The following is a 129,000-nucleotide window of genomic DNA, read 5'->3' as shown; positions in this document are numbered from 1 at the left end:
GAATTTTAAAATTGGAAGTGAACCTCTGCATGAGTGTTTGATGTATGCTTCTCTCGAGTAAGACTCAGTGTCAGGAGTGAAGTCTTGTAATTTCGGGGCTATATAGTTTCAGCCTCATTGGCAATGCTACATTCTGCATTACCTATTTTCCAGGAGCTTATGTTTTGGGGCTGAATGTGAGCTGCAACTTCTGATTGTACATCGTATAAAAAAATACATTGTGACTGAAATTTCTGGATCCACCCCACCCCGATTAGTCGGCTTAATTGCTATTTTCAAACTGCCAACAGCAAAGATTTATCACCCTATTAAACCTGTTTCAGAAAATGCAATCAGTGTACACAACATCAATTACATTTAATGCCAAAATATCATGTATGGTGAGAAATTGATATAAATATTTCTGTCACCATAAAAATATTTATTCGCAGGCTTGTTAGGTATTTAGAAGGACTCAATCAGAAACTTATGAATTGTTCCAAAGATATTTTCAGTCTCCTTAGATGAATTACTTTAACAGAATCCAAATTTACATTTGTTGTTAACTCACATTTGCTGCTAACCATTAAGGCAATTTTTTTAAGAGAGGGGAAGGAAATATTTTATATAATGATGATTATACCTCCATGAAATGACTTGGAATGTTTTTCTACATTAAAGGCAATATAATATCTGAGGCTAAACCAGACTGTTCGCAACCTTGGTGTTGTAGTTGACCCTGAGCTGAGCTTCAGACCCTATATCCTTTCCATCACTATGACTACCTACTTCCACCTCCGTAACATCGCCTATCTCTGTCCCTACCTCAGTTCATCTGCTGCTGAAACCCTCATATGCCTTTGTTACCTCTAGACTCGACTATTCCAATGCTGTCCTGGTCGGCCTCCCAACTTGCATCCTCCATAAACTTAAGCTCATCCAAAACTCTGCTGGCCATACCCTAACTTGCACCAAGTCCCGTTCACACATCACCTTGTGCTCACTGACCTACATTGGTTCCCGGTCTGGAAACGCCTCGATTTTAAAATTTTCATCCTTGTTTTCAAATCCCTCCATGGCCTTGTCCCTCCCTATCTGAGTAACTTCTTCCAGCCCTATAACCCTCTGGGATCTCTGCGCTCCTTCAATTCTGGCCTTTTAATCGCTCCACCATTGACGGCTGTGCCTTCTGCCGCCTACGCCCTAACCTCTGGAATTCTCCCCCAATCCTCTCCACCTCTCTCTTCTCCTATGAGACACTCCTTAAAACCTACCTCTTTGACCAACCTTTTCGTCATCTGTCCTAATATCTCCTTATGTGGCTTGGTGTTAAATTTTGTTTGATAACGCACCTGTGAAGTGCCTTGGGACATTTTACTATTTTAAAGGCGCTGTATAAATACACGTTGCTGTTGTTATATAAATGAAAGTTGTTGTGGTATATATCAGTGACTTGACTCTCCACTTGCCTGGATGGGTGCAGCTCCAAAATCAACACTATCCAGGACAAAACAGTCAACTTGATCGGCACCCCATCCACTGGCTTAAACATCCACTCCCTTCACCATCGGTGTACCATGGCTGTTTTCTCTACCTATATATCTATATCTAAAGTCTGTACTATCTATAGGATGCACTGCAGCAACTTGCCAAAGCTTCTTCGGCAGCATCTCCCAAACACCCGACCTCCACCAACTACAAGGACAAGGGCATGGGAACACCATCACTTCCAGGTTCCGTTCCAAGTCTCACACCGTTCTGGCTTAGACATGTATTGCCCTTCTTTCATTGTCGCTGGCTCAAAATCCTGGAACTCCCTGCCTAACAGCACTGTGAGAGTACCATCACCACACGGACTGGAGTAGTTCAAGAAGAAGACTCATCACCACCTTTTGAAGGGCAACTAGGGATGGGCAATTAATGGCGGCCTTGCCAGCGATGCCCACATGCCGAGAATAAAAATTAAAAAAAACTATGGTCATGAATTCTCCAGGTGGCAAATCACAGATATAAGCTTGTGAACTTCTACATCAAACACAGGCCTAGAAATAGGTTCATGCGGCCTACTGGCACGAACTGGGTGTAGGGAATGATCCCTGTGTCAGAGTGGGTAGGCCCGAGGCACATCCGATATTGGACCTCAGGCCTCATTTACATGAGACCGGTGATCTGCAGGCGCCTCCTGAGCCCCCCAGGCAGCTCACCGGTGACGAGGATTTCAATTTCGGGCCACTGCATCGCCATCAGCAGCCATCAGGAAGGTCCTTGGGGGGGGATGGGGGCAAGCAATTGGAAAGGAGGCGGGTGATCAGGAGACAGAGAACAGCGATGGGGAGGGAGGCGGGTGATCAGGAGATGGGGGAAAGCAATGGGGAGGGAGGCGGGTGATCAGGAGATGGGGGATAGCGATGGGGAGGGAGGCGGGTGATCAGGAGATTGGGGATAGCGATGGGGAGGGAGGCGGGTGATCAGGAGATTGGGAATAGCGATGGGGAGGGAGGCGGGTGATCAGGAGATTGGGGATAGCGATGGGGAGGGAGGCGGGTGATCAGGAGATTGGGGAAAGCAATGGGGAGGGAGGTGGGTGATCAGGAGATGGGGGATAGTGATGGGGAGGGAGGCGGGTGATCAGGACTGAGGGAAACGGGAGGAAGGGGGCCAGCAGTGGTCTTCTGCACTGCAGTGGAGCTGGGGGGAGCTCATTTTCTTGAATGCAGCCATCTCGGCACCAGCTGTGTTCAGGGCAGCCCAATTTTGCAAAGGGAACCTCAAACAGATCCCCTATTTGTCTATGCAAAGGAGCCAGTGCCAGTTTCAGGCATGGGCCCTGGACACTTCTTTTTCTGCCTTTACCAATATGGCAGGCAGTGCACTTCCGGTGTGTAATGAGCATGCGCACCCTGCCCACTACTGCATGCTTAGGCACCAGTTTTACGCCTGAAAAATGGGCGCGATGCCATCGAATTTCTACGCCACAAAGCTTTGGAGCACCAATGACTTTTGCGTTTTAATATTTTAAATCACTTTCTAATTAAAGTGTGACTGTTTTCTCTACCTATATATCTAATAATGTATTAAAAATCTTGCATAGAACGGTTACTTCTTATAAGTATAACAATTTTACAGACACATTTCTTTATCACGCTGATGTATTTCACTTGACTTTACCTATCTTTGATTGAGTCCCTCCGTGCCTGGGTTCCACAGTGGATATCATTGTTACAAACTTACCTTAGACCCTTCACAGCTGAATCCTCATCCTAGGCAGTGCTGTGGGCACCAATCTGTCCCTTTTACACCCTAGGGGTATATTTTTTAAAGTTTTATTTCTACTTTTTTATATTTTGTAATTAATTTTATTGATGAGTTTTTGAATTTTAACATGGCTCTTTTTGCTGGAGACGAGGCCTATTCCAGTCATCACTATGCATGCTCCCCCCCACCCCCACCCCCTACCATGGATCCTACAACCTCAGTATTTGCCCCTACTCCATCCTGGCCTCGGGCCTCAGTCCTCGATATTCACCCCACCCCCGTGACCAATGCTTTGGTCACTGGTGCCCCCCCTCTCCTTGGGACTCACTGGTTTGTGACAGTAAACTGAGACCATCTTGTTGAATTTTAAAACATTTATTGTACTTAGAGCGATTGGTAATATGATGGTGGGCACTCACTCCCTGTATTGAATTGGGCACAATGAGTGGAAGGGAGGCATGGGAGCCTGCATTTACCTGTGTGCAAGGCTTATTAAGCCTCTAGGTTTCATTTAAATTAGAAGGCTGCTCCATGATGTTTTGGCTGCCTGTGGCCGGTTGGACCAAGTGCTGAAGGGGAGGCCACATTATAAAAACAACATTCTCAGCTGCTCCTTTAGCACCCCTGCCATCATACTCAGTGACCCTGAACTTTGTGCAGTGGCTCCCCCATGCTACAAAATTGGCCAGTGCCTATCTGCGGGTGCCCGTCTGCGGGTTCATGTTGGCTGGTGCCTGTTTGCTCCCAGTGTGCCTTAAATGATGTGCCAAGACTCCCAGGCAATTATGCAAACAAGCTGACCCCATTATCCAGCAGTCCTGTGCAGGGCCCATTTTATCAGACCATAGTCTATTTACTAACTGTACACACTGCATTTGGGAATAGTTCTCCTCCAAATCACACATTACCCTGACTTGGACATATATCACCGTTCCTTCATTATTACTAGGTCAAAATTCTGGAAGGCTCTGATCTTAGAAACCTTCTGTGCAGCTGCAAGTCTGAGAAGCCTGCAGCTGAGCTTAAATTTCTTTCTCCTTTTGCTGGCACTCAGTTCTACCTCTGCAGGGGTGGCCCCAGGGCCAGGTTAATGGCTCGGGACAGGAAATACTAGTGCATCTGGGCCCGGACAGGAGTAGGGCACTGTCCAACGTAGTTAACATTCTCTAAATTGAGAACAATTTAAAGGAGTAAACTCCTTAAAGGGAGTGGTAAGTAGTTTTTCTTTCCTTTTTATTTTTTCTCTTGACATTGTAGTTGTTCTTAAGCTAATTTAAGGGTTAAGTCATGGCAGGAGATCCCAGCGCCGTGTCATGTTCCTCTTGTGGGATGTGGGAATTCAGGGCTCCTTCCTGTATCCCTGATTCCTTCACCTGCGGGAAGTGTGTCCAGCTGCAGCTATTGTTTGACCGCTTGACGGCTCTGGAGCTGCGGATGGACTCACTTTGGAGCATCCGCGATGCTGAGAAAGTCGTGGATAGCACGTTCAGTGAGTTGGTCACACCGCAGATAAAAATTACTGAGGGAGATAGTGAATGGGTGACCAACAGACAGAGGAAGAGTAGGAAGGCAGTGCAGGGGTCCCCTGCGGTCATCTCCCTCCAAAACAGGTATACCGTTTTGGATACTGTTGGCGGAGATGACTCACCAGGGGAAGGTGGCAGTGGCCAGGTTCATGGCACCGTGGCTGGCTCTGCTGCACAGGAGGGCAGGAAAAAGAGTGGCAGAGCTATAGTGATAGGGGACTCGATTGTAAGGGGAATAGACAGGCGTTTCTGCGGACGCAACCGAGACTCCAGGATGGTATGTTGCCTCCCTGGTGCAAGGGTCAAGGATGTCTCGGAGCGGCTGCAGGACATTCTGGAGGGGGAGGGTGAACAGCCAGTTGTCGTGGTGCATATAGGCACCAACGATATAGGTAAAAAACAGGATGAGGTCCTACAAGCTGAATTTAGGGAGTTAGGAGTTAAACTAAAGAGTAGGACCTCAAAGGTAGTAATCTCAGGATTGCTACCAGTGCCACGGGTTAGTCAGAGTAGGAATGACAGGATAGCTAAGATGAATACGTGGCTTGAGAGATGGTGCAAGCTGGAGGGATTCAAATTCCTGGGCCATTGGAACCGGTTCTGGGGGAGGTGGGACCAGTACAAATTGGACGGTCTGCATCTGGGCAGGACTGGAACCAATGTCCTAGGGGGAGTGTTTGCCAGTGCTGTTGGGGAGGGTTTAAACTAATGTGGCAGGGGGATGGGAACCGATGCAGGAAGTCAGTGGGAAATAAAGTGGTGACAGAAACAAAAGGCAGTAAGGGAGAGTGTACAGAACATGACCGGACAGATGGTCTGAGAAAGCAGGGCAAAGACCAAGGGAAGTCTAGATTAAACTGCATTTATTTCAATGCAAGAAGTCTGATGGGCAAGGCAGATGAACTCAGGGCATGGATGGGTACATGGGACTGGGATGTTATAGCTATTACTGAAACATGGCTAAGGGAGGGGCAGGACTGGCAGCTCAATGTTCCAGGGTACAGATGCTATAGGAAAGATAGAGCAGGAGGTAAGAGAGGAGGGGGAGTTGCGTTCTTGATTAGGGAGAACATCACGGCAGTAGTGAGAGGGGATATATCCGAGGGTTCGCCCACTGAGTCCATATGGGTAGAACTGAAAAATAAGAAGGGAGAGATCACTTTGATAGGATTGTACTACAGACCCCCAAATAGTCAACGGGAAATTGAGGAGCAAATATGTAAGGAGATTACAGACAGCTGCAAGAAAAATAGGGTGGTAATAGTAGGGGACTTTAACTTTCCCAACATTGACTGGGACAGCCATAGCATTAGGGGCTTGGATGGAGAGAAATTTGTTGAGTGTATTCAGGAGGAATTTCTCATTCAGTATGTGGATGGCCCGACTAGAGAGGGGGCAAAACTTGACCTCCTCTTGGGAAATAAGGAAGGGCAGGTGACAGAAGTGTTAGTGAGGGATCACTTTGGGACCAGTGATCATAATTCCATTAGTTTTAAGATAGCTATGGAGAAGGATAGGTCTGGCCCAAAAGTTAAAATTCTAAATTGGGGAAAGGCCAATTTTGATGGTATTAGACAGGAACTTTCAGAAGTTGATTGGGAGAGTCTGTTGGCAGGCAAAGGGACGTCTGGTAAGTGGGAGGCTTTCAAAAGTGTGTTAACCAGGGTTCAGGGTAAGCACATTCCTTATAAAGTGAAGGGCAAGGCTGGTAGAAGTAGGGAACCTTGGATGACTCGGGAGATTGAGGCACTAGTCAAAAATAAGAAGGAGGCATATGACATGCATAGGCAGCTGGGATCAAGTGGATCCCTTGAAGAGTATAGAGATTGCCGGAGTAGAGTTAAGAGAGAAATCAGGAGGGCAAAAAGGGGATATGAGATTGCTTTGGCAGATCAGGCAAAGGTGAATCCAAAGAGCTTCTACAAATACATAAAGGGCAAAAGGGTAACTAGGGAGAGAGTAGGGCCTCTTAAGGATCAACAAGGTCATCTAAGTGCGGAACCACAAGAGATGGGTGAGATCCTGAATGAATATTTCACATCGGTATTTACGGTTGAGAAAGGCATGGATGTTAGGGAACTTGGGGAAATAAATAGTGATGTCTTGAGGAGTGTACATATTACAGAGAGGGAGGTGCTGGAAGTCTTAACGCGCATCAAGGTAGATAAATCTCCGGGACCTGATGAAATGTATCCCAGGACGTTATGGGAGGTTAGGGAGGAAATTGCGGGTCCCCTAGCAGAGATATTTGAATCATCCACCGCTACAGGTGAGGTGCCTGAAGATTGGAGGGTAGCAAATGTTGTGCCTTTGTTTAAGAAGGGCGGCAGGGAAAAGCCTGGGAACTACAGACCAGTGAGCCTGACATCTGTAGTGGGTAAGTTGTTAGAGGGTATTCTGAGGGACAGGATCTACAGGCATTTGGAGAGGCAGGGACTAATTAGGAACAGTCAGCATGGTTTTGTGAGAGGAAAATCATGTCTCACGAATTTGATTGAGTTTTTTGAAGGGGTAACCAAGAAGATAGATGAGGGCTGTGCAGTAGACGTGGTCTACATGGACTTCAGCAAAGCATTTGACAAGCTACCGCATGGTAGGTTGTTACATAAGGTTAAATCTCATGGGATCCAAGGTGAGGTAGCCAATTGGATACAAAATTGGCTTGACGACAGAAGACAGAGGGTGGTTGTCGAGGGTTGTTTTTCAAACTGGATGCCTGTGTCCAGCGGTGTGCCTCAGGGATCGGTGCTGGGTCCGCTGTTATTTGTTATTTATATTAATGATTTGGATGAGAATTTAGGAGGCATGGTTAGTAAGTTTGCAGATGACACCAAGATTGGTGGCATTGTGGACAGTGAAGAAGGTTATCTAGGATTGCAACGGGATCTTGATAAATTGGGCCAGTGGGCCGATGAATGGCAGATGGAGTTTAATTTAGATAAATGTGAGGTAATGCATTTTGGTAGATCGAATCGGGCCAGGACCTACTCCATTAATGGTAGGGCGTTGGGGAGAGTTATAGAACAAAGAGATCTAGGAGTACAGATTCATAGCTCCTTGAAAGTGGAGTCACAGGTGGATAGGGTGGTGAAGAAGGCATTCAGCATGCTTGGTTTCATTGGTCAGAACATTGAATGCAGGAGTTGGGATGTCTTGTTGAAGTTGTACAGGGCATTGGTGAGGCCACACTTGGAGTACTGTGTACAGTTCTGGTCACCCTATTATAGAAAGGATATTATTAAACTAGAAAGAGTGCAGAAAAGATTTACTAGGATGCTACCGGGACTTGATGGTTTGACTTACAGGGAGAGGTTAGACAGACTGGGACTTTATTCCCTGGAGAGTAGGAGGTTAAGGGGTGATCTTATAGAAGTCTATAAAATAATGAGGGGCATAGATAAGGTCGATAGTCAAAATCTTTTCCCAAAGGTAGGGGAGTCTATAACGAGGGGGCACAGATTTAAGGTGAGAGGGGAGAGATACAAAAGGATCCAGAGGGGCAATTTTTTCACTCAAAGGGTGGTGAGTGTCTGGAACGAGCTGCCAGAGGCAGTAGTAGAGGCGGGTACAATTTTGTCTTTTAAAAAGCATTTGGACAGTTACATGGGGAAGATGGGTATCGAGGGATATGGGCCAAGTGCAGGCAATTGGGACTAGCTTAGTGGTATAAACTGGGCGACATGGACATGTTGGGCCGAAGGGCCTGTTTCCATGTTGTAACTTCTATGATTCTATGATTCTATGACCAGGAAAATTGACTGCTTTGGAGGAAAAGGAGAGGAGGTGGAACAGAGGAATGCCAGACAGTTGAGATTGCACAAGAGGAGGACTACACACAAACTGCTGTTATCCTCCAATCCAATATATGGGCAGATGCAGACTTACCTGGACTTCTCTGACAAACAGGAGATGCCTAGGCTAAGATTCCTCAGGGAGTCTGTGACAGAGTTGTGCTACACGCTGAAATCTGATCTGTGGCTAAACTCCACCTCAGATATGGCACTGCCAATATCTGCCAAGGTCACCGTAGCCCTCAACTTTCATACCTCAGGCGCAATCCAGGCTGTCTCAGTAGATATCAGCTACTTCAGCCTCTCTACAGTGCACAGATGTACCAAACAGATAGTTGATGCCTTGCTTTCCAGAGCAACAACAACATCATCAGTTTATATATGACGCTGGCAAAGGATTTAGAAAGCACTGTGTTATATTTCTAATAGCAGGATTCCCCAAAGCCCAGGGTGTCATTGATGGCATCTATGTGGCTTTACTTGCTTCTGTGCATTGGTGAACCACGAGCACGATCACCCCATCAATAGGCAGGTTGTCTATTGGCATCAACACAGGATCATACAGGTGAATGCCTGCTTCCCAAGCAGCAATCAATCTGCCCTTATTTTAAGGTGATCCACTGTGCCTCCATTATTTCATCCACAAAGAGAAGTGCTCGGCTTCTAACAGCTTAAGACTACTCTCTCCGGCCTTGGTTCACCGCAGCTCTTTGACAGCTCCATACAGCGGCTGAGCGCAATATGATGAGGTGCATGCATCTAGAACGCCCCATAGGCATATTAAAGCAGTTCATGGGATGTCTTGCATTTCAGCCTGGCCAAATTCTTCTGGGTCATTGTAGTTTGCTGTGTGCGGCACAACTTCACCATCCAATGAGGCATCAAAATGGAACAGCTAGAAGAGGAAGGCAGCAAGGAGACGGGCTGAATGACCAAGAGGAGGCTGAAGATGGACCAGCAACTCAGAGCTTGTGAATTCAAATCAAGTTGAATTCAATAAATCTGGAGGCTTTCACCAGAAATAAATAACCATGAAAGCTGCCGGACTGTCGAAAAAAAACAATTGGCTCACTAGTGTCTTTCAAGGACAGGAATCTGCTTCCCCTACCTGGTCTGGATACACAGGACTTCGGTCACACACCATGTGCTTGACTCTTAATCCCCTCTGTGGTGGCCTAGCAAGACATTCAGTTGTAAAAAGAAGAATGCCTTCGGGCCTTGCCAGAGTCACCCACATCCTGACAATGAATTAAAAAAAAACATTGCTAGTTGCTAGAACCATTAACCAGACTCTGTTAGACAAGACTTTCTCCTAAGTACACCCGTTGCAGCTGCAGTCCTTCCTATGTTTTCAGCATGATGCCAACAAGTATGTCTTCACCTACATTGCATTTAACTCCTATCAGCTGCTGAAACCTTATCCAGCCCCATAACAAGAACACTGTCTGGATGCACTACGACTTCAGTGCAACTACATTTTATTATCCCAAATGTGAAGTGTATTTCTGCATAGTGTTGAGCACCCCCTTGATGGGTGTGTAATACTGATCTGGTCTACAAGGCAATCTAGTGCTTCTTCTATCTGCACACTTAGTTTCAGGAGGCTGGCTGCTGTGTGTCCGTGAGAGATTCTTGGGATTAAGGTGGCCCTTGACTGATTCTACCCATGCTCCGGCTACTGGCTAGGGCAGACTTGGAAATCACAGGGATAGAGGCATTGATCGGTTCTTCAAAAATCCCATTACCGTTATGCAAATAAATGGGCATAATTAGATAATGCCCACTGGCAGGCTCCCTAATTGGTGGCACCCATGTAGCCATAAAACAAATTGAACCAGGAAGGGGAAAAGAAAACTGAAAAAAAAGTTTTAAAACTTGGTTTCCATAGAAAACCCCAAACAGCTAATTATTAGTGTCTATAACATAATTAGCAGACTTTTTTTTTCAGAATTAGAGAAAAAATACATTTTTGTATCTTTACAATAAATTGGAACAGGAAACATATAAAGAGCAAGAGTGCACACAAGTATGCATGTGCATACAGATGGTATTGGACCACAGAAACAGAACAGTGCAGGTGAATGTGGGATACCCTGGAAGCGGCAACAATGGCTTCATTTTCTCCCAGCACTATTTCAAGAACCAAGTCAACAAGAAAGATGGAGCCCTCCTGTAAGCAACCTATGGATGGCTCCTGAAAGGGAATATGATGAGGCTCATTCCTCCACCCAAATTCTGATGGAACATACAATTGCCATGTTGACTCAGCGATTCTGCTGTCTGGACATATCAGGTGGGATACTGGTCTATAGCCTTGAGTTGTTGAAAATTATCAGTGTCTGCTATGTCCCACTTAATTTTGCTATACAGAGAAAGCAAAGCCTTCAACTAGAGGACCACAAAGGTTGGCCTGCAGTCTGCAAGAAGAGCAGAATGGTAAAATAGGCTGGTGTGTAATCAGGAAAATTGGTGTGTCAATCATTGATAGGACTTTCATTTAAAAGCTGTGTTGGGGACCCTGCGTGAACAGTCGTAAAATTATCTCTAAAATACACTAGCCCCATTAACAATATGTTCTGCCTAATCACCACTGCTTTAACTACCATCCCAGTCTATATCTACCCTGGAACATTCATAAGTCCCTTTTGACAATAAATCTACAAAGTACATTTGAAAGAAGGTGTAACTAGTTTATTTCCCTACTCAAGATATGTGCCTCTACTTTAATGTTTACTTCCCCATCGCTTGCCTTTGGTGAGAATGTAGAGAGTGTGTGAGCTACTTGCTAGTCTTGTGCTTCTTCTAATTGCCACTTCAATGGGAGGAACAAGTGCTGGGGCAAAATAAGAGAAATTCAAAATAGAGACAAGACTAAAACTAAAATTATTTCTAGCACTAATACAAGTCATCCATTATTTTTTGGAACAGATATTGGACATTGAACTGAACAAATAAAGATCTAGGTTGCGTCTACAAGTTTATTGTTGATGTGTTATTTCACACTAATGCTAATGTATTACTAATGTCATACTAGTGCAAATTCTGAGATAAGGCCCAACTGAACTCTAGAGTGAAGCAGAGTGAGAGTCCCTCCTCCAGGGAGTCTCATTCTGGGCCCTTACTCTGGACCTAGGCCCCATTTACTATAACTATAGTATTCATGCAAAGTGAAGCTGCTTCACACCAATGCTAAAGCTATACTGATACATTTTCATGTGCTCACATGCACGGTGAGGTACCTCATCTCGAGTGCGCAACAGAAAATTTCACCTTCAGTGTAAATGCACCCTTAGTTTATTACTTAACACTGGTAAGAAACAGTTATAGGCATGTAAAACCTATATCACATCATGTATTTGGCATCCGCGCTGAGTTTGGGTGAGGCATTTGTCCCCCAGCATTCACCACAACCATTTAAAATGGGCACAGGATGGCGGAATGGCCCTGACCAGCTTTAGAGTGTATCTTGAAGTCAAGATTTCTTTGCAGCCAATGGAGATGATTCAAGAAATGCGACAAAACTATTGAAACGTAAAGTTAAAAAAAAGGATGTGTTTAATGGAGCTCATTGTGATTTGAAAGCTGATTGCAGATATAACAGAGTTGAATGAACCTTGTTACATAATCCAGTTATATTTAGAATAAAGTTTGAGTTCTGAACACTACCACCTGTTCTGAAATAAAAATAAAAATGTTGACACTATTGTACATTTGTGTCCTTGCATAAAGTGATTCTATAAAGTTTTAAGTATCAAGATTATTTTTTATCAGAGTAACCAAACAAATGCAATAATTATAATATGGCTGTGTTGGGCAGTGACAACTCTATGGAATTTTGGAATGATAATTGACTGTGAGACTGGAAACTTCTGTGTCATGGCAATAGCAACACACCTCTACTTCTATCTAATCTTTACAGTTTTTTGATGACCATTGTTATAAATACAATTGAGTCAATTTCCCAGAACAGTGGTAATTGTGCAAAATACAGAATCTTAATTTTATGATGCTCTGTTGGGTAATTTTAACACCCAAGAATGGGTGGGTCCGGGGCGGGAGGGCAGTCAAAATAGTAGATATTTGGAGCGGGAACTACATCCCAGCTCCAACATGCCCACTTCCCGGGTTGACTCAGGCGCGTTAGGATGCGTGCATGCAACAGACACCCGGACGTCCAGCCCTCAATAAAGCCAGCGGGCCGATACTTAAAGCGTCAATGTACCTTGGGATAGTTGAGGCACTTGATTTTTTGTGTATTACAAATGTTAAATGAATTTTATCTTACCTGTTCGGGTTACTCATCGCTTCTGAGTCACATCAGGTGAAAGCAGGTGGGAAGGGCCGGATCCATGAAGTGAGTGCCTTTATTTCACTGCTTGTGGGCCCGGAGGAGCAGGAGTGCTTTATCCAGGCACAACAAACTCACCTGGCGTGATCCAATCTCCGCCACCGGCCGACACCACGCGCCCCTCCCCGATGGTGGACCTCCCCCCCCAGATAGTGGCCCCCCCAACACCTCTGATTCTACTTTCGGCCTCCAAGCTCTTCTCCCGACCTGTGACCAACCTCCGATCTCTGCAACCTCTTCACCGGACCTTCGATCTCTTCCCGGCATCAGCACCACCCCTGATCTCGACCTCCGGAATCAGACACCCTCCCATGTCCTCCACAGCCCACAATCCCTTCCTCCCTCTTCTCCGATCAGGCTGGTTGCTGGGCGGGAAGCCCGGAAGTAAACTTTATTGTCTCATTAAGGTCGCGATCGCAGATGGCAACATCATTTATGGGTTTCGCATCCGATTATTTCCCACCCCCACCCCGCTCCCTTCCCATTTCCATGCTAAAATTATGCACTTAGAGTCCCAGGGGCAGGGGATGAGAGCAGATCAGAAAACGGAGCCTGCATGCCCACCGCAGTGCTTTGTGATTCACCACATACAAATATTTTTAGATGCTACCTTGGTGAACCGGGCAAGCTTCATTAGACCCTCAAAAATCATTCAAACCAGTCCCATGCCGGATTCAGCAGCTTTTTCACCAAAGGCAGTGGCACTCATATGAAATGGAGCATTATAAGATTGGCTTGGCCTGCACGAGTTGGTTTCTTAACAAATGAATGTCCCTCTTTTAATTGTTGTATTGCTTTCTCTGTATTTTGATTGGTGCATTAAGTTTTAATGCTGTTTAGCCCTGATTTTTTTGTACCGCAAGACTTTAATTTTGAACTTTATTTCTTGTAACTATTGTGCTTCCAGCTGCTATTTTTCCTTGCAGCAACCAAACTGGGCAGGATGGAAGTTTCTTTTGGGTTTCCAATGGCTCTCCTAGATTCAGAGGAGGAAGAACAGTTCTTGAGGAGAAAGAAAGGTACCTAGGCATTATGTACACATCTGTCCTTACCTCAGGGCCATCATTTATGGCCATACAGTCCTTCCTGGGCATGTCATAGGAGGCCAATTTTTGACACCTCCGCTAGACAAAAGAGGCTGCACATTGTGAGGTAAAAGTACACATGTCCAGTCAGAGAATTTGGAAACAGGGGGTAATTTTAACCTAACCCGCCCGGCGGGAAACTGACAGGATTGAATCGGCCGCCCGTTTTACACCCCGTCCCATTTTACTTTCCATTGACTTCAGAAAGGGCCGTGGACGCTGGGACAATTGGAGTTTTCAAGACTGAGATTAATTGATTTTTGTTAGGTAAAGGTATCATAGAGCTAAGGCAGGTAAATGGAGTTGAGGTACAAATCAGCCATGATCTAATTGAATGATGGAGCAGGCTCAAGGGGCTGAATGCCCCACTCCTGTTCCTATTATTGGAGCCACTTCATCTGATAATGAGTCAATCTTCCATGACTCAGTCAATCTGATACGTGAACCAGGTGGAACTGGAGTTCTGTAGGGTGCTGTTGATGATTAACCAGTCACCTTGGATCATTGATGGTGCCTGTCACTGGGGGTTCCAATGCCCTGAAGATTAGGGTGGAGCTAGCTGAGCAAACAATGGGAAGTTTATGTGGTTTTAGCTTATTAAACTCCAGAATTACCCTACATCATGGTACTTGCTTATAAATGCCTAAATTCTCTGGGTTTAGGTAAGTGTGGTGTGTCCCTACAAGGAGCATAGCAGCAATCCCTATCAGACAAACAGAAGTTCTACCTGTATGGATTTCTCAGCATGGGATGGGTCCCAACTTATGGTTGCTTTGAAAAAAGTTCCTTGTTTAAACATTTCACCATCAATAGACAATGACATGAACTCTGAATCGATTGAAACATGGTAGTTAATGTTTATGGAAACAGTACAATGCACACTTCATCCAGGATTATGTCATGATATTGCATAAAAGGCTCTGAGTGGCCCATGAAACTGAAATATAAAAATATTTGGTTTCCTAGTATGAATAATGGGTGTGATTTTTTTAGGTTAAATGGTGGACTGTTTCTCTGGCAATCAATGTGCCCAAATTCAAAATGTCAGTGGGAATTAATCCAGATTTCTCCTTTGAGTTCAGAAACCAAGGCAAGATTCTGCAAGCATTAATAAGACCTCCATGTGACAGGAATAAAACATGTGTGTCCAAACTGCCTCAACATGATAAATATAGCCACTGCGCCATTTATAACTCTCCAAGCAGACTCATTGCTTGGGTACCTGGACTAAGAGGACATGTGGCAATTAGGTTACAAATGCAACCTATTGAGTTGCTTTGAGCTGGAGGAAAGGAATTTCATCTACATCCAATGGCAGAATGTTTTTCCTAAATGATTCCTGAGTGAGACTTGGCCAGATCCCTGGCTCTCCTCATTTACTCTACTTGTCTACTCTGCATTTTCTAATTTAGGTTTGGTTCTGTTGGCCAACTATGGAGCTGCAGACAAGCAGATTCTTATCATTGTTCAAAGTACCAAAACAAGGGATGTGTTTAAATATCATTGAACATGTATTTCTGCTGAAGTTTCCTACTGGAAGGAATTCTTTGGTGTTTTTAAAGTTGCTGTATATTATTGAAATCTACACTCCAGTTTTCATTTTTGGGGATTCATTATTTTTTCTTTATATGTTAAATTTTCTTTTCCCTAATGGCAGCAACTAATTTATTACTGGGAGAAAAAAAATTGAACTAATTTCCTTTTTTAAAAAAAGTGCTTAGTATTAAAATAGGAGATTTGAACCTGATCAGTAAGACCATGGGATTGATCCAGTCTCTTCCTCCCCTTGTACCAAATGGTCATGCATGAGGGGCAAGGGGCATAATACCCTGGAAATACAAAACCGGGGTGGGGGGAAGGAGGCGGAGGGGTAGAGTTTGATCGAGTAGTTGAAGAATTACAGACAGACGTAGATAATATTTGGAAGCAGAAGTACCGGAGTTGAAATTGAATACAGATAAGTCTTACAAAATGGAAGAAAATTGGGGGGCAAATGTTTACTTAATGATTGATGTTAAATTAGCTGGTGATCTCTATATATCCAGTCATTGCAGGGCAGCAATTATCAAACGGAATGTTGAGATATATTGCCAAATCAGTAGAGATTAAGTCTGAGGCCATCACGCTGAAACTGGCCAGGCTGGACCTTGAGTATAGCGTTCAGTTCTGATCACCGAGATGCCAGGGGATTGTCCAAGCCCTCAGAAACGGTGCAGAGGGACCGTGAGGATGATCCCTAATGTCAGAGGACTGAGTGAAGTGGAATACCGTGGATGTTGTGTATATGGATTTTCAAAAGGCGTTTGATAAGGTGCTGCATAGGAAGCTTTTTGATAAAGTTAGGGCACACGGTATTAAAGGGAGTGAAGCACCATGGATAGAAAGTTGATTATAGGATAGAAAACAGAGAGTGGAGGTTAATGGATGTTTTTTGCACTTTGTCCCCCAGGGTCAGTGTTGGGGCCATTGCTCATGTCATTATACATAAATGATCTGGATTTGGATAAAGGGGGCACAATATGAAAATTTGCACACAGCACAAAAATAGGAAACACTTTTCCACACATTTAGAGAATGCTGCATACTTGCAATAAACAATTGGTAAACTTTCTCCAACATCTACTTATCTAGACTTATTTTTAAGGTTGAGCTAAAACTGAATTTCAACTTGCAAATTGCCCAGGAACCAATAGGGGGTTTGATTGGAAACCCTGATGCATATGGACCTGGTCGCTATAGTAAGACTTTGTGATGGTTTCTCCATCCTTTCCCTGATTAATTGCCAGTTTTAGATGGAGTTAATAACTCCAATGGCTATTCCTTTACTCCCAGAGTGATTCTGGATATTTTGACTTCATTGGTCATTAACAAAGCTTTAACATGTCCAATGCATTTTTTTAAACATTAGTATTAAATTATATTTGAGGAAGCTGCACTAAAAGCACTTAACCATGCGAATGACACCTATTTAATGCACACTTTCTCATCGCTTCACTTTTAGCACTGAAAGGAAATCATCCCCTCTGGTGATCACATTAAAGGGAAGGACTGGCTCCATCTACAAGAGAAGTGCATGGTTTTTATTTGTGTAATAGTGCATGCAGTGAATATGGTCAACATGTTGTGCTGGTGCGCTGCTTATCCCTTGTGTCTCATGAACTAATGGGATATGTTCTGCCTCACGGACTGGTCCTAATTGAGTTCCTATTTGAAGGAATTGAAATGGTGGCTGGATGAGAGGTTTCTGATAGCTCACTGCTTCCATATGCCAGTGGTCCAGAGCACCCTGCATCTGTGCGCATGATGGCACAGGCTACATTACTATGTTCAGATGAATTTCCTTTCTGCACTAATTTAACACATTGGGTCATCAAGAGAATGTAAATGGGCTAACGAATGGATTAAAATAATGAACAGGAGGATTTCACAGAGAAAGTGTGTTGCAAATATCATTGACAACAATTTAATCCCCAGTGTTACTGCAATGGATCTTTCAGTAAAATTCTTATATGTATAAAAAAACTAGCAGTAAGTTTGAGCTTACATAAAAGTGTTTTGGAGATTAGTTGGCTTTGAAGAAGAGCTTGCAACTGGAAAATTAGTTCTGAATGGCAAGTCTAAAGTTATTTTTAAAGAAAGAATTTGACCTAATAATGAATCAGATTACTTCCATTCATAACTTCAAATAATTGACACTTATAATATTGTCTTTCATAGATGGCTATTTTCTCCAAACTATAAATAGCTGGCTTTAAGTTATAAGTGTTAGCTTTTTAACAATGGGCAGTCACTTGTGCACCTGATTACATCTTTCAGAAATATCTCAAAGCACTTCATCCAATGAACCAATTTCTAGAGAGCAGTGACTGCTATGTCGGCAAACGCAGCAGCGATGTTGCACATAGTCAGATCCCACAAATAATATCATTTGTTTTTTGTGGTGTTGGTCAAGATCCACAGCTCCCTGCCATTCTTTGCAAAGTGTTAATTGAGCCATCAGGCCAGCTGCAGGGTCTCATTTGAAGGATAGCACCTCTGATAATGTAGCACTCTCTCAGAATTCACTGCTCTGTCAGCCCAGATTACATTCTCAAATCTTACACTGGGGCTTGAATCCACAGTCTCATGCTACCAATCGGGCCAAGCCAACACCGATGGCCTAGACCTACCCCTGACTTAAGTAGCAACTGGCTGATTCTGTGCTTCTCCATGCGTGCTATTGCTAGAAGTTGTGTCCTTACCAATTCCACTGATCTCCATAAGTGTAGAACAGCGAGCAGCTACACGTTCCCTGAATCCCTCCTTCTGGTTGCCTGTAAGCATTCACCAACCATGGCTGCTTAGTTCAACCTGTCTATATACCACATTTCACTGCTGTATGCATGGAGGCAAGTGACTGTTCCACATGATCTATGTGTTGCAACATCCTCCACTGAAAAGTCAGCTCACTATCTTGCATATAGTGCGACAACCTAGCAGGGACATGCAGAACACTGAACTTTCATGTCGCATTTGTCTGTCCCTTGTCAACTCCTACCTCTGCTACCCCCTACATCACCTTGTCCTGTTTCCTCATTCACATAACTATGGAGCCAATAATGTGATCCCAGCCCTGTGCCACCAGGTCTGTTGCCTGAGGCTCTGGTGTTTCCCAAATGAGTAGATTTTGCCCAATAATGTGAGGCAGGTTCATTGACATAATTTGGTGCCATTCCACATGTGTCAAGTTGGGAGTTTATCAAGTTCAGAGGGTGAGATTTCATGCTTCAGCAACCATTAGAGAGCAGTTTGCTGCCCTTGAAGGTATACTTTGTTGTTCACCCTAAAAATTGGTTGGGGCAGAATGACCCCATTCAACAACCAGACTTTGGCAGTCCTGCAGCTAAAGGTGGCTGTATCTTGTGATGAAGGCAATAAAGACCACTGCCAGAGCAACATTGGTGAAGGTGACAAAGCATGTCTCTGCAGTCTCACCTGGGAGCTAAACCTAGGCACGGGTGAGGAAGAAACTTTTATACATGCTGACAAAAATCAATGTGGGATTTAAACTTCCGATGTTGCCTTGAGCTCAGCCAGAATGTTGCAGAAATCTCTTCTGTATGGACTCGAAATTTGTGTCCAGGTACTGTCATGGGGCTATGAACTGGTTCAAGATCAATGCACCTGGAGGCAGTAAGTATAGTAAAATTCATAGTGAATCCAGCTACCAATCATTCTTCATAATTACTGTGCTTCCCTATGCCTTCATGTTACCATTGGTAGCAGAGCTGTCAGTCACCTTGACCCTACTCTCTGGAACACGCTCCATCTCTAAACTTTGTTGTCCTCCTTTATAAACCTCCTTAAAACCCATCTAAATGACCTAGGCTTCAGTCACCTCTCCCCCATGGCTCAGCATCCATTCCCCATTGGGAACTCTTGTATATTAAAGGCTTTATATAAATACAAGTTGTTGCTACTGTAGCTCCCTCCAAACACATTCAGAATTTTGCAAAGAAGTGGAAATTAACCTGACCCCTACACCAGAGCAGATAGGGGTATCAATGCGATCACCACACAAGGGGCTCGATTTTTGCACCCCCGAACGGGTGCGTTCGTGGCGGGGGGGGCTGAGAAAATCGGGGATTCCCTGGACGGGTCTGGAGCCCGGCTCCAACCCGCCCACTTCCAGGTTCCCCAGTGATGCGCTGACATGCACACAGCCCCCACATGTGGGACTCCCGCCGGCAATTAAAGCCGGCGGGGTGCCACTTAAAGTAATTAAACAGGTACTTCAGGTCGTTTACAGATCTGATTGACCTGATATTTTAGGAGGGCTGGGATTTTGAAATTAACTGAGACAGTTTCCCGTACTGGGGGAAACACTCCCAGTTCAAATGGACGTGTTGCAGCCATCAGCCTGTGGCAGCTGCAAAGGTCTATTTGACAGATGGGGGGGGGGGGGAAGACCCTCACTCATTGCAGGATGCCACTCTGTCACTTTGGACAAAGTTTGGCCTCCACCAACCTCCTCCTAACAATAAAATTCACAAACTTGCACATTTACCACGGTGTCCAGACACATGTGCCTACCTTGCAGACCCCCTCAAATGTACATCTTCCGGATGGGGGCCGCCGTAGCTGCAGTCATGACCTCCTCGGACGGCAAACAGCATCACCAGCCTCGCCGGCCACGCCATCCACCTCTGACTCGTGGAGCTCCACAACACAGTCCTGTGACACATCAACCTGCACAACAGGAAAGAGGGCAACCACAGAGAGAGATGCGTCGCAGAGGGCACTACCCTCGCCATAGGGTCTACAGACTGAGGCTCAGCTTCCTGGACCTCTCTGAGCAGCAGTGCACATGGAGGCTCAGAGTCACTCGACATGTAGTCGTGGACATCTGCAGCCTCCTTCATGCCGAGCTGCTCCCGGCTGGCCCGAGCACCATCTTCTTACCTGTCGCTGTCAAAGTCACCACTGCCCTCAACAACTTCTCCTCCGCATCCTTCCAGGGTGCCACCGGGCACATCACCGACGTCTCTCAGTCGTCTGCACAAAAGAGCCCTGCAAATACATCTGCATCCACTCTGCAGTGACACAATGGGTGGCATCAAGTGTGCGTGTTCATGGTGAACCCCATGAAAGGGACCTATTCCACAAGCCAGTCAAGAATTGGCAAGACGTGGCAGTAGTGGTGATAATAACAATATTTATTGTGCATGTGAAAGAAACAAATATAAATAAAAAAAATGATAAATCGTCAGACACCCTTGTGCATTCCCTTTGTGCTCACAAAACCTTCACCTTGCGTTTCCGGGAATCCCTACGTGGTGCTACCCCTGTAGCTTCAGGAGAGGTAGTGGCAGGTTGCTCTTGTTCATGCCCTGACTATTAGATGGTTTGGTCCTACACCCTCTGGGTTTCGGTGCCCGTGAGGGCCCCTCCAAAGACTGCTCCACCTGCACCTGTGCAGGGGCAGACTCGGCCACTGGAGAGGAGGCAGCATTGTGGATACTGGTTGAGAAGGGGGCAACAGGTGAGACGTGGGAGTGCTTTGAGTGGCGTCCCCACTTCCATGTCCCCTTTCACCATCATCCCTCTCGTGGCCCAGGCCCACATCACTCCTTCCACCCTGCTGGATGGCAGTTTGGAGGACTTGTGTGAGGCCTTGGAAGGCCACTTGTAAAGTATCGGTCAGCCTGTTCAAGGTGGCAGAACGTTGCTCACCCTGAATCCGAACGGCCGTTGTCAGGGCCTGAATGGACTCATTGTTGAGCCGTGCTTGACGCTCGAGGGAGGCTAGCCTTTCCTCCATCACCGACATTCCCGCACCTACCCACGACACTATCTCAGAGATGCCTTCACATCCCTGTGACACTATCTCGGACATACCCTCATGTACCTGTGCCACCATTCCCATCATGCAGGAGTTGGACTCCTCCATCCTCTGCGCGATTGTGGTGAGTGCACGTGGCACCTGTTCCAGTGCCTCGGCAATGTGCTGCAGCCCCTCGACGACTCTCCTTTTCACGGCTGGCCCCCAGGGTTCAGCATCTGAGTCCAGCTGAGCAGAGCCTGGAGAAGAGTGCTCCCGCCGACATGGACTCTCCACGGCTGCCCCTGCCACAAGGGTCTGCTCGTGCTCATACGTGCGTGGTGACTCACCATGTGCAAGCCCAACTAAGTGAGGACAGGGACCCACCGAGGTGTGTGTTTCTGTGCTGGTAGATGGCTGGCTCAGATGTGACGATGGACCCTCAGAGGCCGGCAGGTCCTCTGAGGAAACGCCCTCCGCAGTCACGGCGCTCGCAGATGGGCCTGCAAGAGAACAGAAAGCAATATTAGGCATGTGGACAGATGTTGAGGTGCTGCAGATACCAAGTGATGCTAAGATCAATCGCTATCATGAGTGCTGAGTGTTAGCTTTCTGTCACCAGCCGCTTGTGCACGCCCAGTCTCGGCATCCGCCACGGACAGGCACTCCAGCGTGCGGTTGATCTCCAATGCCTGCTGCTCTGCGTCTGTTAGTGCCACCTGGTGTGGCGGGCCCCCTCCGGTCCATGCCCTCTCCCGGGCGTTCTGGCATCTCTTCTCCTATCAAGGCAAAACACAGAGGCGTGATTGAGTGATGGTTGCATGGTGAGCCGCTGTATGCATTGGTGTGGGTGGGGTTGAGCATGAGGGAGATGCATGGGAGGGTGCATGTGCAACATAGCCATGATATTGTATGAGGATTGGGTTGCGTGGTAGTGTTCGAATGGGGACAGGGGTGGTGAGTACGTGCAGGCAAGGTGAGGATGATGGTTGCGTGGATGTGAGGAGTGATGTGAGAGCGTTGTGGTGGCAGTGCAGAAGGGGCTGTGTGGTGGTGGAGGTGATGTGGAAGATGGAGTGTGGGAGAATGCGTAAGTATACTCACTTTGGCTGACCTGGTTAGGTCATTAAATCTCTTCCTGCACTGGACCCAGGTTCGTGGCACATTGCCGCTGCTGGTGACCTCCTCGGCCACCTCCAGCCAAGCCTTCTTCGTGGTGGAGGGAGGGCACTTCCTCCCATCGGATGGGAAAAGGATTTCCCTCCTCCTCCTCACCCCATCCAGCAGCACCTGGAGTGAGGAGTCCGAAAATCTTGGTGCAGCCTTCCCTCTGGCCTGCTCCATGGTTCAGCATTGGTTGTTTGCTGCAGGAGGAGCATTGGTGGACTGCCCCTTTAAATAGGGCTCCTCCAGCTGACAGACCTTGCTGCGCATGCGCAGTCCGCCCGCCGCGCAGCTTACCAGCGGGAAACCCGGATGCACAGGTAAGTGGCTCCAATTAGCCTGCGATTCCGTGCGGAGCAGACTGATTTCACCAGGCGCGTTACCCACGCGCCCAGTCGACCCCCCGCTGAGAACCCGCCGCCCTGCTAATATCGGGCCCAAGATGTCTGGAATTATTTAATAGGGTCCATGAACAATTGGTGCTGCCCTGTTTTGCATGTTTAAAGTATAACAAATAACATAAGCTATGACTACAGGATTACTCAACAGCACTAATGTCCAGCACTAGAATCTGTAACACAGTCACTCTATTAACAAGTGGTTAAACCCTATGAAACTTATCGGGAGAATGATAGTTCTCATAGGAAGAACAATCACCAATTTCAGGTCATTCTGACCTCTTTTCTTAAGTGTAGTTGGTTCAGACAAACTTATACAATATATCATTGCCACTGAATGACAACTACAATTAAAGAATCCTTGGCAATTCAGCATCTTTGCCTAGTCACCAATACACCATCAAAGCTGCTGTAAGATTCAATATCAGGGAATATAAATTAAACACTATCTATAGAACACACACTTGCTATTCTGTCTCCTAAAGGCATCGTTAAAGAGATTTTGTGCAAGGTAAGATACATTGCTTTGGGTGTAATATTTTAATTATAGATGTGGAACCGCTTTTATAACTTTACTTTATTAAATTTGTTTTCTATGTTTGAATTAAAAAGAAACAAATATGGGTTAGAATTTCCATGGAGTTCTCCCACTGTAAATTCAGCAGAAACCCAGGAAAAATGGCATAAACAGACGTTTTTCCGGGATTTTTGCTGATCCTTTCCCAAGGTTATCGTGGGAGATCGAGAGAAACCCTACGGAAAGTCTCCACCTATACCTCAAGATATCTTTGACTTTGTGAGTCATTTTGATTTTCTACCTAAGCCCAGAGCTTCCTCGGTGATGTTTTTGGAGGATGTGTTCACATGCATCCTAGATTGACTCTATTCACTACTATGGAAGTCAATGCTGCCAGCCAGCCAGCCAGCCTTATTGACATTGCAAAAGAGCTTGAGCCAGGGAAAAGGAATTATTAGCTGGGGATTGCTGTATACTTAACCTGTACTCACTTTTCCAGATCAGCCTCTAGGGGGCCACTTCTAAAAATGACTTGTGATGACACTGAGGATGGGTCAAAATACCTGAATATTCAGTTTTTAAAAAGGATAGGAGGGGTGGAGTGGCCATCTTTGTCAGGAAAGGAATAAAAGTAGTAGAGCAGGCTAATACTGCAAATGGGGAAAAAAACCTCTAATTCCAACTGGAATTAATCAGAAATACCAGAGTCCATCTGGGATTGTGTTCGAGACCAAGAAACCAAGAGAGGGAGAAGGATCTACAGCTGTGTAATCACATCAGTAAGGTAGGCAATGAAGGAAATGTAGTAGTGATGGGCGATTTCAATTATCCACCTATTAGGTAGACAAATGATGTGCAGGCACAAGAGATGGGAGGCTCCCAAGAGGCAGTTACTGATACAATCAATGATTGCTTCTTAAATCAATGTGTGAGGACTAGCATTAGAGATGATAATAACTTTCATTTAGTCTTCAGTGAAGAGCCACAGCTAAGAGGTGACCTAGAGATGGGATAGTACATTGCAGATTCAGACCACTATCATAAGATTTTAAATATATGTAGGGATAACAGTAGGTTAATGCCACATTTTTAAAAGTCTCAGTTTACAGAAATGAAAACAGACTTAGCAACAGTTAAGTGGTGGAAGGATTTGGGTGTAGATGATTGCAACACAATAACTTGCATTTAAGCAGCATCTTTAAGGGAGAGAAATGTCCAAAGGTGCTTCACAGAGGCGTAATAAAAAAAAAAACCCTCCGAGACCTCTGAGCTCCTCCAATTCTGGCCTGTTGCTCATCCCCGATTTTAATCGCTCCACCATTGGCGAACGTGCTCTCAGCTTCCTAGGCCCTAAGCTCTGGAATTCTCTCCCTAGACCTCTCTGCCCCTTTACTTCTCTTTCCTCCTTTAAGACGCTCCTTAAAACCTTCCTCTTTGGCCAAGCTTTTGGTCACCTGTCCTAATATCTCCTTATGTGGCTCGGTGTCAAATTTTGTTTGATAATGCTCCTGTGCAGCGCCTTGGAATGTTTTACTATGTTAAAGGCGCTATATAAATGCATGTTGTTGTTGTTGAGAGGTTAAATGATGGGGTGGTCGACTGGTCGCCAGTGTTGCCAGAGGTAGAGGGGACTGCAAAGCCTTGCTCTTCAGAAATCTGCTCTGTTGTCTCCTGACTTGCAGCCTGTGGAGGAAAAAAACAGTGGGGGTGAAATTGGACTTGGGCCGGGACGTAAAACAGGCGGAATCGCATTTGCCGACTGTGATACGACACACTCGATATTCAGTTCTATGAAAGTCAATGGAGCTGAATATCGGAGGGAGCGTCTAACGGGCGACTAATGCGGTGCAGCCTGTTTTGTGTCTCTTCCCAAGTTCAATTTCACCCCCAGAACTTTTAATGTTGGTGAGGGTGAGCAGCAGTCTATCTTCACCAGCTACTTTGAGGAAAGTAATAGCTAGTGAAGAGAGTAAAGAATATATAGAAATATTAAATAGGAAAAGATATATGGGCTTAAATTTAACCCTATGAACGGGTGGGTTGGGGGGGGCGGGTGGGAAGGAATAAAACTAAAATCCGACCCCAACTCACCTCCAACCCACCGACTTCCGGTTTTAATGGAGGCAGAACAAGGGGCAGGTGACTAACCCACTCTTAGGAGACGGGTCGGTCACTGAAAGCTTTCAAGGAGACTGCGGGCCTCCATTTTTACAGCTTTTTTATTTTTAACCCCCGGGTGCCGGGATTCCTGGGCCTTCTGCTTCACTCCACGTGAGATGAGGCGAGAAGGCCCGAATCAGCAGATAAGCGCCTTTATTGCACTGCTTGTGGGCCAGGAGGAGCGGGAGTGCTTCCCCCAGGCCCAACAAGCTTACCTGCAGCAGCCTCCCAGCCCCACAATCTACAACTCACCCCCGAATGATCTCCGACACCCTCATGATTTCCGACCCCCCGATGTCCGACCCCCCTGATGACCCCAATGACCCCCGATGACCCCGACCCCCCGATGACCGACCCCCCGATGACCGACCCCCCGATGACTCCAGCCCCCCGATGACTGACACCTGATGACCAATCCCCGATGACTCCAGCCCCCTGATGACTGACTCCAATGACCGACCCCGATGTCTCCCGACCCCCCCCACCCCGATGATCAACCCCCCGATGGTCATCCCTGATGACCCCCGATGACCGACTCCCAATGACTCCCGTCCCCGACTACTCCCGACCCCCTGATGACCGACCCTGATGACCGACCCCTGATGACTCCCGACGCCGATGACTGACCCCCGATGACCTGACTCCTGACTGCTCCTGGCCCCCCTGATGACTGATCCCCGATGACTCCCGACCCCGACGACTGACCCCCTATGACTCCCAACCCCGATGACCGACCCCCGATGACCCGACTTCCAACGACTCGCGACCCCCCGATGACTGTCCCCCGATGACTCCCGACCCCCAATGACCACCGACTCCGACCCCCCCTCCAATAACCTCGCCCCCCCCCCAACAATCTAAGACTTACCTGCTTGCATCCGCTTCATGGCTCTTCTCCCGTCCAACTGCCGGCCAACCTGTCAATCAGGCTGGCCTGTCGGGCGGGAAACCGACAATAAATAAATAAAAGATGTCCTTACGTCAAAATCGTAAACCGTACTTCCGGGTTTCCCATCAGCAACTCCATGCCCCCCCACCCTCTTCCCGGCTCCGGGTTAAAACTTACCCCATGTTCTCACAAACCCACTGAGGGCACAGAAACTCCCGCATCTCCATCCCCAACTGCTAGGCCAGACTGGAAGCCAAATATGGCCACTGCTTCCTCCTCATGTGCTATGAAATGCCAGATGGTGGCACACCCTTCTCCAGTAGCCTGCATTCCCTAGCACTGGGTGCTGTCTTCTTCTGCAGGACGAACGGACAGTGGTAGTCTCCCATTTCATTGCAGCACAAAACATAGCAGAAAATTACCAATTTCAGATTTTATCACCAGTGGTTACATTGTAAGAAGCAGCACTTGGCGCAATTCTGCTCCTGCTGAAGAAATCCCAACTGCTGACACAAATCATACTGGGAGCACAGCAGCTGCATTTAAATGAGGGGTTAGTATACACTCCTAATTAGAGGTTGGTGAAGAATAGGTTGGAGAACAGTCCCTTGTACATTATTCTCCGATCCAGTGACAATATGTAGATGGGTTTTGGGCCTGAGGCAGCAGAAGTGCTGAAGACCTTTTTGTGGTGCTCGAAGTCAACAGGATGTATTTTATGAAGTAGGGGTCATTGGAGAATGTTCACCTGGGCAGGAATCAGTTGATCCAGTCGTGAGATATAACTGGGATGGAAGGCTACATCAGCAAAAAGTGGCATAGACATTATTTTCCTGGGGGTCAGTGTGCAGTGCAATCTGAGGGTACACATTCTGAAGTAAAGGTCAATTGAGCCAATGACAGAGCTTGCAAAGAAGTATGAAATAAACTGTAATAGATATTTAAAGGGTGAATGACTGGAAACAGTCCATTGTGCAACAATCTTCTGACCCAGTGATTGCAGTTGCATCAGGAAAAGAGCCAGAGAGATTTTGTGCTGCTCAAATAGCACAGCCATTGATGGTACAGCTTAATAGAGAAGAGAGCATTGTGCAGCAATTTTATGGTGCAATGAAGAGATGCAGAGAGACTGCAAGGATGCACTGGGAGAATCACCATGCTACATATCAGATATGGGAGCTCAAATCCACTTCTCAAAATTTATTTGTAGTACTCAGAGTTGACAGCTGTCTGAGGGTACACATCTGAACTAGAGGTTTCGACCACAAGCTGCTGTGCTTAGAAATGGCATTATTCATAGCGGTGACTTATGTGAACAGGTCAGTGGGCAGAGTGGACAAGTGCAATAGCAGTGTAGAGGAATGAGAAATCATGGCTCAGACAGCAGTTTACTGGAGAACTGGATTCGAGCTCCCATACCTGATGTGTAGCATGCTTCAGACAGTTCTGATTCCAATGAGCCTCTGGGTCACAAGACTGATATGGATTGAAGCCCACTAGAACTGGGCAATTCTGCAGGACCAGCCAGCAGCAAATGTTATTCCAACGGCCATTGTAAAGGATTGTGTGCTTGGATCAAAGTAGAATGGGTGCCAGCTTTGTAGGATTGGTTGGAAGTACTGGAAACTTCTTCTCCATTCGACTGCACCTGCTGAATCTCCAATGATGTTAATGACACTCACTGCAAGTGCATCATGTTGGCAATATGATGCTCCTAATTTTGCCACAATAAAGCTTGATGTGCCGTGTCGTTTTCTGTCTGGGCAGTTCTCCACTCCTGAAAGTCGCCCATGATTTCCCTGAAGAACATCTCTGACTTGCTGCAGCACAGCAAGGATGTCCTATGTGCTGCGCTTTATCAGTGAGTGGAGGAGGGGTCTGAGCTTTCTTTGTGACTCAGCTCTTCACTGTGTGCCATGGAGGTTGGCGGACCCCACTGTGAAAATCAGCAGAAGAGCATTATTGGCAACCTGCAACATTGCCACATAATGGCATGCAGCATTCCAGTGCTTGGGAGAAGAGTAAACAAATACAGAGCGGGAACAGTTGCTTACTGTTAGCTGTTCCCATCTTCAAGTGTGGCCTCTCTCTGGAGATTGAGATTGGGGGGGTGGAGTAATTGCTGGTGATGATGCTCCCCCCTGAATCTTTCCAATCTCCTGTGGAACGATGTCCAACCCCATCTGCAGTCTCAGTGCACTGATTATTTGAGCCTCCAAATTTCCGACGTTTCCTTAGGATGAAATTAAATTTTAAAAATCAATTTAACTTTCATGAAATAATCTTGCCTGCCTTCTAGGTCAGTTCAGTAGTGATGGAGAAAAACGTAGCCAGGAACTATTGATATTTCAGCTTCTGGGCATCTGCAGGAGCTTAGAATAATAACATATTTCAACTGCAGGCAGGAGAAGTTAGATCAACTGATGACATGATCATTTGATTACATTGTTCCATCACTGCTGCTCACACAAACCCTCCACCCTCCCCCACTTTCTTTCCTGAACCTGAACTGCAGAAACCATGGCCCAAAATTTGCTGTCAAAATAACAGTGAGGTTAACGATGCTCATCATTGTTTATGCACAAATGGTACAGCAACTTCAGGTGAGGTGCAGATGCGCAGTTAAAAGCGGATATCCAAAAGTTGCTGTCCGAGTTGAGCTACTCCGCATTTCACTTTCTGCTTCATCATCGAATGGCGTGAAGTTGCAGAATTTGCATGGTAGATTCAAACTAAACAATTAAATGTTAATTACTGCCAATCAACCTCTCTGGCACTGAAAATAAATTATTACAAGTGTTGAATCTCATTCTTTCAGGTTTTAATTGTTGTTGGAAATTTGAAAAATGTAAAATGTTAAGTTTTATTTTTTTCACTTTTCCTTTGTCTCTTTTTTCTCTCTCTATTAATCCAATCTTTCGTTCCCTCTCTTTATTTCTCTTTCTGTACCTGAATTGACATTGAATTCACCCACTCTAATTTACACTTCCTTCTCAGTCCTTCAATCTGATTGGTTAAGGGGATACATGGTTGCTTGCTCTGTTCACTCAGGTCCCAGATGCCCTGTTTCCCTCGCTACGACGTTATCAGCTCACACTTTCAGCAACTTGCCACGCAAAACATGTAAAAACCTAAACGTACAAAGGCATATCTAACTAACAGCAGATGTTGTTAGATGCCCTGCCCAAGCAAATTGTGGCCCCATGTTTAAACTGCGATCTGAATTTTGCGTCCCAAGCCACCAGGAGCTCAGTATTCCATTTCTGGGACTAGAGTTCTAGTGTGATCTGAAACCACCACTGTTTACACACCCTCTTAAATTTCTGTAGGGATTCTTCCTATCTCCCACCATAACTTCAGTAAGATTGGCCAAAATCCGGAAGAAACAACATAAACAACTGTTTATGCCTCTTCTCTGGGGTTTCCACTGATCTTCTGCCAAAGTTACAGTGGACGATTAGGAGAACTCCCGTGGAAATTCTAACCCGCCGTCTTTGGCACCACAGCAAAGTGGAAAATAGTTGCTAAGGTTGGTGTGTGATTGTACCCTCGATGGCACATGGAGCTAAATCATTTACAATTCATAGCACCGATTTTCTGAGCTTTTCCTGCTCAATTTCAAGAGGTTTCTGGTGACCATATTTCATATAAATGTCAATTGTGGGAATACGTCACCTGATGTATTTCCTATCTTCAGTGTTTTAGCAGCAATGGGTGGCCAGAATACCACTGCATTCCTGTATTGCTAATGCAGAGAAGGGGCAATAAATTCTCATGAGCTGCATAAAAAAAGACAGTACTGCGCAGTTCTTTAAAAGCAGAAAAATATATTTTTTAAATTTTGGCCTTGAGTTGGTTCTGCTGGGTGATCTAGCAATACCATCATGAGCCCACCACAATCATGATAATTAGGCTGACTCTGGAAGGTCTGCTGGGATCAAGGTGGAATGATGTGAGCGAGCACCATTCCTGGAAAATCCAGGCATGTGGCTCTATGTAGAAATTTACCAATCCTGCACTTCTAATTGGGAGCTGCACTTGAAGGATGTGTGCGTTGGAGACAGAGCGACAACACTGTAGCACTTTGGGCACAGCTCATTGCTGGGAATACTGGATCAATCAACTTACCCTTATCCATCATGAGATTGGTCCTTTTGGTGCCATTGGAAGATATTGCTCCAAAATGTATTTAACTCGATTTACATAACGGGGAACATGAACTTGTTAATAACAGTATGTTTGATGATCTGGATGACCAGGCGCTGACAGGACTTCAGGTGATGTTGCACAAGTGTAATCCTTATCTTGTAGATCACAAACAAGCAGCAAAGGTCATTGCGGCAAGCCTAGATAATGAGATATGAAAGCCATTCATTCCAATAACCAGACTGATTATTGGAGTTACAATGCATCCAATGTACCTGAAATTGCTGCCATCATGTCTAATGATGGGACAGAGTCCGATATTACAAATTGCACAAACAAGCTGCTTATGATTCCTCTGCTTATGTGTTACTTTTTCCTCATGGTGAGCAGGGTTGGAAACCAGAAATATTTTGTGGTGATCGTAAAGTTCAGTCACACTACAATACAGAAACAGCTCTGCACTCTTATTGACACTGACTGCAGGTGCAAGGTTCCAATTTATATCAGCACACTGTTGTTTCCTCAGTCAGCATGTGGATGATGAATATGGAAAGTTTTAGAATCAACATCTTCACTGGATTCATACTCACCAGAAGTATATTCAAGCTGATTTACTCGAGGGTCTAGAAGATGCTTTTTTGAAGCTATAAATCTGCGTTTAGTTAGACACAGCCAGGGTCTTTCTCTGGAGAGCACAGCAGTATCAAGATTCTTTGGCCATTATCCAAAGTGTAGGGAAGCCAGATCTTTTCATTCTGGTGACATGTATTCCTAAATGGGATGAAATCAGCATGGAATTGCTAACAAAACAAATTATGGCAGATCGTCCTGATATTTGGTCACGTGTTTCATTTGAAATTCAGAGAACTCATGCACGATTTCATGAAGTTGGATATTTTAGGCAATATTAGTTCCTATGTGAATGTTACTGAATTCTGAGGGCTCCTACAATCATATTCCCTACTCAGTCTTGATGGCAAGTCTTGATTGCGATGATGTCATGGTGTTGATTGGCACATCTAAGTTGAAAATACATCCATCTCTCTACAGGACAGTATCAATGTGTATGATGGATGGACCATGTGGTGCTGCAAATCCAAATGTATCTTGTATGGTAGTTGGGAAGAATATAAGTGTTGAGCATATCAGTTGGTTCATAATTCTACAGATGATGAAAATGGCTATCCATTGCGCTAGCATCAGAAAAATTGATGCAGTGTTAATGTCAAGGAGGTAGAACTTGACAATTGTTTGGTTCCTTTTAAATGCATATCTAAGTATAAAATATATCCTCAGGACTTTGTATCCGCTGATTCACCATGAGCACTGCCATGGGCCATCCTCTAACAATGTTTATGAAAATGGCATATCTAGCATGCACTTCCTGCCCAGCATACTTTGTCATACTTCAAGTGGCACACTCAACTTTCTGTGTCACACTTCAAAGATATGTAAAGAATACAAAATATAATGAAACAAACAAATTATCCAGGAACACAAAATACTGGACTGGAATTTCTGCAGCTTCCTAATTAGTATCTATATGAACTCATCCAATATTTACTTAACAACAGCAGCCCCTTCATTGACCTCTGTATGAACCCAATGTTTACTTGGTAACAGTTAGACGTTCAAGCCTCAAAGGACCACACACCAAAACTATGCAGCATAATGTACTTGACCTTACAAAACAGTGCATCCTCTGACACAAGGCGAGCAGTGCCATGATGGATTTGATGCAAATATTATAAAAATGGTATGTATTTGAACATTTCCTGTTTGTCTCCCTTCAGGTGCCACACTAATTATGCCACATTTTTGTGTCACATTCTGGCATCGCACTCCCTCATAACACATTGGGTATTACACATTGGGGATCACACCTTTGTATATGTTACATTTTCATACCAATTGTATTGGTATTTATAGATTGGGTTTTATATTCATAAAACAGCAACAAATCGGGGAATGTATGAATGAAAACTGAACATGACTAGAAACCTACCAATGAGGAAGTACAAGTCCAACAATACAATGTTCCCTCAGTACTGTGTTGAAGTTGCAGCCAAGAATACATGCTCAAGTCCATGGGGGGTGGGGGAGACTTGAACCCATAACCTTCTGACTCAGAAGCTGAACCAACTGAATCAAGGTAACACTTTTAAGTAAAAAATATCTGGTTTCCCAGCTTAGCGTCAGGAAACAGTTTTTCATATGAGGCTGGGGGGAAAGTGGAATCAGGAGGTGGGGAATAGTGAGGAAAGGGGATGGAATAGGGAATAGGGAAAGTCAAGAGGGAAGGAATGAAGTGAGGAGGGAGGAGAGGGGATGGGGATGAGGTGAGTAAAACAGGGAGGGAAAGGGGCAAGATGAGGGGGATGGAGGAGGCAGGAGCATATAAGGAGAAGGTCAGAGGAATAGGAAAGGAAAAAAAGAGGGAAAAGGGGATGAGGCTCAGGCTAGACGAAGGCTGATAGTTCCCAATGTCCTCCACCCTCCGATCTCCCCAGCCACCCCTATCCACCCATTGACATCATGCTTCCATTGCCATCATTATCCTCCTGCCCTGCTCTCCAGCTCCACAACTACCTATTGTGTATCTGGCACCAGTGGGACAATAATGGCTGACTTGTGAGATCAGAAGGGAGAACTGGGGTTGTGTGGAGATCGGACTGTGAGCATAGAACTAGGGTGTGGCAGCCACAGGCTGAACACCAGGTAGGTGGGAGTCCAGTAATTCTCTGCCCCGTTCACCCCTGCTGCCGGGACCCAGTGCAGCCTTGCCCTGATTTCCCACTCTAATACTGTCAGACCTTGGCACCCAATCCCTTGTGTTATCAGATTTTGGGACCCCTTCCAGGGCACTCTTACCTGGGATTTCCCTAATTCTGGCAGAATCCTGACCCTTGGAATTTGGGATTTGGCTTTCTGGGGTCTAGAAGTAGTGGGATGAGACTTGGGATTTGGCAACACAAGGGGGAGTAAATCCCAGGATCTAGAAGCATTGATGTTGGGGCCAGGGGTCCAGGAGCCCTGGAAGAGTGGCTCTGGGGTCTGGCAGCATGGAAGAGGCAGGGCCCTATACCTGGGACCTGCATATCCCAGAGCTATCTCCCCATCACATAAAGCTCCACAATCCCAATACTTACACAACTAAGTTCCTCAATACTACCACGGCCCTTCTTCAGTTCCCACACATTACAGAAGTGTCTCCACTACTCCTAAATCACACAACCTCAGTTCCACTTTGCCCATATCTCATTACCACCACTCTATTAACCCTCCTGCCGCCACATCCCCATTCACTATTCTCAGACCTCAGAAGGCCTTTCCTACTACTCAAATATCCACACCCCATGCCCAATCCCCCGTTTCCCACCAACACCTTCCTTAATTCTCCCATACGTAAACACAGCTTCGCCACCCCGCCCCCCCCCCCCCCCCCACCAAAATGCTTGTACACTCTGAAAATCACCCAGTGCACCCAAATCCTGAGACTCTATTCCCCGGTGCTTAAAAGTTTATTTTTTTACTTTCTTCCATACCCTTTCCTTCACCATTTCTCCCTTGTTACCATACAGCTCTCTTCATCCAACTTGTACCTAATCTTAACAATCTGTTTCACACTCACCCTCAAACTTTCTGCAACTCCTGACTGATCACCAACCTCTCTGCAACTCCTAACTTTATTCTTCCCTGACCTTTCACACTCCCTGTCACTCAACCTAAAGCCGCACTTTATCAGCTACTCCCTAACCACTTTCGCACTCACCAGTCCCAATCCCTCTGCACATTCTTTTCTTGTTTTCCCTCCAAAATGTTTCGTAGCTCCCCATCATTCAATTCAAACTTCCCGTCCTTTCCCCTCCACTGGTCACACATTGAAGTTCACGCTCATTTAATAAGCTCTAACATAACCCCATTGCCTTTAAAAACTAATTTTTCACTTAAATACCATGCCCTAACTTACTCCCTCATACCTCATTCACTGTTGCACACTCATCAATATAAACTCAGCCGTCTCCCGCCACACAAACTGACACTTACACAAATATAAATATTTTTACTTTATCTATAGTTTGGAGATGATATTAAACTGGGATGGATTGCAAACAACTGGGGAAAAAAACTGATCAAATACTGAAGGACCTGAGATTGAGAGCTGTACTGACATGTACCAGATGTTATGTGGATGAATGCAAAGTATTAAGATTAGGAAAGAATAATAAACAGTGGTAATATAGATAAGTGATGTTATTCTATGGGATAGAACGCAGGTGTTAGACGAATCCATTGTGTATTGAAAATGCAACAGATAAAAGAGTTGATTAATGCAACGTATGTAATCATGAAATGCATTTAATATGTAACCATACGTATTGTATTAATCATACATTTGTATTAACCGCATTTATTTTATGTATCCACATTTATTTAGTCCATTAACCAAGGCAATTGGACATTGTGTGTTTAAACCCCACAGTTAACACTTTGTTCAAGTTTCATAGATATAAAAGAATATAGCATGCCTGGAAAAAGGCAAGTTACATTCCCCAAAAGAGATAAGGGGACCACCAAGTGTCTTGCCATTGTCTAGAACACATTATTGTTATCAGCTTAATTTCCTCAACAAGTTGACGAGATTGTCTGGCCACCTCAACAAGTTGATAATGTTAAGTTAGCATCTTCAGCTGTGATCTTCTCAACAAGTTGATGAGGTTAAGTTGACATTTTTAGCCCTGATTTCCTCAGCAAGTTAATGAGGTTAAGTGAGCATGCCACATGATCCTCAGCTCATGTGTATAAATATACACCTCGAACAAAGGTTCAGAGTAGAGAAACGCCTGAGGTTGCAGACTAGATTTGTCTGGACGGATATAAATGCTGGCAGGAGCCTAACGCCTGTGCAGTCTGAAGAAGTCTGCGGAAAGTAGGATCCGCGGGATCCAAGGGGTGGGGGCCGAGAGGACCGCAAGAGGTGAGAGGCCAAGGCACATGCTCCACCAGCATGGAAGCGGGTAATATGTCTCCAATTTCCATTCAGTAAACTGCTGTTTAAATACTAAGTGTATTAAACTGTTCTTTGAAAACTTGCTACTGTAACCAATTGGTGTCAACTCAAATCTTTCAAAACTGGGAATTAAGTAGTGGAGCAGGGGCTCCCAAAGAGGTCACATACTATATTCCCTACACAGTTGAGGAATTGTTAGTACTGGCAGATGGATCACTGAGTCATCAGCATAGTAGGCACATGAGGCAGCAATAAAGTAAGCAAATAGGATCTTGGCCTGTATAGCAGAGGGATGCAGCCCAGACTCAGGATGTGATTCTGAGTTTGTACAGGGTGCTGGTTTGTGGCCCACCTGAAAAGTATAGTTCTGGTTATTATATTATGAAAAAGACAACCATTGGAGAGGGTGCAGTGGAGGGAAACTAAATTGATAGCTGGGCTTAGGTGCCTGAGTTATGAAGAGAGGCTGCAGAAACTGGACAGATTTACACAAGAGAAGACAAAGCTCAGGAGTGATCTTATTGAAGAATTCAAGATCTTAAAGAGCATAAACAATATAGATGTCAGTATGAATCAAAAAACATTTACTTCACTTTCTTTTATGAACTTCTTTCCAAATCTTTTCAATGGAGATATGCTTCCCATCCACCTTCTAAACCACAGCACCTCCCCGCTCCAACAGTGTAATGTCTGAATCAGAGTGACCAGTGCCGTGGAAGATCTGCTGGTAATGCCATAAACCTATTAACATTCTGAATAACTATGTACATGTGGTCACCATGTTATTGGTATGACTGTTGAGAAATTTACTACTCTTCCTAACATTCAGCCTGAGCATGGCATGACTGAATAACGTTTTTCCACACAATGTGGAATTATTGCGCCCTTATTTTTGAATGCAAAATCAACATTGGGAGCATCAATTTCAGGTCATGATCTCCTGCATCCGATCTCAAATTGTAAGCTGGCGACTTCTAGGTATGCAGGGCGCCCGCCTGAAACTGATGTCAGGTGCCTTACATATTGAAATCGAGAACCTAACCCTGGATGCAGGACCCTGATCAAAATTGATCTGCAAATGGGCATAGTTTGCGCCGCATCTGCTCTGCCTAGTTGTTCCAGATCTTGAGCGGCTTAACCAGCAGCTCTGTCAGGGCCCATTGGTGGTCACTCAAAAAACAGGCAGAAAACTTTTTAATAGTTAAATTTCTGTTGAGCCAGGAGGAGCACTCCTGCTCCTCCTGGCTCCACAAAAATATTGTGGGCTGCTGCCGGCCTGGGCCCCTGTTGGACATGTTGGAGAGTTAACAGTTAATAATCAAATTGAACTGTATAACTATAACTGGAGCAACAGGCTTTCTAGGGATAGCAGGACAGCAGAGGGGGAGAGGAGTCTGTGAGTGAGGGAAGATGAGTTCTGTTCCACTCCAGATGTCTGATTATCATCTACAAGGAATACTGACTAGAGCGACATCGGTCATGAGTGATTAATGTATAACTTTAGTGATTAGTGTAATAAACATAGGCAGAGGGATCAATTAGCCATAGTATAGAGTGGAGGCTTGTTTGTGGAAAGTACCCTTGAAGTACACAACTAAGATTATTTATGTGAATAATCTGTTCTTGGGAGGATCCGAGAATAGAAAAATCATGAAGTCTTATCTATGAAATGTGCCTTTCATCCCAGGGCCATTGCCATTTTGTTTCTGCTGGCGAGACAGTTGTTAGATATTCTGAAAGGGAGCTGGGAGAAACAAAAAGATAAAAGCCCTGGGATGATAAAGGAACCGAGGGTTGTTAGACGATATGGCTCACTTCTGCGCGCAGAGAAGTGAGGTTAAAGCGGGTGATCTAATAAAAGAAGAACAGTCTGAGGTGTTGTTCATGAATTTGGAAAAGGAAGCCGAGGATGAGAAATTGATGCAGAACCAGTTCGAGATGAAAGCATTGGGAGCAGCTTGCTCAGAAGCACTTAAAGTTTCTGTCGGAATGGGCCGTTTCAAAACTGATAAGATGTTCAGTGAAAAGCAAATATGTGGGAGTTGTAAACATGGTCTAAAGGGATGCAGAATCAGAGTTGGAATGTTGAAACCAGCAATGAGAAAGGCAGTCATATCAGTTCCAGAGGGTGAACCGAGAAAATGACTGAGACTCTAGAGTGGATCCTCAGCGTCCCCTCCACCTTTTACTCTATGTCATTACACCCCTCCCATATACGAACAGAGGAAAGTGTTAAGAATTGTGCAGGGGGTAACCGGCTTGGGTGAGGACACAGACTGAGAACTTGAGACTTTGAATCAGTACAAAATGGGGTTAAATAGCAAACATCAGAAATTGAAAATTGGTTTAAGTGAAAAAGGAAAAATTAGTCTATGATGGAGTAAAGAAGGAGGAAGGGGAAGATACTGTTCTACAGAAGTTCTTCTGACAGAAGAGGCTCCTCCCTCTTTTTCAATGTGTAAGAATGTTCCAACGGTTTTGTTTAACTGTGAAAGCTAACTTTTTCTTCAGTTATATTCAGTATTTTTATAGTCATTTGGAAAGGCACCTAAAGAAAGAATAAAAAGAATGATGTCATAATTTACTGGGTTTTTGTAAGAACGTGCTATTTTGATAATTTTATCTGTTCTGTATTGTGTTAAGTTTCAGATATTGCTGAATTAAATTGGAGTTATTGAGGTTAACTAACCTATTAAATTGTGAAAACCCGACTGGTTCAGTACAGGGCATCAATTTTGAATTGGTTTGCTGCCTCGAAAGTTTTGGGACAGATGAGGTGATTCTGGTTGTTTAATCATCTCAGTTGAACTGGAATGTGATAGCTGTTAGCAAACTGACAGCAACCTTTGATCTTGTGAGTGATTGTGGTCGAAACAAAGTGACCGGGAAAATAAAAGAATGATTAAAGGATCAACTGCTCCCTCTATGATAACAATCTGGAGATATCCTGTAGTTGGATTGTACTACAGAATTGTTTCACAGAGTGTTTAAAGTTGATCGTGATATCACTAATGATTTCTGCCGTTTTAACAGATTTTCAATTCCTACGGATGGATAAAAAATTGATAAAATTTTTGTGCCTTCGTGGCTCATATTTTGAAAATTGGAAGTCAAAAAGAAGCTGAAATTTATTTTCCAAAATTTAAGATCCTTGTGCAAGTTTTAACGGTGCTAAGACTTTGAAAAAAGTAAAGTGGAGTTTGGTTCTTTTAGTTTTTGGGGGGGAAATAAAATTGAGCATTGGCAAAGTTTTAAGTTTATGTGAAAGCTGCGTGGTGCTTACTGATGGTGTCTGGGTCCGTTTTCTTTTTACTACAAAGAAGTTAACCCCTTCCACAGGCAGCTGATTTTAATTTTTCTAGTATCAGATTAACTCTGCTTAAATCTTCACGAAGCAACAATTTTTGCTTTGCTGAATGTAAACATATATCAGGCATTATTAAATTTTAAATTTCTTAATTTGAATGGCTATTTCCCCACGGTAACGGAAGGAAATTAGGAATTGACAAATGCATGTTATGCAAATAACCCATTGGATGCTCAAGAAGGGTCACAGTGGATTTTCTGTTTTTTTCTTTTAAACAGGTGACCATGGTTTTCTGGACCACGAGTGCTGATGGTGCAGGATTACCAAGAGTAATTCTTTGACATAAAGTGACTTCACAGAGTTACGGAGCAACCTTTGCTGGAAAAGTGTTGGTGCAGGAGGAGATCCAGTCATGTTAAGAATTTAAGACCTTCTCTGCAGACATTGACAGATATCAAATGTCACAGTATGGTGACAAATTGGACTAAGACTTCGACTCTCAAAGGCTCTACTTTAACCCATTCAGAGTTATTTGTTATCTTCTGAGACAAATTGCTTGAGAGGAGGAGATATAAGAGTTACATCCAAAAGTAATTACAAGCACTTCAAAACCACCCAAGCCTGGGCATAATTTGTTTGTGAAATTGAAATTGGTTACATAAATTGATATGAGTTGCTGTTTAAGCACTCAAGAAGGGAACATTTACCTGAAGTTTAATGGGGTAATCAAACTTTATTTTTTAAAAAAAGAGTCCAGTCTAAGTGGTTCCTGCCAATGCTATGTATCAAGGAAGAAAGTTTTTTGGGGGAAATAAAATTAAGCATTGGCAAATCCTGTCAATCTAACAATACCAGTCCAGTTTGAACTTAGTCCTGGTGTCAAGGGAGGAGGGGAGTTGTGGGGGGGGGGGGGGGGGGGAGAGACTGTTGTGTTAAAGGTAACTAACATCCCTTATCTTGCAGACTGGATTGCTCTCTGGAATTGGGATAAATTTTAAACAATATAATGGACTCAGGCACAATATAGTGGGGTATTTTGAAAAAAGAGGTCCAAAAAGAGTTTAATTAAAATACATAAAAATGTGCTGATATCTTGGACCAAGTTGGCAACTTTTTAAAGTGGTATTGATAATATTGTATTGGACAGTAAAGTTCCTCCAGGGCTCATGAATGAGATAAAATGGTAATATGATGGGATGTGTAAAATTGGATGAGAGGGGGTGATTGAGCATATAAGATAGAAACAGAGAATTTACACCACCAAGTGGCAACTTTTCTAAAGTCATCACCCTAAATGATAATGGGTGAATTTTAGGAACCAAATCTCAAGGGGTTAGGGAAAGATTATTGAGTGCATCCATGAGTAACATAAATCACTTGGGCATGATTCACTAAAAGATATAAATCTGGTATCAATGTACATTCTAGTGGAAGTAAGGAAAGTGTAGGTGAGAATAATTAATTGATATCTTTCTCTTGGAGGTGTTTGTGTCCTTGCCAATACTGAACAATAAGAAAATTGCATTTGATAGCCTGGCCACTACCCGAGACATTGGGACCATGCTGGGGGAGATAGCAAAGACCTCCAGATACTCCCTGATATTTTGGTAAGATAACCTGAAAGCCCAGGAATGGCTTGTATCTTATGTCAAGAATGACATGATTTTGGGATGTGTGTGCAAATGTGATGTCTTGTGCATGGGGCAACTAGCATGTGGAATGCATGATGATGATGCACTAAAGAATGGGTCTCAGGCATGCTCAGTTACTTGACAACAGCACAACAGGAAATGGTTAATGTGGCTCAGGAGAGTGAGAAAACTTTTAATCAAGGCCCTGACACATGCTCTATAGAGATACTGGCTTTTTAATGAAACAACCAAGATAGCGTTAAACACACCAGTACCCATCAAAGAGATTGAAATTAAGATAAAGAGGGACATAGAATTTGGATTTCTAAAATTCAGGGTTAGGTTCCTTTGAGCTAACAATTAAACTGGGACAACTGAGATCCAGCAGGAAATAATACTTAGCAAGAACATCCACAAGATGGATAATGGTAAAAGGAGAGCTGGAGAATCTTTTAAAGTCTTGATAATATGATACACTGTAGCTTTCTGTATAGTGTATTATTATTTTCTTTGTCTGTATCAACATGTGTAACATTAATCAAATAAAGCTTAGACTAGCAGAGCAAATGGCTCAAGGTGGGTATGTGATGCTAACAAGATGAAAACCTTAGATTAGGCCATGTGGGGTCACCAGGGACTGTTAGAGATTAAAACTGAGAAGTGGTACAGGAAACCATTTTCTTGGATTACTTCTGTAGTTTAAAAACCCGAACATTAAAAGACTGACAGCGTATATGAAACAATGTAACGTTGACGTTGAAAAGGGGACATCTACCCTTGGGAATCATGAATGATGGGAGACATTTTACAACATAGGTCAGCACACATGGACTAGAATAATATCTATGAGTTTTGTTATAGCCCAGATCATTATCCTCAAAATTATGATTGGAAATTGCATTTGGAAACAAAGGACGACTGGATGAGATACAGGTGATCCAAACGAGAATCCTATGCAGTCCACCTCATTATTCGAGAATGCATAAGAAGAAATAAAAAGGGGTGGATATGATTTAAGGTAGTAGACCAGATTTACCAGTTCCATTTCATTTACTATCTTATATAACTCTATTAGATCACCTCCTTTCAAGGATGAATAGTCTAAGTCTCTCCAGCCTTCCCTGATGACTTGGACCCCTGACATTGGGGACCAACCTCAAGGTTCTTTTCTTCATTGCATCCAGCACTTAAATGTATCACTTATTTCTTACTGACCAGAACTAGATTTAGTAGTCAAGGTGCAGTCTGACCACAGTACTGTACTGTTTGATCACGACTTCCTCTTCCTCTGTTGGCTGTTTAGTTCAACATTCTACTGGTTTGTTGATTGGTGTTCTGCATTGGTTGGAAGATGAGTTTCAACGGTTTCAGGATGGAATACCTTCTAAACTATTGATATATTGTGTGCCCCTGTGTCACGGAGTGAGAAACTGAGTAAGGATGACAAGACAAAAAAGGAGGATACTGATTGGATGGTGGCAGCCTGCTTCCAAATTCTCCTTCCCCAACTCTTTCCATAGGCTTCAAGGCAAAAATGCTTGGATTCACCTCCTCACCGGAGGTCAGCTATTTCATAGCTGGTCCCTCACCAGTGGGCATCTAGTTACGGTATATGTGAGCTGCTGGAAGAATATCCAGATGTTAGGGTACCCAGACAGCCTTGTGGCCCGTCCACATTCCTCTTTGTGTGATTGCATTCCAGTGCAGCATGTATATCAATTATTTCATCATTTACATGTCACCATGAAAGTTACTTGTGTGTCCCACAAAAAATGGATCCTACAGCTTCCTTGCAATGTAAGTGTAGAAAAGGAGAAACATTTGTCGCCATGTTCCCTCCCTGAGGATTCCCCAGCTCACAAATTAGGTTTGGCCCATGATTACTGTGCTTCAATAGGTTACACCCGAGCAGGACCAGGACCGATGTCCTCGCGGGGGTGTTTGCTAGTGCTGTTGGGGAAGGTTTAAACTAGAATGGCAGGGGGATGGGAACCTGAGCAGGGAGACAGGGAAGGGGGAAACAAGGATAGAAACAAAATACAGAAAGGGAAGAAGTGGAAGGCAGAGAAAATAACGGTGAAAAACAAATAGAGCCATAGTGCAAAATAAAACTAAGATGACTAGCAATCTTAAAAAGACAAGCCTAAAGGCATTGTGTCTAAATGTGCGGAGCATTCGCAATAAGCTAGATGAATTAACAGCACTGATAGATATTAATGGTTATGATATAGTTGCGATTACGGAGACATAGCTGCAGGATGACCAAGGATGGGAACTGAACATCCAGGGGTATTCAATATTTAGGAAGGACAGGCAAAAAGGGAAAGGAGGTGGGGTAGCATTGTTAGTAAAGGAGGAAATCAATTCAATAATGAGGGAGGATATTGGCTCGGAAAATCACGATGTGGAATCTGAATGGGTGGAGCTAAGAAACACCTAGGGGCAGAAAACGTTGGTGGGGGTTGTTGAAAGGCCCCCAAACAGTAGTGGAGATGTAGGGGAGGGCATTAAACAGGAAATTAGAGACGCATGCAAGAAGGGTACAACTATGATCATGGGTGACTTTAATATACATACAGATGGGTCAAACCAAATTAGCAATAATACTGTGGGGGAGGAATTCCTGGAGTGTGTACGTGATGGTTTTTTAGACCAATATGTTGAGGAACCAACTAGAGAACAAGCGATCCTAGACTGGGTATTGTGCAATGAGAAAGGGTTAATTAACAATCTTGTTGTGCGGGGTCCCTTAGGGAAGAGTGACCATAACATGATAGAATTCCTCATTAAAATGGAGAGCAAAGTAGTTGAATCCGAAACTAGGGCCCTGAATCTAAATAAAGGAAATTACGAAAGTATGAGGTGCGAGTTGGCTATGATAGATTGAGGAACTTTACTAAAAGGGATGACGGTGGATAGGCAATGGTTAATATTTAAAGAACGTGTGCAGGAATTACAACAATTATTCATTCCTGTCTGGTGCAAAAATAAAACAGGAAAGGTGGGTCAACTGTGGCTTACAAGAGAAGTTAGGGATAGTATTAGATGCAAAGAGGAGACATATAAAATTGCCAGAAAAAGCGGCAAGCCTGAGGATTGGGAGCAGTTCAGAATTCAGCAAAGGAGGACAAAGAGATTGATAAAGAGGGGAAAAATAGAGTATGAGATTAAACTAGCAGGGAACATAAAAACTGATTGTAAAAGCTTCTATAAATATGTCAAGAGAAAAAGATTAGTGAAGACAAATGTAGATCCCTTACAGTCAGAAATGGGGGAAATTATAATCGGGAACAAAGAAATGGCAGAACAATTAAACACATACTTTGGTTCTGTCTTCACAAATGAGGTCACAAATAACCTCCCAGAAATGTTAAGGAACCAAGGGTCTAGTGAAAGGGAGGAACTGAAGAAAACCAGTATTAGTAAAAAAAATTGTGCTAGGGAAATTAATGGGGCTAAAGGCTGACAAATCCCCAGGGCCTGATCATCTACATCCCAGAGTACTAAAGGAAGTGGCCCTGGAAATAATGGATGCATTGGTGATAATCTTCCAAAATTCTATAGATTCTGGAACAGTTCCTAAAGATTGGAGGGTGGCAAATATAACCCCACTATTTGAAAAGGAGGGAGAGAAAAAAAAAGGGAATTACAGACCAGTTAGCCTAACATCAGTAGTGGGGAAAATGCTAGAGTCTATTATAAAAGATGTGATAACAGAACACATGGAGGGCATTAACGGGATTGGACAAAGTCAGCATGGGTTTATGAAAGGAAAATCATGCTTAACAAATCCAATGGAGTTTTTTGAGGATGTAACTAGTGGAATAGTTAGGGGAGAACCAGTGGATGTGGTGTATTTGGATTTTCAGAAGGCTTTTGATAAGGTCCCACATATGAGGTTAGTGTGCAAAATTAAAGCACATGGGATTGGGGGGAATATACTGGCATGGATTGAGAATTGGTTGACGGACAGGAAACAGAGGGTAAGAATAAACGGGTCTTTTTCCGGGTGGCAGGCAGTGACTAGTGGGGTACTGCAGGGATCAGTGCTTGGGCCCCAGCTATTCACAATATATATCAATGATTTGGATGAAGGAACTAAATGTAACATTTCCAAGTTTGCAGTCGACACAAAGCTGGGGTGGAATGTGAGCTGTGAGGAGGATGCAAAGAGGCTCCAATGTGATTTAAACAAGTTGGGTGAGTGGGCAACAACATGGCAGATGCAGTATAACGTGGATAAATGTGAGGTTATCCACTTCGGTGGTAAAAACAGGAAGGCAGATTATTATCTGAATGGTGATAGATTGGGAAAAGGGGAGGTGCAACAAGACCTGGGTGTCCTTGTACACCAGTCGCTGAAAGCGAGCATTCAGGTGCAGCAAGCAGTTAGGAAGGCGGATGGTATGTTGGCCTTCATTGCAAGAGGATTTTAGTACAGGAGCAAGGATGTCTTACTGTAGTTATACAGGGCCTTGGTGAGACCACATCTGGAGTATTGTGTGCAGTTTTGGTCTCCTTATCTGAGGAAGGATGTCCTTGCCATGGGGGGAGTGCAACAAGGGTTTACCAGACTGATTCCTAGGATGGCAGGAATGACATATGAGAGAGACTAGGCCTATATTCACTAGAGTTTAGAAGAATGAGAGGTGATCTCAACGAAACATATAAAATTCTAACAAGACTAGACAGACTAGATGCAGGGAGGATGCTCCTGATGGCTGGGGAGTCCAGAACCAGGGGTTACAGTCTCAGGATACGGGGTATGCCATTTAGAACTGAGATGAGGAGAAATTTCTTCACTCAGAGGGTGGTGAACCTGTGGAATTCTCGACCACAGAAGGCAGTGGAGCCAAGTCATTAGATGTATTCAAGAAGGAGATAGATATATTTCTTAATGCTAAAGGGATCAAAGGATATGGGGAAAATGCGGGAACAGGGTAATGAGTTAGACGATCAGCCTTGATCATTTTGAATGGCGGAGCAGGCCCGAAGGGCCGAATGGCCTACTCTTGCTCCTATTTTCTATGTTTCTAATAGTGGGCACACCTCCTGTGGCACTCCTCCTGATACCACAAAACTTCTTCCTCATTGGTTCCCATGAACTCCATTCACTCCCAAAGCTACCTTCATCCAAGTAACTGTGACCTGTTTTGACAGGAGAGCGTTCTTCTACTCCAAAAAAGCAACCTATGGCAATAAAACTTTCAAAGCTTTCTTACTAAAAAGGGAAGTTTTTCTTCACACTTCTGCTTCCAGATATTTTTTGCGAGTACACATCTCTTGCCACATTGCCTGGAGCTCAAAACTATTCCTCTCCAGCAAGCAGAAGTTTCAGCTTCACAAAAGCCCCCTCCCCCTTTAATGGTAAGCAGTGGCCCTTTAAAGCGCTGTTGCCTTGCTGGATTCCCTGCTCAAATCCAGTCACACTATTGCCCAGGTTGCCTACCCCAATTTTTCATGCACAGAAAGCATTTTAAACTGAGAAGGAGAGGCTAGCCTTGTAAAATTTGCAAGGGCAGTGATCCTTGTTACTGGCACAAGCTTACCTTTATTAACGTTGTAAAATTGGCGCAATTTTTCATAAGCATGCATTCATTTTTATTTGTCAAATAAATCAGCCACACAGCTAAATTAAAGATAAATTGCTTTTATGTCCTTCTAATATCTTTCTCTTTCCCCAGACTTCTCTTGAAGGTTTTGGCTTGTGCTACAGTTATGTTCCATCGCCACAACCACCTTTTAGCACTTGGTGGTCATTCTTCACATATGAGCCTAAACAGTGCCAGCAGACCATTCAACCATGGATGGGGGCATCAACTCTGATCCTGCCCTCACCTGATATCTATCTATGTGCACTTTCCAATAGGAGTCATTGGACAGTGACCAGGAACAGGAACTTGATTTAGATTCTCCCGAATTACATAGGTATGAGGGGCGAGATGTCTAAGATAGATTGGGAAATTAGATTAAAAGATATGATGGTAGATAAGCAATGGTGAACATTTAAACAAATAATTCCTAATTCTCAACGAATATACATTCCCTTGAGGAATAAAAACTCCACGGGAAAAGTGATCCAACCATGGCTAACTAGAGAAGTTAAAGATAGTATTAGATTAAAAGAAGAGGCGTACAATGTTGCTAAAAAGAGTAGTAAGCTTGAGGATTGGGAGGGTTTTAGAAATCAGCAAAGGATGGCCAAGAAATTGATAGAGGGAGAAAATTGAATATGAGAGTAAATAACAAGAAATATACAAACAAATTGTAAGAGCTTCTGCAAGTATGTAAAAAGGAAGAGATTAGTGAAAGTAAATGTGGGTCCCTTCGAGGCAGAGACAGGAGAAATTATAATGGGAAATAAGGAAATGGCAGAGATGTTAAACAAATATTTTCTATCTGTCTTCACAGTAGAAGACACAAAAAACATACCGGAAATAGTGGGGAACCAAGGGTCTAATGAGATTAAGGAATTTAAAGTAGTTAAGATTAGTAAAGAAAAAGTACTGGAGAAATTAATGGGACTAAAAGCCAACAAATCTCCTGGACCTGATGGCCGACATCTTAGGGTTTTAAAAGAGGTGGCTACAGAGACAATGGATGCATTAGTTTTGATCTTCCAGAATTCCTTAGATTTTAGAATGGTCCCCAAGGTTTGGAAGATAGCAAATGTAACCCTACTATTCAAGAAAGGCAGGAGAGAGAAAACAGAACTATCGGCCAGTTAGCCTGACATCAGTAGTAGGGAAAATGCTAGAATCTATCATTCAGCATGTGGTAACAGGGCACTTAGAAAATCATAATATGATTAGGCAGAGTCAACACGGTTTTATGAAAGGGAAATCGTGTTTGATAAATCTATTAGAATTTTTTGAGATTGTAGCTAGCAGGGTAGATAAGGGGAACCAGTGGATGTAGTATATTTGAATTTTCAAAAGGCATTCGATAAGGTGCCACTCAAGAGGTTGTTACACAAGATTAGGGCTCATGGGATTGGGGATAATATATTAGCATGGATTGAGGATTGGTTAACAGACAGAAAACAGAGAGTAGGAATAAACGGGTCTTTTTCGGGTTGGCAGGTTGTAACTAGTGGGATGCTGCAGGGATCAGTGCTTGGGCCTCAGCTATTTACAATCTATATTAATGACTTAAATAAAGGGACCGAGTGTAATGTATCCAAGTTTGCTGATGATACAAAGCTAGGTGGGAATGTAAGCTGTGAGGAGGACACAAAGAGGCTGCAAAGGGATATAGACAGGTTAAATGAGCGGGCAAGAAAGTGGCAGATTTTTTTTTATTCATTCGTTCATGGGATGTGGGCGTCGCTGGTGAGGCCGGCATTTATTGCCCATCCCTAATTGCCCTTGAGAAGGTGGTAGTGAGCCGCCTTCTTGAACCGCTGCAGTCCGTATGGTGAAGGTTCTCCCACAGTGCTGTTGGGAAGGGAGTTCCAGGATTTTGACCCAGCGACGATGAAGGAACGGCGATATATTTCCAATATATGGAATGTAATATATGGAGTGTAATGTGGGGAAATGAGAGGTTATTCACTTCGGTAGGAAAAACAGAAAAAGAGAATATTTTTTAAATGGTGAGAAACTATTATGGTGAGGCCCATCACCCAACGTTGATAATGGATGAAATAATTGACACTGCGTTAGGGTTAGGCTTACTACATTAGGATTGGGGTTAGGGGGTGGAGGTTAGGGTTACTGCATTGTGTTAAGAATTGGAGTTAAGGGTTGGGGTGGTAGGGTACGCTGCATTGCATTAGGGTAACACGACTGATCTAAGGGTTAGGGTTGCACTACATTGCATTAGGGATGAGGGTTGTACTGTCTTCGGGTTAGGAGATTAGGGTTAGTGGATTAGGATTAGGGTTACGGTTAGGGTTAGTGTTCAAGGGTGTGGATCAGAGTTAGTGGGTTGAAGTCTGGTCAAGGGTTAGGGCATTAGGCTTAGGGTTTGTGTGTTAGGATTGTGGTTAGGGTAACATTTCGTTAGGTTGTTGGGATTAGGGGTTAGGGACACTGCATTGGTGTTAGGGTTGGGTTTAGGGTAAGGGTTATTGTTACGGGTTAGGGTTTGGAGTTAGGGTAACACTGCATTGGGGTTAGGCTTAGTGCTACACTGCATTGCGTTAGGGTCAGGATGAGGGTTAGGGTTATGGTAACTGCATTAGGCTTGGGGTTGGGGTGAGAGTTAGAGTTGTACAGTATTAGGGTTAGGGTATGGGGGTTAGGGTCAAGGTATTGCGGGCAGGAGGGTAGTTACACCCTCTTGTATTCGTATTCTCACTCAGCCCTTGAGCTTGTTGTCACTTATACCTGCCATTTTTGGTTGGCCTACACTTTACCTTGCCACCTGTCTTATTTTTCTTGCTGATCTTTTCTTGGTAGCTGCTTAATCGGTGGTCCTTTGATCCCTGACTGAGGTTAGGGCACTGGGCTTGTTCCTGGATTTTACTAAATTTTGGCCCCAAATAGTGGTTGTTTGCTTGTATATTGAGTGTTTTATTATTGGTGTTGGAATTGTATCCCTTGATTTCTTTAGAGCAGTGTAAACTTGAGGTGCATCAAATAATTAAAGGGCTGGATAGAGTGGTGGAGCCTGGACTGCTCTTGACTGGGGCAGTGCTTATATCTCCTTTTCCTTTGTGAGGTTGTCCAGTTCATGTTGGTCTCCAATACTATGATCTCCAGGGTCTCAAGACCATGCTCCATGAAATGTCAGGTGGTAGGTTTGTACACATCCTTCATTGTAATAGCACTGAAGTGCCCAGTGAGCCTCATCCTTAGACTGTTCCCTGTCTCTCCTATGTACTAGATGTGGCATTGTTTGTATCATATTGCATAGACAACGTTGTGCAGTTCACATGTAACTAAGGCTGTTTTTGCTGTGTTCCTTTTTTTGTATCATGTTTTGGATAATTAGATATTTTTTAAAAAAGCATACGGGATCCTGGGCTTTATAAATAGAGGCATAGAGTACAAAAACAAGGAAGTCATGATACCTTTATAAAACACTGGTTCGACCACAACTGGAGGATTGTGTCCAGTTCTGGACACAGCAATTTAGGAAAGATGTCAAGGCCTGAGAGAGGGTGCAGAAAAGATTTACTAGAATGATTCCAGGGATGAGGGACTTCAGTCACTTGGCTAGATTGGAGAAGCTGGGGTTGTTCTCCTTGGAACAGCGAAGATTGAGAGGAGATTTGATAGAGGTATTTAAAATCATGAAGGGCCTGGACAGAATAGATAGAGGGAAACTATTCCCATTGGCGGATGAGTCAAGAACCAGAGGGCATAGATTAAAGGTGATTGGCAAGAGAACCAAAGGTGACATGAGGACAAACTTTTTTGCACAGCGAGTGGTTATGATCTGGAATGGATCCGGTGGGGGGTGGTGGAGGCAGAATTAATCGTGGCTTTCAAAAGGGAACCGGATAAGTACTTGAAAGGACAAGATTGGCAGCATTGCAGGGATAAGGTGGGGGAGTGGGACTAACAGGATTGCTCTTGCAAAGAGCCGGCACAGACTCAATGGGCCGAATGGCCTCCTTCCATGCTGTAACCTTTCTATGATTCTATGAAATGTTGGTGCTCAGAGGGATTTGTGTGTCCTTGTACACAAAATGCAGAAAGTTAACATGCAGGTAAAGCAAGCAATTAGGAAGGCAAATGGTATGTTGGCCTTTATTGCAAGGGGTTTGGAGTATAAGAGTAAGGAAGTCTTGCTGCAATTGTATAGGACTTTGGTGAGACCACACCTGGAGTACTGTGTGCCGTTTTGGTCTCCTTACCTAAGGAAGGTATGCTTGCCTTAGTGGCGGTGCACTAGATTGATTCCTGGGATGAGAGGGCTGTCCTACGAGGAGAGATTGAGGTGAATGGGCCTATACTCTCTGGCGTTCAGAAGAATGAGAGGTGATCTCATTGAAACATATAAAATTCTTAGAGGGCTCAACAGGGTAGATGCTGAGAGGCTGTTTCCCCTGGCTGGATGTCTAGAACTAGGGGGCATAGTCTTAGTAAAGGGGTTGGCCATTTAAGAACAAGATGAGGAAAAATTTATTCGCTCAGAGGGTTGAGAATCTTTGGAATTCTCTAACCCAGAGGGCTATGGATGCTCAGTTGTTGAGTATATTCAAGACTGAGAACAATAGATTTTTGAACACTAAGGGAATCAAGGGATACCAAGGTCGGGTGGGAAAATGGAGTTGAAGTACAAGATCAGCCATGATCTTATTGAATGAGGGAGCAAGCTTGAGGGACAGTTTGACCCACTCCTGTTCCTACTCCTTATGTTGTCCCCAGTCCAGGGGTGCTGAGGCCAATTGTAGTGTCCCTACCATTGCTGTACTGAGATTCCATAACTCATCACAGATCGGGGTCAAACCTGGGACTTGTGTGGTCCACACCAGACGGTGCAATTACCGAGTGCGCATTCCCGAAGAAAAAACATAGGAGATTCCATCGAATTGGCCTGTTTCAAATCATTTCCATTTGTTCAAAAAAAGTTTTTCATCAGAAGTATCAATTTGTTTTTTTTTGTCACTGCAGAGAAAGATATGTCAATTGATTATTAATATTTTACTAGTGTAGTTAGTCTCTGGGAGTTAGTAACTTATTAACCAATGCTTCACAAATGGCGTAGTGTTCGCAGCCTGCCAGCTGATGTTGGGAGGTGCATGGGATAGAGACGATAAAGATAATGCTGAAGATTAGAGTGCATGTCCGGAATTAGATCTGTTACAAAACAACAATAAAACCAAATTTCAACTGCAGGATTCCCGATATTGAGATAAACGGCACAGGTTTCCATTCTATCAGTTTTCATATGAATAAGCAAACACAATTTATTGATTTACGTGAGATAAGAAAAGTGCTTTCAGTGAACTAATGACTGAACTCATGCAGCTTCCTTCTGAACTTAAGGCCCCGAGACGGTGCACCCGGAGTTCACCACCAGACAGAGATGATGTAAGTTGATGAATAGCTGGTCCTTGGCAACTGCGCCTCTGTCTGTACACGTTGATCACGTTTCTAGTTTGTAAAAAGAAAAGATCCCACCGGCCGTCCTCTTGGCCGCGCTAACCACTGACTGTAAATTCGTGCCGTAATTACAACCGTCAAATGTGCAAAAGGGCACTGGCAATAAATCTATTGAGTGGTGTAACTATTCGGAGATGATGAGATTCTGACTTACAAGGAGAGGCAGTCACAGAAAGCTGGCACAGAAAGTCAGTCTGGAGTTTCACAGAATATATAAATTGAAGGGGGTGTGGAACTAAATCCTTGTCAGCAATGTCAGTCATTAATAGGGAAAGGGGAGGCGGCGGAGCCTTCAATGTTAACTCGCACGGGGTATGAATTCGGTGGGCGATTGCTGCCAGTGTGGGTGAGATTTGTTGCTTTGGCGAACTGGGGAAGGGGCGGTTTTGTGCCGGGAGACAGACGTGATTCTCCTGGTTGTCGAGAAACGTCGTCTTCACGTCATCACAGGGGATGGTGAGGGGGGCTGAGCTATTTTAAATGCTGTGATTGTAGAGTCCCTGCCCATCTGTGTGTGTGTGTGTGTGAGAGAGAGAGAGAAGGTGTGGAGTCAGACTGCGAGAATTAACAGTCTGGGGCTGATGAGGAAAATACGAGGCGCTGCCCTGGGGAAGGTGGGAGATCGGAAAGAGACCCAGCCTGGCCCCAGCCATTCCTGAGGAGGAAAGAGATCGCCCCGGCCCAAGATGACTCTTGTGACCGAAGAAAATATCGACGAGTCGGTGGCGCTGACCACGCTCTCTCAGGACAACTACGAGCCCGAGGAGCTGGAGCAGGAATGCTGCGAGAGGACGGTCATCAACATCTCGGGGCTCAGGTTCGAGACCCAGCTCAGGACCCTGGCCCAGTTCCCCGACACTCTGCTCGGCGATCCGAGGAAGAGGATGCGCTACTTCGATCCTCTTCGAAACGAGTATTTCTTCGATAGGAATCGCCCCAGCTTCGACGCCATCCTCTACTTCTACCAGTCGGGAGGGAGGTTGAGAAGACCTGTTAACGTGCCTGTCGACATTTTCCTGGAAGAGATCAAATTTTATGAGCTGGGAGAAGAGGCCATCGATAATTTTCGAGAAGTGGAAGGTTTCATCAAAGAGGAAGAGCGTATTTTGCCTACCAACGAGTACCAGCGTCAAGTTTGGTTGCTGTTCGAGTACCCAGAGAGCTCGGGACCTGCCAAAGGGATTGCCATAGTCTCCGTCCTTGTCATTCTCACCTCCATCGTCATATTCTGTTTAGAGACCCTGCCTGAATTCAGAGAACATACCCACCTGGACCTGACGAAAGTCGCTGCCAATGGCACTGAAACCTTCAGGGTGAACCTGTTCACCGACCCCTTCTTCATCATTGAGACTTTGTGTATTGTCTGGTTCTCCTTTGAATTGTTAGTGAGATTTTTCTCCTGCCCCAGTAAACCTGGCTTCTTCAAGAACATCATGAACATCATTGACATTGTGGCCATCATCCCCTATTTCATCACCCTGTGCACGGAGTTAGCGCATCGTCAAAACAACGGGCAACCGGCGATGTCCTTGGCGATCCTCAGGGTCATCAGGCTTGTCCGAGTGTTCCGGATCTTCAAGCTGTCCAGACACTCCAAGGGGCTCCAAATCTTAGGGAAAACCCTGCACGCCAGTTTGAGGGAGCTGGGCTTGCTCATGTTCTTCCTCTTCATCGGGGTGATCCTGTTTTCCAGCGCTGTTTACTTTGCCGAGGCAGACGACCCGGACTCGGCCTTCTCCAGCATCCCAGATGCTTTCTGGTGGGCAGTGGTCACCATGACTACAGTGGGTTATGGAGACATGCATCCCGTCACCATCGGAGGAAAGATCGTGGGATCCTTTTGTGCCATCGCCGGGGTCCTGACCATCGCCCTGCCCGTGCCCGTCATCGTCTCCAACTTCAACTACTTCTACCAACGGGAGGCCGAGGATGAAGACCAGACTGAGTACATGCACGTCAGCAGCGGTCAGCAGCCAGATTCCCTCGGCCATCTCAAAACCAGCAACCAGTCCCTCGATATATGCGAGTACCAGGAGCAAGAGGACAACGTGGATGCAGGGATGCTGGATCATCACCGGTACCCCAACTATAACCCCAGACCCTCAGATCACCAAACCAAGAAAACGTTCACTGATGTATGATCAAAGGGAAGGGAAGGGGCAAGGGAAAAACATTCAGTATAAACTGAGAAACTCTCCATCCAGTGCTTAAAGTCACATTAAAAATAAACATCGTCTGATACTTGGTGTCACCAACCCATGGCAGCTAAATATTTTTGTACAAATATATTTGTGGCAGAATCAGATCTAGACAGATTGTAAACAGTCTTCCTTTTTTCTTTGCTTTGCTGTCAACATGTTTAGTATTTGACATTTGCTGCGCTTTAATGCGACTTGCCCGCCATTTGTTTTGCTCTCGTTTTAATGCATTTCATTAACAGTTTAACCCTCAATGTGTGTCAGTTAAATTGAGCGGAAACGAAGCAAAGAGCGAGTTTTAAAAAATGGCCAACTTCGACCCCCCCCCCCCCCCCAATCCTTCCAGCAATCCTGTACCAAACCATGGCCGGGCACCTTCTCATGGGTGGAGGTGGGTCAAAATTGGCGGGAGGGTGGTTCCCCTGCCCGGGAGCGTGTATCTCCTTGGGGAGGGAGAATTCCGAGCACCGTCACCCTCCCAGCCGGGGATAGAGTCTGGCCTCGGGAGAAAAAGACGAAGGTTTTGAATTTTCAAAAAAGGAAAATGATTGCAAAAAAAATCTGAGTGGGGGGGGGGGGGGGACCAAACAGCAATCAAATAGGGAAAAAAAAGGACCAAAACATGTAAAGATTACAACCCAAAGGATAACAGCTGTTGCTGTGTGCTGCAATCCGAGAAGGAAATAACCAAACAGGAAGACTTTTCTCATCACTTATCTGACCCTTGTTGGCCTATTATCGTGTCAAGCACTTTTCATTGCGATAGTTTTGCTGAAATGGATCAATTTGACGTCGTTTCGCCCTGTGCCGCTCTCTGAACTGTATAAGGGAAGACGAGAAAAGTCGTTTGCTTTTCATCATCATCGACATTCTGTGTGTTTTTTTATATAAATATATCCGAATTCACATTGGCGAAGAGATGGGAACCGTTACCTTAACGCACATGTGGTTTATGTTTACATTTGTGCCATAATTCTGTCACATTTGACAATGACTGTTATCTCCTCTCCCCCTCCCCTTCTCCCCCGAAAAAATAAGCGCCCGCCTGAAACAGAGGCAAAATACAGGGCACGCGTGAGCTCCGGCGGAGGCGCCTCTGAAGCAGCAGCGCTGTGTTGACGGGAGGATTGCGCCGACTAGACAGCGGCTCCAAGTGGGAGAACAGCGACAGCGTCGGCGGTTGCCAGGGCAACTTTCTGGACTGTTCTCTCGTCTGACAGCCGGAGGAGACAAACATCACTTAATCCGCAGCATCGTCCTTAAAAACCGTTCCACAAATGAATCATTGCTGTGTTTTTAAAAGCCTAAAGCTCGCCGCAGTGTTTAGAAATGTGTGTCACAGCGATCGTATCCTGTGGAATAGGATCTCTTTTTGTGTCAGGACTGTCTCAATTTGTTATATTTTACTCCCTATCCAAAGGGATCTGTTTCTAACAACGTACCGAAATGGATTGAAGTAGTCAAAGCAAATTTGAATGCAATTTAAGATGTGAGTGACCAATCGCCAAGGTGTTTCCATGTGGCAGCTGCAAATTACCCAGAGGAAAGATTTCTTTCAGTTATAAGGGTGGCTTCAAATCAAATATCAGAATCCATATTTGATGTATATGTTCCGAGGCCCGATCATTAGTTTGGTCGCGACACATGACGATCCAAATAGGCACATTACCTTGGAGATGGCCACCGCATTTCAGACAAACTCAGGGTTTGGCGCATCTGGTTCACATCAGACCAATACCCAGAGTTGGGCGGCTCCCTGGTAAAGGAGAGGCAAAGTAACCCATTGCACTGGGACCCCGACTTAGCTCCTAGAAGGCCAGGAGTTGGGAATTCTCACTGGAATTAGTTACTAAAGTCCCTGTCAGAAAGGGTGAATGACTTCCTTTGATTTTCTCAGGGCATTAAACCGTCACACACATTTGTGACTGGGGAATTTGAAGTGATTGCTGATATTTCCTTCTGTGACCCTCACTGATCACAGGATACGATCAAATGAGACACTGAGTCCTTGGAATTCCCAAGTCCGGTTTGCAAGCCCGTGAGGTACAACAAAAGGACTAATGAATACAGCCAAATATCCTAGCAAGTCACACCGAAAGAAAACAGATTCCTACTCATCGGGAAACCCGGATTCACAAAGAAAGAGAAGAAAATTCACGATTTCGCTCTAAATACAGAGCAATTGCCATTTTGTGGGAGGCAGGATGTGAAAGGTGAGTATAAGCACATTTAATGGTTATAATTACAGTACAGACATCGCTTGCATCCGAATACATTGAGATTTCTGTAATAGACCATCAACCAGGTAATTTGCAGTGGTTTGGGGAAATTTCAGCGCAAGGGAACGTATTTTGTATTTTTGTGGTCTTTGTGTGCTGCGCTGGATATTTCATCAATAAGATAACGTTGGCAGGGAGATTGTGGATATTTTTTGTTTTTGCTGTATATCTTCCGCATGTTGATTTTTGTAAAAATTGGAAATCGTTTTTCAGACGCGATATTCGGCGTTTCTAAACGTTTCGTGTCCATTGAATTAAACAGAGTGCGGGTGAACAGAGATGTCGCTGTTACCGATTTGCGATCGAATTCAAACCACGAGGCAGCACCTGACTGCAATTGTAAATCTGTGGGCGGTTCTGCAGAGGGTGATGGATAACCTTTTGTCCTTTGAGAGATGTAAATATGGAACATTTCCTGCCTGCAATTGTTCCACTGACGACAATGCTAACAATATCCTGTGTGTGTGTGTCTGTGAGAGAAAGAGAGAGAGTCCACTGCCTTCACAAGTATGTGTGAAACCCGCTTCCACAGGCCACCAGGAGACTGATCAACCCCTTTACAATCCACCAAGTCATGATGTGGATTGTAAAGGGTCTGAACACGGTGATTGCCTTGGCAACGGGCAGTTGCAGGGGCATTCTGTAAACACCATGTATTGTTCTATATGTATAAATGCGTAGGCTTCAAGGAGCTCCTGAACATTTACCTGAGGAAGGAGGAAGCCTCCGAAAGCTTGTGAATTTAAAATAAAATTGCTGGACTATAACTTGGTGTTGTAAAATTGTTTACAATCCACCAAGTGACGTTGCTTGGCTAATGTGAGAAGCTTGCCGTTCCCTACTGGCATCTGACATCTCGCGTGTGAAAACCCCAAACACATGGGGAGTTATTTTGTTTCGGATGTGTGGAAAAGTTTATGGTTGAAGAGGATAGATGTGTTGGCAAAAAGTAATCTCATCGTGTTGCTGCAGGCTTGCTTTCCTTAACGCTATGTTCATTCTATGTATTTCCTTTCTCATTTATTGAGTGAGGTTATGTCCAATGGAACCGTTCCCAAATGAAATTGGAATACTCGAACGCTTGACATTTCCCCTACATCATAAGGATATTTGTACAATGATTTTATCAGGATTGGAAACAAAGGGCATGATTTTAGCCTGGAAAAACAGGTGGGTTGGGGAGGTGGCAGTAACAATTGCAAAAATCTAAACCCCACCTCCAACCCGCCCATTTCTGGTTTTCATGGGGGCGGGACGAGGGGTGGGCAACCAACCTGCTCTCAAGAGGCGGGTTGGTCACTAAAAGGTTTTTTAGGAGGCTGTGGGCCTCCATTTTCAAAGCTTTTTTTGATTTTAACCCTTGGGGGCTGGGATTCCCAGGCCTGCGACTTCACGCCACGTGAGAGGGGGTGAGAAGGCCCGAAACTGCAGGTAAGTGCTTTTATAGCACAGCTTGTGAACCTGGAGGAGCAGGACCTCCAGGCCCATCAATCCTACCTGCCCCCCCCCCCCCCAACGATCTCCAACCCCTCATGATGTCCGGACCCCCCACGATCTCCAATCCCCCCATGATCTCCGACCTACCCCTACGATCTCTGACCCACCCCTACGATCTCCGACCCACCTCTACGATCTCTGAACCCCCCTTGATCTCTGACCTGATGATGACCCCCGACCCTGACCCCCCCCCCCCCGATGACTGACCCCCAATGACTGACCCCCCCCTCCTGATGACTGCCCCCCCCCCCATGACTGAGCACCCCGGTGATCCCCGCCCACCCCTCCCCAATGACCACCCCCATGTTCCCGTGTTCACGTCCTCTTCCTTCTCCCATCCGACTGAGAGACAGCCTGTAAATCAGACACGTTCCTGTCAGGAATTGCACCCCCCCGCCCCCTTCCCGGCTCCGGGCTAAAATCACGCCCATAATCTAACAGGCAACAGTCCAGGGAGATCCAGCACAAATGATCCGGATTTAAATTTTCAAACTTCCACTGATACATCATTTATTAAACTACACAGGAAGGCATACCACACTAGCAGGTGCAAATGGCAGTTCCAATGATGAATTGTAGGTCCGGATAAAATAATGCTGCGTCATGTTAGGAGGTACTTGTCCTGACTGTAGATTTATAGGATAGTTATACCTGGTGTGGTGTGACTTTTCCCTTATAGCCCAACGTGCCTGTGGTGGCTCTTTGAAAGAGCTATTCAATTAGTCCCACTCCCATGCTTTTTCCCCACAGCCCTGCAAATTTTTCCTTTTCAAGTATGTATTTAATTCCCCATTTAAAGTTACTATTGAATTTGCTTCCACCACCCTTTCAGGCAGTGCATTCCAGATCATAACAACTCTCTGCATAAAAAAAATTCTCCTCATCTCCCCTCTGGTTCTTTTGCAGTAGCCATGCAGTATAATTCTTGTTTGAGGTCAGTGATCTGAATGTAATAATGCTTGCAGGCAGTGTGAAAAAGGTAATATTGCTTGAGGACTCCAGCAAGTGCTAACGCATCTTGTTAAACTTAGAAGTTGCACATTTAAAAGGTGGGCTGCCTTTAAGTTTTCAGTATTCATAAAGAGCCGACAGACCAGTGAACTGTTTGATATTAGGAGTTTCACCAGCCTTCCAAGGCCAGTGAGCACGTACGCAGATAAAAAGAAAAAAGAACTGCAGATACTGGAAATCTAAAATAAAAGCAGGAAATACACATCAGGTCAGTCAGCATATGTAAAGAGAAAAGACAGGTTCACATTTCTGTGTGAGTTCTGACAAAAGGCCTACACAAAACATTAATCTGTCTTTGCGTTTCAGATGCGGACAGACTTGATGTTTATTTCTAGAATTTTCTTTTTTTTATAGCACATGTGCACTGACAGCACTTCCCTTTCACTTTGTTAAGCACATAGGGCATGGAGTAGGCCTCAAGTCTCTGTGTCTAATTAGGAGGAGCCGGTACCTGATGTGGATCAGTGCAAGGGGTGCCTGCCATCATATTATTGGTCCCGTGGTGCCTGTGTGGCAGGAGACTGCGCAATCAGTAGATTTGTTTAGAGATGTAAAAGTTTCCGAGAACATTTGTACATACCTGTGCAGATTTACGATTAACTTCTTCAAACCCTGAGAAATTTGTAAAAGTAGGAAACTATTTAAGCCCTTAAAACTGTCAGCTGAACTCAGTTAGTAGCACTCTCAGCCCTGAGTCAGTAGGTTGAAGCTGTTATCTAGGTTAACAATTCAGTGTAGTACCGAAGGAGTGTAGCATTGCAATAAGTGCCACTTTTCTGATGAAATGTTGACCAAGGCCCTGTCTGCCCGTTCAGAAGGATGTAAACGATTCCATGGCACTATTTGGAGAAGAGTAGGGAGTTCTCCTGATATCCTGGTCAATATTCCTCCCTCAGCCAGCTCACCAAAAAAAAACAGATTAACTGTTTGTGGCATCTTGCTGTGCACAACTAGCCAATGCATTTGCCTATGAAACCGGTGACTACATTTCAAAAGCGAATCATTGGTTGTGAAGCATTTTGAGGATGCATTTAGGTGATATATAAATGCAATTCATTTGTCCTTTCTTTACATATGGTATCTGCAGTATAATGGCAGCAACAGTTACAGTTGTTCAGATATCTCAGTCTCGATAAGTTGTGTATAATTCTGATATTCATATGTGAATAAATGACGATAAATGTAGGTAGCTCAGTGAGTCATAATACAATCAGGTTAACCATTGTGGGCAATTGGAATTCATGGAGCTGTGTTGGACCTATTAGTACTTATCATACATTGGCTGTTATTTAAACCTTGTACAATGAGCTGAACTTGGATTGGGCTCAATTTTACCTGGTTTATACTTTGAAAATACCAGAATTAATTCACCCTGTGAAAGATTAAATGTAAATTGATCTCAAGTTCTGACCTCTGGACACATTTTGCAAAGAGCATCCGTTTAGGTTTAAGTTTCATTCTGGCATAAGCTCAGAGACACAACAATATAAATACTGGGAGAATTTAGTTACTGCAAGAACAAATGTCTCATTGGCACACAGGGTAATGCATCACTGATCCACCTACAGGAGTCAGTATAAGCAAGGTCTTTGATGTTGCTCCTATTTTTGAAGGGATTGAAATGGGACTTGCTTGACTCTGAGTTACAACAATACCTTTTTGTCTTTGTGTCTGTGTTTGAATCTATTCAGACTGAAAGGAAGTAAGTTCTTTCTCTTTGAAAGCTATAAGCGTTCCACGTGACATGAGTATCTAATGGGTGAGAATCTATTGCACAAAACTGTGTAATTTGTTGCCAATCGGTAATAAACTTTCAGTACCACTCACAGAGGTTGCAAGAATGCTGGATTGAAAAACAGATACTGATGCAGTAGGAGTTGTTTTTCTGAGTTTAAGCATGTACTTGGGCAGCATTATGTCATTTGCCCATTGTATAGGCCTGAGAGTGCTTGATACAGAGAGTGAGGGTGGAGTTCTTCTGTGTGCTATGTATAGTCAATTTATAAACTCATTCTCTATAAATGTGTTTATGATTTCACTATACATATGCTATACATAGCCTTAACAGTGTTCTCTAACTGTATGCATATCACAGTATGGCTCTGCATCTGGTGTCATGAGCCAGGGCTGCAAAAAGTAGCTCAGGTATCCAGGCAGCCAAACTTCCCCGCACCCTTTCCCTTTAAGTGCAGGGCCACAGAGATTGCTTTAATATGAAGGCATTGTGGGAGCTGTCAGAAAAGCATGCATTCACATGCGTTATTCCGTGTCTTTGATCACAGACCAACTGGATATTTATGAAATAGAAGCCCTTTTAGTTGAAGGAGGGCATAGAATTGTGTACAGGGGCTTGAACTGCCACACACATGCAATTGTTGATGGCCTGGACTCTGGGGAAGTGGTAGATCCGTAGAATTGTGCTGCTCTGGCTTACTGGCTCTGTTAATCAATAGAAAAGGTGATGAGATTGTGGGTGCTACAGAATGATGCAGTGGATGACCCTGATCCTTGCCTGGAAAGACCCTGAGGACCCTGCTGACTTTATTGGCCACTGGCAGCCATGCTTGTGGCAAATGTAGCAGTTAATCATGTTCTGAAAATGACAGCCCAATGATACTAACATGAACACTAATGTACTGCCCATAGTGCTCTCCAGCCAAACACTTTTTGTGACACCAGCAGGATCACTCAGTAATCAGTCCATCCATATAGTTTGTACTTAAAATTCATATTTGTGGGGTGAATTTTCATGACCCCTCCCTCTGCCCCAGTACTCGTGTCCAGCTCTGGGAGTGCCACAATTTCCAGTCTCAGGCCTGGAGCCAACCTGCGCCAGGCAAGTGAGGGGGAAACACTAATGATCTTGGAGATCAGTGCCAGGAGTTGTCAACATCCTGGAGCCATCCTTCTGAGGCAGGGGTGTGAAAAAAATACCACAGTATCATTGTAGGTACAGCACAGGAGGAGGCCATTCAGCCCATTGTGCCTGTGCCGGCTCTTTGACAAAGCTATCCAATTAGTCCCATTCCCAAATGAAGAATTTTTCTTTCTATCTTTCTTTTTATCTGTCATGATACATTTCAGATTAAAATCTAGGTTCACTCACGCAAAATGGCCCAGCTTATTTTGATACAGTAACTTCAGAATATAAATGTTAAGACACATCTTCTGCTTCAGCACTCCTAGCAAATGTCAGGAGTGGATATCAGGAAATTGCACAACCCCAGCCCATGATTTTCTGGTGATTAATTTTAATGGAATGTGTTGGGTGCGCTGAAGTGAAAAATCTCCCTGGTTGTATCTGGGAAAGTCGAAGGGCGCTAAATTGGGCCGTGTTGCGCCTGTTGTTTTGGCGTGACACGGCCTCTTCAACATCCAAGATGGCGCCTTGGATGCGCATGCGTGTTTCCAGCGTGATGTGCGCCAGACGCCATTTTGGTATAGGAGTTAGCGCAGGTGCAGATAACGAACACTGGAATCATGTAAAGTAGGGAGAAAATGGCTTCAATCATTGTATAACGCTGATTTAAAGCGATAGAAACCATTTTGGGACTTAACGCTCAACTCAACGCACAGTCTTAACCCCGACCATCTGAACGTGTCTGAGAGTGCCTGGAGGACCCGCCACCGGCGCTATTTAAAGGGACCATGCAGGAATAACAGGTTAGTGGCAGGATTATTGCTTCTGGCTGCCCAGACATTTGTAACTGTTTTTGGAGGTCTGCTACACTTGAATACTAGGACGCGGGGACATAGCCTAACATTTCGAGCCAGGACGTGCAGGAGTGAAGTTATGAAATGCTTCTACACGCAAAGGTTGGGAGAAGCTTGGAACGCTCTTCTGCAAATGGCAGTTAATGCTAGCTCACTTGAGAATTCTAAATCTGAGTGTGATAGATTTCTGTGAACCAAGGGTATTAAGGGTTATGGGGCTATGGCGGGTATATGGAGTTAGGTCACAGGTCCACCCTGATCTGATCGAATGGTGGAACAGGATCGAGGGGCAAAATGCCACTGCCAGTTGCTGCCTCCCTGATATGTGCCAGCTTCTCCTACAAGAAAGTGGGATGTGTGTCTGGGTGATGTGCCTATCATAGTTGAATAGCTGCCAGTGCGTTTGGCCTGTGACTTGTGGGTGGGTGGCTTGCAACAGTGGTAATGTGTAAGGGTGAGAGGGTTGAGTACTGATGGAAAGAATTTGTTGGCATGTGGGGAATGGGGGTTGTAGTGCATGGAGCAATGGATGCGGCTAGTGGTGTAGTTGGTAGGAGATGCCACTTGACAGTTGACCTCACTCATCTTGACCACTCATGTCAAAGCATTGAACTTCTTCCTGTTCTGCATCCATGTTCATGATGCTGTGCGTCTGGCATTGACTTCATCCCCTACTGCGTCCCACTACCTTTTGGGAGTATATCTGGGGGGCCTCTTGCTCCCCCACCCCGCTCCGCGGAAAAAGGATGTCCCTCCTTCCCTCTTGCAGCAAAGCCTCTGGTGCATCAGCAGAGAACCTTGGTGCACGGAGTCTCAGATCGGTAGATTGGTGAGGTCTGGCATGCAGATTGGAGGATGTGGGATTTAGTGGTGCACAACCTTTATTCAATATTTTAACATAACTCATCAGTATGTAAAAATAGGGATGGGACCTGCATTTGTGCTTTACATGTGCGATGTCTGATCTCCGTTCAGACTCCATGCAGACAGCAGACTGTTGTATTCAGCAAATAACAGGTACCAGCTACCTTTAAGAGATTTCTAACATGCGAATTGTATGGAATCCTCAGTCAACGCTGATTTCCAACACAGATTGCAGGTAAGTCCTCAGGTGTGACAAAAATCTTGTCTTGCTTGCGCAGGGACCATTCGGCGCGGGGTAATAGCGGATTGTGCTACTCCCGCCCAAAAACAGGCCCTATCCAATTTTTCCCCTGAAGTCACGCCATTCACATAGAGGGATCTTGTGGGTTTTATTTGTACATATTTGAAAGGCAGCTGTATTTGAATTGAAGAAGCACATGTTTAAATTTAATTTATCCCAGTAAATGTTATGAAAAGTATTTCTCAGTTTGTTTTGTTGAAATTAAGTAATCTGTTTCAAGCTATTGGAGAGATAGTCAGGAAGAAACTTCTCATATAAAGGACCTTGTGCAGTTTAGCACAGTACAAGTGGCTTTTGTTCTGTTTCTATCTTCTGAAGGCAAGTTACACCAGTAACTACTATAAATCTAAAATGTGCCATTCGTACTGCTCAATCCATTTACTGTGTAATAAATCAATTTGGCACTTTATAGTTTAAGCCACGCTCTAGTGAAATGTTTATTCTACTACTCTTTATCGTCAAGGAAGATCATTGGAGGAACATGATATAACTAGTAAGGCAAAATATGGAACTAATGAGGGTTTGCTATTTGATCCCTGGGTTGCTACAGATTGCCTAGATATTGGGCAGGTAAATACACACTTCAGGTCATAGGGAGTGAGAGCTCGCCTACAGGAGTGGGCTGAGACATTGTTCCTGCATACCACCAGTGTTCCAGAGGGCACTTGTGATTTCACAAAAAGGGAGTTCTTAGTGAGACCAAAGACTAACCAAGGAATCTCGCTGAAATCAGCGGCTTTTTGAGTTGTATTAATATATCGGATGCTTTGGAGGCCTGAAGAGTAATCTGAAAAGAACAGGGTGGATTTTACTCTTGTGGGGAATGTGTATGGCAGATTGTTGGCTTTATAGGAGAACAACGTTTGTAAAGCTTCTGACCTAGCAGCCCTTATGAAGAAGCTCGCAACTGTGTAAGTAGATAGATGAACTTTGGATTTTATCCAGGATTTTATCCAGCTTCAAGATCTGTCCAGAAGTAGATGAGAGAATCATTGAAGCGCTCTCTGGAAAGAGGCAAGGTTGTGCACTGTCATCCATCCTATTCAATGTCTTCATCAGTGGTGTTGGATGGCATTGTAAGCGACAGACTTGGACTGTCTTTTTCACAGATAACACTGTTGCTGGTAGACTCATTGGGGAATCTAGTGTGATTGAATCACCATCTTGAATAAGGACCTACCAATGCGATATGGTTGTGAGTGCCACCAAGTGTGGTATTATTGCTTTGTACAGCTAACAAATTGATCTCAACGGTGTTTATTCAAAGATACAAGAGACATCTGTCCCAACTGTTGAAACATATTAGTACCTAGTGGATGCCAACTTTATCCTGGACACAAATCTTTGGGACCGTGTTAGAAAGGGGAAAAAAAAAGGTGCTTCAAACTTTCTTGCACAATATCCTATGCATTAGGTCCAACTGTAAAATGTGTTGTTACCTTGAAACATGCACATTGCTGAAATAGGAGTCGGGAGTTCTAGAAATCGAGGTGCATGTAATTTGTTCCCTGTTTGCAGCCAGCTAGGTTTGACATTTTGCACTGGGTCACAAGTGCAACAGCTGGGCCTCAGGAATCCACGGGCTGCAATCTGGGCAGTTACAGCCACTAAAGCAAAGTACTGGAGGGAAACCAGTGCCCTTAGGAAGTAATGGAGAAAAGAAGATGGAAACAAAATGTTAAAGTAGAATGGTTTTATTAAGTATTGTCAGTACAATTGTTATATTAATAAGTGGTTCACCAACAAATGTGAGCAAATGGTAGCTGGCTTCTTTTAATTGGACTCAGCCTACAAATTAGAGCTCACAAAAAACATGAATCACATACAAAGTATAATTAGCAGCATTAAGTACTAATATCTGTGGTTTCCTTGTTCTTCATTCTCTTCATAGCTTGGAAGGTGCTGCTGGCGTACAGCGTTCCACTGATGGCAGGAACTTCCTTGAGTTCCCGATTTCAGGTGCTTTACACCCACTGAGCACTGGTCATAGAATTGGTGCATAGCTTTTCAGTAGGTTATGTGCTTTCACGCGCAGACTTCGGGTAAAGTAATTTAAAATGCAAATTTGGTCATTATTGGCAATCAAGGGGAACACACTAAATTAATTTCTTAACGCATCACTCCCACAATCTCGCCCATTTGAAATCTGTTAGAAATCTTCCAGGAACTCACATGGTGGGAATCAAGACAACTGCATTTTGGGGCTTTGGAGATGGTTCAGGTACTGGATTCTTGCCTCAGATAAGGAAAGGTGGAAGAGCTGTTACTGATTCTGAATAGCATATTTGAAAGACCTTTGAAGGTGACAATACTGCCTTCAATAGACTCCATGCTCTGGACCATTGTAAGTTGGGATACAGCAGTTATAGGTATTTACCATTACTCTATCCTCGGTGACTTCTTAAATGTAACTGTTTAACTGTTCCTTGTATATTGCTATCAAACACATTCCCTATTGTTGTGCTTATGAATCCTGGATGTGATTTGCCACATAATGTCAGGGGTAGTTTATCCTTTTAATCCTTGGTAGCTAATCAAGCTTCTGAGTTATCAAAGTAGAGATATTGTTATCAGCTTACAGCATTATGCTGGTGCCACTATAACAACAGGACAGACAGGAGAAGAGAAGGCTTGCCAGGGATATCAGTTGGCGCTACAAGCATGTTGTCTGCACCCACTGTTATGCTACCCATCATAAATTACAGACCCAGTCACAGTAGCTTGGCAACAACAGAGTAACACTGGCCCCAAAGGTTTAACAGGGAGGCAGTTACAGAACTGTGCCATCTGCTCAAAGAGGAAAACCTTGAAGATAAGGACAGCACTGCTGGTGACCATGAAGGTGACCACAGCCCTAACTTTGTGCCACCGGCTCATCCCAGGCTACTGCAGGGATATCAGTGTCAGCCAGTTTATTGCCCACAGGTTTGTCAAAGAGCTCATAAATGCATTATTCAGCAGCAATATGAGTCTACATAGGAACATCAAAATTGATAGACGAAAAAAGACCAAGTTCCATCCAGTTTGCCTTTTAATATCCTGGTGGTCGCATGATACAATGATAATGGCATTGTTGACTAACCATAGCAATCAATCTCTATGAATTAGTCCAAACAGACCCAGGTATAAGGTGAGAAAAACCTCAGTGGTGGAGAGCTTTGGGAACCATAGGTCCAAAGTCACCTGTTCCTCTGAAGCATGCTACACTTACCATATGTACTGTATCCCAAAATATTATTTTCTGAAAGAAATCCATATAATTTGAATTTGAATGAATCAACACTATCTGCTTCCACCGTCTTCCTAGCGAGCCTTTTCCATAGATCGACCACTCACTCAGTATAATAATGTTTCCATGGATTAATTTTGAATTTACCCCCCTTCAAGCGAGTGCAGACCGTGTCCTCTGGTTCTACTGTTCTGGACAAGGTGAAACAGCTTGTCATGATCTACATTACCTAGTCCCTTTTAGAATCGTAAAAACAGCAATCAGATCACCTCGCAAAATTTTCTTCTCCAGTGAGAACATGTCCAATTTACATAATCAATCCTCTTAATCCAATCCCTTCATCCCCTCTATTCATTCTGGTTGCTCTCTTTTGTATCCATTCAATAGCTGCAATATCCTTTTTGTACTTTAGTGTCCAGAACTGTACAGAGTATTCTAGGTGTGGTCGCACCAATGATTTATAAAGTGGCAGGATAACCTCACTATTTCGGCTCAACAGTGACCTTTTAACACATCCCATCATCTGATTTACTTTACTCCCTGCCACTGAGCATTGTTGTGATAGCTTCAATGTATTGTCAACCAGGACTCCCAGACCTCTTTCATTTTCCATGTGCATTATTTTCTTTCCATTTAAGTAATAGTCCATTCCTGGATTTTTTGACCCGATGTGAAGCACTTTGCATTTCTCTACATTGAATTACATCTGCCACCTGTCTGTCCAATTTCCAACTCTATTGAAATCCTTCTGGAGCTCATCATGTTCAACTTTGGAATCTATCATCTTCATTAGCCTTATATCTGGCAGATCAACTAGTAGTCTCAAAAATGGAAACATCTATCTTATGTTTTTGCCCTCTGCAACCACATTTTATTCTCAATTACCATTGTGTCAATACAGTTTTATTCATTTCTCTTCCCTTCTTTCTAATACGACCACAGTAACACACGATCTGAAATAATTTTTCTTCTTTCTTCCATTTGTTCCTGTTTTCTCTCATTCCCTTCCTCCCTCTCACCTGACATTATGTAAACTTCTATAAATTGTCCTTGGCTTTTCTGAAGTGCAGCAGTTGTTTTATTGGCTGCATTCAGTGGTAGCATTTACCAGTGCTAAATGATCGGTGATGGGAGATATGTTTTATGTTATGATGGATAAAGACCACGAAATCTGTTCCATATGGAATGTAGTAATGAAGCCAAAAGGCATTGAGGTGGGAGGGGTGTGGAGGGAGCCAGAATCAAAGCCAACCTTAGATACCCTCTCTTATAAATTGGATAGCCAAGTGGTGAAGGATAGAATACTAGAGCCTGGTCTTCAGTTGCATCCAAGCCTTTATTCACAGAAATCCCCCCCTACACACGCAGCTAGATAATCTCTCATATAAAAAGCAATTTTACAACACCAAGTTATAGTCCAGCAATTTTATTTTAAATTCACAAGCTTTCGGAGGCTTCCTCCTTCCTCAGGTGAACGTTGTTGGAAAAAAAACGTTCACCTGATGAAGGAGGAAGCCTCAACAACGTTCACCTGAGGAAGGAGGAAGCCTCCGAAAGCTTGTGAATTTAAAATAAAATTGCTGGACTATAACTTGGTGTTGTAAAATTGTTTACAATTGTCAACCCCAGTCCATCACCGGCATCTCCACATCGTATAAAAAGCATACAAGAGAGTCCCCAACTGACACAAACCACCTGAATACAATTAACACTAATTGATATAAATCACATGATACAATTAACACCCTCAACTCTTGGCTGCAAGGACCCTGCTGCTGCTGCCCGCCAGTAATTGCTGTGCGGGCCAATTTATTCTGACTCTTGCCCCTGGGGAATGTCAATTTTCCACAAGTGCAAAGGACGGGGGTGAAAGGGCCCCCTTTTATGTTGCTCTGGGATTTTGTTGGAAATATGTTATTATTAATGCTACAAGGGTTGTTAATCATTCTTAATAATAACTTCCACAATGATTCGGGCCCGAGTGTGACCGAACATGCAATCTTTATTATAGACACATGAACAACGTACTAATGCAGTTATGCCATTCAACAAATATTTATATAACAACGTTCTAATACAGTTATATCAAATAAACTAGGATGGTACAATCTGTCCCTTGGAAATTTCAGGATGATCAGGCCTGGTTCATGGGGTGTGTGGACCTCCATCCGTCCTGAGAAACTGCTTCTGACTTGTAGCGGGACAATGCCTCAGTTTATATATCTTGCTGAAGCATATTTGCTTCTAGTTGCTTAATGATATTAGTCCCATGATATCATCTGTTCTGGACATCTTCCCCCCAGGGTGCCCATTGTTCCAGACAGCTTTTGGATATCAATTCTATGTTGTTAACTGTTATCCATTTTTTCTAGTTTATGGGGGAGGGGCATGCCTTTACCTTTCTGTATATTTGGATTGTTCGGATGCAGACATTTAAAATGTCTCATCCTGTATATGCCAATCATGAAGGTTACCTAATTATCCGAACAAAGCTCCTGCAATTAACGTAACAGGATTAGTCTGTGTTCAGGTCCCGAGTCTTTGATTATGCCTTGGGACTTCTTGTTATCTGTTTCTGACAATTGGTCTTCAGTGTGTCTGTTTCACACTTCTAATGTCTGTGCAATATTCCCAATCACTTTGCCTGATGTCAGATATATCATTTCCTGTGGAGTGTTGGCTCGCTTTATATTCTCACAGGTGCAAGGCCTGCACTTCGCTTTGTAACTAAGCATCTGAAGCTTTGCAGGATGGGATACATGATTATGATTTGATATAGAAATCGTATTTCTTACAGATTTCCAGCGCTTTCCTAGGGGGCGGAGCTACATTCTCCTGCCAGTTCACTGGTTTGGTGCCCCAGCATAGTGGTGCTCAGAGAAACATGGTGTTATGGCCTGCCCCTGAACTCCTACCGATCAGAGAGTATACAGGAGACCCAGGCACATGATAAAGACTTAAAGGTGTTGTCAAAGTGTGACCACCTCCCCAGGATGTTTAGGTCTGATCAGATCCTATGGGCCGCTGATCTTCATCAGCTACCAGAAAGTCTCAATCTTGGAGGCCCAACATGCATTAATTTCTTGCCCCATGGGGTAGACTTGCACAAAAGCTGCCTTTGGGCCATGTTAAAGGGCAGGAAATCCTGACGTTCTTGTCCAGTGTCAGGGTCGGGGAGGGCAAGAAAGTCTGTCCTGCTATCGGGGTGCAAGAGATGTGACGTGATCAGGCAAATTGGCAAAAGGACAGATTAGAGAGAATGCAAAGCAGGAAATTTACTGAGGGAGAAATTAGTTGTGAAGGGTGAGTGTGAAGAGAAATATTGGATAGACCTTAAAACAGTTGAGTAGCAGAGTTAATTACAGAATTTATCAGACCCAGTGAAATGTTCATAGCAGAAAAAGAATAGGAAAGCAGAATGAAGGTATAGTACATTAGAAAATATTAAAAAGCAATGGAGAATAAGAATTCTAAGAAAACACAAGGATCACATATGTTAAATTAATTTAATAAATTAATATTGACTTAATCATTTTGATTGCAGTGGAGTTTTCAGTGTTTAAAGTTATTTAAGAAAGTTTTACAATGGTCATAATTAATGATTGCTATTATTTGATCTTTAGCAGCTCTAGGTAGAGGAAACCTTATGATGAACTTCACTGTGGGTCCCCAAAATCCTACGGCTGGGTCTGGCTAGAAAGGGTAGAAGACTTTTTCTCACCACAGTTAAACAGATAACTGAAATAGATTCCCATCAACTGTAATTAATTCTTGTCAAATAGAATCATAGAATGTTCCAGCAGGTGGAATTGCATCGGCTCTCAGAAAGAGAGGCAAGGCAGGAGATTTAAAACAAAATGTAAATATCTTGCTCTACTGTTGGGCCCACCGGCAGTGCTACGATACAGCAGACATTGCAGCGATTTCCCTCCACCGTCTAAGGCAGGTCGCCTGGTGTTGGTGCAACTGGGAGCTCGCAAACCACCTGTACATGATGCTGATCCCAGACATCAGCCAGGGACAGCGCTCACTGGTGGGATTCTATCTGGATCAGAAAATCAAGCTACACATGTTTACCTTTCTTGTACTATTTGTTTACTACTACTGTTAGTCTATTGGCTAACGTGTGGCACCATGAGTAACCCTTTAAAAAGGAAATCGATTTTACTAAGTTTTTTCAAGGGGGCTAATCCACCATTAAAATATCGGACAGAGGAATGCAAGAAAAATGAGGCATCTGCACCAGTATCACCAACAGTAATTACTAGGCTTATATCTGGCTATGAAAGGCAATGAAGGTTAAAAGGATGAGGATAACCTTAGGTAGTACTCTGTGGAACAGGATGGCTCCAATCCTTTTGGAACATAGAAACATAGGAACAGGAGTAGGCCATTCAGCCCCTCGAGCCTGTTCCACCATTCAATTTGATCATGGCTAATCTGTATGTTAACTCCATTTACCTGTGTTGGTTCCGTAACCCTTAATATCCTTGCCTAACAATAATCTATCAATCTCAGTTTTGAAATTTTCAATTGACCTAGCCTCAACAGCTTATTGTGAGAGAGAGAGTTCCAGATTTCCACTACCCTTTGTGTGAAGAAGTGCTTCCTGATCTCCTCTGAACAGCCAAGCTCTAATTGTAAGGTTATTCCCCGTTGAACTGGACTGTCCCATCAGAGGAAATAGTTTCTCTCTATCTGCCCTAGCAACTCCTTTAATTATCTTAAACACCTCTATTAGATCACCCCTTGATCTTCTATACTCAAGGGAATATTGTGCGAAATGTAAGTAGTTGTAGTTTAATAATGTATTTTATAATATTGGATTAATATCCCAGTGTCCTGGAGGATTTCTTTTGGAAGTCAACTTTCAATAATTTTATTTTTTTTGAAATTTGGCAAGTGGGGCAGTGCAAATTGCACAAGGCCTTTCAGAATGAATGGATTCAATGGGCCACAGGACCTTCCTTGTTCTGTGATCTCTTATAACAGAATGTTCTGGAATGTTGTGGCAAAGTAACTCATTCACAAAGAATCTTCTCCTACAGAGTTTCAGGAAAAAGTCTCTGAAATCAATTTGAGGAACTAAGATTGATGCCTTGAAATTAAACTCTCAATATTAGCACATACATCCTTAAATGGTTAACATAAAATAGAGGACAAAAGAACTTCATATGAATGCATCAGCATTTATACACTAATATCTGAAGAGCCCAAATTTAAGGTTTGAGTTTCAAATACAATGCAATGCATGTGAATATTTAAAATTGAAGGCATGTCTGATTCCTGTTTTGTGAAAACCTTACACTTCCGCATACTTATTAATTGTGACTAAACTATTTGCTAGATCAAAAGGTACATTTAAGTGCAGTTGGCTATTGAGAGAATTGTTTGTCACTTTATCTGGTCAGGTGCATCCTAAATGTTTTCTTGATGTTTCTTTGTTCTAAGATCTTTAATCAAACACAAATATTACTTCTGTACACTAATATTGGTATTTTTGTGTACTCACATTAGGGATGCTTGAAGGTCACTTTATCGCATGGAGGTAATTCAGTCTTTATTGTAGAATTGTATGCCGGGACTTTTCTCGGGTTCTCCCAACCGGCTGACATAACTTCGATGGAAGATCGGTGGAAACCCCGGATACACCATGTAGACGGGCTTTCCACTGATTCTCGCCAAAGTTATTGTGCCTGATCGGGAGAACCTCTGAGAAAATCCCCAGTGACAAGTTACAGCACAGAAGGAGGCCATTCAGCCCCTTGTGCCTGTGCTGCTGCAACCTCTTCAATTAGACTTGTCTACTCTAATCGCATCTTCCTACGCTTTTCCTATATCCATTTATATTACTCCTTTTTAAATACCTAATCAATTCTTTTAGAAATAATATCACCTCAATAGTCACTTGTGGTAAACCATTCTATGTTCTAATAACCCTCTGTGTGAAAGAATTTTTTCGAATGTTCCCCTTTATTTTCTAGTAATAATCTCAAATTTATGCCCCCTTGTTACTGAATCATCAACAGTGGAAACAATATTTCACTAATCATCCTCTCGAAGCTTTTCGTTATCCCTAGTTATTAATGTTTGAATTAGAAGAAGTGGTAGAGTAAGTATGCCTGGATCAAAATAGAGGGAAATTACAGACAAATGGTAAACATGATCACTTTAAATCAGATTTATGTTGCATTAATTATTTAGTGAATATACAAAAACTCTGATGCACTTATTTTAAGTGTGGATGCATCTTGTTCAACTATTTGCAATATTTAGCTCCATCCCAGACCTCACACTACTACCAACCGACACCCATCCCAGACCTCACACTACTACCAACCAGCAACCATCACAAAACTTCCTCTAATACCAACCGACACCCATCACAGGCTTCACTCTATCACAAACCAACACTAATCACAGGCCTCGCTCTAATACCAACCAACACCCATCATGGGGTTCGCTTTATTACAAACCAACAACCATCACGGGGCTCACTCTTTTACAAACCAGGCCCATCACAGATCTCGCTTTAATCAGGTGGCTCATCTCTTACTATCATTGCAGGAAATGATTTGTAGGTTAAATGATAAAGTGAAAGACAGTTTTTTGATTTTGTTAACTGTTCCCAATCAGATGAAAAAGCAAAAATGATAATTGTCACAAAAATATAATTTCACAGATAAAAATATTCAGCCAAAAAACTTTTGATTAAATTAACACATCCCACAATTTGTGACAATAATATGCATTGTTAAAATTTAAGGGTGATTTTGAGCTGGAATTTTAAATTTTTGGTTTGGTATTGTAATAAGGGATTAAAATTAGTCATTGGAGAAGAATATTTATGGTTACAGTACAGAATCAGATTACAGGAAAAACCTGCTTCATTGTATTTAGTACCCTGCTATAATACTCAGAGTCTGTTCCTAATAATTTTTTGTACAGTTGGAATTTATATTTATAGATATGTTTTATTTTTAGAGTTCTTTATTCTGTGATGCCTGTGTTACATGTTGATGTGAAAATTAATTTTCTCCATAAAAGCTCAGTGCAGCCATTCTGCTTTAAGAGGTCAGCACTGGCCCAAGGACACTTAGCTGGATGCTTCTCAATGAAAGCCTCATTATACAATGCACCAGTTCAGTGTCTAATATCTGTATTGATTGTAATCTAATAGTGGTGCGTACCAAACCCCTTACCACACTGCCTGTGTAAACACTTTCAAAACAACTGTAGGTGTTGTTTGAATTGAAGGTGCTCAAGCTGTGAGTCAGTCAGGCCTGTTTAAGGTGCAAAGAGTGCAGACATTTCTTTGAAGATGTGAGATGGGAAGGTGCCTGTTTCTGTTTTCATCATTCTAAGGGACTAAATGAATCACAACTGCAATGGTTCTGTTGCAAAAGGTAACATTATTATTATAACAATAACAAATGACACTTGTACAGCACTTAGCTTCATGGACAAGAAATGAATACCCTACAATAAGGGAAGCATTTTGTGAGATGACTGAAATTATGATTTGAAAGTGGAGAGAGAAGTGGCAAGGTGAGGAGTTTAGGGAATGAGTTCAGAGTGTGGGAATGAGATGGTTAAAAGCTTGGCGAGTGAAGTTGCAGCAGTGGGGAGAGAGAGATATGCACAGGAGGCCAGATTTGGAAGACTAGAAGGAGCTGTGACATAGGACTGGAGGAGATTGCCGAGGCAAGGAGGGGTGTGGCCATGGAAAGATTCGTAAACAAGATGAATGTTTTGAATTAAGTGTGTTCGAGGATGGGGAGGGGCGTGGGGTACGGTGGGGTGGCAGTGGAAGTCAGTGAGGACAAAGGTGAGCCAGGCAGAGTGTGGGACAGGAAGTGGGCAGCACAGTTTTGGATGAATTGCAGTTTATGTAAGGGTGGAGCTTGGGAGGCCAATGAGGACGGTCATGGGAAGTCAAGCCTGGAGGTGATGAAATTGAGGATTAGGGTTTTATTGGTGGTAGGATGAGGTAAGGTAGGGATGTTTTTGACTTGACTTTTAAATCATGTAGGTTGACAAGGATTTATGGACATGAGGGTAGATTTTTCTGTAACAGAACTTGCCATAAAGAATCACCTGGGATAGTACCTACAGGATAATTGGATGGGCTGCATTATGGGCATGGGATTCTTCTTGTCTGATTTTTCTCTATTTGATCCCAAGTTGATCCTTTATGCCTTCTGCAATAACAGAAAATTTGCCCTAGAAAATACGAAAGTGCAATTTTGTTGCTGTGATCTTAAAATTACATTTTTTCTGAAGTTTTGTCTTCTTCAAGGTGAAGGCTGTCTGTGGTAGGTATGGGAACAGCTTTTCACATTTGGAGCTTGCACAGTGTTGGGTGGGATTTCCTGCATTGCTGGAGCTATTTAAAGGGATGTGGACATTGTCAGGGGTTGGGGTGATGCGGGGGCGGGGGGGAAACTTAATTCACAAAGTGCTGAGGCTTTGCCTACCCCAATAAGATGTTTGAGATTGCCATTAGCTCTCAGCAGATATGCACTCACACTTAGAAGAGGAAAGATGTGCAGATAGTTTAGATTTAACTACTTTTGGTAGAGGATGGTGAACATGTGGCTTAGGCTGCACAGGGAGGCAGAAAGTGTGTAAAATTTTAACTGAAAACTGGATAGATATGAGGTAGTGGGTGATTGAGGGCTATTAGTTTTTGGGACCAAGCAGATGAACTGCAGAGCCTCTTTGCAGTCCTATATTGCTGCAGTTACATAAAGGGAGATGGCCATTTAAAGGGAAGTTGCCATTATGTGAGGAAAAAACTTTTAATTCACAAACAACTGTAAGTCTGTGTGAATCTTTTGCACGGTGATTTGCATATCTTGGAAAAGAAAACATGTTACCCACATGCAAAGATCTGTTTACCTTTAATGCCCACTTTACATAGAACTATATAGGAGCTACAACACAGAAACAAGCCATTCGGTCCAACCAGTCTGTGCCAGTGTTCATCCTTCACGAGAGAAAATAGTTCTAATCATATTTACCTGCCCTGTTCCCATATCACGTTAACTCGGGTTTCCACCAGACTTACAGTGAAGTTATGGCAGTGGAGCAGGACCAACCCCAAGGAAATTCCCGACCATAACCACTAACCCTGGAAGTGAATTCCACAGCCTCATATCTCTGTGTAAAGAACTTCCTCTCGCTTTCTGTTTAAATCTCTTACATTTAATCTTGTATCAATGGCATTTCATTCTTGACACCTTAACTACTGGAAACAGTCTGATTCTATCTACCCTGTCCTGTCCTTTTATAATTTTAAATGCCTCTGTCAGATCGTCCTGTTAGCCGCATTGTTCTAACGTAAAAAGCCCCAAATTTTCAAATCTTCGTTTTTGTATTTCCTCATACCAGGCAGCATCTTAGTGAATCTGAGTTGTGCCCTCTCTAAAGCCTCAATATCCATCCTATAGTGTGGAGCCCAATACTACACAGTACTCTGACTGAGGATTTTATATAGGCTCATCATTACCTCTTGATCTTTATTTTCTCTGCATGTTACGAAGAAACCTAGAATTCTATTAGCTTTTTTATGGCCTTATCAATCTGAAGTACTGCCTTTAATGTCCTGTGAACTTATACCTCCAATTCCCTCTGCTCTTCCACAACACCAAACCTACTTTCACTCAGAGTATAATAACTGCTGCTCTATTTTTTAACAAAATGCATCACATCACTCTTGCTTACAGTGAATTCTATCTGCCATTCCGCATCTTATCAATATCCCTTTGCGGCTTCCTTTGGTCTTCTAAAGAATGAATCAAATTTTGATACCACTCCCTCTAGGCCTAAATCCAAATCATTATACATACTGTGAACAGAAATGGCCCCAGTACTGAAACTTAGGGGACACCACAACCCAAGTCTAACCACTCTGAAAAACTGCCATTAACTCCTACTCTCTGTTTTTTTCCCTTCCAAGTTTTAATCCAGTTTGCTGTTTTAAATCCATGCCCCTTAATCTTCTCTAGTAATCTCCTGTGTTGTACCTTGTCAAAGGCTTTCTTCAAGTCCATGTACACTGCATTTTCCCCATCTACTATGTCTGTTACCTCCTTGAAGAATTCTTTGAGGTTTGACAAGCAGCTCATTCCTTTTGAAATCCATTCCGGTCAATTTAAGTATTTGCTTTTTATCTAGATATATGATAATTTCATCATTAGTTAAAGACTCTAAAATTTTCAAGACAAGTGTTAAGGTAACCAATGTATAATTCCTTGGGTTTGAAGACATGCCAAATTCCAATTTTAAAATGGTGGGATGAATACCAATTTCCACCCAATACCAATTTCAATGCATAACGAGGCTGTTGAACATTCTTTGTGAGAGGAGCCTACGCTGGCTGTAATAGTGTGTGGTGCATATTCAGTGTGGGGAGCAAGCACATTTTTCATGGAGCATTTTCTGGTCCCTGCTCACCAAAGTTAAGCCAATGGAAGCATTCCCCTGTATCAGAATTTGTAGGCTATGGATAGTTTTGTGCTGGGTACTTGTGAGAAACTCGGTCGTGATTGCCCAACTAATTTCACTTAGATTTCTTAAAGGTGGCACAGGACAAAGACTTTCATACCATCTGTTGGGCTGGATTCAAACGCAGGTTCCAGTTATTATTCTGATCTACTGTATATTTCAGCTTTTTGATTAATGCGGTCACTCCAACCATATATATAATAAATCGTCTCTAGGTCTGGCAATTGTTGAGGGATCAAAGTTCTATTGAAATATTTTTGCTAGTTAGTTGGATTTGAGAGTCTACCTTTTTTTTATTCATTCATGGGTTGTGGGCATTGCTGGCAAGGCCAGCATTTATTGCCCATCCCAAATTGCCCTTGAGAAGGTGGTGGTGAGCCGCCTTCTTGAACCGCTGCAGTCCCTGTGGTGAAGGTTCTCCTACAGTGCTGTTAGGAAGGAAGTTCCAGGATTTTGACCCAGCGACGATGAAGGAACGGCAATATATTTCCAAGTTGGGATGGTGTGTGACTTGGAGGGGAACGTGCAGGTGGTGTTGTTCCCATGTCCCTGCTGCCCTTGTCCTTCTAGGAGGTAGAGGTCGCGGGTTTGGGAGGTGCTGTCGAAGAAGCCTTGGCGGGTTGTTGCAGTGCATTCTGTGGATGGTACACACTGCAACCACGGTGCACTGGTGGTGAAGGGAGTCAATTTTTAGGGCGGTGGATGGGGTGCCAATCAAGCGGGCTGCTTTGTCCTGGATGGTGTCATAAGAACATAAGAACATAAGAAATTGGAGCAGGAGTAGGCCAATCGGCCCCTCGAGCCTGCTCCGCCATTCAATAAGATCATGGCTGATCTGATCCCAACCACAAATCTAAAGAACACAAGAAGTCGGAGCAGGACCCGGCCACATAGCCCCTGGGCCCTCTCCGCCACCCACAGGGCATTGACCGATCCGAACTCAGCTTCATGTCCAATTTCCTGCCCGCTCCCCATAACCCCTAATTCCCTTTACTTCTAGGAAACTGTCTATTTCTGTTTTAAATTTATCTAATGATGTAGCTTCCACAGCTTCCTGGGGCAGCAAATTCCACAGACCGACCACCCTCTGAGTGAAGAAGTTTCTCCTCATCTCAGTTTTGAAAGAGCAGCCCCTTATTCTAAGATTATGCCCCCTAGTTCTAGTTTCACCCATCTTTGGGAACATCCTTACTGCATCCACCCGATCAAGACCCTTCACAATCTTATATGTTTCAATAAGATCGCCTCTCATTCTTCTGAACTCCAATGAGTAGAGTCCCAATCTACTCAACCTCTCCTCATATGTCCGCCCCCTCATCCCCGGGATTAACCGAGTGAACCTTCTTTGTACTGCCTCGAGAGCAAGTATGTCTTTTCTTAAGTATGGAGACCAAAACTGTATGCAGTATTCCAGGTGCGGTCTCACCAATACCTTATATAACTGCAGCAATACCTCCTTGTTTTTATATTCTATCCCCCTAGCAATAAAAGCCAACATTCCGTTGGCTTTCTTGATCACCTGCTGCACCTGCATACCAACTTTTTGATTTTCTTGCACTAGGACCCCCAGATCCCTTTGTACTGCAGTACTTTCCAGTCTCTCGCCATTAAGAAAATAACTTGCTCTCTGATTTTTCCTGCCAAAGTGCATAACCTCACATTTTCCAATATTATATTGCATCTGCCAAATCTCCGCCCACTCACCCAGCCTGTCTATATCCCCTTGCAGGTTTTTTATGTCCTCCTCACTCTCTACTTTCCCTCCCATCTTTGTATCATCTGCAAATTTTGATATGTTGCACTCGGTCCCCTCCTCCAAATCGTTAATATAGATTGTAAAGAGTTGGGGACCCAGCACCGACCCCTGTGGAACACCACTGGTTACTGGTTGCCAGTCCGAAAATGAACCATTTATCCCAACTCTCTGCTTCCTGTTCGATAACCAATCCTCCACCCATGCCAGAATATTACCCCCAATCCCGTGATTTTTTATCTTAAGTAATAATCTTTTATGTGGCACCTTGTCGAATGCCTTCTGGAAGTCTAAATACACTACGTCCACTGGTTCCCCTTTATCCACCCTATACGTTATATCCTCGAAGAACTCAAGCAAATTTGTCAGACATGACTTCCCCTTCATAAAGCCATGCTGACTTTGTCCTATTAAATTATGCTTATCTAAATGTTCCGTTACTGTCTCCTTAATAATAGACTCCAAAATTTTACCCACCACAGATGTTAAGCTAACTGGCCTATAATTTCCAGCCTTCTGCCTACTACCCTTTTTAAATAACGGTGTTACATTAGCAGTTTTCCAATCTGCCGGGACCTCTCCTGAGTCCAGGGAATTTTGGAAAACTATCACCAAAGCATCCACAATCCATACTGCCACTTCCCTCAAGACCCTAGGATGGAAGCCATCAGGTCCAGGGGATTTATCCGCCTTGAGTCCCATTATTTTACTGAGTACCATCTCCTGAGTGATTTTAATCGTATTTAGCTCCTCCCCCCCGAGAGTCCCCTGTTTGTCCAGTGTTGGGATATTCTTAGTGCCCTCTACTGTAAAGACTGAAACAAAATATTTGTTCAGCATTTTTGCCATCTCCATGTTTCCCACCATTAATTTCCCGGTCTCATCCTCTAAGGGACCTACGTTTGCCTTAGCCACCCTTTTTCTTTTTATATAACTATAGAAACTCTTGCTATCTGTTTTTATATTTTTTGCTAATTTCTTTTCATAATCTAACTTCCCTTTCTTAATCAATCCTTTAGTTACTTTTTGCTGTCTTTTGAAGAATTCCCAATCTTCTATCCTCCCACTAAGTTTGGCTACCTTATATGTCCTTGTTTTTAGTCGGATACTATCCTTGATTTCTTTACTTAGCCACGGATGGCTGTCATTTCTTTTACACCCTTTTTTCCTCAGTGGAATATATTTATTTTGAAAGTTGTAAAATAACTCCCTAAATGAACACCACTACTCATGTACCGTCTTACCCTTTAATCTATTTTCCCAGTCCACTTTAATCAATTCCGCTCTCATACCATCATAGTCTCCTTTATTCAAGCTCAGTACGCTTGTTTGAGAATCAACCTTCTCACCCTCTAATTGGATATGGAATTCAACCATGTTGTGGTCGCTCGTTCCAAGGGGATCCTTAACTAGGACATTATTAATTAATCCTGACTCATTACACAGGACCAGGTCCAAGGTTGCCTGCCCCCTTGTAGGATCAGTTACATACTGCTCAAGAAATCCATCCCTGATGCACTCAATGAACTCGTCCTCAAGGCTGCTCTGCCCAATTTGATTTGTCCAGTTAATATGATAATTAAAATCCCCCATAATTATGGCTGTTCCCTTATTACATGCCCCGACTATCTCCTGATTAATACTTCTTCCAGCAGAGTTGCAACTATTAGGAGGCCTATATACTACGCCCACTAATGTTTTTTTTCCCTTATTATTCCTTATCTCCACCCAAACTGTTTCATTATCTTGATGCTTTGTCCCAATATCATTTCTCTGTATTACAGTGATTCCTTCCTTTATTAACATAGCCACCCCACCTCCCCTTCCTTCCTGCCTGTCCTTCCTGATTGTTAAATACCCTGGCATATTTAATTCCCAGTCGTTGTCACCCTGCAGCCATGTTTCTGTAATGGCCACAAGATCATACCCATACGTAGTTATTTGTGCCGTTAACTCGTCCATTTTATTACGAATGCTACGTGCATTCAGATAAAGAACTTTCAAATCTGTTTTGTGACGCTTAGTTCCTGCTTTTTCCTTTTTTAACACTTTACCTATTACTCCATACCTTCTGTCCCTTCCTGTTACGCTTTCCTCTCTCTCCCTGCTCAGGTTCCCAACCCCCTGCCACTTTAGTTTAAACCCTCCCCAACAGCACTAGCAAACACTCCTCCTAGGACAGCGGTCCCGGCCCTGCCCAGGTGCAGACCATCCGGTTTGTACTGGTCCCACCTCCCCCAGAACCGTTTCCAGTGTCCCAGGAATTTGAATCCCTCCCCCTTGCACCATTCCTCTAGCCACGTATTCATTTGAAATATCCTCCTATTTCTACTCTGACTAGCACGTGGCACTGGCAGCAATCCTGAGATTACTACCTTTGAGGTCCTATTTTTTAATTTACCTCCTAACTCCCTATATTCTGCTTTTAGGACCTCATCCCCTTTTTTACCTATATCGTTGGTGCCTATGTGCACCACGACAGCTGGCTGTTCGCCCTCCCCCTCCAAAATGTTCTGTAGCCGCTCCGAGACATCCTTGATCCTTGCACCAGGGAGGCAACACACCATCCTGGAGTCTCGGTTGCGGCCGCAGAAACGCCTGTCTATTCCCCTTACAATTGAGTCCCCTATCACTATAGCTCTGCCACTCTTTTTCCTCCCAGCCTGTGCAGCAGAGCTACCCCTGGTGCCAGGAAGTTGGCTGCTGCTGCCTTCCCCTGATAAGTCATCCCCCCCAACAGCATCCAAAGTGGCATATCTGTTTGAGAGGGGGATGGCCACAGGGGACCCCTGCACTACCTGCCTGCATCTCTTACTCTTCCTGGTGGTCACCCATTCACTTCCTGCCTGTATACCCTTTACCTGCGGTGTGACCAACTCGCTAAACGTGCTATCCACGAGTTTCTCTGCATCGCGAATGCTCCACAGTGAGTCCACCCGCAGCTCCAGCTCCGAGATACGATCGGTCAGTAGCTGCAGGTGGACACACTTCCCGCACACATGGTCGGCAGGGACACTGGTAGTGTCCATGACTTCCCACATCTTGCAGGAGGAGCATATCACGGGTGCGAGGTCTGCTGCCATGACTTGCCTTAGCTTAGTTACCCCTTTTAAATTACGTTGAAATTAGAAAATGTTAACTATACTAGGGACCTAGGTTCACTAAAAAAAAACACTATCTGCTATAAAACCTGCAGATCTTCCCTTTCTTATTACTTTACGAGCATCTTGAGTGTTGTTGGAGCTGCACTCATCCAGGCAAGTGGAGAGTATTCCATCACACTCCTGACTTGTGCCTTGTAGATGGTGGAAAGGCTTTGGGGAGTCAGGAGGTGAGTCACTTGCTGCAGAATACCCAGCCTCTGACCTGCTCTTGTAGCTACAGTATTTATGTGGCTGGTCAATGGTGACCCCCAGGATGTTGATGGTGGGGGATTCAGCGATGGTAATGCCATTGAATGTCAAGGAGAGATGGTTAGACTCTCTCTAAGGTCATTGGCTGGCACTTGTCTGGCATGAATGTTACTTGCCGCTTATCAGTCCAAGCCTAGATGTTGTCCAGGTCTTGCTGCATGCAGGCATGGACTGCTTCATTATCTGAGGGGTTGCAAATGGAACTGAACACTGTGCAATCATCAGCGAACATCCCCATTTCTGACCTTATGAAGGTGGGATTGTCATTGATGAAGCAGCTGAAGTAGGTTGGGCCTAGGACACTGCCCTGAGGAACTCCTGCAGCAATGTCCTGGGGCTGAGATAATTGGCCTCCAACAACCACTACCATCTTCCTTTCTGCTAGGTATGACTCCAGCCACTGAAGAGTTTTCCCCCATAAGAGTTGACTTGATTCCCATTGACTTCAATTTTACTAGGGCTGCTTGGTGCCACACTCGGTAAGATTTGTGTAGTCATGAATTTTAACTGAGTGCAAGGCTCTTTCTTAAGTTCTAAACATCTTCCTCCACTGTTAAACATGTGACAGCTGTCAGGATTTAGGTAAAAGGAAAAGAACAGAAATCAAGTATCAGGGAGATTTCCTGACGTGCTCCCGATGGGTGTTGGTTCACACCAGAACCACATATTTGGCAAATTGCCATTTACACTATATAATTGGTGACATAGATCATGTTTCACACACACAGACCTCGAGTTTCCTCCTTGGGTGCAACCCGGAAGTTAGACCCGAAAATGTGCTCAATGTTGTGCCTATTTTGTCGATGTCAAGTTACACTCAAGTATCCTCCCAATCTCATGAGAATATACCCAACTTTAAAATGGGCGTAAATCAGAGTAATCAAGGAAATGCTGAACCCACAGCAGTATATTTCTTCTTTGAGTCTTGAAATTTAAGTTTCAACTCATTTAACCATCATTGACGCACATCAGGCACAGTGGGGTTTAAATTGCATAGGCCCGAAAACGGGCGCGGGTATCGCAATTCGCGATTAACCCGCACCCAGCGCTTCCGTCGCAGACATTTGTCCGGAAAGCAGCGTTCCAAACCAGCATTGCCACGAGGATTGAATGACATTCACACTTTTCACCAGCAGGGGGAGCCTGAATCTCTTAAAGGCAGGCTGTCTTTCTAACAGGTTGCCAAAATCTCTTAAAGGTAGTCGGTACCTGTTATTTGCTAAAATTAACAGTCTGCTATATGCATGAAGTCTGAATGGAGATCAGACATTGCACATGTAAAACACAGATGCAGGCCTCATCCCTCTGTTTATAAACTGATGAGTTATGTTAAAACATTGAATAAAGATTGCGCACAACTAAATTCCACATCCTCCAATCTGCATGCCAGACCTCACCAATCAGCCAATCAGAGTTTGTACCAGGCCTGCGAGAGTGCGAGCACCAAGGTTCTCTGCTGAAGCACTAGAGGCCTTTGCAAGAGGTGGACAGAAGGAGGGACATCCTATATCCGCAGGGGTGGGGGAGGGGGCGGGGGGGGGGGGGTGCGGCAAGAGACCCTCCAGACATATGCTCAAAAGACAGTGGGAGGCAGCAGGGAACGCAGTTAATGTCAGGCGCATGGCACCATTAACATGGATGCAGTGCAGGAAGAAGTTCAATGCTTTGACACGAGTGGTCAAGGTACGTGAGGTTAACTGTCAAGTGGCATCACCTACCAACTACACCACTAGCCGCATCCACTGCTCCACGCACTACACTCCCCATCACCCACATACCAACAAACGCTTTCCATCAGTACGCAACTCTTCCAATCAGATACTTCCTCTCACCCTTACACATTACTGCCCACCCACAACTCACAGGTCAAACACACTGGCAGCTCTTCAACCGTGACAGGAATATCACCCAGATACACATCCCGCTTTCTTGCAGGAGAAGGTGGCGCATAACAGGAGGCAGCAAGTGGTAGTGGCATTTAGCCCCTCAAGCCTATTCCGCCATTCAATGAGATCATGGTTGACCTGTGACCTAACTCCATATACCAACTCTAGCCCCATATCCCTTAATGCCCTCGGTTCACAGAAATCTATCAATCTCAGATTTAACATTCACAAGTGAGCTAGTTTCAACTGCCGTTTGCAGAAGAGCGTTCCAAACTTCTCTCACCCTTTGCGTATAGAAGCGTTCCTTAACTTCACTCCTGCACATCCTGGCTCTAAATGTTAGGCTATGTTCCCTCTTCCTGGTGTTCAAGTATAGGAGACCTCCAAAAACAGGTACAAATGCATCAGCAGCCAGAAGCAATAATCCAGCAAATAACCTGTAAATCCTGCATGGTCCCTTTAAATAGCACCAGTTGGGGGTCTTCCAGGCACTCTAAGACGTGTTCAGATGATCGTGGTTAATGTAATTCTAGTGAGTGAGGTGCAAGATGTTGCAAGTGTCCTGTTTGCTCGGTGCAAAGGAGGTGGGAGCCACAAGAAATCCAGCAAATGCTGCCCATTCACCCGGCCCCAACTCCATTGACACATCAGGCCATCTATGGGGTGGAAGTTAGGACTTTAATTCTTTTCGCTGTAGGGTGTATGTATGTTTAGCATTTGACCTGCCCATGTGCATTACACTACACTTTTCTAAGTTAAACATCAATTGCTAAACACGGGGCCCAATCCCCCAGGACATGTAGATCTGCTTGCAGTAGTCAAGCATCCTCTACAATCCTAACTGTTACGTGTATCTTAGTGTCGTCCGTAGACTTGTAGATCATTCCCCCACACCTACTGCCGCCCACCCCAGGCTGCAGCGGGAGTTCCCTTTCGTTGCTCTTTGGGAGTTTCCAGGTCCCACTCAATTTCTTCCCCTGCCAATCATCTCCTGCTTCCTTTACCCTAGAATTGCACCCAGGCCCGGAAGAAGTCTGGGCTCCTTTTAGTTTTGGGATGAACAATGCCACGAACTATGCAACTGGGAATCTGGAATCTCACCATGACTGCATCGACTCGTTGTAGTCATGGTGACTTGTTTCAGAATGAGCCGGAAAGATGAATGTAGGGTTTCAAATCTTATAAAATGAATCCATGTGTTGTTTTAAGGTATGTGGTTCTGCATTGAGACAGAAGCCTGGAAATAACTGTGAGTAATATTACTGTATGGCTGCTTAACATGCTCATATTGCATTCCTTGCTGCTATTTTAAGATTATTTTTGCTAAAATACTACCTGTTTAAAATAACCCATTTATTTGATAAAAGTTACCCCTTTGCAGACAGAAGAATATCATACAAATGCATTGAGCATCCATCCATTAATATTGCCAATATTAATCTGTAGGCTCTTATCCTTTGGAAGGTATAGTTTATCCAAAACTGTGACTAATAAATTCCAGCCAGCTGCAGTCCCAGGATCCACAGTGAGATACACTGCAATTGCAACACCCAATAACAGCAACAAATGTTAGAGGTTACAACGTCCCTTCTCCCATCCCATTTCTTTCTACAGACATATTTCTCCACCATTCCAAAATAAATTGGTCATTTATTCATTAATTAAGAAGTTATACTCGAAGTGGCAGAACTATTCATAGTGATATGAGAAATATGTTGGATTTACTTGTATTAGTTCTCCATCTGAGATAGCAAAAGAAGAGCCCATCGCTCCTAAGTACTTAACATGTGGGAAATAATTAGTGGTACGCAAAAATGGAGTAACATTAATGGTCAAGTGTTTCATTTCTGATTGCACCCATCAAAACAGGTGAAACATTCAAAGTTTCCTGTGCAGGCAGCCCAATCGATATAATTTCAGATTTTTCAAGGTTAATTTTGAATTCCGATGAAGTGCTGTTTTTTTCCATATGTGTGCAATCTACCCAATCATTAAATACCCACCCATTTAATTTCCTCCCATAGCCCATATATAATCTACCCTATCATGGGCTCCCTCCACCTATTTAAACTCGTTCTTGCTGTGTTCACAATGTCACCAACACAAGACAAGTGGAAGAAATCTTCCCTGCAACTGTTTAATATTCTGACAATTATATTTAATAAAGTAACAGGCAAAGTTTGTACTTTCTAATTTATTCTCAGTTGAAACCCACTGAAATAAGTTACTCAAGACAAGAAGTCTAGTTGTAGCAGACATTGAAGTAATTCCAGAATCCTGTACTCCCAGCGGGGAAGCACAGTTCTCTGACCCGTGCTCCCTGTGAGAGTGTTTCCTGGCTGGGAGCCTGGGATCGTGGAATTAGCCCATACATTGTCATTTATCAATGAAAAGGTAATTAGTACGGACACTTATTTAAAAAAAAGTGGAGAACAATGACTGCCAAAAGTCGAGATAGCTCCCAGGTGAGGTAAAGATCAGTACAATTCAAAGATAAACCAGAGAACTATGTAAAATGAATGAGAATATACATTTTTTTCATCTGACCCATTAATGAAGGAGATAATATTGGAGTTGAAATAATACTTTATATATGGTTAAGTTAGTATTCCAAACACTAAAAAGAAATGATTGTCACTAAGAAAAAATGGTCAATGTAGCTGAAAGTTGTTTTATTGGCATCAGTAACAATAATGCTTCTCCATATTGATTTTCAATCTGGAGTTAAATATACTGAAGACACTCTCCAGGGATGAAGTGCAGTGTGAGAGAGGCTGAAGTCAGGCAAAGTGATGTTATGTCAAACAAATAAGCTGCAAGGACAGGAAATGAAATGTTTAATGTCACGTTAAACTTGACGTTTTGCTCTACGTGCCAAAGAATGGTACAGAAATGAAGAACAGACACACAGCGACGCATCCCAAGGATGAGCTTAGTAATATTACAATGCTGCTGATTCAGTCGTCTTCTCCCAACCTGGGTATGACCAGTAGTAAACGTGATGAGCAGCTAAAAGAGGGGCATTTTCGCTTTTGGGCCTTGTAATTATGTTGTGAGGGATGACTGCGTGAACGTTTAATGTGCTTGAAGTTCCTCTCTCTCCTATTTTAGTGGAAGAGTTAACCCATTTAAAATGAGTGGGTTGGCAAACAGGCAGTAATGCGCTCGTATGTGACGGCGCAATTTCAAGGCCTTAACTGTTAATGTGTTAAATTGAACTTTGGTTCACACTGTGCTGTTCCAAGGAGACTTGTTGCATCCTTGTATGTTCATATGGTATTTGCTAATGATGCCATTTAGAAACTTATTCCAGTTGCATTTTATCTGTATTGGGCTTTTTCCTGCTGTATTCTGTTCTGTTTAAATGGTTTCTGTGTGTGCTATACAATTCCGAAACAATTAAAATAACAGTGGATATCCAAGGATTTTTTTAACCAGGATTGGCTGGCTCCCTCAGGTGTAAAAGTGAAACCTATAGCGAGAATTTATTATTTCCTCTTGCAACCACATTGAAATGGTAACTTTTGGAATAGAAAGGAAACGCTGATTATAATTTCCACATTTATTTCATGTGCAAATAAAATAATGTTTCTCCTTTCTGTAAGCTATGAATATAAATGAAACGCAAGTATTAGCAATCCACTATTTTTAATTTTGTTTCCTTAGTCATTTCATGTCAAAATAGACATGTTGTTTACATCAAGTTAGTTGAGTATTTTTGGCTTGAATACTGCCTTGTTCAACCCTCATAGAAGACTAAAGTATCTATTTATCCTTGGGGCAGATTTCGGAGTGATTCATGTGAGCCTGTGCCCCCAGGGAGTGGTGCATCGTGGAATCACCCTTCTAGCCTGCAGTTGGCCAAAATACAAAAACTTCACCATGTAATATTATAGTTATGCGTGGACATAAAAACTTTAGCATCAGGAAATGTCTGCTCAATCAGCAGTAGCAGGAGGTTAAAGCTGAGGAGCAAAATTGAGGAGGAACGAGAGCGGAGAAGCTGAGGGCAGCATTGCGTGTTTTGGGGGGAAGGAGTGTCAGCTTTAATGAGGGGAGGGGGATTCCAGGATTAACTGGGAGGAGGTTAGAGGGCGGTATGTCCCAACGTAATTGGTGGGAGGAGAGTCCAATGTGAATTGGGAGGGGAGCGAAGATGCCAGCATTAACAAGAGGAAAGGAAGAATGTCAGGTTTAATTAGGGGTGGGTTAGAGGGAGGAAAGAGCCAACATTAATTGGTGGGGAGGAGACTCCAGTGTGAATTGGGAGAGGAGCAAAGAGAGCAAATATTAACTGAGGGGGGGTTGGGAGAGGAAAGTGCCAGCATTAACTGGGAAGATTGAAAGGGGAGGAAGCAGCCCTGTGAACTGGGTCTGGGAGGAAGATTTGCAGGAGAGAGAATTTCTGTTAATTGGGAGAATGACTATCAAGGTAACTTTTGGGGAAGTTGCACCTGGTTAGTCCTTTGGTTTGTATTCCTTTACTATTAAAAGTTTAACATTTGTGAAGTATAAAAATGTTAAAATTAACCAGAATGTACCATTTCTAATGAAAATAATTTAATTTTTCTGGACTAGCATGCATCAGAACCTGATAGAACTGCATCACCATTTTGGCTTATGGGGATTGTCAGCATTTGGAATCAGTGTTGTGTACAATTATCACTTTAGAAGGAATGTGTACAGTTATACCTTTGGAAGGAGTGTGTACTGTTATACCTTTGGAAGGAGTGTGTACAGTTTTAACTTTGGAAGTAGTGTGTACAGTTATATCTTTTGAAGTAGTGTGTACATTTATATCTTTGGAAATAGTGTGTACAGTTATATCTTTGGAAGGAGTGTGTTCTGTTTTAACTTTGGAAGGGGTGTGTACATTTTAACTTTGGAAGGAATGTACACATTTTAACTTTGGAAGGAGTGTGTACATTTTAACTGAGTTTGATAAAGTACCACACAATAGATTTGTTAGCAAAATTGAAGCCCATGGGATTAAAGGGACAGTGGTTGCATGGATACAAAATTGGCTAAGGGACAGAAAGCAGAGAGTTGTGGTGAATGGTTGTTTTTAGACTGGAGGGAAGTGTGCTGCAGTGTTCCCCAGGGGTCGGTGTTGGGACCACTGCTCTTTTTGATTTTTATTAATGATCTGGACTTGGGTATACAGGACATAATTTCGAAGTTTGCAAATGACAGGAAATTTAGAAATGTAGTAAACAGTGAGGAGGATAGGAAGAGACTTCAGGAGGACATAGATTGGTGAAATGGGTAAACACATGACGGATGAAATTTAACGCAGGGAAGTGTAAAGTGATTCCATTTTGCTAGGAAGAATGAGGAGAGGCATTATAAACTAAATGGTACAATTTTAAAGGGGCTGCAGGAACAGAGAGACCTGGGAATGTACGTACACAAGTCTTTGAAGGTGATAGGACAAGTTGAGAAGGCTGTTAAATAGGCATACGGGATCCTTGGCTTTATAAATAGAGGCGTAGAGTAAAAAAGCAAGGAAGGAATGCTAAACCTTTATAAAACACTGGTTAGGCCCCAGCTGGAGTATTGTGGCCAATTCAGGGCACCACACTTTAGGAAGGATGTCAAGGCCTTTGAGAGGGTGCAGAGGAGATTTACTGGAATGGTACCAGGGATAAAAGACTTCAGTTACATGGAGAGACTAGAGAAACTGGGGTTGTTCTCCGTGGAGCAGAGAAGGTTAAGGGGAGATTTGATAGAGCTGTTCAAAATCATGAAGGGTTTTGATAGAGTAAATAAGGAGAAACTGTTTCCAGTGGCAGAAGGATTGGTAAGCAAAGGACACAGATTTAAGATAACTGGCAAAAGAACCGGAGGCGACATGACGGAAAATAAATTTACACAGCGAGTTGTTATGACCTGGAATGCACTGCCTGAAAGAGTGGTGGAAGCAAAATCAACAGTAACTTTCAAATGGGAATTGGATAAATATTTCAAGGGGAAAAATTGCATGTCTATGGGGAAAGAGCAGGTACAGGCATGATGGGCCGAGTAGCCTCCTTCTGTGCTCTATCATTCTATGATTCTATGAAGCAATGTATACATTTTAACTTTGGAAGCAGTGTGTACATTTTAACTTTGGAAGCAATGTGTACAGTTTTAACTTCAGAAGCAGTGTGTACAGTTTTAAATTTGGAAGGAGTATGATGATTTTAACTTTGGAAGCTGTGTGTTGATTTTAACTTTGGAAATAGTGTGTTGATTTTAACTTTAAAAGGAGTTTGTACAGTTTTAACTTTGGAAGGAGTGAATACAGTTTTAACTTTGGAAAGAGTGTGTACAGTTTTAATTTTGAAAGCAGTGTGTACAGTTTTAACTGAGATAAAAGTTCAGGTAAATTCACCAATCCTGCACTCCCAGCAGTGAGCCGTGTTCAAGGGGGTTGCAGTTCAGAGATAGGGACACAACGCCGTACTACAGATTTTCTGACTCATGCTCCCTTTGAGCGCTGCTTCCCACCGGGAGGGTGAGATCAGTGAGTTTACCCTATGAAGAGAAATAATTCATTTCCTTTTGGTAAACATTGAGTAAATGCCCCTTCCTTATCAGATGATAAATATTGCAATGCCTATATTCAGTACCAGTATAGATACAAATATACTCGAAAATGCACCAAAGAAAGTAAGTGTGAAAAATCAAAATCTTTGTGTGTGTGTGTGTGTGTGTGTGTGTGTGTGTTGCAGGGGTTGGCGTACCGCTGACCATAACGCATAAGAAAGAATTCAGTCAGATATAGGATGGGAAACGGTACCAGCTGCGAATGAGGTGCGCTGACCTTCACAACTCCATCCTATATCTGACTGAATTCTTATGAGTTATGGTCAGCGGTAGGTGTGACTCCGCAGTCGAGCACTGAGTGAGAAATCTGTGCTTGTCGGTTACAAGGTTCGGAGATGAGGCTAAAAGATTGTTGTAGAGGCTTCCTTGTAAAGAGCTCAGGGTCACTTACCCCTATAATCTGTATCCTATGAATCATGACTTCTGTTCATATCACACATCAGGTAAATAATTAAAATAATACATTGAATATTTAAATTTTTTATTATTTTAAATGGAAAGTATTTTGATATGCAGATAATGGAGCATCCCAGTGACCTAACTTTGAGCCGTTCCTTTTCCTGAAAGTGCCACAACGACATTATCTCCATGAAATATTGTAAAAAAATAACTCCACGGAGAAGATGTCACATGACATGGCACAAATAAAAATAAAACATTCTATAAAAGGCTGGCAGTGCGGTTTCAATGTTGCTCCATATTTATAGTCTCTTCCTGTACAGATTTGTTTTGCTAAGGAAAAGTTGTTTGCCAAGAATAAAAAAATCTTGTTTATATTCAGGACAGTTGCTAATGTGTCCCTGGACTGGTACACAGATTGTTACTAAGCTGCGCACTTTAAGTGGAGACACTAAAAGCACAGTAGACTGAAGGGTGGAACTGGCGGTATGTGGATGCATAAAGCGCCTGTTCTACATTTCTGGGCAAGCTATTTTTACATGCGTGTTAACTTGTAAGTGGGCCAAAGGCTGAAAACAGCCCACAGCCTCATTATCATATGTTGGTATATTGAAATGATATTACTAGAACACTGACACGATTTCCCAATGGTTCTCACTAGGAATGCGCTGGGTGTTAATTTTGCCACTACAGGACGAGCCTTGGAGCCAGCCGCCTATTCTGGGTTGACAGGAATTCAGTATTTAAAGGGAGACCTGCAATTTTGAATCAACTAAACCGAAAGTACCTTCAATTCACGTTGGCATTCGTCTCCATGTTACCTGGAGAAGCAGTAAACCGATTGTGCAATTTTACTGGAGATTTGTAGTGCAGGCTGTTTTCAAAGCTTTTTTTTAGTTGCCCTATTTATTTTTTGAGGTTTTGTGTCAAGAGTTTTATCTGAGATATTTTTGGTTGCATTACCTATAATTTACTACTGGGCATCCATTGGGAATCCCATTATTTTGATGCATTTTGGAAGATGAAGATGGTGAAAGGAGGGATATGAGGTCAATGAAGTTAGTCTGAAACAGATTGCCTCAGCTGCCATTATCTCCAAACCCATATCTAAGCACAGAAGCACATCTCCCTTGGCATATTAGAGGCAGTGGGTCTTCGCAAGTTGTACTTGACTCAAGGGCCAGTGACAGAACTGGAAAGTGACCTCCTGCCAACCTCCACCCCTTTTATGCTTCAGGTTGATTCTAAGATGCCAAAGGGGGCATCAGCAACATCAGCCAATGCACAGTTCACAAATGTATCAAGCAAGTTACTGAAGTAGTCAAATCATTTCATCACTTTCCCCATGGGTAACTAGTAACAAAATGAGAAGGCAGTGGAATTTTTCAGATGGGAGGAATTTTCAAGGTCCAGGGCATCATTGGCACCCATGTGGCATTATGGGCCCCTGCACACAATCCCATGACCTTTATGAATTGCAGGGGTTTCCACTTCATCAATGTGCAAATCACCTGAGATCATCAAGACAGAATTGTGCAAGTAAATAGGCAGTAGTCAGACTGCCTTCACTTTAAGGTGCTGCACTCTACCAGGATTATTTGAGTGGGAAGAAGTGTGCACGATTGGCTCCTAGGAGACCAATGCTACCCTTTATAAACAAGGTGAAGCAGCGCTTCAGATGCCTGGACAGATGAGAGTGCACCTTACAATACAGCCCCATCAGAGTATTCAAGATCATCATAGTCTGCTGCATGCAGCATAACTTTGCTATCCAAAGATAACATGGAGTAGATAGAGGAAAACACCTGCTCACAGCCCAAAATAGAGCAAAAGTACCTTTGCAGGCAGCAAAAGCCAAGTTCCGCTAGACAGGGGGTCGAGGAGGACAAAGGGGGATAACGCACCATGATCGCAGTCACAGAGGATGCTGTTGATGATTTTGACCAGAGCAGTCTTAGTGTTGTGGAAACCAGACTAAAGGGATTCGGAGAGGAAATGGTGGGAAAGTCAAGTATAAAGTTTGGTGTGGACAACACATTCTAGGACTTTGCAGCGGAAAGAGTGGTCAGAATCATACGGGCAGATTTACCTGCGCCTGGAACTACTGGATCACCTGAGCCCAGCGAATACAGGAAAATCAGGTGGAGAAGAGCGCATGCTTGTAAGGGAGCTTACCCAATCTTCTATCCATTTAAATTTTCCAGTATTCATTGTGCACAGTACAGAAGGAGGCCTTTTGGCCCATCGCACTTGTTCCAACTCTCTAAAAGAATTCTCCAGTTAGTCCCATTTCCCTGCCCTTTCCACATATCCTTTTTTTTATTTTTCAAATATTTATTCATTTCCTTTTAAAAGCTATTATTGATTCTGCTTCCATCACTGTTTCTGGTAGGTCATTCCATGTCTAAACAATCTTCTGCATATAAAAAAAATCCTAACCTCTCCCTTTGTGTTTTGGCAATGTTCTTAAATTCATGCCTTCTAATTATTAACTCATCGATCAGTGGAAATAGTTTATCCTGATTTACATTATCAAAGCCTCTCATAATTTTGAACACCTCTATCAGGTCTTTTCTTAACTTCCTTTGTTTTAAATGTAAAAAGCCCCAGTTTCTCCAGTCTCTTATAACTGAACACTGTCATCTTTGGTATCATTTAGTGAATCTATTCTGAACTGTCTTCCTAGCCATTGCATCTTTCCTAAAGTAAGCACCCAAAGCCAGACACAATTCTAACTGCAGCCTAACTGATGATTTGTATAGGTTTGGCATTATCTCTTTGCTTTTGTACTCTATGTCCCTATTTATAAAACCCGGCAATCCATATTTTCTTTTACAGTTTATCATCTTGTTCTTCTAAAGATTTGTGTATCTGAGTCCCTACATCTCTCTGGTCCTTAAGTCCTTCCAAAGTTTTATCATTTAGTGTCTATTTCCTCTCTTTATTTTTCCACCCACAATGTATCACCTCTAATTTCTTTGCATTAAATTTCAACTGATATCTATCTGTCCAAACTACGAATGTGTCCATGCCCTCCTGAATTTGCAGGCAGTTCTCTTCACAGTTAACAATGCTCCCTATTTTTGTGCCATCGGCAAAATTTTATCTTGTACCCCATACCCAAGTGCAAATTATTTATATATATATATATGTTGAGCGGATGGAGGGTTCAAGTGCAGGCTTTTTGAGGAGGCGGTAATGATTATGGTTTTTGAAGAGGAGGGGAATAGTACTGGCACAGAGGAAGCTATTTATGGTGTTGGTGAGCACTGGGACAAGGAAAGGTAGTTGAACTGAGAGGAGATCAAAAGCATAGGAGCTGATCAGGTGGGGGTGAGAGGGTTGAGATGGGTCCGAGGAAGGAGAGGAGTTTGATAAGAAATGGGGAGGAGATTGAAAAATTCTCCTATCATCAGGGATACAGTTGGGAATTGCGGTCTTGGTGCCAGCTGAAAAATGACTTGCCAGCTGGCGGGCAAGGGGATACATTGCAGCTATCAACTTACATGATTTGCTCCCCATGAAGCTGGAGTTGCCATCCAGGCACCCTTGATGGATAAGGAAATGCTGTTAAAACAGATAATGTAGCAGAGCTACAGGTTGTCGAGAGATAATCCAGGCATAAAGGAACTGGGTCGATGGAAGGCCTAGTTAATCAAATTCCATATAATGATTACTGAATTAAATAAATGAGTACACATGCATTGCACAAAGTTAACTCATTTTTGTGCATTTTTAAATTTCAACAACACTGTGCATTCCACTAATTACACTTTCATTCAGCAAGAAGCAGGATAGGCAGAGTCTATTGGCCAGCCTGTTATGTCCTCAATTTTTTTTTATTCATTCATGGGATGTGGGCATCACTGGCAAGGCCAGCATTTATTGCCCATCCCTAATTGCCCTTGAGAAGGTGGTGGTGAGTCGCCTTCTTGAACCGCTGCATTCCGTGTGGTGAAGGTACTCCCACAGTGCTGTTGGGTAGGGAGTTCCAGGATTTTGACCCAGTGATATATTTCCAAGTCAGGATGGTGTGTTAGTTGGAGGGGAATGTGCAGGTGGTGATGTTCTCATGTGCCTGCTCTGCTTGTCCTTCTAGGTAGGGGAGGTCACTGGTTTGGGAGGTGCTGTCGAAGAAGCTTTGGCGAGTTGCTGCAGTGCATCGTGTAGATGGTACACACTGCAGTCACGGTGCACTGGTGGTGAAGGGAGTGAATGTTTAAGGTGGTGGATGGGGCGCCAATCACCACATCACCATGGGGTGCCAATCAAGTGGGCTGCTTTGTCCTGGATGGTGTCATGATGAATTTGGTATCTTGAACTATTAGCATAGATGAGTATGGATGTAGGAAATGGAGCAGAAACAGGCGTGCAGCAACAGACCTGACAGAGCTGCAGCTGTTGTCTTGCTCACCCGCCTCTGGGCTTCCTGGTGGCCACTGGAGAGCAGCAGCCAGATGGCCTCCAAGCACCAATTCTGCACTCTCCTTCAGTAAAGGTCAGGTACTGACCTGCTTGGTCCTTGCTGCCAGGCTCCCTCAGGACCCCTGAGGGAGGTCCTGGTCTGGCTCCAGCACCAGCTTCCTGCCACGCTACTGGAAGGTAAATGAGGTGGGAGGGCTGGGAATGCCCAACCTATGATTAACATTACTATGTTGGCTGTGTGCCTATTATTGATACAAGCCCCAGAAACCATGGGGCAGCGTAAAGGTGGCAGAGACCCAAATGCATCTCTTCTCTGTAGTGCCTGGAAAAGAGTGTTGCCCAGGAGCTATAGAGTGAAATTTCAGCAGCACAGGATCATGCAGATCAATGTCTGCTTCCCAGGCACAAGTCACAATTCTTTTACTTTCAAGCAATCCTCTGTGCGTGGTTTATTTGAAGGAAAAGAAACACTTGAAGGATGTCTCCTAGGAGAACAAGGCTACCCTCTTCAGCCTTAACTAATGACATTCATGCAAGACTCAGTCAGAAAGTGAATGCAGATACAACAAGGCCCATGCATCTAACAGGGTTATTATAGAACATACTTGGTATCTTGAAGCAGCACTTCAGGTGCCTGGACAGGTTAGTGATCTTGCAGTACAGCCTAAGATCATTGCTATCTGCTACATGCTCGTCACCCAAAGAGGGGAAGGTGGAGGAGGAGACCCATTTGCAGACAGCACCAGTGAGAGTGAGTGAATGACTAGGTAGAGATGGATGAAATGAATCCTTGGCGTGGGAATGTCTACATCCTGCCACGCTTCCATTATGTTCTCGATTGTTAGGATTTCCATGATAGCTTCCTCAAAGTCGCTCGAGGCTAGTAGTTCCAGGGCCTTCTTCAGTTCTGCTCTGTGCCTTTCTGTTATTTGCCACCTTGTCCTGCAACTAGAGAGGTTTTGATATATTAAAAGTGTAGGAGCACATCCAGTGACATCCAAATGCCTATGCTGCAGGCTACTGTGAGTGAGTATGGAAATATTCAACATGCAGCAAAGTTTTTTAGAAGAATTTTTTGTGTGAAGCTTTTTTGATATGTCAGTGTGGCAAGTCTAATTTATAAATTGCAGTCAGAATGCACACCCTCCTGCAGCAAGATCATGCATAGTATGCATTCAAAGGGCTATAATGCAGTGAAAGTGCTTTGTATGAGACAGCAGTAAAAGTGTAACAGTGTGTGGCATGCATATTTTACCCATTTATTTGGTATAAGTTACAGGTGGGTTTTCTTATCTTGGTATCAGGTACTGGTAGAATAGCTTACCTTCGTTTAAGATAGTAGTGCAGCTCCTTACCTTGATTTAATTACTTGTTATGTGCCTTACCTTGCTATAAGATACTGCTGGGACACTTCAGATTGGTGTAAGAGACTGGTAGGACGCATTACCTTGGTAAAAGGCACTGGTTTTCTGTCTTTGGCTGATTTCTTCAGGTCTGAAAACCTTTTCTGGATTTGTTACCAATTTCTTTGGGTGTTCCATCACCTCCTACCAAGCACATTTCACTGCTCTCCTATAGGGAGGGTGCCACAGAGTGCATTAGCAGGGCTACCCTATTTCTCCCCACTTCTTAAAGCAGCACTTCCTTAGCCGCAACCAAAAATTGGGGTGCTCTGCCTTGACAGTGCCTCATTATAATTGTAGGTTTTTACACATTCGACAGCAAAGATAAAACATTCCCTTTTAAATGGCTGCTGCAGTCCTTAAATAGATGGCACAACATTTAATATTCCACCCCCCCAACCAGTGGCTAGTAGATTCCCCACCAGGAGCTCACTGTGAATATATAATGAGACAAGAAGCCAGTATTTAGTGCAGGATGACGGGTGCAAAGCGTAGTGTGCACTGTTCCTGCTGCCAGAGCGCAACTAACAAACCTCCCCATTATGTTTGAAAAGTGGAAGAAATTCATAATCCATCCTGTGTTTGATTTCAAATGCCATAAGCTGTATAGTGAGTCAGGTCAGTACGTATTGGAAATAAGACCACATACATTGGATAGCATATTAATAGGTGTATTGGCTGTCCTACATAAAGGCAGATCTGTCAGTATAAGTGATGAGAGTACTTCTCACTCTTGTAGCCAAAGAAAATAGAGAGAGTCTATGGTGCTCTTTGCCTCACCTAAGGATGCATTCATCCATCATATTAAGGCACTGTCACTCCCCCAATATTTGGGTGTACACCGTAAAGACATCAACTTCAATCACAGTTTCACCATGCAAATTTTTTGGGCAGCATCATCCTTCTTGAGCTGGTAGAAAGAAACAAATGTCAATAATCGAGCATCCCACCAGCATCATAAAGAATCGCTCTAAAAAAAATGCATATCGTCATTGTGTGACTGGTTCTTCAAACTGGGTGTAAGAAACAAGGACTCTGGCCTTTCATCATTGATGTGTCAGATGTTCATTTTCTACCCTTTAAGTTGAAAGAAATGTGTTCTGTTCCATCTTTTACATTCGTCACTTGAGCACAATAAAACTAGCTGAGAGGAAAAATAGCATTTTCAGAAAAAGGTATACAAATCAGTGGTGCAATATAGGGTTTAATTGCTCTTAATTCTCTTGGATCCTCCTCGCATGAGATAATTTTGTTGCATTTAACACAAAATTTGAATATCACCACATTTATTTCACTCCTGAGATCTTTTGTGGGTTATGAAGGACTTTTTTCAGTAGTGGAGTAATCTAAGTGTTGTTGTTTACCCCAATATATTCTCTTTTTAATAACTATGGTTGATGCATTGCATAAGAACAGTGATTGCAACAACACAGTTTTTTACACTCTCTGTAGACATCGCAGGTTTGTTATTTTTACCTTTTTTTTCTCTGAAGCTTTGTGTCTTTATTTTGTGATTTTGTTTCTGTTGCTGTTGCGTTTCTAGCAGATGGGTTGTCCTGCAACAGCCTGTCTGTTCTTTGCAGTCCTGCTCACTTTTTGGCCTGTTGACCTGATGTCGGTTGGCTTGTGGTGCAGCAACTTTCCTCTCCACATGTACTGCTATTCTTGATCTTTGTGTTTGTGGTATTTTGACAAGTCACATGATCAGTCGGTTTAGTGTATTCAGGTCTACAGTACTCTTGACTGTTGCAATGTAACATTACCATTCAGTCCATGTATTCTCCTCTGCTTTGCAGGAAACAGGAACACACGGCTTTGCTACGTGATTACCCACTCTGTGCACCATCTGATCGAACCAGCGCCTGCTGCTTGATCCAAAATGAAATAAATAATTCTGAATCAATGTGTGCCAACATGACGAGAAAAGCCAGACAACAGTAGAATTGGGGAGAAAAAACAGGCAAACACTGGAAAAAGAGGATCCCACACATCCTGTATCTAATACTATCTGATGACAAAACCCCAAACCAGTTCTGTAACTAGTGTTTATTCACTTCTCTAAAATGTATGTGATCAGATTTTGATGATATTGGGTTTTTCCTTCTCACCTTTTAAGGATTTTTTTTGCATTTTAATTTAATTTAATTTGCCACAAACTGTAGAGAACTTATACATTACAAGAAAATAAATTCAAATTTATATGGAGGTTCTTACTGTCCTGATCAGGTGATGTGCATATCATTTGAAACATCAAAAATTCTAAAGATTTTTCTTTTGGGCTGCAACTGTTCTAACAATTAAAGTTTAACATGTGGGGGTCTATTTATCAATTGTGGACAGTAAATTATGTTCTGTACTGTGGGTTTAATCTCGTGGGTGAATTGTTCAAATATATATTTTTCTATGTATTTTATATGTTTTATATTAAATGATTGAGTTTACTCATGATATATTAATTTTAAAAATGAAAGGGTTTTATTTTGGCTGTACACAGATTTTAATTTCTTAGTACATTTGGGAGACCACTTGTTCAGAGTGGTAATGGTAAATGTTCCAGCATGAAGTTTAGTTGCATTTTTAACATATTATGATTTGTTGGAAAAGCACTTATTGTTGCATCTTATTTGCAAATTATCAATGCACTTTTGCCAAATGATTGTATCATTTTAATTAAAGACATCTACCTCAGTTTGACGTATTCACTTATTTTTCTTTTATTTAAGTGCCAATACATTTTTGACATATTTATATGTTATCCTATGGTTGAAGGATTCTGGGAACCTGTATAAATACCTTAACATCTGCGCCTCAGGGGTCAGAGGCTACAGCTATGAAATGGTCAACAAAGATCTTGGTTATAAAACACATAACAGGTCATGATCTCAAGATAAGCACTGGATACATAAAAGAGGGAGATTAGAAGAAACTCCTGCACACAAAATTATCAGAATGTGGAGTGCTTTGCCACAAGTGGTGATCAGTGCTAATTTGATTACAGTATTCAAAGAAGTGCAGGATAATTACTTAAAAGAGGAATTTAAAAGAATATAGAGAGATAGCCGGAAAGTGGAACTGTGTAAAATTAGCCTCCAAGAGGGATTTAAATTCAACGCAGGGAAGAAGAACTTTCTTCTGTCTCAAAATTTCTGTTTCTATATTATATGTAATAACACATTTGTTTATTTTTCCCACCGCATTTTTCTTTGTTTTGCTTCGGTCTTGAAATGGATACAATATAATACAGCTTTTCTGAATCCTTTTTAACACGGCATTGACTATACTTAGTACACAGCTGTACACCTGCAATAGTAACGTCTACATATCACTTTTACATTTGGGGTTCAAGCTGCTACCCATTTCATTTTCAGATGAACAGTCTGGTTTTTGAGCAGGTTGCTTGGAAATTGCTGAAAAGCAAATCAGACACCGGGGGGTAGATTTCCCCCCTCTCCCCGAGCGGAATTTGGGTGATTGCCCGATAGTCCCGGCGGGAGACCCGGTTCAATCTGAGGGTCGGGCCTTAATAGCATCGAACTGGAGGGCTGCAGGCGTAAATCGAGTGTCCGGGGGCAGCCCGCCGGCTCTGGGCTGCTGCAATATCGGGCAGTCCGGAAGAAGGTAGGTCTGTTGGGGTGGGGGCAATTCGGAGAGGCAGCGGCCCAGACCGGTTTTTCGGAGCCTGGGGGGAAATCCTGCTCCTCTCAGCTCCGCAAAAATAAAGTGAAACTTACATGTCGACTCCTCTGCTTTCTGTCCCCTTTGAATTTTCTCCTCTTTCCTAAACTTTTCTGAAGGCTCTAACTCATGCTGGGATGCACTGCCACAGGTGTTGACTCTCACTGGGGTACAGTTTCACAAGTGCTGTCTCATGCTGGAGTACAGTTCTACAGGTGCTGACTCATGCTTATGGTATAGATTTACAGATGCTAACTCATGTGGGGTACAGTTCCATCCTTGAATAAAATTCCACATTTGTTGAGATAATGTGGATTTCAGTTCCCCAGGAGCCACTCACCTCCTCTTACCTCATCCAAGTGGCCATTCTTCATCTGGGAGCCTCGTCAGTGAGGGGCAGCAGGTTATTTGATTTTTAGAGGGGCATCACCGTCAAGCTCATTCCTGTCCCCTATTGATGTCCACACATGTTTTACAATAGGATATAACTGGACAAAGGTGAGGAGCAGGAACCCTGCTGATGTTTCCAATACCAAGCCCAGTAGGTATAAGGAGAATTGAAGCACCCCTACTGCCACTCCAAGCTGAGATCTTCAAAACCAGCACCAACCAGGAATTAAACTTTAAACATTAAAAGTACTAGAAGCAGCATCCAAAGAGAAAAGACAGGTTAATGTTTTGGGTCTGAACTCAATTTTTCAGGGATTAAACCGTCATGGTCTTTACGACTCAGTTCTACCCTTGACAACTGAGCACTAGGGAGGGGTAGAGCTTGTTCCCTTAGTTCCAATTTACTTGTGTACATCAGACATGTCATTTGGCCTTTCATGAAACTCCTTCTAACAGTTAAAATACACAAACAGGGCTGGAAAAAGGAGAAAATATAGAGACCTTATAAAACATTGAAGCAAAATTGCTAAGTATTATTAATTGCAAAATTACATTTATTCCTTCAGAAGTATTCTCATTACCCTACTTTTTGAAACTTAGAATGGCTATCTAGCTTCAGCTTCCCTATAACTGAAAGAATTAAATTTTGTAACATTTTTATGAAAAAAAATATGAATTAATAACACATTATTTGCAAAAAAATGAAAGCCAGAATCTTCAGTTGTATGGATATATTTATAACAAGGTTAGTTGTGTGACTTCAGCATCAGTTTGTTTGAAAATTATTATAAGAATAATGTTCTAATGATCAATATTAGTTTTATGCCACTAATTCTACATAATTTATGCAAGTTATATAACAAAACCTCCAGTAATATATTTTTCCCTGATTGTTTATTTGTTGTGTGGACCAGTAGCATGCACCCAGCTTTGACTGTGACTCTAAGCACTGAACATCTTTAAAGTCTTACCAATGCAGCAGAGGGAGCAGATGAGCAAGATGAATCCAGTTTCTCTTTGATATTCTCCTGCCCCTGGGAGAAGTGCCTCACCTCTCGTCAGATTCCCCTGGCACTGGTAGTTCGTTGTGCGCAAACCACAGTCCTTTTAATTGTGTCTTGCTCCATTTTTGTTGTTTATGATATTCCTTATTTGAGAATTTTACAAAAGGAAAATGGAATAAATTAAGCAATGTTAAACATTATTGAGACATGACACAGCAAAGGAAAATTAATGGTTTGAATATAAAATGAGAAGTCAATTAAGGAAGAGACATTTTTGTTTTCCAAATGCAGTAGTGGTCCAGTCAATGTGTGTCATGGCCAAGGCAATGCTCATGAGGATAACAGTTATTGGAGAGTTGAGATATTGACGCAGAGGTGTATTTAATTTGTCGCCTATGGTATCTATGTACCATGTTGCCCACTTTTTAAGATAATTATTCTGTCTTTCTTTGGGTCTCCTCCTGCTATGCACCAGTCTTCAGGTATCAGCTAAAAACACAGTTGAGCTGACTGACACAAGACTGGCCTAGGCTGATTCACCTTCCAATTTTCCCTTCTTCTGATCACCCTGCCAAGATTGGGAACTCACATTTTGAGGAGGTACAGACATAAACACAAGTCCTACCATTCTGTGGCATAATGTGTAGAAGGAGCCCTACATTACAAATGTTTTAATATCTTTTCATTGTCATCATTTGGTACAGCACACACATGTGGACCAATGGATCACGTTTCTCTCTCTTTTTGAACAGATGTATTCTATTGGCCACCCTCCAGTCCCCTGGTGCAATTTGCTTATTTAAAGAGCATTAGAAAACTGTGGTTGGAGCCGCTGCTATCTCCCCACTGGCTTTCTGAAACAACCTAGCCCAGTTAGTATTACTTCAGTTGTAGATAAACTACCAAGTCTATAATGCAGGATAAAATTACTAAGCACTTGGAGGCTCATGAGTTAATCAGCACAGATTTCTAAAAGTTAGGTCATGCTTATCCAGCCACATAGAATTCTTTGAAGAAATAACAGATTAAATAAATAAAGAAAATACATCATATGGCCTAGAAATTGATTTGCGTCAGCCTGCCCGATATTGGGCCTCGAGCTGCATTTAAATGAGACCGACGAGTTGCAGACACCTGCTGGGTGTTCCCAGATAGATTGCCGCGAAGAGGCTTCAAATTTTGGGCCACTACATTGACAGCAATGGCCCCCGGGTACAGTTTTGGGCACCTCTTTATATGAGGCATAAAAAAATCAATAGGAAATAGTTTTACTAGAATGTTGCCAAGGTTGAGAGGTTACAGTTATGAAAAGAGACATGAGAAGTTGGGACTTTTTTCACCAGAGCTGAGAAAATTTAAGGTGTGGAGATGCCGGTGATGGACTGGGGTTGACAATTGTAAACAATTTTACAACACCAAGTTATAATCCAGCAATTTTATTTTAAATTCACAAGCTTTCGGAGGCTTCCCCCTTCGTCAGGTGAACGATGTGAAATGAAATCCTCGAAATGAAATCGCATTTATAATTCACAGAACAATGCTTGGTGAGTACAGACAGTTTTTTCAACTGCCCGTTGCCAAGGCAATCAGTGTGCAGACAGACAGGTGTTACCTGCCAGGTCTCACAGAATATACAAATCACCAAAAAAAAAACAACAAACAAAAAAAAACAGAGATAGAGAGGTAGAAACATAGAAAAGACAGCAACTGACCCGTTATATTAAAAACAGATAACATTTGTTCGCTGGTGGGGTAACGTGTAGCGTGACATGAACCCAAGATCCCGGTTGAGGCCGTCCTCATGGGTGCAGAACTTGGCTATCAATTTCTGCTCGACGATTTTGCGTTGTCGTGTGTCTCGAAGGCCGCCTTGGAGAACGCTTACCCGAAGGTCGGTGGATGAATGTCCATGACTGCTGAAGTGTTCCCCGACGGGGAGGGAACCCTCCTGTTTGGCGATTGTTGCGCGGTGTCCGTTCATCCGTTGTCGCAGCGTCTGCATGGTCTCGCCAATGTACCATGCTCTGGGGCATCCTTTCCTGCAACGTATGAGGTAGACAACGTTGGCCGAGTCACAGGAGTATGAACCATGCACCTGGTGGGTGGTGTCCTCTCGTGTGATGGTGGTATCTGTGTCGATGATCTGGCATGTCTTGCAGAGGTTACCGTGGCAGGGTTGTGTGGTGTCGTGGACGCTGTTCTCTTGAAAGCTAGGTAATTTGCTGCGAACGATGGTCTGTTTGAGGTTGGGTGGCTGTTTAAAGGCGAGTAGTGGAGGTGTGGGGATGGCCATAGCGAGGTGTTTGTCCTCATTGATGACATGTTGAAGGCTGCGGAGAACATGGCGTAGTTTCTCCGCTCCGGGGAAGTACTGGGCGACAAAGGGTACTCTGTTGGTTGCGTCCCGTGTTAGTCTCCTGAGGAGGTCTATGCGATTTTTTGCTGTGGCCCGTCGGAACTGTCGATCGATGAGTCGAGCGTCATATCCCGTTCTTACTAGGGCGTCTTTCAGCGTCTGTAGGTGTCCATCGTGTTCCTCCTCGTCTGAGCAGACCCTGTGTATTCGCAAGGCCTGTCCATAGGGGATGGCCTCTTTGACGTGGTTAGGGTGGAAGCTGGAAAAGTGGAGCATCGTGAGGTTGTCCGTGGGCTTGCGGTAGAGTGAGGTGCTGAGCTGCCCGTCTTTGATGGAGATTCGTGTGTCGAAGAAAGAAACTGATTCTGAGGAGTAGTCCATGGTGAGCTTGATGGTGGGATGGAACTTGTTGATGTTATCGTGTAGTCTCTTTAGTGATTCCTTGCCGTGGGTCCATAGAAAGAAAATGTCGTCGATGTATCTGGTGTATAGTGTTGGTTGGAGGTCTTGTGCAGTGAAGAAGTCCTGCTCGAACTTGTGCATGAAAATGTTGGCGTATTGGGGTGCGAATTTGGTCCCCATGGCTGTTCCGTGTGTTTGGGTAAAGAACTGGTTATCGAAGGTGAAGACATTGTGATCCAGGATGAAACGGATGAGTTGTAGGATGGCTTCTGGAGATTGGCTGTTGTTGGTGTTGAGTATTGATGCTGTTTAAGGTTGACCTGGTAGAAAATTTAAGGTTGACCTGGTAGAGGTGTTCAAAATTATCAATTGTTATGATAGAGTAAATGAGTGCTAGATTATATCCACTGGTCAGCAAGACAGTAATGATAGGGTGCACATTAATCACAGAAAGAATTCAAGGGGACATTAGAAAAAATTATGGTTAGAATATGGAATTCTCTGCCAGTTGAAACAACAGTCCATAAGAATTTCAAAAGGGAATTTGGTAGTTGCTTGAAAAAGAGGAATATTAAAGATTTGAGGAGCGAGCAGAAGAGTGGGATTGGATTAGATTAGCAGAGAAAAATACTAGTGCACAACTTGATGGGCTGAATAGCCTGTTTTGATTCCATGATGTGACATGCAGGAAAACTTCATAAAATCACCAAAGACAGGATTGATTTTTAAAAATTCATTCTTGGGATGTGGGCATCGCTGGCAAGGCTGGCATTTATTGCCCATCCCTAGTTGCCCTTGAGAAGGTGGTGGTGGGGATTCTTCTTGATCCGCTGCAGTCCGAGCGGCAAACAATGGGCTCGATTTTAGGGTCGGGTTTCCTGCGGGTTTCCAGCGGGGGGGCCCTGAAAATCCCGATATGAGGTCACGTGACCGGATCGCGCCGCGATCCCGACCACTTCCGGGTTCCCCGATGACGTGCGGGGCTGCGTGCGTGGCCCCCGCTGGTGGGAATCCCGCAGGCAATTAAAGCCAGCGGGGTTCCACTTGAGAGTACTTACCTTGCTTGTTGAGGTCAGTTAATGAGCTGAATCAGCTGTCAAAAGAGGAAGTGTGGGATTTTACCTGCATCGCAGACTGTTTCACACACTGGGGGAAACAGTCTCTCTCCAACCAGGCGTGTTGCAGCCAGCAGCCTGTGGCAGCTGCCAAGGTGCACTCCACGGGGGAGAGCCCTCACCCACGCAGGAGGCCACCGCGTCACATAGGGCAACCCCTGCCCCCCACCACCCCCCGCCAAGCCAGAGGACAGACCGACACGAAACCGCAGCCCCAGTCCGAGGAACCACCCACCTACCCTGCACAACCCCTCAGACCAACACCTGCCAGATGGGTGGTGCGTGGACACCCTCGGAGGACGAACAGCATGACCAGCCCCAGCAGCCTCGCAGTCCACGCAGTCCGCCGCAGAGACGTGGAGCCCCCCAACACGGTGTTGTTGCACGCCCACCTGCACAGCAGGAGGGAGGGCTACCGCAGAGAGAGACGCATCGCAGAGGGCACTACCCTCGCCACATGGTCCACAGACCGAGGCGAAGCTCCCCGGACCTCTCCGAGCAGCAGTGCACACGGAGGCGCAGATTCGCTCGACATGTAGTCGTGGAGATCTGCAGGCTCGTTCATGCCGAGCTGCTCCTGGCTGGCCCCAGCACCAAGTGCTTACCTGTCGCTGCCAAAGTCACCACTGCCCTCCACAACTTCTCCTCCGCATCCTTCCAGGGTGCAGCCGGCTACACCGCCGATGTCTCTCAGTGGTCTGCGCGGAAGAGCCCTGCAAATACACCTGCACCTACTCTGCAGTAACACGATGGGTGGCATCAGTGGTGGGTCCTCATAGTGATACCCAGGAGCGGGCATTATTGGACACAACAGACAGGATGTGCGGAGACATGGCAGTGGTGGTGCCAATATAATGTGTGCTGTTTGTAGCTCTGAAATTCAATATAGGTAACACCCATGGCAAACCCTCCGACACCCTTGTGCACCCCCTTCATGCTCACGAAACATTTGCCTTACGCTGCCTACTGCACATATGTGATGCATGCCCTGTGGCTGCAGCACAGGTGGTGGCAGTTTGAGTGAGGCTGGCCGTGAGGGAGATGCACGAGAGGGTGAGTATGGGATAGAGCCATGAGATTGTATGAGGATTGGGCCGCGTGTTAGTGGCAGGATGAGTACTGGCGAGGTGAGTAGGTGGAGGTAAGATGAGGATGGGGTTTGAGTGGGTATGAGGGGTGATGTGACAGAGTAGTGTTGGCGGTGCCAAAGGAGATGTGGGGTTGGGGCAGTGTTGTGGCAGATGGAGTGTAGGGGAAAGACTTCGTGTTCTCACTGTGGCTGACCTACTGAGGTCATTGCAGCGTCTCCTGCACTGTATGCAGGTGGACGATATGTTGGTTGCGCAGGTGACCCCCTCTGCCACCTCGAGCCAGGCCTTCTTGGTGGCAGAGGCTGGCCGCTTCCTCCCGCCCGCCGGGTGGAAGATCTCTGTCTTCGCCCTCCTCCTCACCCCATCTGATGATACCTGGGGTGAGGCATCATTAAACTGGGAGCAGCCTTCCCCCTGGGCTGCTCCATGCTGAAATTTGTTCCATTGGTTGCAGCATCTGTCAGTGGAGGACTGCCCCTTTAACTAGAGAGCCTCCAGCTGACAGATCGTACTGCGCATGCGCAGCCCGCCCGACGCGCAGACCAGCAGCGTGGACCCCAGAGGAGCAGGTAATTGATTCTTATTAGTGTGTTGCCTGCTACGATCGCGCGGGCAACCCACTAATTTCACCGAGCGTGTTGGCCACGCTCCCGAAACCCAACCCGCCGGAAACTCGCAGGCCTGGTAACATCGAGCCCAATGTGTCTACTCAAAGGCTGCATTTAAGATTATGCAACCTGTAATGATCACAGTTCCGCTTCAACTGAATAAGGTAAATGGACGATAAATGTGGCCTTGCCAGTGTCGCCCATAGCTTAAGCACAAATAATTAAAAATAGATTAATCCTAGGAGTGTTTCTGCATGGTGTACAGTAGCAGAGCATTGTACTGGACAAGCAACCCAATGGTCATGAGTTCAAATCCCACCAAAGCATGTTGTGAAATTGAATTCAATAAATCTGGTAATCAGTGGCCTGAAAAATGACTATAAAAGCTGCCGGATTGTTACAAAAACCCAACTAGTCCACTGATATCCTTCAGGGAAGGGTGCCCATCACCCCTACCCCTACAAATGACTCCAGTCCCACACTATGTAGTTGACTTTTAATGCCCTTTGAAGAGGACTAGCAAGCTATTCAGTTGTAAACAGGGCAACTAGGCAACAAAACTAGGCAATGGACAATAAAAACCTTGCTGGAATCACCCACACCCTAAAAACGTGAAAAAAAGCAATTAAACAGCTGTAAAAACAAATTGACATGGTTCTTGTTATCTAATGATTATGTTACATCATTTTAAACAGACATTAATCTGAACCGTAATTTAACATTCTTAAATTCCATATTTTAGAGTACACAACATGCATAAGATGCTCAGAATGATAAATAAGTTAGTACAGGTAACTTTATATATACATTTAGTTGTCAAGTTGAGCCTGTTTCTGTTGTAATGCACATCCTGTAATACTTATAACTTTACCACCTAAAAAAAAAGAATCAAAAAGGTACACGTAAATCTTAAATTAATTGATGAGATACCAAAAGTATATTATTATTGGCCAGGTAACTCCATATTAGAAATGACCATGCCTTCCACTGACAGACTGATCAATGGCACAATCGTTGCCTAATAAAGGTGACACCACTCTTCCTAATAACCCCTCAATACAGCTGTCATGCTAACCATAACATGTGCAGTTCTCTGGTAGTGGCTCTTTATCATATCATAGAGTCATAATATTTACAGCAAAGAAGGAGGCCCTTCCACTCATATTCCCGTGCCAGTGCCAGCTCTTCAACTGGGACTATTGGCTCATGTTTTTCACTTCTGTGCTCAGCAGCCTGCTATTTTCCTCTCGTTTAAATGAATGGGAGGAAAATCATGGCTGGCAAGCACAGTAGCAAAAACTCCAGCCATCTACTCTAATCCCATTTCCATGCCCTTTTCCCATATCCTCTTATATTCATAATTTATTCATCTAATTTCTTTATAAATGATACAATCTCTGCCTCAATAGTCACTTGTGATAAAGAATTCCATATTCCAATAACCCTTTGTAAAAGTAACCCTCAGTGTGAAAGGGTTCTTTTAACTTCCCCCTTCATTCTTTCACTCAATGCCCTCTTGTTACTGATTCACCAATCAGTGGAAACAATCTTTCACCATTTACCATCTCAAAGTTTTTCATAATTTTAAACACAAAGATTCTGCTGTAACTTTTTATATTCCAGTGAAAAAAGCCCCAATTTTACAAGTCATTCTTCATTTCTATACCCTTTCATTCCTGCCACCATTCTAGTGAATTTTCATTTCATGATTCTAATATCCTTCCTATAACACGTGCCCAGATCTGCACGCAATACTCCTGTGTTCCAACTTGTAATTCATATAGGACAGTAGGGCTCTGCGCACATTGAGTTAATGATGGTGCTGTTCCTGACTGGATTTGTGGGGAGGACATGAAATGATGGAATAACAATTTCCTTCTCTAGATGAGAGGGAGAGACAACTTTTGGTAGAAAATTAGGATGTGTTTTGAGAACAGTCAGGCCATGGTAACAAATAAGGTCTATGATAAAAAAAATCTGTAATTTGCTAATTGTGCTGACAGAAACTAATGCTTGTAGTACTGCAGACTTTCAAGCCAGGAACGTGAGGTTGTACACAACTAATGGTTCAATGAGAGAGCAAATTCATGTTTGTAAAATCAAAGTATGGGTCCAATTTGGGACCAACTGAGGCATAGATGAATGGAATTTCCAGATAACTTCCATAAACAGGGACATCAAGGTGATCCCTGAATGAATTAGAAATAAGGGGGAATGAAAAGGCAAAATGGTAACAATATGAACCCTAATAAAAAAAATGAGTTTCAATCTAAATTCAAAGAAACACAGAAGGGAAATAAGCCTAGCTGGTTGAATGCAACTTTCTAACACATAATTCTACCATTTTGCATTATAAGTTTTGATAATAGACTCTACAGGAATTGATTGAGGGTGGCCACTGTGGGAGATGGGAGCCTTAGTTGGATCAAGCAATGTCTCTTAATACCTATGATGTGGAGATGCCGGTGATGGACTGGGGTTGACAATTGTAAACAATTTTACAACACCAAGTTATAGTCCAACAAATTTATTTTAAATTCCACAAGCTTTCGGAGGCTTCCTCCTTCCTCAGGTGAACGGTGTGGAAATGAAATTTTCGAATCCTTTGCATTTGAAAATCACAGAACAATGCCTGGTGATTACTGCCCGTTGCCAAGGCAATCACAGTGAGCAGACAGAAAGGTGTCACCTAAAAGGCCACCGAATATACAAACCCCCAAAAAAAAGAGAGAGAGAGAGAGAGAAGGAAGACAGTCAATGACCCGTTATATTAAAAACAGATAACATTTGTTCACTGGTGGGGTTACGTGTAGTGTGACATGAACCCAAGATCCCGGTTGAGGCCGTCCTCATGGGTGCGGAACTTGGCTATTAATTTCTGCTCGATGATTTTGTGTTGTCGTGTGTCTCGAAGGCCGCCTTGGAGTATGCTTACCCGAAGGTCGGTGGCTGAATGTCCATGACTGCTGAAGTGTTCCCCGACAGGGAGAGAACCCTCCTGTTTGGCGATTGTTGCACGGTGTCCGTTCATCCGTTGTCGCAGCGTCTGCATGGTCTCGCCAATGTACCATGCTCTGGGGCATCCTTTCCTGCAACGTATGAGGTAGACAACATTGGCCGAGTCACAGGAGTATGAACCGTGCACCTGGTGGGTAGTGTCCTCTCTTGTCGATGATCTGGCATGTCTTGCAGAGGTTACCGTGGCAGGGTTGTGTGGTGTCGTGGACGCTGTTCTCCTGAAAGCTGGGTAATTTGCTGCGAACGATGGTTTGTTTGAGGTTGGGTGGCTGTTTAAAGGCGAGTAGTGGAGGTGTGGGGATGGCCATAGCGAGGTGCTCGTCATCATTGATGACATGTTGAAGGCTGCGGAGAACATGGCGTAGTTTCTCTGCTCCGGGGAAGTACTGGACGACGAAGGGTACTCTGGTGGTTGCGTCCCGTGTTAGTCTTCTGAGGAGGTCTACGCGATTATTCGCTGTGGCCCGTCGGAACTGTCGATCGATGAGTCGAGCGTCATATCCCGTTCTTACTAGGGCGTCTTTCAGCGTCTGTAGGTGTCCATCGCGTTCCTCCTCGTTTTAATACCTAGGCAGTTGAGTGGAATGTGCCTGGATTTGGGTAAAACAAAACAAACTGTTTATATTAAGAAATTGTAGTACACAGTAAAAGAATATGATATTTCATAACAGACTCATGCAGTAACAGGTTGTGGTTTACAGCAACAGACTGTGGTATACAGTGATAGGCTGCAATATACCATAATTAACTGTGGTATACAGTAACAGCTGCGATATGTGTAAGGTGAGTTTTCTTAAATTGGTGAATGGAGGGGAGATATAATCATTGTACTGTCCTATTAAAGGTCCACTGCTGCAAGATAGAATTTCGACTGAATTTTATTTTTTATTTGATTGTGAAAGTAAGTGTGTCATTACACATAATTCAGTACAATCTGTATCAGATCAGTGTTTGGCTGGACACACACAATGGACCCAAGTGAATCTTCAGCTTACATCTATACATAAATCCTGCCAAGTACCCTGATGGGATATTCTTGTGTGTTGATTTGTAAACCGTTCTGTACTAAAATATGCAAATATTCTATATTATAGCATATGCAATACATAGATTAATATCAGTACTATGACAAAACTACATTATTGTACAACATCTTTTTCAAACTCTCTATAACGTAAATATTATGCGAAGTCATTGATAATTAATTACCACTAGTGACAAAGGCTGAGTTCTTTCAAAAATGTTCAAAGATAAATCATGGATACTGATTCAAAGGTAATATATAAAGCTGGTGTCTTGCAAACTAGGAGTATAGAATCACAGAGTTATAGAATCTTACAGCACAGAAGGAGGCCATTTGGCCCATTGTGCCTGTGCCGGCTCTTTCAAAGAGCTATCCAATTTAGTCCCACACCCCTGCTTTTTCCTTTTTCCCCCATAACCCTGCAAATTAGTCTTCTTCAAGCACAAGCCTTTTGAAAGTTCCTATGGAATCTGTTTCCACCTCCTTTCAAGCGGTGCATTCCAGATCTTAGCTACCCTCTGTGTGAAAAAATTTCTCCTCATTTCCCCTTTAGTTCTTGTGCCAATTATTTTAAATCTGTGACCTCTGGTTACGACCCACTAGCAAGAGAAAACAGTTTCTCTCTACTTGCTCTAATGAAACCCCTTATAATTTTAAATACCTCTATTAGGTCTCCCCTTAATCTTCTCTGCTTTAGGAGAACAATTTCAGCTTCTCCAATCTCTCCACATGACTGAAGTCCCTCATCCCTGGTATCGTCCTAGTAAACTTCCTCTGTACCTTCTCCACTGCCTTTACATCCTTCCTAAAGTGTGGTCCCCAGAATTGTATACCATACTCTAGCTGAGGCCTAACCAGTGATTTGCAAAGGTTTAGCATGACTTCCTTGTTTTTGTATTCAGTGTCCCTATTTGCAAAGCCAAGTATACCATACGCTTTCTTAACCACCTCATGCCACTGTCAAAGATTTGTGAATATGTGCCCTCAGGTCCCTTTGTTCTTGCAACCCCTCCCCAAATAGTACTGTTTAGATTATACAGCCCCTCTATTTTGTTCCTCCTAAAGTGCATCACTTCACACTTATTCGTGTTAAATTGCATCTGACATGAGTCTGCCCATTTGACCAGTCTGTCTATGTCCTCCTGAAGTCTGCTACTATCCTCCTCACTTTTTACTACATTTCCAAATTTTGTATCATTCGCAAACTTCAAAATTGTACTTCCTATACCCAAGCCCAGGTCATTTATATGTAACAAGAAAAGCACTGATCCTATTACTGACCCGTGGGGGACCCCACTTCTCTCCAGTCAGAAAAACATCTGTTCACCACTACTCTTTACCTCCTATTCCTTAGCCAATTATGTACCCAAGTTACCACCGTCCCTTTAATCCCATGTGCTTCTATTTTCTGAATAAGTCTGATACGTGGCACTTTATCAAATGCCTTTTGAAAGCCCATATATACAGCATCTACTGCACTACCTTCATCAACTCTCTCTGTTACTTCATCAAAGAACTCAATCAGGTTAGACAGACATGATTTGCTTTTAACAAATCCATGTTGGCTGACCCTCATTAATCCAAGCTTCTCCAAATGAGAATTAATTTTGTCCTTGACAATGGTCTCTAGTAGTTTTCCCAACACTGATGTTAGACTGACTGGCCTGTAGTTACCAGGTTTATCCCTCCTTTTTTCTGAATAGGGGTGTAACATTTGCAATCCTCCAATCCTCTGGCACTACTCCCATATCCATAGAGGATTGAAAGATTGTGGTCAGAGCTTCTGCGATCTTCAGCCTTGCTTCCCTCAACAACCTTGGATGCATCCCATCTGGACCAGATGACTTGCTAATTTTGAGTGATGCCAACCTATTCAGCACCTCCTTTCTATCTATTTTTATCCTATCCAGTATCTCTACTGCGACATTGACTTCATCCTCTTCTTTTGTGAAGACAGATGCAAAGTATTCATTCAGTACCTCAGTCATGTCCTCTGCCCCCACAAGCAGATTTCCTTTTTTGTCCCTAATCAGCTCCTTTAATTATCCTTTTACACATTTATAAAAGATTTTTGGGTTCCCTTTTATGTTATCCTCTAATCTTTTCTCATATTCTCTCTTTGCCCTTCTTATATCCTTTTTCAATTCCCCCTGCACTCTCTGTATTCTGCCTGGTTTTGTACTGTATTCTGTACCTGACATTTGTCATAAACCTCCTTTTTCTGTTTTATTTTAACCTCTGTTTCCTTTGTCATCCAAGGAGCTCTAGCTTTGGATGCCCTATCTTTGCTCCTCATGGGAATATGCTTGGTTTGTACCAGAACTATCTGCCTTGAAGGCCTGCCTTTGCTCATTTACTCTTTTCTTGGCCAATCTTTGTTTCCAGTCCACCTGTGCTAGATCCCTTCTCACATCACTGAAATTGGCTGTCTTCCAGTTGGGTATTTTCACCTTTGATGTTTCTTTGTCCCTTTCTGTAACTACTTTAAACCAAATTATATTATGATCACTATTATCCAGTTGTTCTCCCACTGAATGACACTCCACTTGCCCTACTTCATTCCCTAGAACTAGATCGAGCACTGCTTCCTACCTCGTTGGGCTAGAAACACATTGATTAAAAAAGTTCTCCTGTAACCACATCTTAGGAATTCTTCACCCTCCTTGCCCTTTACGCTGTTTTTTCCCCAGTCTATATTAGGGTAATTAAGGCCCCTACTATTACTGCTCTATTATTTTTACATTTCTCTGAAATTTGCCTACAGATTTACTCCTCTATCTCCTTCTCACTATTTGGGGGTCTATAGTAAACGCCCAGCAATGTAACAGCTTCTTTTCTGTTCCTTAACTCTAACCAAATAGATTCAGTCTAATATTATCCTTAATCAATACGTCCATCCCCCCCCGCCTCCTTTCTTTTTTCCTTCCCTATCCCTCCTGAATACATTGTAGCCAGCAATGTTTAGTTCCCATTCCTGCCCATGTTTAAGCCTGGTCTCCATTATAGCCACTATATCATAACCCCATGTGGCAACTTGTGCCTGCAGCTCATCAACCTTATTTGTAACACGAGTAAAATATAAGCTCATCTCTGATACTTAATTTATGTTGTGTTTTTCTTTCCTCTTTCTCCAGCTGTTTGGACCTGCTTTTTTTTCCCCATAAGTGTTAAATTATTCCTAAAGTAAAAGTCACAGAGTCAGTTGAATGTGTGTTTCATAAAACAGGATCAAAGAATGAATAGTAGACTGTTTTTAACATTAAACCTTTTGTGGTTTCTTTTCAATAGAAAATGAGATTCGGCACGTATGTCATGCTGCTTCGCGCGAAACTGAAAGCAGGAACGGACGATCTGGACAAGTTTGAGTCTGCCCTCTTTGACACCATTGAGAACGAAGGAAATGGCTTGAAGAAGTCCCACTCGAGCCCATCCCTCAACCAGGAGCAACCGGTCGTCACCGTCCGGGTCAAGCGGAATACGTCTGAGCGCAGGAGCTATCGACACTCCGCCAGCACCAAGCACAAACTATAACGCACTGTCAGTTGAGCTTTGCATTGAGACTGGCTAGTGCGTTGTACGTTCAGTTACAACCTATGACTTTAGTGTAGTGCCAATGGTAGCTGCTCATGTTGGTTGGCACGCGTGTGGTCCAAGGACCGCTCAGTGGTTCTCTTTCCAAAGGACTGAAATGCAAGGCCTGAGGTACAGACACCAGGGCACAGATACTGTGACATTAAAGACAGGAAGGTTATATATTGGCTCAATTCAACACTAACAGCTATTGGGAAGGGAAGGACCATGGCCATCAAACAGGAGGACCTGGGTCAACTTGTACTTTATTTCTGAATCCTTAGCCAGCTCTTCCCGCAAAGGTCCCATTCTTCTCTTGAGCGCATGAAAGGAAAGGGCTGCCCTTCGCAACTAAGAAGGCTAAGCTGTGCCACCATTGCCGCTGTGTTTCCAGGGAGCAGATGAATAAACTTGCATTTCTTTTGGATAACGCGGCACTGAGACAGGCTCAGATTGCCACAGGTAAGCACCGAAAAGCTTTGGTTAGACGGTTTGTGCCTCTGAGGTTTGCTGCCGACCCAAAAATGGCTTCCTGGATATACCAATGTTAAGATTAAGGAATTGGGCTTCATACACCCACACTCTCCTGAGTGGTACCACTGACAATTGCACCAGTGTCAGTGACAATTTAATAGTTTCCTGGTACTGCCAATAAACTCTTGTATACTAATAGAAAATATATTATTTCAGAGTCATATTCAGCATCATTACTTAATAAAAAGTTCAACTGAAAACCTCAAATGTCTTTTAGGTTTTTTTTGCTTGAAAGCAACTCCACTGTATATGATTTAAGTTCTGTAATATATGCTACAGCTGTATATCACTTTGTTTTTTTCCCCTAGTTTTTTCATCTCCTCTCCCAGGATTCAGTTCAATGGGCACCAACAGCCATGTGGCTTTTGCAATGAGGTTATAAGAGATAGGAGCAGGAGTAGGCCCCTCGAGCCTGCTCCCCCATTTAATGAGATCATGACTGATCTGATTTTTACCTCAACTCCACTTTCCCGCCCTTTCCCCATATCCTTTGACTCCCTTGCTGATCAAAAATTTGTCTAACACAGCCTTGAATGTATTCATTGACTCAGCCTCCATAGCTTTTTGGGGTAAAGAGATCCAAAGATTCACGACCCTCTGGAAGAAGAAATTCTCCAGGTTATTCAAGCATACTGTGGGGGAGGAGGTGGGGGGGGGGGGGCATCGCAGTCAAGCCTGGCAACAAGGCACATGCACTTTTCAGCAGAGATCACTGCATAGCAATCAGAGGGGTCCAGCAGCCTTGTTCTCCAAAGAGCTTCAAATAATGACTCATTGTGAAGAGGCTTCCCATATCCATGTCATGCAAAGTAATGTTTGTGCAGAAAGGCAGCACCAAGGAAACAAAAAGACTTTCACAAATGATCGATTTACAACTTTCAAACAAAAAAAAACTACATTGAAAATACAGCCAAAACAATTGAAAGCTACCCTTAAAAGGCTCAACTGTGCCAAGTTTTTATGGGCAAAACTAATACTGTGGGCAGAGCCTAGCACGAGTTTGTGGAATTCGGTGTGGAGACTTATGATAGTAGCTCCAAAAATCCACAGGCCAATGATCCCGGCAACCATGCTGGGATTGCCCCTGCCAGGAACCTTCGCTGTCACTGGCGTTGGTGAACTTTGCAAGGTATGGGGAGGTTCCCTAAATAGCCTGCAAATGGTAGTTTCCTGTACCACTAGGGGTGCATCTAGCGCACTCACCATAGAAGACAAGCTAGAAAGTCTGGCGTAGATGCCCGGGGCTGAGGGAATGTCGAGGCTCTCCTCAGAAACAAGCTACAACTACTCCCCAATGCTGCCCACCCCCCCCACCCCACCCCGCAACTATAAAAATGGGGGAAAAGTTTAGTGTCCCAAATCTTCGAGGTCCAGGCTATGGTCGTGGCTTGGAGTTCAGTTGGGCCCCATTCTGCTAGTGGTCAAGGAGGTACTTCTGGTCTGACAACACATATCTCCATTGACCATGTGCCGGGTCCCTATGAAGGCCAGGGCATGGGTACTCCCGATGTTTGGAGTTCCCATCCCTGGCCCCATCCCCTTTTAAGCCGATGGCTGTGTTTGCGGTGGGCAGAGGCCCTACTTCAAAAATGCCATTGCAAAATCAGTGACTTGGTGTGGGGTGGGGGGGGGGGGTGGAGAGAACTCATCATAATTGGGTGCCAGCTTAGTTTCCAGCCATTCTGGCTGACTCCCACCAATGTTACAGTGGGATCACACCAGAATGACTGGATATTTGGACCAGGATTTTCAAACGATCATGTTTTCTTCAGATCAAATGGGCACTATATGGTCATACAACGATAGCTTATTCTAATAATAATAGGCCAACAGCATCTATGTTAATACGATTAATGTAGGCCAAGGAGCCTGATGGAAAATCATGAGAAGCCTATCTGTGATTTCTCGACATGTGCTCCTGACAGGCTTGCCTCCTCATTGTGAGCAAGCATTCATAAAATTTACCCTTGGGCATCATAACTGGGTCACTGCTATAGATCTCGAGCTGACTCTCACGTCAGCTGTTCAACAGACTCAGCAAACTGCAATCTCGCAGGACTGCCAGAATTGTGCATTCGTTCTCAGCTTTTCTCTCACTGTTTTCCCAATCATTATCTGGGTAATTGAAATCCTCCACAATTCATGTTCTGGCTGTTTTACAAGTCTCTCTGATATTCAAAATATTTCCCTGACTATCGCCTCCTCCTGCCCAAGAGGTCTATAACAACAAACAATAATTACCTTCTTTCCTTTGCTATTCTTGGCCGGAGTCCTCACTGTCTCTACTACATCAGCCAAGGCTGGTGCAATCTCGTGTCTTATCTATATTGCCACTCCTCTACCTGTTATGTTATGCCTGTCCCTGCTGTATGCTCTAACTCTGGGATTTAACAAAAAAGAATTTGTGGAGTGTCATATCAGAAATGTCTCAGAGGGTCACACATGGGGGTAAATTTCCTCGGGGATTCTCCTGATTAGTTGCTGTAATTTTGGCAGAAGATTGATCGAAACCTCGTAAACACGCGTAAATGGGGTTTCCGACGAAGTTATGGAGGCTGATCAGAAGAAGTCGCAAGGAAGGTTCTGGTGATTGAGCTACTTTGAGATGTAGGTAAATATGGTAGCCTTTTAGTGCATGGAGCAAGGTCCCACAAACAGCACTGAGATGAATGACCAGCTAATCTGTTTTTGTTGGTGTTAGTTGAGCAAAGAATGGACACTGGAAGAGCTCCATGATCTTCATTAAATAATGCCATGGGATCTTTAACATCCACCTAAATTGTCAGAGCCTCCATTTAACGCCTCATCCAAAAGACAACGACGGTGAATTTCCATAGGGGTTCTCCCGCTCGTCTGCCGTGACTTTGGTGGAAGAGTCACGGAAGCCTCGGCAAAACAATGTAGGCACAAGTTGTGCTGTTTTTCCAGAGTTTCTGCGGCTCTTCCACTGAAGTTATGGCAGCAGAGCAGGCGAACCCCCACGGATATTCACCCTCAGTATCTCCAACAATACAACCCTGGAGTGAGGCTTGAATTCACCCCTTTCTGACTCGGGGCAGGGTTGTGGATGGGGAGGAAGGAGTTCACCAACTAAGTCAACTCTCTGCAAATATTTTCAATTTTACAATTTTGTTTTGGTTTGTAATTTAGTTCTACTTCCTCTGTTCTTATATTACTTGGAGAGACCATCAATAAAGATATTATGCTAGACCATCCTGAGTGAAGTAATTTAACTGAACATTTACTACTGACTGCAGTCTGTTACCCCTGGGGTAAAGGACCACTTCAGTAATTAGCACCACTGTACAATGTTCAAGTAATATTAACAGAACTTTAATTGAAAAGCAGCAGCTGAATTAACCATTAATTATGACAACTATAGGGGGATGAATCTCATTCTGACTAAGTCAGACTGGTACCTTCTCATTTTTGGGGTGATGACTTTTTAATTTATACTGGAAATGTAGTTTATTAACTCCATCGAATTCCACTGTTACTTATCTAAAGTGGCATTGAAACTCCTCGCAGTGAGTTGCACTCTTTTTATGCCAATGTCGAGTTGGTAGTCCAGAGAGGTATTCACACCAGAATTTCTTGGGTCAGACATTTGCATATCTACTGAAGTAGTGATTGGCATAAAACCCTTGTAAAATGGGAGTAATGTGCTGAAAATTAGAGTGCACCCTTTAAAAAGTCAGTTCTGGCTGAAGACTGCAGCAGCAAGGTGGGGGAACAGCAGGAAAGTAAAGAACAGTGAATTGACTGTCAGCTAACTTGACTGAATGTCTCATGACTATTTCTGTGTCTAATAGAGGAGAACAGACAGAAGCAGCCAAACAAGAGACAAGGGCATGTCAAAGAGGCATGAGGTCCAACCTGCAAACCTTCCTCAATGAAACAGAACACAGGGGAGGCAGAGTGCTGGATGTCTATGGCAGGAAACTTGCCAAAAAAGGTTGCGCGTGCCATGTGGAGGAAGGTGGCATTGGAACCGAGTGCCAACTCTCTCACCCCCAGGACTGCAGACTAGTGCTGCAAACAGTTCAATGACCTGACCAGAGAAGGCAAGGTAACACATCAGCCACTGTCCTTTACTTCCTTCGGGACCAGCACATTCGTCACCCTCTAAAAGTAACAGCAGTAAAACTAACCCTTCACAAATGCACACTGGTTAAGAAGAGCACTAAATCAGCATCTGATAGTATGGCTTCCCATCTCTCCGAACAGCAATTACTTGCATGCATTACCCTAAATCCCCTTCCCTACTATAACAGGGTTCCACCCCTACATATTTTACATCAGCTCTCGCATGCCACTTGCGCATACACTTCTCAATGGCTAGTCTTCACCTAATTTACTCAATCTCATTGCAGGAGAAAATGTCGCACAATGCCTGCAAAATGCAGGCCACCAGAGGGAGCATCCCAATCCTTTATGCCTTGAGAGGAGCAGGCCATGGAGCTCATGCAGAGGCACTCTGTTCTTACCATGCGAGGTGGCGGGATCGGGGGCATACTGCCAAATTATTAATTGAACACTCACACTGTTGTTGTGGCATCCTTGCTTCCACCCCCTTCTCTGTCTCCTTAATTCCAAGGAGGTAAAATTCACTCATTCTTAGCTTGTACCCTCCTTTCCGGCAGATAAAGGGTAAATCTGCTCTCCCCATTAGGCTTACTCCCTGCACAAGGGCAAAGCTGCATTGGCAGCTACACAATTATTCAATTAAGCTGAAGCGGTAATTTTGACGCTGCCCATCAGTGCACAAGTACCCTGGCATGGTTTCCACCAGCAAGACAACTCAAATCATAAAGGGTCAAATAATTCACCTGGACATGGCCTTATTTCTCTGCTCTCAGCTGTACTCTTGGTTCCTATTCCTCCTCCTCCTCTGAGAGAATGATTCCTGTTGCTATAGCAATGAATATGATTTTTCAAAAGACCAAAATGCTGCATTTTGGCCAGCAGCATATGGTAAAATTTAGTTTGACTATGACATATTTCTGGTTTGTAAAAAAAGCTTTAACATTAAAGTTAATGTTATCTCCTACTCAATTTATTTGTTTGAACAATGATAAATCAATAATTTGTTTACTAGGTTTGTGGTTCAGTCAGCGATAATTGTTAATCACTGTGTTAAAGCCATTTTCAAATCTTAATGAGTGTCATGTCTACCATGGAGCTAAAGGTGCATTCATACTGCGGGAGGTGAACTGGAGAGCAAATCATGCTTACACTGGCTTTGGGTTTGGAGAGCCAGTTCATACTGACACTTCCAAATCCCATCTGTCTTGGTTGATTTAAAGTGATCTGAAGGCTGGAGACATTGCAGTGTCATGACATTTGTGTGTTGACATCATCATGCTTGAATACATTCACCAAGTGCAGTTCAACGGTGATGCAGAAGAAATTGGCCAAGAGCCAGAAATACAGCAGCCTCTGGGAACTTGTGCAAGCTCAGAATAAAGCTCCCCTGTTAGCAGCAAGTGGGAGGAGCTTGACCAACTGATGACATCATCATGCTATGACATCATCAAATCACTGCCATTTACTCGCTCCCCTTCCCTTGAAACCAAACTGCAAAAGACCGCGTTTACGCTGGGATCTGTGATCAGCAGTCTGGATGTCAAACCAACAGATGTTGTGGGGTGGAGCTCTACATCTCGAGTGTAATGATATCACTAACGTTAGTCCCCATTTCACTTCCTGCCAGAAGTAATGGTTGAAAAGCTGGTACTTGTTAATCTGTGAAGAGAGTAACAGAGGTAGGAGAGTGGGAGCTCCGACTTCTTTGCTTTGGTTTACTCGACAGCCAAATGTTTTGTTTGAAAACGCCATTGAATTTGGATAGCTGAGATCTGCAGCTAGTTTAGCACAAGGTCCAGAATAGATGATGTTTGTGAACGTAATGTCCAATTTTATTAATTGCAGCTATCTGTTAATTAGAGAATATTATCACAGGCTTCATAGTATACAGAGCATGCAGTGCACTGCACATGATATACAGGTGATGATGAGTGAGCCACGTAGTGTGCAACGAAAGATTGATGCACAGATCTATGGGGCCCATACCCAAGGGCCCCAGTCAAATATAGGGCCCACGGTAAAACTCACCATAATGAAGAAGAACTGAATACAATGCTAAATCAGTTTCATTTAAGCGTACTGTATTGTGCTATAATTTGCTTTATTATTAAACATTCTACAGCCCTATTTCTTCATGTATTTTACTACAGATTTGTTTCGGAGTGGGAGAGTGGGCGGGGGTTGTGCAGGGAGTGCAGTGGGGCCCTGAATGTTCTTGGTGATCAAGGCTCCAAGAACTCAGTCTGGCGCTGTTAGCGTAGCTTGTGGATGGCCCTGGAGATTAACTCTGGGAGGCAGTAATGGTGTTCGGTTGTACTTCTGCTTTGACTGCTGGCAGCTTTTTGGTTGCCCTGCTATGGACTGTGGTTTACCATATTTGGGTGGAGTTAAGCATGTCCCTCTTGTGTGCTAGTGAAGAAACATAGGGAGTGTTCCAAATGCACCAGTCATCCATTGGCAGTAGGCCAGGAGGAAGGATAAGATGTTAAAAACATTCCCCAGATTCGGCCTTAGTGAGGAGATGCTTTTCTTGGACTAGCCAATTCACCAAGGGCCCATCTGCCTGTTCCAGTCGTTCAGGTGGACATTAAAGATGTCATGTGTTAATGTCTTGGCACTATTCAACAAAGAACAAGGAGCTCTCCTGGGGTCATGGTCAACATTTTTCTTTGGACTAACACCACCAAAAAATAGATTAGTTGATCATTCATCTCATTGCTGTTTGTGGGATCTTGCTGTGCGTAAATGGCTGCAGCATTTGCCTGCATAACATTCACATCAATTAAAAAATAAATAATTAGTTGTGAACCATTTGAAGACATTTCTGGGAGATGCGATAAGTTGCTATAAAATTGCAAGCCTGTCTGTTTCTTTCCAGACTCACCTCCATTCTTTCTTCAGCTACACTTAATTGTACTGACTCTTTATCGAACTTTTCAGAGAATTTGCATAAGAAGATGCTAAAGACAACAGTCAGAACTCATGGTTATATAACTGGCCTTCTTGCAGCATAGGCTGATGTTGAAGTAAGCGCTTGCATTAATCAAATAGTTTTACTAAATTTCTCGTTGAAACTGTAAGCTCCCCACATAAAATAATTCTTGAGGTCTGAGGCCATAAATGAATGCAATTCTGGCTCAGAGGAAAAATTCTGTTACTCGTGGGAGATCTGTGAAAACAAGAGACACTGGCAACAGAAGAAAAGTAATTGAAGATGGTCTCTTGGGAGTGCCTTATATAAGGAGTTAGAAAGGGCAGTTGCTAGGAGCTGCCGAAGCAGCTCTTAAAGGGATAGGCTAGTGCAGTTTTAAAGGGAAAAAAAATGGGAACAATTATAAAATGGGAAACCCACATAACTCTTTTGATTTCCCTTATCATTTTGCCTTCATTTTTTTATCACCTCGATTTTACCAATGCTCATGACTTCTCTCCTTCCAAGGTCTCGATCACTGATCAGGCTATCTCTGACCACTTCCACTTCTCCCTTACCATCCACATTGCTGACCTTCCCCCAACTCCTACCCCATTATTCCCATCCTCTATCAGCGGAAAATATCGGCTCCCAGTTCCCTCACTAATTCACTCTCGCATTCTCAACTTCTCCTTTGGCCCTCCACCAATCAGAACACCTCCACCAATGTTGACCTGATAAACTGCTCCCTCCCCATAGCATTTGATGCCCTCATCACAACCAAATCACTCACCCTCTCCCATCCTGCAATTCCTCCTGTCCAGTCCTCATCTTTGCTCCCTTATGTCAGAGGGCTTCACACTCAAGCATACAATTGGTCTGATTATTCATCGACCATGTCAAGCATTACCAAGTCTTGCTCTCATCAGTCAAACACTCCTACTACTCCAGGACCATGCTAGAGGGCAAGGACAACCCAAAGCTCTTTTCCTCCATGACTAACCACCAACTCAAACCCCTTTCCCTCACCCCTGTCCACCTTCAACTCCAACATGAAGTATGAAGAGCTCATGGATTTCTTTGTCTCTGAAATTGAGACAATCCATGCAAATGCCTCTCTTGCCAACTGCCCTTCTTCTCCCTCTGCTCCTAGCCTCTCATCTACTCTAGCTCCGATCCCTCCACTCTGCAATTTTCTCTCACTGCTCCCCCACCCCAGCCTTTTCAAATGCATTTCTTCCTGATCCTTCAATTCTTTCTCCACTCAAATAATGACTGCTCAATTACCCCTAAGTTGGCCAACATATTTAATGGCTCCCTTTGTTCACCCACTATCCCCCTCCCTTTTAAGGCTGCTGTCATCAATCCCCCCTTCATAAAAACAAATAAAACATCCTTGATCCATCCATTCTTTCCTGGCACCTCCCCATTTTAACCTCCCCTTTCCTCGCTGGCTGGGTGTCTCAAATTTCATATAGACCAAAAAAAGTCACAATCAAGACTTGAGAAGATAAACAAAATAGCAGTGCCACTAATGTGTGGGCGCAGCTGGCTGAGTACAGCACTAAAAAGATTCTTCATAAGCAATTAAGAATAAAATACTGAATCTGGTGCAAGATTGCTCAGATAAGCATGAAAAGAATGAGTAGATAAATAAATAATGTGCTCACTTACAACAAATAGATAATAAAGAAATAAATGTGCGTCCTTCATATATTGTAGTTGCATAAATAATTAAAGTTGTTGCTTACATAAATGTGCATTAAATCTGCTTCTGGCACACAGTGCATAATGGGAAATTAAATCAATAAGGTTAAAAAATATATGCAATATACATTACATATCAATAGAATATACTTATATTCTTATGTTCTTACGATATGTAAAAATTAGAACTATATTCAAAAAGTATCAGAAATGTACAGCACAGACGATGGCATTCAGTCCATTGTGCTTGCAGGGTGTCTGAAATAGCTTTCCATTTAGTTCCATTCCCCTATCCTTTCACATCTTTCTTTCTGAAATATTTATCCAATTCCCTTTTAAAAAGCTATTATGGATTCTGCTTCCACCAGAAATATATTCAACTATGTTTAAATGTAAATATATCAAGTTATATAATTGCATTAAATTATCTGTTTGAACTGGAAGCTTAGGGCCTGAGCCAAAGAGGGTCAGGTTGGGTCGCAGTCAAGGTCTGATTGGACTGGATGTGAGTGGGAACAGGTGATGAGGAAAAAAATGATTAAAGTTAACGACAGATTGTAGGCTGGGGCAGGGGATGCAAAATATCATTCAGGCTGGAGATGAAAGAGAAATAGCTAATGACTGGTGAGAGATGAAAGGAAAATAAAGCTAGGCCAGAAGCTGCAGGCTTGTACGAAGGATGAGGCCAAGGTTGGGCCTGGGGAGTGGGAACAATAGGTACGAAGGATGCTAGGGATTGAGTGGGAAAAGGCAGGGAGAAAGGAAAATAGTTATTTAAAAAATATGGTAAAATCAGTGAAAAATTAAGCCAAGGCTGAGCCTGAGATTGACCCCCAGTAATGGGAACAGGCATTAAGACAGATATCGGGGACAGAGTACAGTGGACATGGTGGGGCAAAATAAAATATAATAATTAATAAGTAAAGTAGGTTGAAAATCTGTCAAGACCACAGAAAAAAAAGGAATGTGCAAAATCCAGAATGGCTGTTTCATGCATTTTTATGGAATTGAGTTTTGGAATCTGATTGGTGACCACATTACTGGACTATATCACATGGTTACCAAGGACCAATGAACAATGTTCTTGGATCTGTGTAATCATTCATCTCTAAATCTCTACAATTATGCATTCATAAAGACATGATATTACTTTTAATAGTGTAGGAGATAAGATTGAAATAGAAACATAGATAGGTATAGAAAAAGAGCTAGAGATAGTTAAGTACAGACAGACGGTTGGATATAGATAGACAGACAAACAGACAGACATGTCTGGTACTACCAAGAATGAATAAAGAATTCCATCTACAGGGCCAGCATCATTATCAAAATGTGTGGTCAAAATCTTGAAAAGTGGTGTTCTTAATTGTATGACCTAACACACAAATGAAGAAATGACATGTTTTAACATAATTTAGATAATTGCATTGTGTTTTCAAACAAAGGGGACACATTTTGACAATTTTAAAAAAAAATGCAGAATGCCTTTAATTAGTTCACTACTCTGATCATAGGGACCTGTCATGTTTCAGGATGCTTAGGCAACTTTTCCTCAGAAAGGATGTGAAAATAAGGGTTCCTTTTAATGTCGTTTTCAGCAAAAGTGTATTCTCATAAGTTTAACAAACAGGTACCGAGATGAAAGGTGACATGTTAAATGGAAGTTATCTTCCCTGAAGACTAAACTAAGCAATTTATTAGCTTGACTAGTTAATTGGAGAATGTCTCATACCCATTATCTTGGAAAGTCTTTTAATCCCTGTCTGTCTATGAAGAAAGATACAAGCTAGAAGCTGGGACACAGGATGGAGAGAGGCTTTTTTTAAACAAGAAGCCGCAGGGGCACTTAGATTTGTTAAAAAGAAAGACTGCAAGGACTGCCAAGCCTTTTTTTTGAACAGAGAGATTAAGGGGTCAATTTTAACTCCCAAGATGGGTGGGTTGGGGGCAGGTGGGCAATGAAAATACTAAGTTTTCAAAGCAGGACCACATCCTGGCTCCAACACGCCCACTTTTACCTGTGTTTAAATTTTTATTTTGTAAGGTCCCCGTGTGTAATTTTTAGATCTAATTCAAAATAAAGTCTGCAGCATCTATAAAAATGCCCGAAGATAAACTCATTTGCTGCAACACCAAAAAAAAAATCCATCATAGATGTACACCTTTGCATATAGCTCTGCTATTTTTAGATCTCTGCCCTGCTCATGGGAAAACTGCAGTCTATTTTTTAAATGCCCAAAGAAAAAGCCATGCCATTATTTGAAGGGAGGGATGCCAGGTTACATAAAATTAATCTGCCAACTACAAGAGATTTGTTAAAACATTTGGACATAAATATACGCATTTTTATAATGATGAAAATGGTCAACTTACTTTGTGCACACCCACTTGATTAATTCAAGGAAGTACCCACTCAATTAATTCAAGGAGGTATTTTAACAGTGCAGGAGTTTTCCCTCACTATGTTACAAATATTGGTACAGTCCAAAGCTATTCATCATTTGCTGTCATGCTATCAGATGCCAAACTACTGTACTTTCAATGGAGCAAAGCTGCATTTTCTTTCTGTTTGCCTCTAAATGAAAGACATGATGAAATTGTTTGATGATTATTTACAATTGGCTAGAAGTAGACATTAATACAGAAATTAAAAAAACACATTTAATAGAAAAATCTGCAGTTTTTGGAGTAATTTCACTATCAGGACACTTTTTTAAAACCAAAAGATAACACTTTGTTGAGGAATGTTTAGTCTTCCTGGGGAATAAGAGCAGAATGAACGAATGGCTGGAAAATAGCTTTTAAAGAAAGCATACCTGGCTCATTTGTTAAATGCACTGCCTGATACAGAACTGAACTCTGTGGACCAGGAAAGTCAATGCTCAGTCAATGCTGAGTCGGATGATCTCAACTGCGGAGGCTATTGGGCTGCTACACCTGGCCTCTGTGTCCCAAGGCAAGGAAATGGACAAGTCAGCTCGGGCTTCAGCTGCTGCTTGCAACTTGAAAATGTATGTATGTGGGTGGTGGATGAGGTGCCGATTGAGTTAAACTGTGATGCCTCCCCCAAGGTTGAATAGCCTGGCACTGATTGTATAGGTTCACACAGTGCCCATTTTGGTGAGATACTGGAAGATGGCTGGTTCCTGTGGAACTCTACCCCTGCAAAATTCATCAACCCCAGGACAATAGGCAAGAAAAAAAGATTGAGCAAATCACAAAATATTTTAAAATACAAATCCATGCATCGTACAGGAATAAAAATACTGGTGTTGACTTTCGTGCGATCCATTCATTGGGCACCTGATGAACTTCATAGGAGGCCCAAACCATTTTCATGGTCAGTCCTCATTAAAATATCCTCGGCGAGCAGCCCGTACGTTTCGAGCACTGGCGGGCAGCTCACCGATAAATCCAGCAGCTCCTCCGCAGGACTGAGCAGGCAATATTTCATTAAAAGGGGAGCAGGCAATCATTCGTGCTCCTACTGGCCTCACAAAAACCGGTGAGAGAACTTATCCGGAGCGTTTTCGGAGAAATCTCCTTATGTGACTCGGTGTCAAATTTTAATTGGTGATGCTCCTGTGAAGTGCCTTAGGATGTTTTACTATGTTAAATGCGCTATATAAAATTCAAGTTGCTGTTGTTGTTGCAATCTTTAGCGGTCCCTTTAAGGACTGCTGCTTAGGACACTTTACGTTGAGTTCCATTGGGTGGGGCTTACGCAGTGCGTGCCCTTGAACTCTAAGATTGCATCGGGGTCCTATGGACGTCATAGGACCTTGAATTGCATAGGTTAATAAGGCTCACACCTTTTTTGGGCAGGAGCGCTGGACGACTATTTTGCTCCAAAATCATGGCTAGCCGGAGATCAGTGGGAATGAGGGCGGGGGAGGGTGGGGGTGGTGGTTAAATACTGCACTGTGATTTTGGTCTATCACCTCACGCTGAAAAACGGAACAGTATCGAGGCCAAATTGATCCCACTTCTTTCTAAATTAAATAATAGCTAAAGTGAGTTTAATCTCTACTCTGACAATTTGTGCAAACTTGTTTCTACCAAGACCTGTTGCTCCCAACAAGTTAATGTAAATACTTCAGATTATTAAAGTGTTATTAAAATTAACCTAACTCCAGCCTGCCTCTTTGCAAGAAGCAAGCTGGCATTATCCTACTTCTTTCTCTGCAGTACAAGTACTTAAAACAAGCGGGCATGTGGTGGCCAGTGTCCTTTTATCTCAGGGACCTGGGTTCTGAATCCAGCCCAAATTGATTGGATGAACAAATGCTTTTTTGACAATTTAAGTCCTAAGTGGAATGTCTACTGCTTTTTTCCTCCTTCATGTATAGTGCTTTGAGATATCTTCCTGCCGTGAGAAATGCAGTAGAAATGCTAGCTGGTTTATTTTTGTCTTTTGTTTCCTCACAAATTGAGCATTTAAACTTCTTAAAATCATACACATTTTATTCGGTAGAC

General features: G+C 43.4%; 1 protein-coding gene across 1 annotated transcript; it reads left to right on the top strand.

Moving 5' to 3' along the window:
• Window positions 1-51,838: 51,838 nt before the first annotated feature.
• Window positions 51,839-99,695, top strand: LOC137341580 (potassium voltage-gated channel subfamily A member 3-like). The gene is made up of 2 exons (XM_068004798.1): window positions 51,839-55,975; window positions 98,830-99,695. The coding sequence occupies exon 1, from the start codon at window positions 52,251-52,253 to the stop codon at window positions 53,703-53,705; it is 1,455 nt and encodes a 484-aa protein (XP_067860899.1). The 5' UTR covers window positions 51,839-52,250; the 3' UTR covers window positions 53,706-55,975; window positions 98,830-99,695.
• Window positions 99,696-129,000: the final 29,305 nt, after the last annotated feature.

This window comes from Heptranchias perlo, chromosome 24, assembly GCF_035084215.1.
Source record: "Heptranchias perlo isolate sHepPer1 chromosome 24, sHepPer1.hap1, whole genome shotgun sequence".
NCBI classification, from domain to species: Eukaryota; Metazoa; Chordata; class Chondrichthyes; order Hexanchiformes; family Hexanchidae; genus Heptranchias; species Heptranchias perlo.
Note: the sequence above shows the minus strand (reverse complement) of the source record. Positions and strands in the feature narration are given on the sequence as shown.

Excerpts from the sequence above, each read along its gene's own strand:
- LOC137341580 (XM_068004798.1), top strand. The coding sequence starts at position 52,251 with ATGACTCTTGTGACCGAAGAAAATATCGACGAGTCGGTGGCGCTGACC.